The 128,547-nt window shown below is 43.9% G+C and overlaps 1 protein-coding gene across 1 annotated transcript; it reads left to right on the forward strand.

Annotated features, from left to right (window-relative positions):
• The first annotated feature begins 39,565 nt into the window (after nt 1-39,565).
• DNAJC8 (DnaJ heat shock protein family (Hsp40) member C8) lies at nt 39,566-82,990 on the forward strand. The gene is made up of 9 exons (XM_040424325.1): nt 39,566-39,716; nt 50,747-50,848; nt 56,077-56,133; nt 70,593-70,659; nt 71,304-71,398; nt 73,174-73,245; nt 78,285-78,376; nt 80,585-80,660; nt 82,249-82,990. Exons 1-9 carry the CDS (start codon nt 39,648-39,650, stop codon nt 82,369-82,371), a joined length of 753 nt encoding a protein of 250 aa, XP_040280259.1. The 5' UTR covers nt 39,566-39,647; the 3' UTR covers nt 82,372-82,990.
• Nucleotides 82,991-128,547: the final 45,557 nt, after the last annotated feature.

Consider the following 128,547-nt stretch of genomic DNA (forward strand, 5'->3'; position numbering starts at 1 on the left):
TAATGCCGGATCCTGTTTTCCAGTCTGCGCATGCGCAGACCCTTTAAAAATGCAAAAAAAATACTGGATTCGCTTTTCCGGATGACACCGGAGAGACTGATCCGGATCAGTCTACAAATGCTATCCGTTTGCACACTGATTTCCGGCGACTGAACTGCCTGCCGGCTCTTCACAACGCAAGTAATCTAGTACACAAGGCCGAAAAAAGACCTTTGTCCATCCAGTTCGGCCTGTCATCCTGCAAGTTGATCCAGAGGAAGGCAAAAAAAAAAAAAACCTGAGGTAGAAGCCAATTTTCCCCACTTTAGGGGAATAAAAAATTCCATCCCGACTCCAATCAGGCAATCAGAATAACTCCCTGGATCAATGACCCCTCTTTAGTAGCTATAGCCTGTAATATTATTACACTCCAGAAATACATCCAGGCCCCTCTTGAATTCCTTTATTGTACTCGCCATCACCACCTCCTCAGGCAGAGCGTTCCATAGTCCCACCGCTCTTACCGTCAAGAATCCTCTTCTATGTTTGTGTACCCTCGTCACAGTCAGTCCTGGTGATAAATAGATGATGGGATAGATCTCTGTACTGACCCCTGATATATTTATACATAGTAATTAGATCTCCCCTCAGTCTTCTTTTTTCTAAAGTGAATAAACCTAATTTTGATAATCTTTCAGGGTACTGTAGTTGCCCCATTCCAGTTATTACGTTAGTTGCCCTCCTCTGGACGCTCTCAAGCTCAGCTATGTCTGCCTTGTTCACAGGAGCCCAGAACTGTACACAGTACTCCATGTGTGGTCTAACTAGCGATTTGTAAAGTGGTAGGACTATGTTCTCATCACGGGCATCTATGCCCCTTTTGATGCAACCCATTTTCTTATTGGCCTTGGCAGCAGCTGCCTGACACAGATTTTTGCAGCTTAGTTTGCTGTTTATTAAAATTCCTAGATCCTTTTCCATGTCAGTGTTACCGTACCGAATGTTTTACCATTTAGTATGTACGGGTGACTTGCATTATTCCTTCCCATGTGCATAACTTTACATTTGTCAGTGTTAAACCTTATCTGCCCAAGCCTCCAATCTATCCAGATCCCTCTGTAGTAGTATATTGTCCTCTTCAGTGTTAATTACTTTACACAGTTTAGTCTCGTCTACAAAATTGATATTTTACTATGAAAGCCTTCTACAAGATCATTAATATATTGAAGAAAATAGGGCCCAATACTGACCCCTGAGGTACCCCACTAGTGACAGTGACCCAATCTGAGTGTGTACCGTTAATACCCACCCTCTGTTTTCTATCATTGAGCCAGTTACTTACCCACTTAGACGTTTTCTCCCAGTCCGAGCATTCTCATTTTATATACTAACCTTTTATGTGGTACAGTGTCAAATGCTTTGGAGAAGTCCAGATATACGACATCCATTTGATTCGCCGCTGTCAAGTCTAGAACTTACCTTCTCATAGAAACTGATTAAATTAGTTTGGCATGACCGATCCCTCATGAAGCCATGCTGATCCTGTTCCTGGGTCAGACAGGACACACTTAATGGGGAATTTTATTTTTACATTCGGCATTTCATCTGACAGTTTATTTTCCTCAGTGAATACATTGGGGGAAAAACTATTTAACAGCTTTGCTTTCTCCTCTGCGCCTCCCCCCTCATTATTAGTTAAAGGGCTGACACCTTCAGATTTATACTTTTTAACATTTATATAATTGAAGAACATTTTAGGGTTAGTTTTACTCTTTGGCAATTAATCTCTCAGTCTCTAGTTTGGCCGCTTTTATTTGTTTTTTACATGTTCTATTTTTTCCTTATACTTTTTCGGTGCTTCCGTGCTACCCTCCTGTTTTTGTGATTTATATGCTTTCTTTTTGTCATTTATTGCTTTCTTTACAGTTCTATTTATCCACATTTGTTTCTTTTTGTTCCTTAACCTTTTATTCCCATACGGTATGTACATCTCACAATGAGATTTTAGGATGCATTTAAAGATATCCCATTTTGTGGCTGTATTTTTATGTTTTAGGAGTTTGTCCCAGTTATTTATGCCTATGGCCTCTCTTAGTTGGCTAAATTTAGCTTTTTTGAAGTTTGGTATTTTTGTTCCTCCCTGTAGAAACGCTCTTTTGAATGATAATTGGAAGGTTATTACTTTATGGTCACTATTTCCCAGGTGTCCCCCAACCTGCACGTCTGTTGTTCTGTCAGGCCTATTGGTTAATACTAAGTCCAGTATGGCCGTCCCTCTAGTCGGGTCCTGAACCAGTTTGGAGAGGTAATTGTCTTTGGTTATTGCCAAGAACCTGTTTCCTTTATGAGATATACAAGTTTCAGTTTCCCAGTCTATATCTGGGTAGTTGAAGTCCCCCATAATAACCACCTCATTATGATTTGCCGCTTTGTCTATCTCGTTTAGTACTAGATTTTCTGTGGACTCTGGTATATTAGGTGGTTTATAGTAAACTCATATTAGTAGTTTATTATTGTTTTTAGCTCCATGTATCTCTACCCACAGTGACTCCACATGTTCATGTCCCTCACTTATATCTTCACAGTGTGGGCTTTAGACAAGACTTTACATAAAGGCAAACCCCTCCCCCTCTCCAGTTTTGACAATCCTTTCTAAACAGACTGTAACCTTGTACCTTAACTGCCCAGTGTGAAAGTATACTAACATTTAGTGCAGGTTTGAATATCTGTAAGCATGCCTGCAAACTTCACTACATGGAAATGGGATGTTGAAATCAATGTACTTCGTTGCAGATTAGCAGTGCGGAATCCACTTGAAAAAATGTTTCATAATTATGGTTTATTTCTCCTGTGAATTAGGCCTCCTGCACACGAACGTATTTTTTTGCGGTCCGCAAAAACGGGTCCCGTTTTTCCGTGATCCGTGACCGTTTTTTCGTCCGTGGGTCTTCCTTGATTTTTGGAGGATCCACGGACATGGAAAAAAAAGTCGTTTTGGTGTCCGCCTGGCCGTGCGGAGCCAAACGGATCCGTCCTGAATTACAATGCAAGTCAATGGGGACGGATCCGTTTGACGTTGACACAATATGGTGCCATTTCAAACGGATCCGTCCCTATTGACTTTCAATGTAAAGTCTGGAGTCCCTTTTATACCATCGGATCGGAGTTTTCTCCAATCCGATGGTATATTTTAACTTGAAGCGTCCCCATCACCATGGGAACGCCTCTATGTTAGAATATACTGTCGGATATGAGTTAGATCGTGAAACCTCATTTCCGACAGTATATTCTAACACAGAGGCGTTCCCATGGTGATGGGGACGCTTCTAGTTAGAATATACTACAAACTGTGTACATGACTGCCCCCTGCTGCCTAGCAGCATCCGATCTCTTACAGGGGGCCGTGATCAGCACAATTAACCCCTCAGGTGCCGCACCTGAAGGGGTTAATTGTACTATCATATCCCCCTGTAAGAGATCAGGGCGGCCAGGCAGCAGGGGGCAGACCCCCCCCCCCCCCTCCCCAGTTTGAATATCATCGGTGGCCAGTGCGCCCCCCTTCCTCCCTCTATTGTAATAAATCGTTGGTGGCACAGTGTGCGCCCCCCCCCCCCTTCCTCCCTCTATTGTAATAAATCGTTGGTGGCACAGTGTGCGCCCCCCATCGCCCCCCCCCCCCCCCTCCCTCTATAGCATTAACAACATTGGTGGCCAGTGTGCGGCCTCCCATCTCCCCCCCCCTCCCCCGATCATTGGTGGCAGCGGGTTACTAGCAATAGTACAATAGTAAAAGATTCATACTTACCTGGGAGCTGCGATGTTCGTGTCCGGCCGGGAGCTCCTCCTACTGGTAAGTGACAGTTCATTTAGCAATGCGCCGCACAGACCTGAGGCTGTCACTTACCAGTAGGTGGAGCTCCCGGCCGGACACGAACATCGCAGCAGCCGGTAAGTATGAATCTTCTACTATTGTACTATTGCTATGTAACCATGGCAACCAGGACTGTAGTAGCGTCCTGGTTGCCATGGTTACCGATCGGAGCCCCAGCGATTAAACTGGGACTCCGATCGGAACTCCGCTGCCACCAATGATGATGGGGGGAGATGGGAGGCCGCACACTGGCCACCAATGTTGTTAAAGCTATAGAGGGAGGGGGGGCCGATGGGGGGCGCACACTGTGCCACCAACTAATTATTACAATAGAGGGAGGGAGGGGGGGGCGCACACTGTGCCACCAACGAATAATTACAATAGAGGGGGGGGGGGCCCGCACTGCCCATCAATGATATTCAAACTGGGGAGGGGGGGGGGGGTCTGCCCCCTGCTGCCTGGCAGCCCTGATCTCTTACAGGGGGATATGATAGTACAATTAACCCTTTCAGGTGCCGCACCTGAAGGGGTTAATTGTGCTGATCACGGCCCCCTGTAAGAGATCGGGTGCTGCCAGGCAGCAGGGGGCAGTCATGTACACAGTTTGTAGTGTATTCTAACTAGAAGCGTCCCCATCACCATGGGAACGCTTCTGTGTTAGAATATACTGTCGGTTCTGAGTTTTCGCGAAGTGAAAACTCAGCTTTGAAAAAGCTTTATGCAGACGGATCTTTGGATCCGTCTGTATAAAAACTAACCTACGGCCACGGATCACGGACACGGATGCCAATCTTGTGTGCATCCGTGTTCTTTCACGGACCCATTGACTTGAATGGGTCCGTGAACCGTTGGCCATGAAACACGGATGCGGCTGCAAAACGGTGCATTTTCCGTTTTTCCCACGGACCCATTGAAAGTCAATGGGTCCGCGAAAAAAAACGGAAAACGGCACAACGGCCACGGGTGCACACAACGGTCGTGTGCAGGAGGCCTTACAGTGCATGCTACTACACATGAACAGATTTCCAACTTCTATCCAGACCAATAAGCAAGCCAGTGTTTTGTGGGCTTTTGTTTCTAGACACACAACTTGGGGTGTGTTTTTTTTTTTGTTTTGTTTTTTTTGTTTTTTTTTCCCTTTTCCCTGCCTTTTCCCTATTTGAAAACTTAACACCCTGAGCATACTGCAATTTTTTTTTATTATTATAAAGTCGAGCAACAAAAAGTCAGGAAATATGTTTTAAAACCCCACTATTTGGACATGTTTAAGTACTTGTAATTGGGGGACACAACACCATGGGTATAGGCCTGGCTACTAAGAGTTAGTCAGCCTGTTCCATTAAGGCTAAATGCACACAAACGTTTGTTTATATGTATTGTTCTGTTTTTTTGTTGTTTTTTTTGTGGATAGGATGAGGACCCATTCATTTCAATGGGTCCGCAAAAAATGCGGACAGCACACAGTGTGCTATCCGCATCAGTATGTCCGTTCCGTAGCCCCGCAAAGAAAAAAAAATAGGACATGTCCTATTCTTGTCCGTTTTAGGCATTGTTGCAATGGATCCGCAAAAAAAAACGGATGGCATACGGATGTCATTTTTTTAATATTTATTTTTTGCAGATCCGCAATTTGCGGACCGCAAAACACATACGGTAGTCTGCATGTAGCCTAAAGCTCTAATGCCAAATATTGTCTCTAACACCAGCGACTTCATGGTCAGACATGTTGGAGAACTTTAAATATTAATACGTTGAGGGAGCTCACCAGCTATTCTTGAGCACAGTCTACCGTTCACCCTATGGCACCAAAGAATACAAATCTATTATTGAGACTGGCTCTCAACAAATAACCTGTATTTTATTAATTCACTATTTGTATAAACATTCCTTAAAATATTTAAAAATACATCAAAATATTGTACATTAATTATTGACCCAGGTATATATCATGCAGAGCTCACGCATAAAAAATAATATAAAAAGTGGCTGAACAGATTTGTTGCAACTGTGTTTGTTTTTGGACGTTAATTCATTCAATAGATATTATTGTCCATATGTAAATATTAGCATCGGCTTAATTGCAGCTAGTCACATGTTTGTTTGTTTTTTTTTTTTTATTATTGTATTGGTGTTTGATATTACATATATCCGTGCATTTATATGGTCTATCTTGCATGTTAAGTAAATAGTGTACAGTGCATTGCAGAAGTATTTACCCTCCTTGACTTTTTTTTGTGTTTTGTTACATTACAGCCTTAAGTTCAATGTTTTGTTAATCTGAATTCTATGTGATGGATCAGAACACAATAGTCTAAGTTGAAGTGAAATTAGAAAAATATATAAATAAAACTATTGTTTAGAAATAGAAAACAGAAAATTGGCATGTGGGTATGTATTCACCCCCTTTGTTAGGAAGCCCATAAAAAGCTCTGGTGCAACCAATTGCCTTGAGAAGTCACATAATTTAGTGAAATGATGTCCACATGTGTGCAATCTGTCACATGATCGGTCATTACATATAAACACCTTTTTTTTTTTTTTTTTTTTTTTTTTGAAAGGCCCCAGAGGCTGCAACACCTAAAAAAGAGGCATCACTAACCAAACACTGCCATAAAGACCAAGGAACTCTCCAAACAAGTTAGGGAGAATGTTGTTGAGAAGTACAAGTCAGGGTTAAATTATAAAAAAAAAAATCAAAATCTTTGATGATCCCCAGGAGCACCTTTTAAATCTATCATAACCAAATGGAAAGAACATGGCACAACAGCAAACCTGCCAAGAGACGGCTGCCCACCAAAACTCACGGACTGGGCAAGGAGGGCATTAATCAGAGAGGCAGCACAGAGACCTAAGGTAACCCTGGAGGAGCTGCAGAATTCCACAGCAGAGACTGGAGTATCTGTACATAGGACGACAATAAACCGTACGGTCCATAGAGTTGGGCTTTATGGCAGAGTGGTCAGAAGAAAGCCATTACTTTCAGCTAAAAACAATAAGGCACGTTGTGAGTTTGTGAAAAGGCATGTGGGAGACTCACAAAATGTATAGAGGAAGTTGCTCTGGTCTGATGAGACTGAAATTGAACTTTTTGGCCATCAAAGAAAACGCTATGTTTGGCGCAACCCCAACACATCACATCACCCAAAGAACACCTTCCCCACAGTGAAACATGGTGGTGGCAGCATCATGCTGTGGGGATGGGACTGGGAAACTGGTCAGAGTTGAGGGAAAGCTGGATGGTGCTAAATGCAGGGATATTCTTGAGCCAAACCTGTACCACGCTGCGTGATTTGAGGCTAGGACGGAAACATGTAAATGTGTTGGAATGGCCTAGTCAAAGCCCAGATCTCAATCCAATAGAAAATATGTGGTCAGACTTAATAGAGACTTGTCCAAAGCGAGTTGGAGCTGTGATTGCTGCAAAAGGTGGCTCTACAAAGTATTGACTTTAGGGGGGGGTGAATAGTTATGCACATTGACCTTTTCTGTTATTTTGTCCCATTTGTTGTTTGCTTCACAAAAAAAAAAAAAAAATCATCATCAAAGTTGTGGGCATATTCTGTAAATTAAATGATGCAAATCCTGAAACAATCCATGTTAATTCCAGGTTGTGAGGCACCAAAACACGAAAAAAGTCAAGGGGGGTGAATACTTTTTCAAGGCACTGTACATGTGGGGTTTAATCGCTGCACTGGCTGGCACTCTTACGGCGTTGATTTGGATATAAGTGGGAGGGTTTACAACGTACGTGGTTGTGTCTATGTTGTTTCGAATATATTCTCATTAAGCCGGATGGATTTTTGGGTTACTCACGACCACTAAGTTTTCTGTGCGCTAGTGCTTTGAGGCGCAGAATGGAGTCGCAAAGCTTATTACAAGCCGACTGGGAGAGATCCAGCGGGGAGAGACACGAATGGTGGGGAATCCCACAGAAAACATCGTGGTCGTGAGTAACCCAAAAATCCATCCGGCTTAATGAGAATATATTCTAAACAACATAGAGACACAGCGCACGTATGTGGTAAACCCTCCCACTTATATCCAAATCAACGCTGTAAGAGTGCCAGCCAGTGCAGCGATTAAACCCCACATGTACACTATTTAGTGAACGTGCAAGATAAACTATATAAATGCACGGATATATGTAATATCAAGCACCAATACAATAAAAAAATAGACATATGTGACTAGCTGAAATTAAGCTGAGGCTAATATTTACATATGGACATTAAGCAGTATGCTGCGGTATTGTCTATGTCCAAAATTCAGGATCAGTTGCCGGAATGCCTGATCCGGCATTAATTTACATTGAAATGTATTAGTGCCGGATCCGGCATTAAAAATACTGCTTCCGACTTCCGGTTCCGGCGCTGCCATGTGAGAACGCAAAGGAAAGAGCTCCTCCGTGGCACTGACTGAACGAGTGACATATAAGTGAGCCTGCATAGCAATCTCTTCCCGACATCGGGACGCAACACCGGGAGATCTCACTCGCTGCACATGGAGCGATACTTCGCAGTGGGATCTTAGCGCACGACTTCCCCCCTTGCCTCAATATGGCGGCGACATCACCCCTCCTGCTTCAGGATGACGGCTCTCAAGATCCGGAACCTTTTAACGGGGACCCAGATGTACTGGAGACCACCATTCAGTCCTCTCAGAATGCATTGCAGGAGGAAATAGGTCAAACCAGCCAAAAGGTAGGAGAACTTGAGCAAGAGATAAATTTGCTTCGTGCCACCTCAGCAGAAGTAGCGACCACTATGCAAACCCAGCAATGGGTTATTGATCAAATGCGCAGTAAAATGGAGCATTCGGCATCCAGAATTACTTGACATATGCGAGAAGGAGCTGCCACAGGCATTGGGCCTTATCTTTTTCTGCAGGGTGGAAAGAGCACACAGAGTCACAGGACGAGACACAGTTCCCGCTCTGCCCCAACTCTTTTCCTCTGAGAGAGACCTCGCCAAGTTATAATGCGTCTGCTGGACTTTAATGACAAGGTAGCCATGATGCGAGCCTTCCAGAGAAGACATCGCCCGATATCTATCAGAGGCTACACAGTCATGTTATTTGAAGATTACTAGGCGGAGGTAGTGAAATAGCGCAAAGCTTTCAGCTGTATCTGCACTAAGCTATACCAAGAAAATATCCGGTTCCAGATCCTGTACCCGACTATTTTAAAGGTCTATCATCAGGAGAAGGTTCTTAACTCACCTTGTGCCATTGGACACTACCAAGGAAGAACAGTGATGCATATACTATCCTAGAACGTGAAAGGGCTTCGTTCTCCATCGAAGCACTCTAAAATTCTACGTCACTTGAAACGTCTACGTCCTGAGACTGCTCTCCTCCAGGAGACTCCTCTAGTGAAAAAGTTTTTTCCCGGATGCAGAAGTTCTGGGTTGGTAGAGTCTATGGATCCCCGGCAGTAGGCCGCAAAGCTGGAGTGATAATTTTACTCCACAAAAATTTTCCGGGGGTAGTTTATTCTGAGACATATGATGAGGGCGGTAGATGGCTTAGATTGACCCTAGAATTTGAAGGTGTAAAGTATAGCATACATAACATATATGCACCTAATGGGGAAAATAAAACCTTCTTCACCAGCTTAGAAAATGGGTTACTATCAGATGAAATCCCCAACAAGATAGTAGGAGGGGATTTCAATTCAGTTGTCTCGACTCACGAGGATTGAGAGAGGATAGGTCAGTAATTAACTCACGTCCAACTGATAAGGTCTTACTACCCCTCATGTCCTCTTCTGGTATTTCAGACATATGGAGATCTCTTCACCCAGATGATAGAGAATACACACATTTTTCTCATGTGCACCAGTCATGGTCCCACATTGATTATTTGCTGCCTAGCACAAACATGGAGAGCAGAGTGACCAGTGCGGAGATCCATGATTTGGTGATCTCGGATCACTCGCCTATATCTATTTACTTGCAGAACGCACATCCCAGGGGAACGAATTTTATCTGCCGCTTTCCTTCCTTCTTGGCCAAAGATGATAACTTCCAGGATATCTTAAAAGGTTGGTGGTTGGAGTTTCAAGGTGACAATCCCCCACATGCATCAGATGTCTCTACTTATTGGGAAGCGGTTTTGAGGGGTAAGATTATAGGGTATATTGGTAACCTGCGCAAAACAATATCTAAACAACATTTAGCGGCCAGTAAATCCCTGAGAGACGCTTATACAACATTTCTAAAATCAGCTTCCTTAACAGATAAAGATTATTGGATCAGGGCCAGAATTGATTATGAATTATGGGTGGACAGGAGGTCGGCTTTCCAAACAGATTTTTTCAGTTTCGGAAATAAGTCAGGACGTATGTTAGCCAATTTAGCAGAGGCAGATTCATCCCTACGAACATCACGTCTTTAGGAGATGCCAAGGGAATTGATACACACAAACCCCAAGACTATCAATAGCCTCTTGGGAGAATTTTATGCCAGCTTATACAGTGACTCTCCAAGGGGAACTGAAGCAGGTAAAACCTTCCTGTCATCCATCAATATTCCGTTCCTAGATGCGGCTCAACAGGAACCAGCACCTCCATAATAAGTAAATATGAGAACGCAGGTGCACTTGGCTGAAGCACAATTGGATTAGTAGAACTACAGGTAACAGCACTCTGCTAGTCAATTGCACAAAGATATAAGCAAACACTGAAAAAATAATTGCTTGGTGGCCATACTTACTGCAAATGCAGCTAGAAGCTCTTTGCGAATATAATTGATCAAAAATATTTCGGGCCCATCTACCAGATGACAAGGTGGCTTCTAATCAGAGTTCTTTAAAGTGCTGCAAGCCCAAATATCCCCTACTTTAACCACATACTTTAATCACCTTCTCCAATCTGGTGACTTCCCGAGACACTCCAAAATAGCCCACTGTGGTAATGTGAACAGTGCTGGAAGGTGTGTTGTCCCACTTCAAGTACCTCAGATGGGTGAGACAGATAAAATCCAGAGAGTGGCAGTAGTCTCAGCAAAGCATAGTTTGCGGAGACATTTTTGTATACATTTTCTGGGCTGGGTTTTACTTGGACTGGTGGCTAGGCTTGGTAGAGGGAGTTGCCAGTCCACACCCTTCCAGTACGGGTTTTCTCAGATGGTGCCTCAGTTTAAGGGTCTTCTGCCTCTTCACTGGCTCTCCCCACTTCGGCTTTACCCTTGATCTCTGGAACATCCAAGGATTTCTCCCACTTCAAGAGCTCGGCCTTCGCTTCCTTGGCCTCTGTCTCTTTGGCGTCCTCCTTCACTTTATTAGCCTTCTCACCATTCAGGGACATGGCATCATATCCTTGGTTTCTTAACTCCTCCCCCCTTTTCACATCAAGGTTGGAGGCACTGGGATCTTCACCAGACTCGTCATCTTCTGGCAATCCCTTTAGAGGTTCACCCAGGATATTGTTCCCCATCAAACCCCTGGCTTTCTGGAAGGCATTGACGGCAGAGGGGACAGCTTTCATGCTCAGGCCCGGGCTGCTCACTGTCAGGAGCCTCTTGGCTTCTGTATCCACATCAGCCCCATCAACTGGTTCAGCCGATACCTTTTCTGCCTTGGCCAGCACCCCGGCACTACCATCTCCAGACCCACTCTTACCAGGCTCTGACTTCTTGGCACCTTCCAGAGGATCTTCCTCTTCCGGTTTCTCATTTTCTTCCACCTGCTGTGCAGGAGCACGCTTAGGTTTCTCCAACTCATAGATGTCATATTTTGAGCTCATGAGAGCTCTGCTCTGAGTTGCTTGTTCAACCTCTCTAATTCATTTCGCTCCTCAAGCACTTCTTCAATTGCTCTAGCCAAGGAGCGGGCCTTGGACTCTTTCTCCCGAGCATCAGCCTCCGCTCGATCACGTTCTTCGGCATACCGAGCCGATATGTATTTCTCTTCAGCCAGGAGCTGGCCAAACTTCTGTTCCTTCTTAGTTTTTCACACTAGCTTGTTGGAAGCGCCCCACTCTTGGGCCTCCTGTTCCAGCGGCTCTTTACTCTGTTCTGCTGCCGCATCAGACAAAGGAGTACCACCATTCTCCTTTAGACACTTTGTGGGATTTCCACCCAGGGACTCTTCAAGCCCATTGTCTGTTAACTACAGTCGTGGCCAAAAGTTTTGAGAATGACACAAATATTAGTTTTCACAAAGTTTGCTGCTAAACTGCTTTTAGATCTTTGTTTCAGTTGTTTCTGTGATGTAGTGAAATATAATTACACGCACTTCATACGTTTCAAAGGCTTTTATCGACAATTACATGACATTTATGCAAAGAGTCAGTATTTGCAGTGTTGGCCCTTCTTTTTCAGGACCTCTGCAATTCGACTGGACATGCTCTCAATCAACTTCTGGGCCAATTCCTGACTGATAGCAACCCATTCTTTCATAATCACTTCTTGGAGTTTGTCAGAATTAGTGGGTTTTTGTTTGTCTACCCGCCTCTTGAGGATTGATCACAAGTTCTCAATCGGATTAAGATCTGGGGAATTTCCAGGCCATGGACCCAAAATGTCAACGTTTTGGTCCCCGAGCCACTTAGTTATCACTTTTGCCTTATGGCACGGTGCTCCATCGTGCTGGAAAATGCATTGTTCTTCACCAAACTGTTGTTGGAAGAAGTTGCTGTTGGAGGGTGTTTTGGTACCATTTTTTATTAATGGCTGTGTTTTTGGGCAAATCTGTGAGTGAGCCCACTCCCTTGGATAAGAAGCAACCCCACACATGAATGGTCTCAGGATGCTTTACTGTTGGCATGACACAGGACTGATGGTAGCGCTCACCTTTTCTTCTCCGGACAAGCCTTTTTCCAGATGCCCCAAACAATCGGAAAGAGGCTTCATCGGAGAATATGACTTTGCCCCAGTCCTCAGCAGTCCATTCACCATACTTTCTGCAGAAGATCAATCTGTCCCTGATGGGTTTTTTTTTTTGGAGAGAAGTGGCTTCTTTGCTGGCCTTCTTGGCCATCTTCCAAAAGTCTTCGCCTCACTGTGCGTGCAGATGCGCTCACACCTGCCTGCTGCCATTCCTGAGCAAGCTCTGCACTGGTGGCACTCCGATCCCACAGCTGAATCCTCTTTAGAAGACGATCCTGGCGCTTGCTGGACTTTCTTGGACGCCCTGAAGCCTTCTTAACAAGAATTGAACCTCTTTCCTTGAAGTTCTTGATAATCCTATAAATTGTTGATTGAGGTGCAATCTTAGTAGCCACAATATCCTTGCCTGTGAAGCCATTTTTATGTAACGCAATGATGGCTGCACGCGTTTCTTTGCAAGTCACCATGGTTAACAATGGAAGAACAATGATTTCAAGCATCACCCTCCTTTTAACATGTCAAGTCTGCCATTTTAACCCAATCAGCCTGACATAATGATCTCCAGCCTTGTGCTCGTCAACATTCTCACCTGAGTTAACAAGACGATTACTGAAATGATCTCAGCAGGTCCTTTAATGACAGCAATGAAATGCAGTGGAAAGTTTTTTTTGGGATTAAGTTAATTTTCATGGCAAAGAAGGACTATGCAATTCATAACATTCTGGAGTATATGCAAATTGCTATTATAAAAACTTAAGCAGCAACTTTTGCAATTTCCAATATTTATGTAATTCTCAAAACTTTTGGCCACGACTGTACAGACTTCCGTGTCTTTCTGGAGTCTTTCCTCTTCTCCGGGACACCGGGCAGTAGACCCTTCACTTCACTCATCTTTTCCGGGGTCTCTTCTTTTGACCCTTCTGCAGCCTTCTTCAATGTCTTTATGATGACAACTAGTCCCTTCTCTATCATATCTAGGGACCGTGTGGAGAGAGAGAAATCATTTTCTTGATTGCAGCTGTACTGACAGGTCAGGTCATCTACCGCTGCCTGAATATGGGTCTCAGACACTAGGCTGGCGTCTCCCCACTCAACTCTAGTCACATCAGGTACAACTATCGTCTGGTTGCTACCCGTAACTACATCAATTTGGCAAGACCTCGACATGGCAGCCTCTCTCTCTGAGTTGCTATCGGCCACAGCACATGCATCACTTATATTACTTGTGTCATCATTATCTGTTCTGACCTCTAGGGGCACCGATGCGCTAATCCCCACATTGGACACTTCTCCAGCAACCATAAAACCCCGTGGGTACTGCATATCCACCTCTGGTACGTGTGGTACACCCTCTTGGCTCACAACATTAACCAGCATTTTTGTATCACATATACTTTTACCAGGAGGGGGCACTTCTCTCCTGATCACATCCTGAAAGGGAAAAGGCATGTCGTCATCATCATATACTTCACATGACCTCACATTTTCATTTTTCACTTCAACTACATCACTGTTTTCAATGGTCCTTTCCCTTACACGTTCACTTAAAGGGACAGGTACACGTTCTGCAGGAGTTTTTGCACTCTCTGCAGAAGTGTCTCCATTACTCCACAACTCCCAGCATAAGGGAAAATTACACCCCAGCACTCCCATGCATGAGCCTATCTGTAACATCAAGTTCATAAGTCCCTGTTCTCATTGGAGTCTGACGCTCAGTGAAAATCTGTGGATAGTCCTTAGCCGCACGACTGTCCAGCGCCTTTATTGTTTTACCAGTCTCAGGTTTCAATATTGTGCTACCTCTTACCCGGGCTAGCATGGGATCCCGGATCCTTGTCATCCCAAAACAAGCTTTGGTCATGGGCAACTGAGTTAACACAGAAACCTTCTCCTCTGTAGATTTCTGCGAGGGAGCAATCACAACAGGCTTATCCGCCTGTTCAGACACAGTTTTTTTTCTGTGTGACTTATTACCTACCGGCCCAGCAGGTTTCAACTGCCGCCGGCTCACTGTCACTGGGTCTGCCACACAGTTAATAACAGGAACAGTCTTACCCTTCGTTGTCACGGGTTCAGCAGTCTCGGGAGACGAGGACATCCCACGTTCATCTCTACCGAGACCATCCTCCAAAATTCAGCCTCTGGAGACCTGCCCTTGATTCCTGGTACCATGATCACCTGCAGACGCCTTACTCCAACAGTTGCTACCGGAAACAACTTGGCCTGCAGTTGAGACTCTTCCTGGACGGTCATTCCAGCCGCACCCTTTAGAATCTTGTGCACAGTCGCAGAGAAGATATGTACTCATGAGAACTGCACCGCTCTCCACCTCTTTGTCTTCCCGAAGGTTGCCTTTGGCAACGGCATATCTTTGCTTTTTATCAGGAGCTCCGCTCCACAACTGCCCAAGCAATGGAAAGTCCTTGCCCAGCACAAATTCCACTTCCAGGGTCTCACATTTTAACAGCTCCCATTGCACAGAGCCATACTCTGTCACAAAGGTTAGAGACACCCGAGACACTTGCTGGCGGGCATCTAGAGTGACCCCCAGCGGGATTCCCCCAATCACTAGCTCGCAGTCCTTCTCCCACGGATGATACCAAGCCGCAGCCATTTTCACAGGTCAGTTTTTTTGTTTGTTTTTTATATTTGGCCAACTGGCCCTTTAAATCATCGCACAGCAAAATAGTAGCAAGAGTCCAGAACAGCACAAGCCACAGCTCCACTGGACAAAAGAGACTTCCGGCTGTTTAAGCATCACACGGCAACAAAGCAGCACTCAGTAGCACCTGCTCTTTGTCTTGTTTTTGTCCCTAGCAACCGACTGTTGCCCTTCTTCCACGGACAACTTGCCCGCATCCTCCACCAAGATGTAAGGGATTGCTGTACTTGGGGGGGGGGAAGGGGGGGGGTCATTCTCACAAGAATCATCGTCCACCGCAGCTTTTGGGGCCAAACATTGCATTTATTGGGACATTTTTCAAACACTGAACAGTCCAGTTAATAATCACTGGGTGTGATGAGGTACCCACATACATCAAAATAAATACCTGCCCGGCTGGGCTCTCACTACACCTGTTAACGTGGCCCTGACTCAGCTACAGAACCCTGTTCACACACGGAACCCATATGCGGCTTTTTCTCAGCCCGTAGTTCCCCAGCCTCTCCGGCTGTAATCAGTCCCGTACTTGTATGGGGAAGTGTGGCCCAACAGTTCTCCCGACTCCGGCCTTGTGACCCTTGAATCCCGGTGTCACGGCGTTCCCCAAACTTCGAGATATCTCAATGCCCTGGTCTCTCAGCCTGGCAAGCTGAGCCTCTGCTCTGGGTCTCTGTATCTCACAGCGTATCTCTTCCCAGACTGACCTACCCTGAGGCACTTTTTGCCAGCCTGATTACAGCAGGCCTCACCTGCGATCACCTCAGGTAGAAAGGAAAACCCGTACTGGAAGGGTGTGGACTGGCAACTCTACCAAGCCTAGCCACCAGTCCAAGTAAAATCCAGCCCAGAAAATGTATACAAAAATGTCTTAGCAAACTATGCTTTCCTGAGACTACTGCCACTCTCTGTATTTTATCTGTCTCACCCATCTCAGGTACCTGAAGTGGGACAACACACTTTCCAGCACTGTTAACATTACCACACCACATAAAACTTATATTAAAGCCCCACAAAGATCCATCTGATCCTGGCACTTATCGGCCCATATCTTTGATCAATCAAGATCTAAAAATCTTAACGAAGATATTGGCGAATAGGTTGGGGGCCTTGATGCCTGATTTGGTGGGGCCCTCTCAGGTGGGATTTATCAAAGGAAGATCAGCAGTAGCAAACATCAGAAAGGTGCTAGCTACTGTGGATTGGGTCCGACACCACGCCCACCCAGGAGAGTCTCCCATCTTACTAGCTTTAGATGTGGAGAAAGCTTTCGATTCAGTGAAATGGGATTGGCTGGAAGTGGTTTTAGACAATTTACAGATTACGGGTTCTTTTCGCACCTTTTTGAAAGGCTTGTATACAGATCCATTAGCCAGAGTACATACGGGAGTCTTTCTCTCCCCCAACTTCTCATTATACAAGGGGACGCGACAAGTGTGCCCCCTCTCCCCGCTACTTTTCGACCTAGCCCTAGAGCCCTTAGCAAGACTCCTGGAGGGGTCAGATGTTTACTCGGGTATTAAAATTGGTAGAAAATAAGTAAAATTAGCTCTGTATGCAGATGATTTGCTATTGTTTATGTCAAATCCAGCCCAACACTTACGCCCCCTAATGGATTTAATGCGGACCTTTGGTTCTCTTTCGGGATACCAAATCAACTCCTCTAAAAGTGAAATTCTTGAACTACAAGCCAGAAATCCCCCCCCCCCCCCCCCCCCAAGTTATGGCAGACTAATGGGTTCGCCCCTAATTCGCTCAAACAAAATATAACATATTTGGGGCTGAAGATAGGCTAACTTCCGAGCTCCCTATATAATTTAAACTACCCGCCTCTAATTAATACCATAGTGGCGGATTTGAACAGATGGCATTCTCTTCAATTGTCGTTCATGGGACGGTGTCACCTGATCAAAATGATGAGCTTTTCCAAGCTACTTTACCCTCTCCAAACCCTCCCGATTTTGTTGAAACACTCAGATGTGACCACACTGAACAAAGCCTTCACTAAATTCATATGGGTTGGAAAACGACCCCGAATATCCTTGCATAAACTGATGCTATGGAAACCTGAAGGGGGAATAAAGTTCCCAAACATTAGGGGCTACAGTATTATCTGCCTTATGAGACATATCTTAGACTGGCTACATGGGACAGACCATTTCTCTAACAGAGACTTAGAACAAAACTTAGTAGCTCCGTGGGGCCTGGTGTCATGCCTCCGCTCCAATTTAGCTACTTTACCATCCAAATGGATGCCACTATGGGATCACCCGGAGTTCCCTCAAGGAAGGCACAGCGCATTTCTGGAGACATGGAAAATAAAAGGGATCACTAGGGCGGAGCATCTGATGCATGTGGAGGAAAGGAGATAGTTGTCCCCTGGAGAGTTGAAAGAAAGATTGCAACTACCAAATTCCCAATTTTTATATATCCTGCAAGTATTGAGATTTTGTGGATCTAGGATTCGTGACCTCTCTAAAGAAGCGGTTAAACATAACTTTAATGACACATGAGGTGTCACTCTCTGGTCTTTACAGAGCCATGTCAGGGACCTTCACGAAGGCCTCTCCAGCTAAGCTTTTCCACAGATGGGAAAAAAATCACGGATGATGCGGACATCAGGGAGAAAATACTGGAGGGATGGACCAAAGTCCGTTCTTGTGTCATTAATGAAGGGTGGCGGGAATCGTATTTTAGGATGATGCATAATGCGATATATGGCTTTAATTTCCCAGCTTCACCTAGCTTTCCAGATCGCATTACCCATTGTCCTAAATGCAAAGAATCCTATACAGATTTTTGGCATGGAATATGGACCTGTGTAAAGGTGAGATTTTGGAAAGACCTGATAGATTATATCAGGAAACACTGGAAGGTGGACCTCCCTATAGAACCGCAGGTGATCTTTTTCAATATATTCACCTCCCAACGCCTCAATCTGTTCCCTTCTTCCTCCACTCGATCTTGTTGGTCACGAAGAGGGTTCTGCTACAGCATTGGCTGTCTGACTTTATGCCAGGGATGTCGGATGTGATCTCACAACTAAAAGTGCTACTAAGACATGATCGATTGGAGGCAGAGAGGCACAAAGAGAGCTCAGCCACGAAGTTCTTCAAGAAATGGAAAATTTTCCTCATCACTCACTTTAGTCCCTCTGAAATCCAGGAAATGGTCAGTCCGTTCCTCTACACCAGGCATCCTCAAACTGCGGCCCTCCAGCTGTTGTAAAACTACAACTCCCACAATGCCCTGCTGAAGGCTGATACCCCTCCCCTTTACTTTTTGTTTTCCCTATGTTTTATGACATCTAAAACTACTTAAATAAAAAAATAAAAATACTGCAATGCCGGACCCGGTAAAAATGAGAAAAAATATATATAACTGATCTGTTTCTCTGGATGACATCCAGAGAGTCGGATCCGTTCTTGCAATGCATTTGTAAGATGGATCAGTATCCGTCTACAAATGCTGTCCGTTTGCATGCAGATTGCCTGATCCGGCAGGCAGTTCCGGCGACGGAACTGCTTGCCGGATCACTCTGCCGCAAGTGTGAAAGTACCCAAAGTCCCGCTCCTCCTCGGCATCCTTGGGTCACTCCCAGGTCAGGTATGAGGCTGGTGACAAATCCTTCCCTGCCGCACCATCCGCTGCCTCGGGGGACACCTCTGCACTGATTCTCTCTCGGAACAGAGCATCAGGCGGTCTTCCACCATACAGATTCTCTGTGGGTGGTCAAAGACAAGTGTCCACTGAGGAACCTCTCCTCTCCAGGGTTGGTATCCCCTCTAGTGGATTTTCGGGTGGCACTCTCCTGGCTGCACACAGGTAAGTCAGCCTACCAAGTGTTTAGCATTCACCTATGTGGTGTCCCAGATACGTACGCCTTCCGCTTAACAGGGGGGGTACTTGTACCTCTGCCAAATGCTGTACCCGGCAGACTTTCCTGGTTCCTATATTTCTCCTTTTTAGCTGGAGTCATTTCACTATACTGGGGGCTATATTCAACACGTCCTCCTAGCCGGAGAGTTTTCCCACCAGACGCTGTACCCAATACAACTATTCTGGTGCTAGCGTGCGAAACGCAACCATATTACAGTGGGAGCCCTGGTTCACCAGCGTGAGTGCCTGTACCATCTCCAGATGTAGCCATTACAGTGCACCATGCAGCCGTATTTCTCCCTCTCCAGGCGAGGTATAGATGCCATCTTCAATTGCCGTAGCCTATGCACCTGCCTGGTTCTGCTGAAGATTTTAATGGGCCTTTTTATAGAAAATGAAAACACAACGCAGAGCAATTTTTTATAACACAAATAAAGTGCATCTGTCATATGTTTTATGCATTTGACATCACCAGCATAGCTGAATAGGTGTTGATGTATCGATACCTTGCATACCTTTATAGAATCTGTTCTTTAGCCTTTACTTAGCTTAAAAAAAAGGGGGGTCCTCTGTGCCCTCCAGACCGTAACACATCTCCGATGTGAAGTCACGGCTCACTTGACAGCGACGTGTTGAGATCCTGCGCATGTGCCATCAATGGGTGAATGGGGATTGCGGTACACAAATGTGGAGTCTGTAGCAACCTAAGACTGTGCATGCACCGCAATCCCCATTCACAGCGCATACGGGATGTGTGTGTGTCAAAGAAGGTGCAGGCATAAACTCACAGGGCAAAAACAATGGTGCTTATAGAACAGACTACACAGTGTAGAGGTATACTGTATATTGTGTGGCACAGTGTATGCTATATGTGTATAACAAACATATTTCACATGAAAACTTACAATTACTTGGCTTGGCCCTTGAGGATCTCGGACACCACTTCAACACTTTGGCTGGGGGGCTCGGTGGAGCTTGATGTGTTTTATCCTAATGAGAAAGATTTCATAATAAGGATTTGGAGAAGGGACAGAGGGATAGCAGAGCAGGGAGAGGCTAGTGCTGCTACTAGGGGGCTCATACCATGGGGGAGTAATAAAGCCCACCATAATGCCCCCTTCCCCATAGAAATTATCTTTATAATATGTGACTGTACCGGATACCTCCGTCGATAGATGCTCCTTGTGCTTCCAGAGGACTCCAAGCACTCCACTCGACACCGTCAGCACTGCAGACCCCACGAACCGCCGAAGCTTGGTGGAGTTCTCGCCGTCTCCTACCCACCCTGGACCTACGACAAGGCTCCAGGCTCCAGTGGGTGAACCTCTCCTAAATCCAGAGACAGGAACCAGGAGCAAGCTCTTACAAGAGCTTATACTCAGGGGAGTATTATGATATAGCAATCCCCAAGAGTGTAGTTATCCCATGAGCCAAACATGAGCCACGACTTCATGAAGGTATAAAACAGGAACTGACTGTACTTCACGTACAGCCTCTTTTATTCACAAACCAAAAACATAGTACTGCCCACAGGGGTTTGAAATACAACCAATCAGTAATTTACAACACATACAATGTAAGTACAGCAACCAATCGTTCACGCCCCCAGAGGACCAGAAGGGAGACTGCGACACAGGACAGATACAACATATCCCCACAATGCATCATGGTTTCCTCCTCTCTGTCCCGGAGACAACCGGGGAGCAATCCAATTATCTCTCAGGACAAAGGGAAATCGCCAATACACATGTGGATACAACAGGACAGACATCACCATTTAAACACACAATGGGACAATGGCACAATAGAAACACACCCAGCATATTCCTCCCAAGCTGACAAGTTACACTTATTATAAATTGTTACAACTTTGTGAGTTTACATTGTCCATACATATAACTTACATCAATCTAAACAGTATAACTTGGGGACAAACCTATCCAAAATTCACTTGAATAGGTTCAGGGGTTTAAAAGTTAGTATGGGCCATAATCCTGAGGCAAGAGGCTGGTAAACAGGCCTCTCCAAAACCCAGTGGCGAGGTTGGTTTCGCCACAAATCTCCCCCTCCCAGGGAAGACTAACCAGATACCTGACCTCACGGTCAGTACCTGAGTTAGTCTGGCAGTCCAACCACAACCCAATACTGGACCTGTTGAATCTTGGGGCCTGGCTCTGTTTTGTATGTCCCCAGCTGTTGAGTGGGCATCTGCGACTCCTTGCTTCTTTGTGGTTCTCTAGCTTGGAGCTGTAGGTACTTGGTGGGCAGAGGCCGACTGCGCTCTGCCCAGATGCCAGCTCTTCCGCTGGGGTAGCCTGTGGGAAGTCCGGCTCGGGAGAAGAGGATAGGGGAGGGCAGAGGCCAGAGGCCAGCGGCGCTCTGCCCTGATGCCAGTGCTTCTGCTGGAGAGGGGTCAGTGGGGTTTAAAGCCTTACCCACTACACTCAGTATTGGGCTGGGAGAGAGCTGTGGAGGGGGGCTATCACTTACCCCCTCCTCTGGATACCCCATCTGCCGCTGGGTAGTGAGACCGGCTGTCTCCACTACCAGTGATTCTGGTTGTTGCAGAGATGAGGGACCGACAATCTCCTCTCCCTGTACTCCCAGTGGCAGTTGGGGATCTGGGCCGCCTGCCCAGCCACCCTGTTGGGACGGTGGAGTGACTACGGTCCCATCTCCACCTGCCGACTGGGGTTCCTCCCAGTACCAGTCTATGAAGTCCCCTACTTCCACAGTTGGTGAGGAAGTAGGGGATACCTCAGCTGTGACTTGCCAGGGGTAGGGCTGCAGGTCTGGGCCTGGTATCCAACTGTCTTGTATCTTGCACTGGGCTTGAATGGAGCGAAACAACTGTTGATAATCTTGCTCCAGCTCCCACTCCCTTTGGACCAGAAAGGTCAGATCTGCCCTCACCCCACTAGTTGTAGGCCAATTGTGCAAGTCCCACCTGTAGTCAGTAATGTCCCAAAATCTAGACTCTTCTGTGCTCCCAAAGTCAATGTCTTCAAAAGACTCCCACAATAACCCAGGGCAATTATATTCCTCACCTTCGGGCTTGGCGTACTCCTCCATCCATGGAGACTGTCGTACTGTGTCCCACCATAGTGCTTGGTAAGCGTCATCCAGCCAGGTTTCCTGCCATACCAGTGTCTCAAGCTCTGACACCCACTCCGTCAATGGTTGCTCTTCCAGTAGAGGTAGTCGCAGCGCCAATCGCATTCGCAATCTCTGCTCCTCACTGGGAAGACTCTCACCCCTCCGACGCTGCACGTCCTCCAGGGCCTGGTGCCATACGCCTTTCCGCTCTGCATCCCTGTAATTCGGGTGATCTTCCTCATGGAATGCTGTGCAGGAACCAACGGCATCCATATTGCTGTAGCCAGGGGCGCTGTACGGATACTAGCGTTGCCCTCAATATACTCCACGAACGGTGTCTCCGAGCTGCTTCTCCTCACACTAGGACGCCATCCCACTGCTTGCCACCAATGTAACGGAACGCCTAGCACCCCGACCGGGTACCTCCGTCGATAGATGCTCCTTGTGCTTCCAGAGGACTCAAAGCACTCCACTCGACACCGTCAGCACTGCAGACCCCACGAACCGCCGCAGCTTGATGGAGGTCTCGCCGTCCTCCACCCACGCTGGACCCAAGACTGGGCTTCAGCTTCCAGTGGGTGAACCTCTCCTAAATCCAGAGACAGGAACCAGGAGCAAGCTCTTACAAGAGCTTATACTCAGGGGAGTATTGTGATATAGCAATCCCCAAGAGTGTAGTTATTCCATCCCCCAAACATGAGCCAAGACTTCATGAAGGTATAAAACAGGAACTGACTGTACTTCACGTACAGCCTCTTTTATTCACAAACCAAAAACATAGTACTGCCCACAGGTGTTTGAAATACAACCAATCAGTAATTTACAACACATACAATGTAAGTACAGCAACCAATCGTTCATGCCCCCAGAGGACCAGAAGGGAGACTGCGACACAGGACAGATACAACATATCCCCACAATGCATCATGGTTTCCTCCTCTCTGTCCCGGAGACAACCGGGGAGCAATCCAATTATCTCTCAGGACAAAGGGAAATCGCCAATACACATGTGGATACAACAGGACAGACATCACCATTTAAACACACAATGGCACAATAGAAACACACCCAGCATATTCCTCCCAAGCTGACAAGTTACACTTATTATAAATTGTTACAACTTTGTGAGTTTACATTGTCCATCCATTTAACTTACATCAATGTAAACAGTATAACTTGGGGACAAACCTATCCAAAATTCACTTGAATAGGTTCAGGGGTTTAAAAGTTAGTATGGGCCATAATCCTGAGGCAAGAGGCTGGTAAACAGGCCTCTCCAAAACCCAGTGGCGAGGTTGGTTTCGCCACAGTGACAGTGCAAAAAATACCTCCTTGTAATGCCCCCAGTTGAGCTAATGTCCCCATGATGTGCTCCTCTCCCCCCTTCCTCCTAGTGCCCCCATAATGTATCAGTATAAAATGCCCCATATATAGTGCACCAGTAGATGCTCTCAGTGTCCCCCATAATTTGCAATTATAAAATACCCCTTCTTAGTGCCCCCTGTAGATGACCCCATAGTACTCCTCTCCCCCACAGTACCCACCATAATGTGTCCCAGTATAAAACGCTACTGTACAGAGCCCCCCATATAAAATACCCCTTCTTTGTGGCCTCCGTAGATGCCCCTATAGTTTCCACCAATAATGTGCCAGTAAAAAGTGCCCCCAATAATGTGCCAGTAATAAGTGCCCCCATAGATGCCCCCCAATAATGTGCCAGTAAAATGTGCCCCCATAGATGCCCCCCATCATGTGCCAGTAACAAGAGGGCCCCCCCATCATGTGCCAGTAACAAGAGGCCCCCCATCATGTGTTAGTAACAAGAGCCCCCCCATCATGTGCCAGTAACAAGAGCCAGTAAGAGCCAGTATGATGCCCCCCATCATATGCCAGTAACAAGAGGGCCCCCCCGATCATGTGCCAGTAACAAGAGCCCCCCCCCATCATGTGCCAGTAACAAAAAGGCCCCCCTATCATGTGCCAGTAAAAGTATTTTAATACATATTTAAAAAAAATTGCAATTGCGGGCTGCTGCTGGGCCTATTTTCATGCAGGGGCCTGGAGCTGCAGCTCCATCCGCCCCTACGTTAATCCGGCCAGGCCTATACCATCTCCAGATGCTGTAGTCATTACACCTGTCTGGTTCTATGGTCCTCCATCTCCAGACGCTGTAGCCATTACAGTGCACCATGCAGCCATATTTCTCCAGGCATATTTCTCCAGTAGCCACTGCACCTGCCTGGTTCTAGTGTGCACCAAGCAGCCATATTGCTTCCTTCATAGGTAGAGTACCTGTACCATCTCCAGATGCTGTAGTCATTACACCTGTCTGGTTCTATGGTGCACCATGCAGCCCTATTTCTCCCTTGCCAGGTGAAGTATAGATGCCATCTTCAAATAACGATCCTTCCTCATGACAAAAGTGAATACTCATACTCTGGTTTAAGTAGATATGGCTACTAATTACTAGGTGGACATAGCATAAAATGCTCCCACACATTCATTCAGTAATACAATTAATTTGTACAAAAATGAATTGTATTACTGAACGAATGTGTGGGCGTATTTTATGCTAACTATGTCCACCTGGTAATTAGTAGCCATGTCTACTTAAACCAGAGTTTGAGTATTCACTTTTGTCATGAGGAAGGATCGTTATTAGTTGATCCGAAACGAGTAGATGTGATTGTACTGTCGGTTTTTACTGCACAAGAAGAATAAAGGCTGTCACTATTTTGAATCTGGACATCTGGATCTTTTCTTTGTTATTTATGGACTCCTGCGCATGGTTCCCGGCGCAGTCCGTGCTTCCCGTGTGTATTTAAGCCACTACTTATTTTTCTTGTTACGTCTGTCCTGCAGGGTACGAAGCATTGCGAACACCAGCCGCTACTGCAGATTTCGGGTCATCGATGGACATTCTCTCTGATATGGCTGTGACAGGACTAGTAAGCGCCACACACCTACCTGGTGGGTGGAATGTTCTGTTGGTAGCTGGTTTCTACATGCCAGTGTAGTCTCTCCCGGCTTCCCCTGGCGACTTCTGCATTCTTTCGGACTTTTGGATTTCTGAACTTTCTTTTACAAAATCCAGGGTGCTGTACTTGCCCCTTATGGGATAGTGTTATACAGATTGCTAGTCACTACACTTGGGAGGGTTGGTTAACCATGGCCAATGTTTTTTCTCCTAGGGTGGATACATTTAATTTTTTATTGATATTCTGGCTATTGTTATCCTCAGGTGGTCCAGTTCTGTGGACCCTTCTTGAGCGTCTGACTGGGTAATCCTGCTTGGAGTCCCTGCCCCAATGATTCTTACACCATCTAGCTGGCTGGTTCCCTCTGGGGAAGCTACTCAAGGCATCTCTGACCGCACATGCTATCAATGACAGCTGCTTCTTTGGGTCCGGTTTGGTTCTTTTCCCTGCTGGGTCCCCATAGGTGTGTTGCCCTCTTGAGATTCTAACCTCTCTTCCCGTTCCCCTAGGTCAAGTACCTGGTATCTGGGAGTTTATTGCTATGATTTGCAATTTACATTGTATTGGTCACTTTTGAGATGGAGCTTTCCCTAGTTTTGAGAACTTTTCCTCCTTAAGCTGTTTGGAGTCCTCTCCCTTTACTCCAATATCTCTCAGACAAGTGTGTTTCCGCTTGTATTACCAGGGCCTGCTACTGGTTTCCTTTTTAGTGAGACTTCATGTGGCCAGGGATATCTCTGGTATTACATTTTACAGCGATATTTTGCTAGTTTTTCAGAGGCTTGATCGTCGCCTGCTTTTTATGGGAAGCAGGTCTTTATGTTCTCTTCTCCTGGCCATTACCTAGGACCCCCTCCTCCTCCAGGGGTTGGCTAATTTCTCTAGCAGGATGGAGTTTCCACCTTCTCATAAGGTGTTTCTCTTGTCCCACCTGCCTTGCTGTGGAAGGAGGCTTGCTCCCTTCCCATGGTGAGTACTTGCTATGATTCCTCTCAATCGTTTAGCCTCCAGTGCTTACTTGTTACCTCTCTACTCTGGCCTTTACATGGGTTGGCCACGGACAGACCGTGTTTTTTGGTCTGAGACAATTTAGAGTGTTTCCTTGCTGGGTCCTCTTACTGGTCGGGTCCCTTTGCTTCCAGGTCTTCTGAATCACCTTCCTTTTGCTGAGGCACAGGGTCTTTTAGCCTGTTTCCAGGAAGTTTTTTTTCTTGGTTAAGGACTGCTTCCTTCCTTTTTCCAGGCACCCTCATAGTCTATTTTTTCTTTTTGGGACTGTCCTCTTATGAATTCTCCTCCTTGAGCATCCTTCTATATGCAGAGCGCTAGGTGTTTACCAACAGACGTTGCTGTGCTGCTCTCCTGTTTCTTCAGGGAGAGCCCAGGTTTTTCCTGATCCTTCCTTGAGCTCTCTAGTGCGCACTTGTTCTGTTCTTGCTCCTAGTGCAGGACATCCAGCCCTGCTCCCTATCCTCTAGCGCTTTATTTTTCCCACCTTGGGTGGAGCTGGGTGCTTACCTTTGTTGCTTCTTGCAGGCCTTGTTTCCCAGGCACTGGTCTTTGGGATCCTGACGGTCGCCCATATTTTTCCTTTTCTTTGGAACCATTTCAGGCTTTCTTTGGAACCATTTCATGCTATGGCCTCTCCTGGTCCGGTTAGGTCACAGGGTTCTCCAGCACCTGTGCATCCAACTTTTTGCATATTTTCTTCCCACCCTCGGGGACTTCTTTTGGACGTCCCATGGTGCTGTGTCCTACAATGACATAAACGAGAAAACTAGATTTTTGTACTTACCGTAAAATCCCTTTCTCATTCAATTCATTGGGGGACACAGATCCCACCCTTTGTTTTGACTTCTTTTCCTGTCACCGGGCTGCTGTTCTTGTTTCCTTTCCTGGTCCAGGACATGTTGGTTCTTCTTCTCCTACTGCTATTGGTACAAACTGATTAGCCTAGTGGCTGTGGAGAAGGTATAGCCCACCTAGGCGGAGCCAACCTTTTTAATATCTAGTGTCGCCTCCCAGTGGTAGCTGGGCATATACCCATGGTGCTGTGTCCCCCAATGAATTGAACGAGAAAGGGATTTTAAGTACAAAAATCAAATTTTTTCATGCATTCTCCCATTAGATGGGAATCCTGGACATGTAACCAGACTTTTATAGTATATATTGTATGTATAATACGCCATAAGTACAGTATTTCAGTTGGTAATACCCCTTTAACTTTTTATTTTCGGCCCTTGGGATTCCTTCACTCTGGCAATGTGGCCCCCCAACCAGAAAAAGTTGTGCACCCCTGCCTTAGCCTGTATGAGCTGGTCCCTACCGCTTGGCACTGTGCATCTCCAAGTAGGAGTGAGTTCCTTCAGCTGCAAATCCACCAAGTCTGGCATGTCTGCTTGGCGGAGTCCTGGTCCGCCAAGATCACACCATAAACGGAAGAGACTGGTTTCCAAAGGTTAACCCCTTGTACCACGGTTTCAACAGCTCCACATTTCAGGGTTATAATCTCTTTTTCAAACTGTGTACCACACACATGCCGTAACTGGAAGTAATGGTAGAGACTTGACTATGGCAAGTTAAATTACTGTATTCAAACTAGTGTAAGAATGGAAAAGCCCCCGTCATATAGCTGGGTAACATATTTCAGCCCATGTTGTGGGCGAAATTCAAAATCGGGCAAATATTGCAGCTCGGGGTGAATGGGGTTATGCCATTGTGGGAGGTAAGGAGACCTTGAGCAGGCATATCCACAAAAGCGGTCCAACTTGCTACTGTAGCAGTCATATTTTCAGGATTTCCTTAGTATTGAGCAGGTGATATAATTAGTGTTAATGCATCTGGACTTACCACAGGTATTCATTCTTTTGGATATTCCCAAATCATGACTGGCAGGTGGGCCCTGAGGATTAGATTTGAGAAACACTGGTTTAGTCCACAAGAAAGGGGATAAAAGCCTGTCGATGGCAGTAAAATGGGAGTTAGGAAGTTTAAGGGAGATACTGTGTATAAATAAAGAAGTTTGGACAGTAGTACCATTTTAAATATATTAATGTGCCCCATGAAGGATAGAGGCAAGTATGCCCTTGCCAACAGCTTGGGGGTAATATGCTCCATGGCAGGAACTACAGTACAGACCAAAAGTTTGGACACACCTTCTCATTCAAAGAGTTTTCTTTATTTCCATGACTATGAAAATTGTAGATTCACACTGAAGGCATCAAAACTATGAATTAACACATGTGGAATTATATACATAACAAACAAGTGTGAAACAACTGAAAATATGTCATATTCTAGGTTCTTCAAAGTAGCCACCTTTTGCTTTGATTACTGCTTTGCACACTCTTGGCATTTTCTTGATGAGCTTCAAGAGGTAGTCCCCTGAAATGGTTTTCACTTCACAGGTGTGCCCTGTCAGGTTTAATAAGTGGGATTTATTGCCTTATAAATGGGGTTGGGACCATCAGTTGCGTTAAAGAGAAGTCAGGTGGATACACAGCTGATAGTCCTACTGAATAGACTGTTAGAATTTGTATTATGGCAAGAAAAGAGCAGCTAAGTAAAGAAAAACTAGTGGCCATTATTACTTTCAGAAATGAAGGTCAGTCAGTCAGCCGAAAAATTGGGAAAACTTTGAAAGTAAGGGCTATTTGACAATGAAGGAGAGTGATGGGGTGCTGCGCCAGATGACCTGGCCTCCACAGTCACCGGACCTGAACCCAATCGAGATGGTTTGGGGTGAGCTGGACCGCAGAGTGAAGGCAAAAGGGCCAACAAGTGCTAAGCATCTCTGGGAACTCCTTCAAGACTGTTGGAAGACCATTTCAGGGGACTACCTCTTGAAGCTCATCAAGAGAATGCCAAGAGTGTGCAAAGGAGTAATCCAAGCAAAAGGTGGCTACTTTGAAGAACCTAGAATATGACATATTTTCAGTTGTTTCACACTTGTTTGTTATGTATATAATTCCACATGTGTTAATTCATAGTTTTGATGCCTTCATAGTCATGAAAATAAAGAAAACTCTTTGAATGAGGTGTGTCCAAACTTTTGGTCTGTACTGTACATTAAGCTGGATAAACATACCCACGTTTCTATGTACCACCATTCCTAAATATGTGAAAGTTTCAACCACTAACAGTTGAGATCTAGGGGTCAAACTATTCAAGGCAGGTGCATCCACTAGGCACAAACTGGATTTTGCACAGTTAACCTTCAAGCCAGAGTGCCTACCATAACTCTCAACTGTACCCAGAAGTGCCTGTAGGGATTTCTCAGTGTCCAATAAGTACATTACCATGTCATCCGTGTAAAACGACAAATTTTCAGTGATACCAGGCACATGCCATCCTTCTGTCAGGGAACTGTTATTAATCAGGACAGAGAGGGGTTCCATGACTAAAGCAAAAAGCAGAAGCACCAATGGACCCTAGAATCGTAGCTTTTTAAAAAGAGGAAGGTAATCCTTGATGCTCATATGCATATTCAAACATACTTTTAAACAGGTAAGCGCACCCTCAACTTGAACCATTCAACCTGGAAGCAGTCCGGGGGTGTTCCCCAGAGTCAGAGAACCAAGAGCCTGGTTGTGGGGCTGTGATGCTTAGTACAAACTATCTCGACAGGGTCGGAAGGACAATTAATAATATTCTTTATTTATATAGCGCCAACATATTCCGCAGCGCTTTACAATCAGGATGTTCAAGTACAAACCGAGTCATAAATAACATAGCAGCAAACAGGTCAACAATCAAATAAAGAGGAATAAGGGCCCTGCTCGCAAGACCTTACAATCTGTGAGGAGATGGGGGTGAGACAAAAGATAAGTGCTTGTTTTGTACAATGGTCCAGCCATCTTAACACAATAGATACAGTATATGGCTACATGAGCCAGTCACCAGGGAATATCTGTAGTGCTTCTGAGTGCATGAGGTGTGGTGGATACTGACGGATCAGGTTCAGAAGAATAATTCAGAAGAGGGTTCCGCTGAATTAAGGAGAGATATATCAGGGGATTCGAGAGGGTAACCTAACCTAACCTGTTTTTAGGGGCACCTAAAACTGTGGATGTTATACATCAACCTAATTGCTTGAGATAGGGTTTATTATTTTTAACCCCTCCATCACTATTTTACTAAGCATTCTGTATTAAGAATGCTATTACCGTATTTTTCACCCTATAAGACGCATTTCCCCCCCCCCCCCAAAAGTGCATCTTATGGGGCGAATGCTGCCGTTTACACTGATACACAGTGGCTGGCGTGTGTATCAGCGAGGAGGGGCTGGGGGCCGGGGGCCGGCATTTAGTTTTGTAATGGCAGCGGGGCCCGGTGCAGTCACTGTATTCTATTTCACCGGGCCCCGCTCACTGTACTAATCGTAACTTTTAACTATAGAATATGTTCGATCCAGCAGCCTGTACTTACGACCGCAGGAGGCTTGGCGGGCGGGCACTGGCAGCGTAACTTCCTACGTCACGTGCCTGCTCTGCCCACTTTATGAATGAAGCAGGCGGCGCGGGCACATGATGTAGTTAGTTATGCTATGCCTGCTATGGTCGTAAGTACAGGCTGCTGGATCGAACATATTCTATAGTTAAACATTGCCTGCAGTTACCTTAAAAAATCGAGCATTTTCCCGCAATGCACCCGCATCTTGTTCAGCCCGCACACGCGACGCCCGTGTGAAAAAGACCTAAGTGCAATGATAAATCTGGCTTATAGTTTGCAACTTTTTAATGCCATTTTTCAGAAACAAGGGAAATGATAAATCTCCCCCTCTATTCATGGCTTAAAGGGTTTCTGTCACCCCAATTTTCGCTATTAAACAGGCTGACATTATAGATGTGAAAATGTCACCTGAATTTAACTCTGCATTTCTTTTATTTAAGTATGCCCCTGTTTTCGTGTAATTTTAACTTTTATTATATACAAATGAGCCTCTAGGTTGCACCTGGTCCTAGAGGCTCCGTTCGCCCACCTCATTTCCACGCCCATCTGTCTTTATTGACAGGGCCAGGCCAGCGTTGGTTCTCCTGCTGGCCCCGTCTGCCGTGTAAATCTTGCGCCTGCGCCGTCCCGTTCAGTATTCGGCACAAGCGCAGTGAGAATGCAGCTGTCATTTAACCCCATAAGACCGGGCTTATTTTTAATTTCGCATTTTGATTTTTCCTCCACACGTTCCAATAGCCAAACCTTTTATTTTTTCATTAACATAGTCATATGATGGCTTATTTTTTGCGGGGCAAGATGCATTTTTAATGGCACCATGTCTTGTGTGGAAAAGGGGAAAAACAGGAGAAATTCTTTGTGGGGTAAAATTGAAAAAAGAAACCCCCAAATTCTGCCAAGGTTTTTGGGGTTTTGGCATCACGGCATTTGTTGTGTGCTAAAAAAGACATGATGTCCTTGTTATGCAGGTCAATACGATTACGGTAATACCAAACTTGTAAAGTTTTTATTTTGTTGTATTACTTTAAAAAAAAAAATATAATAATTTTTTAAAAAATAGATATTTTCTTTGCACCACCAATGCAGCCATAACTTTTTTTTGTATTTTGAGCTGTATGAGGGATTGGTTTTTGCAGAATGAACTGTAGTGTTTACTGGTGCCATTTTTCTGGTGAATTGTGTGTTTTTCATTTTATTTCTCTTACAGCATTCACTGCACAGGAATTTTTTCAAATATTTTAATAGTTCAGACATTTTCAGATGTGGCGATACCAATGTTTATTTTTTTTATTGTTTATATATTTTATATATAAAATTGGGTAAGGGGTTGCTTTAAACTTTTAATATATATATTTTTTATGTTTTATGTAATAACTATTAGCGCCTTTAGGGGGCTAGAACTTGGGATCTTTTGATCCCTTGTCCTAGTCACCCTAAGGCCTCTTTCACACGGCCGTGCCCGTGCTGCGGTCCGCAATGCACGGGCACCAACCGTGGGGCAGCAGCATGCAGATCGCGGACCCATTCCCTTAAATGGGGTCCACGATCCATCTGTTCCGCAAAAAGATAGAACAAGTTCTATATTTTTGCGGAACACCACGGAAGCACTCCGGAATGGGTCCGTATCTGTGATGCAGAATGCACACGGCTGGTGACCCATGTATTGCGAAACCATCGTATGCGGCCAGCAATACGGTCACGGAACTAATACGTTTGTGTGAAAGAGGCCTAATAGAGATCTATTAGGCCCCTTTCAGACTAGCAGGTGTCACGCTGCGGATTTGCAGTGCAGCACCCGGGCTGAACTTCCAGCACTGTCGGGGTTGCATAGTATCATATTGATTTATGATACTATGTAACCCTTAGGCTGGGTTCACACCTGAGCGTATTCGGTATGCGCTTTTTAGAGGCGTTTTTATCGGGCGTTTTTGAGGTGTATTTTGGGGCGTTTTTGTATTTTGGAAATGCGCGTAATACGCGCGTTTGTGTGATTGACCACAGAGGCATCCAATGAAAAACTGCCATGTCTACACTTGAGGTGTCTAATGAAAGAGACTTCCTGCGGAGCTATTTCCTGTGTGTTTTCCTGTGTGAGTAGAGTGTGGTAAGTTGGCTGGAGGACTACGTAGCGAGACGCCGGCAGTGTCCCGCGCCGCTCAATCCTCGCCTAACTAACGAAAGACACAAACGAAAGATAAGAACTGAAAGGGAGGTAAGAAGATTTGTTCCACAAAAATACATATGTCATTGGCATGGGACTGCAACAAATGTAATATTCGCCTTATCGCATCATTGCACAATATTATGTGAAACAAAGTTGCTATTTGAGATACACTATATAGCAGAAGCCCGAATACAGATTTTCATTTGTATGTCTACACACCATAATTGGAGTCTATTAGTTGCAGAGCACTTTATCACTGTGCAATTATATAGACACCTCAACATCTATTGTGGAAATAAGGAACCATTCCCACCTACGAATATCCGTGGACTTTTTGAGCTTTTATGACAATTGTATTTTATTATATTTTAACTATATTGTACACGTGTTCACCTAAGTATTATTGCGGTTTAATTAAATTTTATTCAAGACCTAATGAAGTGTGCTCACCCATAATTTTGGTTTTCTAATTAATTATTCATCACTAGAGGGTGGGTGTCCCTCTATCTTGGTTTTCGTAGCACCTTATCCACAATTTTGCCTAGAGTGAGCCACCGCCCTTAAGTATAGAGTGTGGAACAGTCTATAATAACCATGGATCTCTGCAAAAGACGGCAAACAGCAGCAATAGTATCAGCAGTGCTTATTATGCGTTTGAGGAGAAGGAGACTGAACAGGCGACAGTTCTGGGTCCATCCAGTGATTGCGAACCATGAGATCTCCCTCATTCCACGTGAGCGGGCACCAATCTGCATTCGTGTGGTGGTGGTGCTGTGCCCCAGGTTGGTGGAGGGATAACCATAGGACGAATGTGTTCATGGCTGCCATGTGTCGTGAAGGTGTTGCATGGGTGTTTGTGGGTATGTTTGAGGCGTGTGTATGTGCATGGGTGGTGCATGTAGAGGCGCAGTAGTCTGATGTGTGGTACCATAAGGTGGAATGAAGGAGTCAATACAGCGTGTGATTGCTTCCTGTACTTCAGTCTGTCGATTCCTGGGCACCCTTTTCATTTTGTCCTCCAAGCTCAGGAGGAAATGGGCCTCGTACGAGAGTCTGGGGGCCGGATGGGCAATGGCATCCAGGCAATCAATCAGCCGGTCCTCTTCTCGTTCCGGCCTCTTTCTCCGTGATCTGGGATTGGCCCTACCACTGGTTGGTTCCTGGGCAGGTGGGGCAGTAGGTCTGGGGGGATTTGGTGGCGGTGTACTTGCGGGCCCAGTAGAGACGCAGGCGTCACTTTCCCTGGTGGCCTCCTCATCTTCCTCATCCTGCCTCTCTGTAGCCTTCCAGCTACTGTCAGTGCTGTAAAAAAGTAAAGTATATATAAGTACGTGCAATATATGATTATGAATTAATGTACTGTCACACATAACCCTCACAAACATTCGTAGTGAATTGACCTACCTACGCATTTCTGTGCAGGGCACTAGAAAAGCCAATTGCTCAGAGTGAACGTAGCTTGATGGGGCCATTGCAGCAGCTCCGCTTCTGTACTCCCGCTCCTTGCGTCGGTGCCGCATGAAGGCATCCTTGAGGCTCTTCCATTTTGATTTCAGGGCATTGACTGTTGAAAAAAGATATAAATATCAACTAATGTAATTTATCTTTCCTTTTCCATATCTTAGGTATTTAGCAACTGGACAGTCATTGGTCAGTCTGCACTATGCCTTCATGATTGGTAAATCGACAGCAAGCGACATCATCCGGGAAACATGCAGTGCCATATGGGATGTCCTTTATGCTGTTGTGATGTCCAAACCAAACAAGGATGAGTGGCAGAAAATTGCCCACACATTTTACCAAACATGCAATTTTCCTAATTGTGTGGGGGCGCTAGACGGAAAGCATATCCGCGTGATAAAACCCAAGAGGAGTGGCAGTAGATTTTTTAATTATAAGAAATACTTTTCCGTTGTACTTTTTGCCGTATCTGATGCCAACTACTGCTTCAGATACATAGATGTTGGATCATATGGAAGCAGCTCAGACTGCAGTATTCGCTCATTCAGATTTTGGACGAATGTTGAGTACCAATGCTCTGGACCTTCCGGGGAACACCAAGCTGCTTGGCACCGCTGATCCGGCCATGCCTTTCGTATTTGTAGGTGACGAGGCATTTGCTCTGGGTGAGCATCTTATGAGACCCTACTCAAGCCGAGGACTGTGCCTTGAGAAAAGGGTCTTTAATTATAGACTAACCAGAGCTCGCAGGGTGGTGGAGTGTGCATTTGGCATACTGTCAAACAAATGGCGCTTTCTGCATTCTCCAATCAACCTGAAATTGGAGAACGCCATCTCTGCGGTTAAGGCAGTTTGTTGCCTTCACAATTTTGTACGACAAAGGGATGGATTCAATTTTGCGGATTCATTGGTGCATTCCATGGAGAGTACAAATTGCATCGGCGTCCGTGGTACCACACATGGAGCCACCATAAGGGACAAGTTTGCGGCCTATTTCATATCACCGGAGAGGGAGGTGCCATGGCAATTGCAAGCGATACAAGCTTAAAGGGCTTCTGTCACCCCACTAAACTCATTTTTTTTTTTTGTGTACTTACACTCACCTAAAGAATTTTTAGGAACACCATACTAATACGGTGTTGGACCCCCTTTTGCCTTCAGAACTGCCTTAATTCTACGTGGCATTGATTCAACAAGGTGCTGATAGCATTCTTTAGAAATGTTGGCCCATATTGATAGGATAGCATCTTGCAGTTGATGGAGATTTGAGGGATGCACATCCAGGGCACGAAGCTCCCGTTCCACCACATCCCAAAGATGCTCTATTGGGTTGAGATCTGGTGACTGTGGGGGCCATTTTAGTACAGTGAACTCATTGTCATGTTCAAGAAACCATTTTTCCAGTCTTCAACAGTCCAATTTTGGTGAGCTTGTGCAAATTGTAGCCTCTTTTTCCTATTTGTAGTGGAGATGAGTGGTACCCGGTGGGGTCTTCTGCTGTTGTAGCCCATCCGCCTCAAGGTTGTGCGTGTTGTGGCTTCACAAATGCTTTGCTGCATACCTCGGTTGTAATGAGTGGTTATTTCAGTCAACGTTGCTCTTCTATCAGCTTGAATCAGTCGGCCCATTCTCCTCTGACCTCTAGCATCCACAAGGCATTTTCGCCCACAGGACTGCCGCATACTGGATGTTTTTCCCTTTTCACACCATTCTTTGTAAACCCTAGAAATGGTTGTGCGTGAAAATCCCAGTAACTGAGCAGATTGTGAAATACTCAGACCGGCCCGTCTGGCACCAACAACCATGCCACGCTCAAAATTGCTTAAATCACCTTTCTTTCCCAATCTGACATTCAGTTTGGAGTTCAGGAGATTGTCTTGACCAGGACCACCCCCCTAAATGCATTGAAGCAACTGCCATGTGATTGGTTGACTAGATAATTGCATTAATGAGAAATAGAACAGGTGTTCCTAATAATTCTTTAGGTGAGTGTATAATCCCTATCCTGCGATATATCTATACATTATGTTATTAATCATTTTCGTTCAGTAGATATGTCAAAAAACGTACTTTAATAATATGCTAATTACCTGTCTACCAGCAAGTAGGGCGTCTACTTGCTGGTAGCAGCCGCAAAAAAACGCCCCCTCCTCCTGTTGATTGACAGGGCCAGCTACGATCTCCTCCTCCGACTGGCCCTGTCAGCATTTCAAAAATCGCGCGCCTGTGTTGATTCGGCGCAGGCGCTCTGAGAGAAGGAGGATCGCTTCCTCAGCACTCCCTCAGTGCGCCTGCGCCGATGACGTCTTCTCTTTCGCGTTTTTAAATAGGAAACAAGCAAACGCCCATTTAGACGCGTTCCCGCTGAAGTCTATGGGCGGGAACGCGCGACAATACGCCCCAAAGAAGCTCCTGTACTTCTTGAGGCGTAGGGCGTTTTACAGCGCGTTCCTATGCGCTGTAAAACGCTCAGGTGAGAACCATGCCCATATGGAATCATTGGTTTTTGCCTGTTGAGCGTTTTACAGCGCGTAGGAACGCGCTGTAAAACGCTCAGGTGTGAACCCAGCCTTAGAGATCTGGAATGTACTGGATAACACTGACAATGCTGTCAGTGTTAGGCCTCATGCACACGGCCGTTCTTTTGGGCCGCATCCGAGCCGCTGTTTTTGCGGCTTGGATGCGGACACATTTACTTCAATGGGGCCGCATCCGTTGCTCCACAAAAAAAATATAACCTGTCCTATTCTTGTCCGTGTTTTGCAGACGAGAATAGGCAGTTATATTAATGGCTGTCCGTGCCGCTCCGCAAATTTCGGAACACACACAGACGCCATCCGTGTTTTGCAGATCCGCAATTTGCGGACCGCAAAACACACAACAGTCGTGTGCATGAGGCCTTATTTAATACATTCCAGACCTCTAAGGGTTACATAGCATCATAAATCAATATAATACTATGCAACCCCGGCAGTGCTGGAAGTTCAGGCTGGGTGCTGCGCTGCGAGTCCGCAGCGAGACAGTCGATCATCTGAAAGGGGCCTTCACACATGACAGATTTTGTGGCAGAAAATTCCACAACTGAAAATAAGTTTGAATTTGAATGGGGCAGCAAGCATATGGATTTCTGCAAGCCTCGTTAAGCCCCTTTCACACAAGCGAGTTTTCTGCGCGGGTGCAATGTGTGAAGTGAACGCATAGCACCCACACTGAATCCTGACCCATTCATTTCAATGGGTTTGTGCAAGAGTGTTTATTTTCACGCATCATTTCTGCGTTGCGTGCGAATCTCAGCATGTTCTATATTCAGAATTTTTCACGCAGCCCTGACCCCATAGAAGTGAATGGGGCTTCAGTGAAAAACGTATTGCATCCGGATCCAATCCAGATGCAATGCGTTTTTCACTGATGGTTGCTAAGAAATGTTGTTTGTATATCTTCAGGTTTTAAAAAAAAAAAAAAATCAAAACTGATTGCACCTGCGTGGAAAAAACTGAAACACTGAACGCAATTGCAGACAAAACTGATTGAATTTGCTTGCAAAATGGTGCAATTTTCACTGAACGCATCCAGACACAATCCAAATCGTTTGTGTGAAAGAGACCTTAAGGTGAATGGAACTGATTTTCAGACGCAGAATTTTCTGACACAAAAACTGCAGTGTATGAAGGCACCCTTAGGGCTCATGCACACGATCGTATGTATTTTGCGGTCCGCAAAAAATACAGATGACATCTGTGTCTATTCCCTATTTTGTGGAATTAAACAGCTGGCCCCTAATAGACCAGTCCTATCCTTCTCCGTAATGCAGACAATAATAGGACATGTTCTATTTTTTTGGCAGAACAGAAATATGGACATACGGAAACGGAATGCATATGGAGTACCTTCAGTTTTGTTTTTTTTGCTGACCCATTGAAATGAATGAATGAATGGTTCTGTATACAGTCCGCAAAAAATAGGGAACGGACGCGGAAAGAAGATGAGTTCGGCTGGGTATAGCCAATTGTGTCTCAATTGCGGGGACACTGATTGGAAGGAAGAGGGCGCCGCATACCTCCCAGATTTTGCAATCGCTGCATCTGAGGGGTTAAATGACAGGGTTTGGCTGAATCGCTGTTTCCTCTCATTGCGGCTGGGTGCCTGCTGTACTATACAGCCAGCGCCTGCCACGTATCGAGTGGGCTCACCACAGCATACAATTGCAGGGGCGTTAATAGTTCAAATCAATTAGTTGAGCAGTGATGGCCAGTTCGCCGGCGAACACATGCGGGCAGCCATCTTAACTCACAAGTCCGGCGATGCACAGGTAAATCCTTACCTGTGCCGGTCTGAAACAAATGCGGTCACTGGGAGCAGGCAGCTCCGAGAACAGCCCGATGCCTGCATGTGTTCGCGGGCGAACTGGCCATCACTGTAGTTGAGCTTCAAAAAGTTGCAGTGTAGCCCAGGCCAAAGCGTCCATATTTACCATCTGTACAGCTGGTAAATTGGGAACAAATAGGCCATCTCCAAACTGTGTGGGGCAGCCCTGCGCATTTTGGATCTCGGAGACTCGGACACCCTGAATTTCCAAGGACTGTCTGAAAAATCTTAACAGTTGGCAACTATGCACTGTACTTTGAAAAAAAAATAATATAATTGATATGTCATAGCGACATATGAAAGGTCCAGGTGGGGGTGTGAGAAGTGAGATTATTGTAGAAATCTATGGCTCCATTTTGATTCCATCTCATGCAGTGAACAGAGGGTGCGCTTCTCTCCTCCTTCTAGCCATGGCAGGGCACTGATCAAAAGTTTTAATACATCTCTCCGACTTTTCAAAATGCAGGAACACTTTATGAAAGTATTTTTTTTAAATTGTCAGCCAACCCCTTTAAAGATACCAATGCTCTGCCTGACTGCGGCAGGAGGGACATTTCAATGGCGCTCCATTACTAGTTATCATTATGGACCTCTAGAGCTCATTGTGGAGAGTCCTTACACTACAAGAGTTATGGTAAAGCGCCATCTAGTGGTGGAGATGAAGGCAGCGCTTGGCTCATCCACCGTTTAGAGGGCCGTTCTCTTGCCACATAATAATGGAATTGGAGACAGCCGCCCCCGGTGATGGCAGGCTGCCCTCCTTCCCGCAGAGCTCCTACAGCCACCGCCATCACCACAGTAAACACCGGAACACGGAGAAGGCGGGTGACCCGGAAATGAAGGGACTGCCCGCCGTCTGCACTCACAGGAAATATTTCCAGGGCGCCGTGATCACGCGAGAGTTGTCCTCGGCGCTAAAATGGCGGCACCTGGGACCGGTGGACCGTCTGGAGCGGTGGATGATGCGTTTTCCAAGTATTACAACGAGGTGACGTAATTACCGTGTTAGCACGGGGAGTGTGGTGTGAACAGGCGGGAGAGGGGTCTTGTATTCGGGAAGGAGCGATTCTCTGCGGTGACCATGACTACCTGGACATAGCATCTGCTGGTTCTTCCTATAAAGCCTCGAGCCTCATATCGTATGAGGAGCCTCCATGTTCTGCCCAGCTATTTAGTGTCTATTGGGCTTCTGTATGGACAGTGGGTGCTGGGTGACAGGTGCCATCCTGTACTGGGAAGCGGCACAGCGCTATTCAAGTCTATGGGAAGGACTGCCATGCTGGGTACATGGCTCAGCGCTGAGGCTTCTTCATCTCCAGGATTGTTGAACTCCTAGAGGTTGGATTCCCATTGAATAGTGCCGCCATATCCTAGTGATATACCGGTATGTCACTTTAGTAGATGGGAGAATCCCTTTAGTGTTTGCTAGAATTCTGTACCCAGTATAAAGAAGAGGGCATGTAGTGTGGCATGAAGATGAGTGCCTCCTGCTATGGCACAGCATCTCTCAATGAAAGCAGCCTTTTAATAAACTTGGCGCCTTTTTCTGCGACTGAAAATATTTGTATTGCTACCTGTTCTGTAAAAAAAATTTTTTTGCCCTTTAAATATCACATATGCAAGTGGTAGACCAATAATTTGCCAGCCGCGAGATCGCGCTATGTTCCCAGCCACTATTGCCCACTTTGACCCAGAATCTTTAGTGTGGGATGGGAATCGGTTTGCCTGTGCGTTCCTGTGTAACCGATATCAAGCCCCTCATAGGACTTAGAATCCCCACATATTCAAACACCCACATAATGTAAAGTCATCATTTATTGATGCAATTTAATACAATACTCAATGAAAAACATGATTGATACATTTTTTTTTTTTTTTTGCAGCAATACATGAAGTGCCATGACAAAACTATTCTCCCCGTAGATACACCCGGCTATATGTTAGGTATATCTCACAGGGGTGTATAATCTAATCAGTCATATCCTGCCCATGGTATTGAAAAAACACAATAAAAGAAGGCAACCCAAACTATTGCAAGAAACCAAGTCACAATGATCTATCCCAATTGGGCAAAAGGTTACTACATGTGTAATACAATCCTATAAAGGTAACGTAGATGGTTATAAAGGCATGGATATCACATACAGACCGCGGACAGAACACTGTGTGCGGTCTGCTTCCGTATGTCCGTTCTGTGGCATCCGCTAAAATATAGAGCATATCCTAGTCTTGTCCATTTTACGGATATAGAGGGCAAAACATTCTGTTCTGCAAAATGAGGGAGGCACACGGCCGGTATTCGTGTTTTGCGGATCCGCCATTTGCAGACCGCAAAACTGGCTACAGTCGTGTGCATGAGCCCTAACTATGTAATAGGTTCTGCACGTCCAAGTATTTCAGACATTGTTTTGCTGTCACACATTGTAACTTTATTCAGGTGGTAAAATTTATTGCATCTATTTATTAAAAAATGCAAAAAAAAAAGTTTAAAAATGGTCTTTTTCCTATTTTTAACTGCAATATTTAACGTATATACAGAAATACTGTTCAATACTTTTTATCAGAAACATATTTTCATATCTTTATTTTGGCTGCGCTTTCTAAAACGTTTTTTTTTTTTTTTTTTGTTGGCTGTCATCAGTATTCAGACCCCACAGTTTATTTTTTATTTTTTTTGCAGCAATTAACCCCTACACAACATCCGATGTACATGTGAGGGCGTTAAAGATGGCGCCCGTTCCAGAGTGGAGCGAGCGCCATAGCCGCTGGGTGTCTGCTGTTTCATACAGCGAACACCCACGGCTAATGTCGACGATTGGCGGTAATGCCGACTGAGGACACTTACCCCTCAGATGCCGGGGTCAAATGTGACCACAGCGTCTGAGAGCTCTACAACCTGGAAGCACGGGGTTCTATGCTAGTAATGAGCCTGTACTAGGTTTCCAGGCTCATTACCTGTATATCACAGTTCAAGCCAGCAGGTGGCAGCACTGAACTGTAATAAATCTATTTCTGTGTAGAATAATGGAGCAAATTGCATTATTCTATACAAATAGCAATCTGATGACTGCAAGTTGTGGTCCACCCCTTTTTGCAAAGTCAGAATGAAAATAAACAATGAAAAAAAATATATATCATGGGCTTCACAATGTACTATAAAAAAAAAAAAAAAGAAAAAAAAAAATATATATATATATATATATATATATATATATATATATATATTAAAAAAATCCCATAAGGTGAATGGTGTAAAGGGAAGAAAAAATGTCTGATTCGCCATTTCTTCAAAAAATAAATTGGTCAAAAGGTTTTAGCAAAAAACTACAGATCGGCCTGTCAAAGATGAGCCCTCCCACATCTCTGTAGACATAACTATAAAAATGTTATGGGGGTCAGAATACGGCGATGACAAGAAAAAAATGATTTTCAAAAGTTTTTAATGCAAGAAAAACTACACATGTGTAGTATTGCCATAATCGTACTGACTCGGAGAATGAAGAGCAGTTTTACCGCATAGTGAACTCCCTAAAAACGAAATCTATTATAACTGTGGCAGAATTTTTATTTTTTTCCCAATTCCACCCCATTTTCACGCTTCCCTCTACATCGTATGGCATATTAAAATATGGTGGCATCAGAAAGTCTAACTTGGCCTGCAGAAAACAAGCCCTCATACCACTATGTCAACAGAAAAATAAAAACGCTATGGCTCTGGGAAGGCAGGGAGCACAAACAGTCGCTGCTTCAGGAAGGGGTTAATACTAACAGGTGGGGGGGGATTCTAATTTCTTACACCTAAGTGTCATTTTATTAAAAAAAAAAATTTTTTACAGAGCACATGAAAATGGAATACTCCCCAAAATGTATCACCCCGTTCTTCCCGCCTTCAGAAATATCTCTATTGTGGCCCTATTCTTATGGTGTGACACAGCAGGGCCCAAACCTAAAGGAGCACCCAATGGCTTTCACAACACAGATTGAAAATGTTTCATGCCCCACTGCGTGAATGGCGTTGAGCTGCCTGATCTATAGAAACCCCAGAAATGACCCCATATTAAAAGTTAGGTCCCCTAAAGAATGCATCTACTGCAAATTGTTATAGGAAGAAATAAGGGTATATATGGTTTTCTTCACATTCTTCATACATTTTTCACCTGAAGACATATAATAAATTATGGCGGGGAAAAACTGTGCTGTAGTGAAAGGGAGGAAAATGTATCCAGTTATGTTGCAGATTTGAGTTTCAAACTGACTGGTCGTACATGTCTCCAACAACCTGTATATGAGAGACGAACGTGCCAAGTGACGCGGTGCACACAATCAACCAGTGGATCACTAATCCCCAAAATGATGTCCGTATTTCTAGGCGTGTTGTCAGGCGTAAGAGGGCCACCAAAAACAAACTCTTAATAAAGCCCTTAGTGTACGGTGAGGAACAAGTCAATCATTGGAGAGCCTCCAAATAAAAAATGTCATGACACATTAAGGGCTCTTTCACACCTGCGTTCTTGTCTTCCGGCATAGAGTTCCGTCGTCGGGGCTCTATGCCGGAAGAATCCTGATCAGGATTATCCCAATGCATTCTGAATGGAGTGAAATCCGTTCAGGATGCATCAGGATGTCTTCAGTTCCGGAACGGAACGTTTTTTGGCCGGAGAAAATACCGCAGCATGCTGCGCTTTTTGCTCCGGCCAAAAATCCGGAACACTTGCCGCAAGGCCGGATCCGGAATTAATGCCCATTGAAAGGCATTGATCCGGATCCGGCCTTAAGCTAAACGTCGTTTCGGCGCATTGCCGGAGCCGACATTTAGCTTTTTCTGAATGGTTACCATGGCTGCCGGGACGCTAAAGTCCTGGCAGCCATGGTAAAGTGTAGTGGGGAGCGGGGGAGCAGTATACTTACCGTCCGTGCGGTTCCCCGGGCGCTCCAGAGTGACGTCAGGGCGCCCCAAGCGCATGGATCATGTGATCGCATGGATCACGTCATCCATGCGCATGGGGCGCTCTGACGTCACTCTGGAGCGCCCCGGGAGCCGCACGGACTGTAAGTATACCGCTCCCCCCGCTCCTACTATGGCAACCATGACTTTAATAGCGTCCTGGTTGCCATAGTAACACTGAAAGCATTTTGAAGACGGTTCCGTCTTCAAATGCTTTCAGTACACTTGCGTTTTTCCGGATCCGGAGTGTAATTCCGGCAAGTGGAGTGCACGCCGGATCCGGACAACGCAAGTGTGAAAGAGGCCTAAGGCCACTTTCACACCACCGTTTTTTTTTTTTTTTTTCTGTTTGCGTACCGTTTTTTGCGTTTCGTATACGGAACCATTCATTTCAATGGTTCTGCAAAAAAAAAAAATTAATAAATGAATGTACTCCGTATGCATTCCGTTTTTCTGTTCCGTTGAAAGATAGAACATCTCCTATTATTGCCCGCAAATCACGTTCCATGGCTCCTTTGAAGTCAATAGGTCCGCAAAAAAAGCGGAACACATACGGAAATGCATCCATATGTCTTCCGTATCTGTTCCGTTTTTGTGGAATCATCTATTGAAAATGTTATGCCCAGCCCAATTTTTTCTATGTAATTACTGTATATGGCATACTGAAAAAACGGACTGCAAAACTGAAAAAGCCATACGTTGGTGTGAAAGAGGCCTAATGTGAATGGAATTAACAGGACATAATCACAAAAAATGACATGATGTATGACTAGAATTCTGACCACCTGAGAAGGGGGAGGGAGGGGGGGCTTAAGGATGTAAGTGATGGTTGGAATAATCTGTAAACCGATTGCTTTGCAACATATGGAAAAACTCAAATTATGAAAATGAGGACCTTTAAAATTCACCCATTAATACATTCATATCTGGGTTATAGGGATTTAAGAATTATTCCAGCAGGAGGGCAATCGTAGGCTGGAAATTGTCACTAAAATAAATGAACCTCATGACTTCTGAAGTACAGGGGTGGCATAGGCAGGACTGGTTGCCCAGCAAGAGCGGGCTGACATTTTTTTTGTAACCAAGAACATTTGTGGGGGTTCACATTTTGGAACAGACAGATGTGTGCTTCTGCACAGTAAACCTAAACTCAATAAAATTATTTTGTGAGTGATCAAGTCCTGGAGTTAAAGGGGTTTTACAGGATTTTTAGATTGATGACGTATCCTCAGGATAGGTCATCAGTATCCGATCGGTGGGGGTCCTACACCCCGCACCCCCACGATCAGCTAGTTGGAGAAGGCTCCGTGCCAGCGCAGCTTTCCCTTCATTCTTTACCTGCTCGCTGTCGACATCACAACAGTGAGCAGGTGTAATTACACCTAAGCTGTCGCATTCACTTCTATGGGACAGCTCGTTCTTATACGCTTGAATAGTAATGAGCCATCCCATTGAAGTGAATGGGGCGGCTTCTTGTAATTACAGCAGGTAAACAATGAAGGCTGCGCTGGCACGGAGCCTTCTCTAAATCCAGCTGATCGGCGCGGGTGTGGGACCCCTGCCAGTCTGATATTGATGACGTATACTGAAGATAAACGTAGTGAAAATATGTGGGCTACAGCAGCATCTCCATTAACTTCTTTATTCAGGTATCCAAGGTGCGGTACAAAAAAAGCAACGTTTCGGCTAGAGATAGCCTTTGTCAAACGTTGCTTTTTTGTACCGCACCTTGGATACCTGAATAAAGAAGTTAATGGAGATGCTGCTGTAGCCCACATATTTTCACTACGTTCATCTTCACCGCCTTGGATCTGGGGTCTCTTTGGCTCAGCTGCTGCATTCCACGACTGAAGTTCTGGTAAACCTGCTTTGTGTGCTGCTCTTAAACCTTGTTTTCTGGTATACTGAAGATAAGTCATCAGTATTAAAATCTAAGAAAACCCCTTTTAATTGTACAAAAAATATATTGAAAAAAGTCCAATTCTAAGTGGTAAAATTTGTTTCACCGATTGAAAAATATGCTCCACAGCTGGTCCCAAAAGGATTTCGTTGTGTTTCCGTTCAGTTTTTCTGGTCTGTTTTTCAGTATGGCATATACAGTATACAGTAATTACATAGAAAAAATTGGGCTGGGCATAACATTTTCAATAGATGGTTCCGCAAAAACGGAACGGATACGGAAGACATACAGATGCATTTCTGTATGTGTTCCGTGTTCTTTTTTTTTGCGGACCCATTGACTTGAATGGAGCCACGGAACGTGATTTGCGGGCAATAATAGGACATCTTTCAACGGAAATACATAAACTGAATGCTTGCGGAACAAATTCCGTTTTTAATGCGGAACCATTGAAATGAATGGATCCGTATACGGAACACAAAAAAACGGCCCATACACTCGCAAAAAAAACGATCGTGTGAACTAGGCCTAACTACTACTGTGGTGTCTGTGTGCACAGTGCTGAGCATGTAGACATCCTTCCTGTCCTTCCACTTCACTGCAAGCAGCTGGTTACTTGCAAGGGCGAAGGATGTTCCTCTCGCCAAACGCTTGGACACCAGCGGTTGTGGGTATCCCACTCTGTTTATGCCCACTGTCCCACAAGCCCCTGTGTTTGCAGCTTAGAGGGATTTAAAAAGGTATAAAAATTCAGTGTAACCATGGTACCCTTTGTATAGGAATGGTGTCAGTAGGTCCCACACAATTTTGGCTGATGTCCTAATAATTTAGGGGCAGCCTGGGGGGGAAGGGACTAAGTTAGCGGTATTTGCCCTCATATACAGACAGACCGCAGGTGTAGCCTATTTCTGTTATGTTCTCACACACCTTATATAATTTCACTCCATAACCGACATGCTCTGGGGGGACTTGAGAATTATCCCAAAAATGCGTAAACCACATTAGGGTGCATGCATTCAGGTACACTTGTGGGGCTCCACGTTTTTAAGTACACAGATGTGGGCTTTTGTTCAACAAACTCAGCGGCATAACATTTATTCTGCTGCACAATTCCAGGACTTAGTCCATAAACAAATGGAAAAAATAATAATACGGGGTAAAATTTGTGACTTCCACATTCATTTGTGGAGCTGCTAAAATTTGCATACTTGGTGGGGGACGAAGTTGCAGGATTGCACATTTTCGAAAGGGACAGCAACATTGCTCTGTGAACATGATGACTCAGTGGAGACTACTTCTACCACCGTAGGCCTATGTGATCCGGTGATAGTGAAGACTCCAGCTCTGCTTCTATCTGAATAGGTTTGTGTTTCTGTACGGTCAGAGCATAAAACTCGTGCCCTTTGAGACTTTCTTTTTTTTTTGTTACAAAGCCCAGTAGGTAAAAAAACAAGAACAACAAGTTCTTTGGATCAAACAGTTCAGTGTTTTATTCACGCTTTAGGCAAGTGACAAAACAAGCAAGCAGTCATATTCAAACAAAAAGTCACCTTGCAGTGTTAGTGGTAATTCACACCATGCGGCAATTCTGTCTCATAGTCCTTGCTGATAGCAGCACCAACCTGTTTTCACGCTAAACCGGTAGCAAGCCTTCATCCAGACACAAGGCTCCCAGATCCCAACACAGAGACCTTGCTTCTGAGCCCAGCTGCCTATTTAAGGACCGCCAGGTGCTGCCAAAACCCGGACCGGCACTTAAAATCCGGACCGGTATTTGACCTCATCTGGCTGTAAATCAGCCCAGCAGCACATGCTGTGAGGAAAATACCTGTTTTCCCAGACAAAACCTCTCACTGTGGCACACACCCTAAAGTAACATTTTTATTTTACTTTTTTAACAAAGAGGTGTATAAAAAAAGCTTACTGCAAGCATATTCAGTGAGAGACTACACGTTACGGTGTCTGATCATTGCCCCGAGCACAGAGCTTTAGTGCATTCTTTTAGCGCCTATTGGTGTAGAGTGGAAGCATCCTACCCAAGGCCCCTTTAGTGAAGGTATATGGGTGGTCACTAAGGGGTTAATAATCAGACTGGAAGCTGGCATGTTCACCATGCATAAGTGTATAGAGTTTATCCGCTCACCTCCAGTGGGTGCACAGGTTCAGGCCACTTCAGCCTTCCAGGAAATTCAGAACTCCAGAAAAAATGTAATAAAATGTAACATTTATTCCACTCTAAGGACCCAGAGTGGTCGGAAACGCGTCTGATGGTACGCTATCTCTGTAATTGGACATGTATCCCGTTTTAACAAGTTACATTTCATTCCATATTTGCCAAGTATACTGATTTTGGCAGCATAGTGCCAAGTTTAAACTTAAAAGGGTATTCCCACCTCAGCCACTCATGTGCGGTTATGTAAATAGCTGAGCAGGTTGTCAAATGGTGTTTCCGGAATTCCCATAGAAGTGAATAGGCGCTATAGAAATGGCGTAGTACAGCTCACTCTACTGGTTTCATAACCCCAGACAAATGTCGCACTGTGTTTGATGAATTTGGTGTACCAAAAAAATAACACTATTGTGTGTGTATGTATGTGTATGTATATATGTATGTATGTATGTGTATATATATAATATATATATATATATTCCGATTTTTACACCGCCTCATACCAAAGTAAAATTGCAACAAAAAGGTCGCAGTTGATCCTCCTCTAGCTAACCACAGCCATTGTTCCCTTCACTTTTTAGGCCTCTTTCACACGAGCGAGTTTTCCGCGTGGGTGCAATGCGTGACTTGAGCGCATTGCACCCGCACTGAATCCAGACCCATTCATTTCAATGTGTCTGTGTACATGAACGTTGTTTTTCACGCATCATTTCTGTGTTGCGCGAGAATCGCAACAAGTTCTATATTCTGCATTTTTCACGCAGTCCTGGCCCCATAGAAGTGAATGGGGCTTCAGTGAAAAAAGCTTTCGGGGACATTTATCAATAATGGCATATTTTGTGCCAAAAAAAGTCTAACCTTAAAAAAAGTGGTGATCTGTTTCACCTCATGTATCAAAAGGCACACGCCACTTGTAAAATGTGACTTTTTTTAAATATCAACTTGATTATCCGCCTATTTCTCTTGATTTGCGACATTTTAAAACCAATACCACTTAAATGAGACTTTTTTTTTAAACTTAAATGCGCCATTTCAGCCACCCCTGCCAGACCAAACTTGCGACTTTTGAAGCATATTTGTGACATTTCCTGTGGTAATTTGCGACTTTTTTCTTATCCTCGGGACGTTTTTGTCATTGTTTTGTTTATGTTGAACGGCCATTTACTGACAACCCTGCTGTTCAGCTCATTTATATCATCCTGTTTAAATACTTACCTCTCATTTGTTCCCACTACAGGTTGGTTTTTCTTTTCAGAAGTCGCATCTTTCTGCATTAATTGCGACTTTTTACACAAAATGCCACCACATAAGCTGGCTTAATTGTCCGGAACAATTTGAGCCATTTCTGCCCATAAGAGGATGATAATAAGGCGTAATATGTGTCAATTTGATAGCCCCGCCCACTTTGTCATTTGCAACTCATTTCTGACGTGATGCATTCTTTCTGGTGAAAATTGTGGAGAAAACAGATATATTTGGTGGAAATCAAAACGTCATTCTTTTTGGTGCATTTTACGCCATAATTCTAGTGCAACATGCTTAGTAAATGTCCCTCATTGTATCCGGATGCGGTCCAGGTGCAAAGCGTTTTTCACTCAAGGTTGCTAGGAGATGTTTGTAAATGTGTTTGTTTGTTTGTTTTTTTTTGTTTTTTTTTTCACGCATGTGAAAAATGCATTAAAACTGATTGCACCCGTGCGGAAAAACTGAAACTCTGAACGTAATCGCGGACAAAACTGACTGAACTTGCTTGCAAAATGGCGCGAGTTTCACTGAACGCATCCGGACCTAATCCGTATCGTTGTGTGAAAGAGGCCTTAACCTAACAGTCACATTAAAATTGAAAAAACCCTCCCACTTTTTTATTTTTTATTGTAGATTATTAATATATGTCTGAAGTAAATCTTATTGGCGCACAACTCAGGGGACACGCACACATTTTTAACCCCTTAGTGACATAACAAATTTTAGCCTTGAGACCAGTAACATTTTTCCCACTCTGTTTTCCAGCAGTTCTTAAATATTTTTCTTCTAAAGTGTGTTTGTTTGTTTTTTTGCTTTGTATGAACCATCTTGGGGTATGTATACTGTATTAAATAAAATAAAGTTATTTTTAGGGGGAAGGATAAAAAGACATCAAATTTAACATTATTTTGCGTAATTTACTGTGTTCACTCTGTGGTATAAATAACATAACTTTACTATGTGGGTCAGTACAATGATGGTAATGCCATATTTATATATATTTCCTCCTGTATTTCCCCATCTGCCAGACTGAGGGGGGGGGGGGGTGCTTTAGCTGCTTATATCTCTGCATTCTACTACCAGAATCACAGCATTATCTGCACTACATCGGTAGATATAACTGGATGGTAGTGAGTGCAGCTGAAAGTAAAAGCAGGTTTTATTGCTTTTACTCCCGACTCGATTTCTAACCGTGATATCTCCTGATGTGGTTGAAATAATGCTGTGATTCTGGTCTTGTGTGAAAGCTTGGAATGCCCATATCTGTAGCTGCTACCAATCTGGAGATATGAGCAGCCTCCCCATCCTGCTGCTATGCTTGGGCTGAACTGTTAGGTGGCTAAATTGAAATGAATGGGGTAAAATAAGTTGTAAATAGTACCTGTTGCTTTGAGGAGGTTCCTAGCGAGACAAGCTGGTTTTGTGAGGTCGTGTGACCACAATGCTGATTAGCGATTGGTCCAAGAGAATCTTCCCTCTGGAAAAGTAGCTATGTTTGGACACATTTTTGGGCTCTCGGTATTAATATTTGATTGTAAGCAGATCAATTGACAGAGATGAAAACCTGAAATATTTTTTAGGGGCTGTCTCATCTGACATTGCGGGAGCCACTGCTTTTTCACAGCTTTCCACTTTAGAGTGGAGTCCCTATGTAGACGGGGGTGTTTTTTTTTTGGAGGGACAGTCGCTTCATGACTTGAAGACCGATTTGGTTATTTTTATATATTTATGCTCTTTATGTTTTTTTTTTATGCACAGGTTAAACAAATTGAAAAACGTGACTCTGTGCTTACCCCGAAGCAGCAGATAGAGAGACTGACACGGCCTGGATCCTCATATTTCAACTTGAATCCTTTTGAGGTAAACCTAATGTCATGCAAGTGTCAGTGAACCCCCTTTAATTGTGCATTGTGATAGATCAACCAAGTTTGCTAATGTTGAATTATAAGGTGAGCTTATTCGCTTTATTCATTTGCAGGCTACTATGAAAGTGCTCGACTTTAGAAGGACTCATTTTATGGAAATAGGGGAGTGTTTAAAAGGGAAACTAAAAGGGTGGAAAACAAAAGCACCCTGTGTGTGCGCCCAGTGGACTGTATTCAAAATTGCCATCGTAAAGGCAATTAGACTATATGTCAGATATATTAGAAAGACTAAAAGGAGGTAGAGGCCTCTATGGTTTACTAGAGAAGTAAAAAGTGTACAGAGGTGTATAACATTAAGCAAAAAGAAGCCAAACATAGTATTAATACTGTTTATGCATCAAAAGAAGAAAAAATGGCCAAATCTATTAAGAAGGGGGATACACTCCTCTTCAGCTATGTAAGTGATGGGAAGAAAAAAATTGTGGGATTACAAAAATTTGGAATGGGCAAAATCACTACATTGATGGGGATAAGGTTGTCGCTGACCATTTGAATAGTTACATTTGTTCAGAGGCAGCTTTCAAAATCATGAGCATGACATTACCGTTAGGTAGCGGTAACTGCTCAGCCCCGGTGTTTTTGGAGGCTAATGTTATGGATGAATTGGCACATTTAAAGTAAAATAAGGTAAAAGGTTCACATGGCATCCACCCAGGAATCCTTTCTGCTCCTCTTACTGATTTGCTTAACCAGTCCCTCCGGACAGGAGATGTTCTTGATGACTGGTGTTAAGGGTGTGCGTTTTGAGGAGAGATAAGTCACGAAGTGGTGGTCCTCAAGGTTGTCCTGGGTCCTATTTTTTTTAATATCTTTCTAGATGAAGTTTTGATTGTTTCTGAAAACTAGGGTTGTTTCGGGTATCGAACTTTCGATACCCAATCGATACTTTTAGCCCGGTATCGATATGATACCGGGATTTGTCTTTTATCGATACTAGGCTGTGCTACTGCGAAGCCCAGTATCAGAGAATATGGATCGCGCTACTCTCAGCTTGCGCCATGTTCCCTCAGCAGCACAGGGAAGAAGGAAGCAGTCTCTCCCTCCCCCCTGTGCTGCCACTGCCTCCAATGAGAGCGTGGAGGGGGGGCGCACTGCGCCACCAATTATCACTAATGTTTAATATAGTACAAATGCAGGCTGTGGCAGAAACACATTGGCGGCACCCTGCCTCTGACAGGGCGCTGTGATCCACAGCAATTAACCCCTTAGGTGCTGCAACTGAGGGGTTAACTGACGCTGATCACAGCGCCCTGTCAGAGGTCGGGTGTCGGCAATGTGTTTCTGCCGCCTCCTGCATTTGTATATTAAACGTTAATTGGTGGCCCAGTGTGCTCTCGACCCCTCCCCTCCTCTTCATTGGTGGCAGTGGCAGCTTCTGATCGGAGCCCCAGCAGTGTAATCCATGGTAACCTCCCTGCTGCTGTGTGCACTATGCACAGGGCATCAGGGAGAGTGTGAAGTCCTGTTCACCATAATAGAGCTCTATAAGGGGGAATAGGACAAGGGATGAAAAGATCCCAGGTTCTAGGCTCTAAGGAGGGAAATGGTTATTAAATAAACTGTAAAAAAATATAAAAAATATTAAGTATAAATCACTCCCTTTCCCAATTTTACATATAAAATATATAAACAATAAATAAATAAAATATTTCATATTGCCACTCCGAAAATATCTCCTATGCAGTCCCCTTGTCCCTCCAAAAAATAGGATAGGACTGTTCGATTATAGGCCGGACTTTTCCATAAAATGCGGAATGCACGTGGCTTTTTTTTATTTCTGATGACACAAAAGTATGTCATATGATAATATGCCTGGAGGGATTAGTAACATGGAAAGAGATTTAGCTTCTCTGGACAAATGGTTAAAACAATGTAATGTAAAATAATGCACTTTTAAGGAACTCTCTGTCCGAGTATCATATTGGCAGTTCTTTTTTAGCCACGACTTCAGAAGAGAAGGACCTAGGGGTCCTGATATCCGACAGCTTTAAAATGAATGCAGGTGGATGGAAAAGCTAGTATGATGCTTGGCTTTCTAGTTTGAGGTGCAGTGCTTTGAAAGAGTATTCATAACCCCTGAACATTTCCAATTTTTTTTCCATGTTACACCCCGAAGCTTAAATGCATTTTATTGGGATTTTATGTAATAGAACAAAGTGGCAAGTATGTGTGAAGTGACTTCTAAAGGCTGAAATTTTTGTCCATTCTTCTTTGCAAAATAGCTCAAGCTCAGTCAGATTGGATGGAGATCGTCTGTGAGCAACAATTTTCAACTCTTGCCACAGATTCTCAATGGGATTTAGGTCTGGACTTTGACTGGGCCATTTTAACACATGAATATGTTTTGATATAAACCATTCGATTTGTAGCTCTGGCTGTATTTTTAGGATTGTGGTCCTGCGGGGAGGTGAGCCTCGGCGCTATTGTCAAGTCTTTTGCAGTCTAGTAAAGGTTTTCCTCCAGGATTGCTCTGTATTTAGCTCCTTCCGTCTTTCCATCCGACCAGCTTCCCTGTTAAAGAAAAGTATCCCCACAGCATGATGCTGCCACCACCAGTGTTCACAGTGGGGATGGGGTGTTCATGGTGGTGTGCAGTGTTAGTTTTCTACCACACATAGCGTTTTGCATTTTGGCCAAAAAGTGAAACTTTGGTCTCATCTGACCAGAACACCGTTTTCCACATGTTTGCTGTGTCCCATTGATGGCTTGTGGCAATCAGGACTTCTTGTGGCTTGCTTTCAAAGATGGCTTTCATCTAGCCACATTTCCATAAAGGCCAGATTTGTGGCGTACACAACTAATCGTCATCCTGTGAACAAATTCTCCCACCTGAGCTGTGGATCTCTGTAGCTCCTCCATAGTGACTATGGGCCTCTTTGCTGCTTCTCTGATTAGTGCTCACCTTGCCTGGACGGCCATATCTTGGTAGTTTTGCAGTTGTGCCATACTCCTCCATTTTCGAATGATGGATTCAACAGTGCTCAGTGAGAAGTTCAGAGCTTGGGATAGTTTTTAATAACCTAACCCTGCTTTACACTTCTCCACAACTTTATCACTTACCTGCCTGGTGTGTTCCTTGGTTTTCATGATGCTGTCTGATCACTAATGTTCTCTAACAAACCACTGAGACCTTCACAGAACAGCTGTAGTTATCCTGACCATAAATTACTGTGTGTGGACTCTATTTACTAATCAGGTGACTTTTGTAGTCTCCTATCAGAGTACAGGGGGCTGAATACAAATGTAAGCCACACTTTTTTCAGATTTATATTTATAAAAATTTTTGAAAACCATGTATCATTTCCTTTTCACTTCACACATTGCTACTTTATGTTGGTCTGTCACATAAAATCCCAATAAAATACATTTGTTTGTGGGTGTAACGTGAAATGTGGAAAAGTTCAAGGGATATGAATACTTTTTCAAAGCATTGTATAACCACTAGGAAGGGAGAGATTGTGATCCCACTGTATAGAGCACTAGTGAGACCACAACTGAAATACTATGTCCAGTTTTGGAGACCTGACGTACAAAAAGATATAGAAAAAATGGAACTGGTGCAAAAGCAGGATTAAATGATGTAGGTTCTGAACCATAAAACATACTAGGAGAAACTACAAGAATTTAAAGGGGTTTTGCCATCTCAGACAATGGGGGCATATCGCTAGGATATGCCCCCATTGTCTGATAGGTGCGCGTCCCACCTCTGGGACCCGCACCTACAACGAGAACGAAGCGGGGAAATGAACGAAGGGCGCATGCGCAGCCGCCCCCCAATTATTTCTATTGGGCCGCGCTCGGCTATTTCCGTCTGCCCCCATAGAAATGAATGGGAGCAGGGGCCGCTCGGTGCGCTCCCATTCACTTCTATGAGAGCAGCGGGGAGCAGTGCTTGGTGGTGGATGGACCCCCAGGAAATCCGTGGTCCTCCAGCCACAGCTCTCCCCGCTCCGTTCTCTTTGTAGGTGCGGGTCCTACCTCTGGGACTATCAGACAATGGGGGCATATCCTAGCGATATGCCCCCATTGTATGTAATGGGAATACCCCTTTAATCTGTATAGCCTTGAGGAAAGAAAGGAATGGGCGGTGATCAAAACCTTTAAGTATGTTAAAGGGAACCTGTCGCCTCCCAAAACCATCCCAAGCCGCCAGCAGTGTGTTTCCGATGATGCCTTTCTTCCTGAAGACTGACAGCGCTCCTGTGACTGACAGCACTTATGCACCAGAGTTCGGCTGCCTTTGCCGAACAGCCGGCTGTCAGTCACAGCAAAGGGGAAGGGGGCGTGGTTACCGTGACTTGAAGCAAGGAGGCCGCTGCCCCCTTGACTTCAAGCATGTGTGGAGAAGCGCGCCGGCAGGGGATAAAACAACTTTTCAGTACTTTTGCTGCATCTGCCTTCAGGAAGAAAGGCATCATCAGAAACACACTGCTGGCGGCTTGGGATGGTTTTGGGAGGTGACAGGTTCCCTTTAAAGACCTAAATAAGGCTCAAGAGGGAAGTATTTTTTAATTGGAAAAAATATATACTCAACACGAGAACAAGCGGGCTTAATCTAAAATTAGTTGGGGGAGGGGGGGACATCAAAATCAATGTCAGAAAATATTTTTACATCAAAAACGTAGTTGAGACTTGGAACAAACTCCCATGGGGTTGAGAAAATGACCAAAAATGCCTGAGACAAACACATATCTATAAATGAGAAATAATATAAGGTCAGACTAAATGGACCATGTGGTCTTTTTGTGCATCAATATTCTATGTTTCTATGCATTTCAGTATGGGGCGGTCTCAGTTAAGGTACATCCCTGGACATAGCCCTAACTGCCAGAATGAAAGCCTCCATGGTTCACACTGCTGACTGCATGCAGAGACCAGGAAAATCATGTAATAATTTTTATCTTCTATATTTTCTAGTTAATTGAAAAAAGATGTGGTCTTGATCTTGGAAACTACACTTGTCATGTTATTTTTATTAACTTATGAGTTAGGGCAAGACCACATGTAGTACGCAGTCACAAAAGAAAACCTCACCAGTTTGCCATAAAACGGCACGTCAGCAGGGTTTTCCGCTGCCTTCTTGCCACCACGTTTGGCTTTTGCTGTTACTGGATCATTTGCTAATTGCCCCTGAATTAATCACGGGATGTTCATTTTTTGTAGGTGTTACAGATTGATCCAGAAGTGACAGACGACGAAATAAAAAAGAGGTTCCGACAGGTAAGCCATAGTATAGCCTCATTTATGAACTGTTCTGGAGCACATATTCTTGTGACTTTGTTGTGCCATTCCTTTCTTATTCCTGCCAGAAGTCATGAATGAGTTGCTATCAGTTTGCTATGAAGGGCCAGATGGGAGTTACCAGCTGGGGATGTGTCTCTGCTCAATCTGATACAGGCAGCACCGATTGGATAGTGTCAAACCGCAGGAGCACCCAGATGGACCTTCATTGCAAGTTGTTAGCAATTCTCTCATAACTTCTTAAAGGGATAGCAAAGGAATGGCACAACATGGAATCATAAAACTAGATGCTCCAGAATTATTATTACATGAGGAATGCAAGTAGTTACTAAAACTGACATGTCAGTAGAGGTTAGAGGTCCTTTTTAAATGGGACTTGTCACCGCTCCTGACATGCCTGTTTTAATAGCTTCATGCATTCCCCATGTAATACCAATTCTGGAGCATCTATTCTTATGTCTGTATGTTGTACCATTCCTTTATTTCAGCTAGAAGTTATGAATGAAGAAAATAATGGGAGCTTTTTTAAAACATTTTGCGGAACTATATAAAACTAGTAACAGTACTCTGGATGAAATGATGGATGATTATTTGGATTCCATCACTTTTCCTGTTCTTACTGAGGTACAGAGAGAATCCATTGAAGTAGAATTCTCACTTCAGGAGCTTGAGGCCGCAATAAAGGCCTGCTCAGGTAATTCTTCCCCCGGATCAGACGGTTTTCCATATGAGTTCTATCGTAAGTATGGTGAGGTTATCGTACCAATGACAGAAGCTGTAATTGTACTAGTATTGAAAAAGGGGAAAGATCCCTTAGATATGGGGTCTTATAGACCGATATCGCTCTTGAATACAAATTCTAAGCTCTTATCAAGGATGTTGGCCACAAGGCTCTCCAGAGTTATTTCCTCGGTTATAGACCATGATCAGAACGGGTTTATTCCTACTAAAGGTACCCATTATAAGCTACTTAGACTTTTTGCGAATATATAGTCATCGGGGGGGGGGGGGGATCCCGCTCCATCCTGTTTTTGGATACTTCCAAGGTGTTCGACAGAGTGAAGTGGAAATTCCTATGGAAGGTGTTAGAAAGGATGGGATTTGGTACGAGGTTTATAAGCATGGTTAGGCTTTTGTATAACTCTCCTATTGCAAAATTGAACCTTAATGGTAGTCTTACCCCAAGTTTCAGGTTGGCTCGAGGTACTCGTCAGGGTTTAAAAAAAATAATAAAAAAATCTCTGAACTAGTAGATAATCAAGGGTAGGTATTACATACTCGTCAGGGTTGCCCACTTTCTCCGTTACTGTTCGATATCTACATTGAGCCTTTGGCACTCTGTGTTAGGCAAGGGACAGGGATTGAGTTTTTTTTTGGAGTATTGGGACTAGAGGATCGGATTTCGCTATATGCGGATGATGTCCTATTTTTTTATAAATCGTACTAATATAGTATAGGGTCCATTCACACGTCCGTGTGTGTTTTGCGGATCCGCAAAACACGGACATCGGCATTTTGCGGACCGCACATCACTGGCACTTAATAGAAAATGCCTAATCTTGTCCGCAAGAATAGGACATGTTCTATTTTTTTCAGGAACGGAATTGTGGACCCAGAAGTGCGGATCCGCAAATCCGGAGCCGGGCAGCACATCATGCTGCCCCATAGAAATGAATGGGTCCACAAATCCGTTCCGCAAAATGCGGGACAAAATTGCGGACGTGTGAATGGACCCTAAAAGAGGTTGTCCGGTCCCAAAGTCAAATTTTTTTAATGTGTTCATAACACCCCTCACCTTGCATACATATGACCCAATACCTGTTTTTCATGTCCGAGCTTTCCCCCCTCCCCCCCCCCCCCCCCCGAAGACATCAGATTATCCTGGCAGATCTGTTTACTTTCTCCCCTTCTTGTTTTGTTGAATACATAACTTTATTGATACACAATCCTGGCTGCACTGCACAGAGATGAGTAACAGGCTGGACACGCCCCCCCACCCTGCTCTGCCTGCAGCAGCTACTCCATCTATAACTCCTGTCTTACTACACCCAGATATGAATCATCTTCTCACTCAGTATCTAAATCCCATTACTGACTGTCCACAGGCTCTGCCCTCACATGTGTATCTAATCCTATCCTGTGTGATACAGCCTGCTGAGCGGTGTATCTAATCCCATCACTGACCGTCTGCAGGCTCTTCCCTCACCATCTCCAGAGTGTGATAAACAGCTGGAATCAGCAAGCGTATCCAATCACATCTGTATCTAATCCTATCCTGTATGTGTGCCTGATACACATACTGTTGTGTGCGATACTGCCTGCTGAAGTGTGCATCTAATCCCAACTTCTATGATATAGCCTGCTAAAATGTGTATCTAATCCCATTTTGTATGACACAGCCTGCTGAGTGGTGTATCTAAACCTATCTTGTATGATCCTGCCTGCTGAGCTGTTTATCTAAACCCTTATGCACACGATCGTATCCATTTTGCGATTCACATTTTTTGCACTCCCATTGAGTTCTATGGATTTGAGGTCCTCATTTTGAAGACCAGAATTAGGACATGTTCTGTCTTTAGTGGAACTGACATACGGATGTAAAAAACACACCGATGACGTCCATGTGCTTTCCACATCCGTATGTCAGTTCTGCGAAAGATAGAACATGTGCTATTCTGGTCCTCATAATGTAGATCTAAAACCCATAGAACTCAATGGGACTGCAAAAAAATGTGAATCGCACACGGACAGTAACCTTATTTAGTGGATCCATGACTTGCAGACTGCAAAACAGATACGGTTCTGTGCACGAGCCCTATCACTTATACTCAGCCCCCATAACAGTAACGTCCACAGTGCCCCCATGACAGTAACATCCACAGTGCGTCCATAAGGCAACATGCACATGACCGTTGTTTTGGTCCGCATCCAAGCCGAAGATTTTGCGGCTTGGGTATGGACCTATTCACTTCAATGGAGCCGCAAAAGATGCGGACAGCACTCCGTGTGCTGTCCACTTCCGTTGCTCCGTTCCGTGGTCCACAAAAAAAAAAATAACCTGTCCTATTCTTGTCCGTTTTGCGGACAAGAATAGGTAGTTATATTAATGGCTGTCCGTGCCATTCCACAAATTGCGGATCGCAAAACGTACAATGATCGTGTGCATGTAGCCTAAGAGTGACATCCACAGAGCGTCCATAAGAGTGACATCCACAGAGCGTCCATAAGAGTGACATCCACAGAGCGTCCATAAGAGTGACATCCACAGAGCGTCCATAAGAGTGACATCCACAGAGCGTCCATAAGAGTGACATCCACAGAGCGTCCATAAGAGTGACATCCACAGAGCGTCCATAAGAGTGACATCCACAGAGCGTCCATAAGAGTGACATCCACAGAGCGTCCATAAGAGTGACATCCACAGAGCGTCCATAAGAGTGACATCCACAGAGCGTCCATAAGAGTGACATCCACAGAGCGTCCATAAGAGTGACATCCACAGAGCGTCCATAAGAGTGACATCCACAGAGCGTCCATAAGAGTGACATCCACAGAGCGTCCATAAGAGTGACATCCACAGAGCGTCCATAAGAGTGACATCCACAGAGCGTCCATAAGAGTGACATCCACAGAGCGTCCATAAGAGTGACCTCCACAGAGCGTCCATAAGAGTGACCTCCACAGAGCGTCCATAAGAGTGACCTCCACAGAGCGTCCATAAGAGTGACCTCCACAGAGCGTCCATAAGAGTGACCTCCACAGAGCGTCCATAAGAGTGACCTCCACAGAGCGTCCACGGATGGAACGGTCGCGGACCCATTCATTTTCTATGGGGCAGGAATGGATGCGATCAGCACACAGTGTGCTGTCCGCATCCGCATTTTCGGAGCGCGCGCCCCTGAACTTCCAGTCCGCGGCTCCGGGATTTGCAATTGCGGACAAGAATAGGCAGTGCTATGGGGGTGCCGGCCGGGTGTATTGCGGATCCGCAATACACTACGGACGTCCACAGTGCCCCCCATAACAGTGACGTCCACAGTGCCCCCCATAACAGTGACGTCCACAGTGCCCCCCATAACAGTGACGTCCACAGTGCCCCCATGCCATCCAATGCCCCACTATACAATGCAGTGCCCCCTTATTTGCCATGCATTGCCCCATGTGTCATCCAGTGCCCCCATGTGCCATCCTCATTGCCGCAAAGTGCCATCCACCGTGCCCCCAGTGAGATCCACAGCATGGCAATCAGCCACTGTGGCTGATCGCTATGCTGTCACTCCTTAGCGATTAGATTGCGCTGTGCAGGAGTCAGTACAGGCTTCACAAAGAAGCCTGTACACTGCAGAGAGCGGCCGGCAATCCCGCGCATGCACACTAGCATTTAGCATAGTGCGCTTGCGTGGTGAGTGAAGATGGCCGTCCGGCGCTTTCTTCAGCAGGAGGCGGTGACGTCACTTGTGGCGATCCTTATCCTGCTGGAGAAAGGAAGGGAAGATAAGAAGACAGATGTCGGCGGAAGCACAGAAAAGCCATTTGGAGGGACCACTTGACCGGGAGACAGATCTCAAGAACGGCTGCACTCTGGAAGGTAAGTATGTGACCAATAATCTTTCCTCCACAGGTTAGCATGTAATAGCAAAAAAAAGGTTAAGCCCGGAGAACCCCTTTAACTCCTTTGGGGAATTTTCAGGCATGGACATTAATTGGTCCAAGACTACTCTCATGTTGTTGGACAATTTTGAGTATCGGAGCGAGGGGCCCCTGATGATGCTAAAGGTGGTTGATTCATTTGAATATCTTGGCATGTTGATATCCCCTAGAGTTGAAGATTTTATTCAACTCCATTTGACTCCATTGATAACTAAACTGAGATCCAAAATTACGATATGGCTTCAATTACTTTTGACTAGATCTGATAGAATTTCTTTGGTTAAGATGGTGATTCTACCCCAACTTCTCAATATCCTTAGGAATTCCCCAATTTGGATTGAAGACAAGTTCTTTAAACTCATTGAGAGGTTGATTAACAACCTTCTCTGGGAAAGAAAACGAGTTGAATCTTCCCAACTTCAAGGATTACTTTCTGGCTGGGCAGTTATGGTTATTTTGTGAATGGGAGAAAAGTGCTTTGTGTAAGATCTTGGTGGAACGTTCTCCATTTGATAAAATATTTACCCTGCTGGAGTTGGGGCGATTAATTAATGTTGAACATGAATTTAGAGCGACAGGAAAGCTATTCTCTAAATCCCGGACCACTATTAGAAGCTGGATGGGGATAAAGGGATCTCTTTTGTGCACTCCTCTTTGGCATAACTTTTATTTACAGGATGTTCCATAAATTATTTGGGGATAAGTTCTGGCAGAAAAGTAATATTATTTATGTTTCACAGGTGTTAAGGAATGGTGAGGTACTTCCCTTTTCTGATCTAGTGTGCACAGGTAACTTAAGTTGGTTTAGGTATTTTCAGATACATTCAGCACTATCTAGTGTAAAAGAAGCCTCTTTGTTGGAGATAGACACCTCCGCACATTTGAATGTTTTGATGGGGACCTCAGGCCAGAAGGGCAGGCTCTCCCAATTATAGAAACATAGAATGTGTGGGCAGATAAGAACCATTTGGCCCATCTAGTCTGCCCAATATATTGAATACTATGAATAGCCCCTAGCCCTATCTTATATGAAGGATGGCCTTATGCCTACCCCATGCATGCTTAAACTCCTTCACTGTATTTGAAGCTACCACTTCTGCAGGCAGGCTATTCCATGCATCCACTACTCTCTGTTTCTATCATATTCCCTCTGCTTCGTCTTTCTTCCAAGCTATACATGTTAAGGTCCTTTAATCTTTCCTGGTAAGTTTTATCCTGCAATCCATGTACTAGTTTAGGAGCTCTTCTCTGAACTCTCTCCAAAGTATCAATATCCTTCTGGAGATATGGTCTCCAGTACTGAGCACAATACTCCAAATGAGGTCTCACTAGTGCTCTGTAGAGCGGCATGAGCACCTCCCTCTTTCTACTGGTAATGCCTCTCCCTATACACCCAAGCATTCTGCTAGCATTTCCTGCTGCTCTGTGACATTGTCTGCCTACCTTTTAAGTCTTCTGAAATAATGACCCCTAAATCCCTTTCCTCAGATACTGAGGTTAGGACTGTATCACTGATTTTATATTCTGCTCTTGGGTTTTTACGCCCCAGGTGCATTATCTTGCACTTATCAACATTAAATTTTAGTTGCCAGATTTTTGACCATTCCTCTAGTTTTCCTAAATCCTTTTCCATTTGGTGTATCCCTCCAGGAACATCAACCCTGTTACAAATCTTTGTGTCATCAGCAAAAAGACAAACCTTACCATCGAGGCCTTCTGCAATTTCGCTGATAAAGATATTAAACAATATGGATCCCAGAACAGATCCCTGAGGTACCCCACTGGTAACAAGACCATGGTCTGAATATACTCCATTGACTACAACCCTCTGTTGCCTGTCCCTCAGCCACTGCCTAATCCATTCAACAATATGGGAGTCCAAGCCCAAAGACTGCAATTTATTGATAAGCCTTCTATGTGGGACAGTATCAAAAGCCTTACTAAAGTCTAGATAAGCGATGTCTACTGCACCTCCGCCATGTATTATTTTAGTCATCCAATCAAAAAAAATCAATAAGATTAGTTTGACATGATCTCCCTGAAGTAAACCCATGCTGTTTTTCATCTTTCAATCCATGGGATTTTAGATGTTCCACAATCCTCTTCAGGACACAGGGCGTACCTGTACGCCCTGTATATTTCTGATCACCGCCGGGCGGCAGGCGGTGATCGGAAGCCAGTGACTGCTCAAATCATTGAGCAGGCACCTCGGCTAAATGCCATTTTTGGGTCGTTTTTATTATATAAGCCTCGCAAAGTGACTTCAGACCTGAACTGGTCCCAGAAAATGGATTTTTGAAAATTTCTGAAAAATTTCTAAATTTGCTTCTAAGCCTTGTAACCTAATGATCCAAACATGAAGTAGACATATGGGGAATGTAAAGTAATAACTATTTTTGGAGGTATTACTATGTATTATAGAAGTAGAGAAATTAAAACTTGGAAATTTGCAATTTTTTTCCAATTTTTGCTAAATTTGCTATTTTTTTTTATAAATAAAAATGAATTTTTTTGACTTCATTTTACCAGTGTCATGAAGTACAATATGTGACGAAAAAGCAATCTCAGAATGGCCTGGATAAGTCAAAGCGTTTTAAAGTTATCACCATTTAACCACCTCAGCCCCCAGTGCTTAAACACCCTGAAAGACCAGGCCACTTTTTACACTTCTGACCTACACTACTTTCACCGTTTATTGCTCGGTCATGCAACTTACCACCCAAATGAATTTTACCTCCTTTTCTTCTCACTAATAGAGCTTTCATTTGGTGGTATTCCATTGCTGCTGACATTTTTACTTTTTTTGTTATTAATCGAAATTTAACGATTTTTTTGCAAAAAAATGACATTTTTCACTTTCAGTTGTAAAATTTTGCAAAAAAAAACGACATCCATATAGAAATTTTGCTCTAAATTTATAGTTCTACATGTCTTTGATAAAAAAAAAATGTTTGGGTAAAAAAAAAATGGTTTGGGTAAAAGTTATAGCGTTTACAAACTATGGTACAAAAATGTGAATTTCCGCTTTTTGAAGCAGCTCTGACTTTCTGAGCACCTGTCATGTTTCCTGAGGTTCTACAATGCCCAGACAGTACAAACACCCCACAAATGACCCCATTTCTGAAAGTACACACCCTAAGGTATTCGCTGATGGGCATAGTGAGTTCATAGAACTTTTTATTTTTTGTCACAAGTTAGCGGAAAATGATGATTTTTTTTTTTTTTTTTTCTTACAAAGTCTCATATTCCACTAACTTGTGACAAAAAGTTCTATGAACTCACTATGCCCATCAGCGAATACCTTGGGGTCTCTTCTTTCCAAAATGGGGTCACTTGTGGGGTAGTTATACTGCCCTGGCATTCTAGGGGCCCAAATGTGTGGTAAGGAGTTTGAAATCAAATTCTGTAAAAAATGACCTGTGAAATCCGAAAGGTGCTCTTTGGAATATGGGCCCCTTTGCCCACCTAGGCTGCAAAACAGTGTCACACATCTGGTATCTCCGTACTCAGGAGAAGGTGGGGAATGTGTTTTGGGGTGTCATTTTATATATACCCATGCTGGGTGAGAGAAATATCTTGGCAAAAGACAACTTTTCCCATTTTTTTATACAAAGTTGTCATTTGACCAAGATATTTATCTCACCCAGCATGGGTATATGTAAAAAGACACCCCAAAACACATTCCTCAACTTCTCCTGAGTACGGGGATACCAGATGTGTGACACTTTTTTGCAGCCTAGGTGGGCAAAGGGGCCCATATTCCAAAGAGCACCTTTCGGATTTCACTCCTCATTTTTTCCTGAATTTGATTTCAAACTCCTTACCACACATTTGGGCCCCTAGAATGCCAGGGCAGTATAACTACCCCACAAGTGACCCCATTTTGGAAAGAAGACACCCCAAGGTATTCCGTGAGGGGCATGGCGAGTTCCTAGAATTTTTTATTTTTTGTCACAAGTTAGTGGAAAATTATGATTTTTTTTTTTTTTTTTTTTTTTTTTTTTTTCATACAAAGTCTCATATTCCACAAACTTGTGACAAAAAATAAAAACTTCCATGAACTCACTATGCCCATCAGCGAATACCTTGGGGTCTCTTCTTTCCAAAATGGGGTCACTTGTGGGGTAGTTATACTGCCCTGGCATTCTAGGGGCCCAAATGTGTGGTAAGTAGGTAAATGACCTGTGAAATCCGAAAGGTGCTCTTTGGAATGTGGGCCCCTTTGCCCACCTAGGCTGCAAAAAAGTGTCACACATCTGGTATCTCTGTATTCAGGAGAAGTTGAGGAATGTGTTTTGGGGTGTCTTTTTACATATACCCATGCTGGGTGAGATAAATATCTTGGTCAAATGCCAACTTTGTATAAAAAAATGGGAAAAGTTGTCTTTTGCCAAGATATTTCTCTCACCCAGCATGGGTATATATAAAATGACACCCCAAAACACATTCCCCAACTTCTCCCGATTACGGAGATACCAGATGTGTGACACTTTTTTGCAGCCGAGGTGGGCAAAGGGGCCCATATTCAAAAGAGCACCTTTCGGATTTCACATGTCATTTTTTACAGAATTTGATTTCAAACTCCTTACCACACATTTGGGCCCCTAGAATGCCAGGGCAGTATAACTACCCCACAAGTGACCCCATTTTGGAAAGAAGAGACCCCAAGGTATTCGCTGATGGGCATAGTGAGTTCATGGAAGTTTTTATTTTTTGTCACAAGTTAGTGGAATATGAGACTTTGTATGAAAAAAAAAAAAAAAAAAGCATTTTCCACTAACTTGTGACAAAAAATAAAAAATTCTAGGAACTCGCCATGCCCCTCACGGAATACCTTGGGGTGTCTTCTTTCCAAAATGGGGTCACTTGTGGGGTAGTTATACTGCCCTGGCATTTTCCAGGGGCCCTAATGTGTGGTAAGTAGGTAAATGACCTGTGAAATCCTAAAGGTGCTCTTTGGAATATGGGCCCCTTTGCCCACCTAGGCTGCAAAAAAGTGTCACACATGTGGTATCGCCGTATTCAGGAGAAGTTGGGGAATGTGTTTTGGGGTGTCATTTTACATATACCCATGCTGGGTGAGAGAAATATCTTGGCAAAAGACAACTTTTCCCATTTTTTTATACAAAGTTGGCATTTGACCAAGATATTTCTCTCACCCAGCATGGGTATATGTAAAATGACACCCCAAAACACATTCCCCAACTTCTCCTGAGTACGGCGATACCAGATGTGTGACACTTTTTTGCAGCCTAGATGCGCAAAGGTGCCCAAATTCCTTTTAGGAGGGCATTTTTAGACATTTGGATACCAGACTTCTTCTCACGCTTTGGGGCCCCTAGAATGCCAGGGCAGTATAAATACCCCACATGTGACCCCATTTTGGAAAGAAGACACCCCAAGGTATTCAATGAGGGGCATGGCGAGTTCATAGAAATTTTTTTTTTTTGGCACAAGTTAGCGGAAATTGATATTTTTAATTTTTTTCTCACAAAGTCTCCCATTCCGCTAACTTGGGACAAAAATTTCAATCTTTCATGGACTCAATATGCCCCTCACGGAATACCTGGGGGTGTCTTCTTTCCGAAATGGGGTCACATGTGGGGTATTTATACTGCCCTGGCATTCTAGGGGCCCTAAAGCGTGAGAAGAAGTCTGGAATATAAATGTCTAAAAAATTTTACGCATTTGGATTCCGTGAGGGGTATGGTGAGTTCATGTGAGATTTTATTTTTTGACACAAGTTAGTGGAATATGAGACTTTGTAAGAAAAAAAAATAAAAATTCCGCTAACTTGGGCCAAAAAAATATCTGAATGGAGCCTTACAGAGGGGTGATCAATGACAGGGGGGTGATCAATGACAGGTGGGTGATCAGGGAGTCTATATGGGGTGATAACCACAGTCATTGATCACGCCCGTGTAAGGCTTCATTCAGACGTCCGGATGCGTTTTGCGGATCCGATCCATCTATCAGTGCATCCGTAAAAATCATGCGGACATCTGAATGGAGCTTTACAGGGGGGTAATCAATGACAGGGGGGTAATCAGGGAGTCTATATGGGGTGATCACCACAGTCATTGATCACGCCCCTGTAAGGCTTCATTCAGACGTCCGGATGCGTTTTGCGGATCCGATCCATCTATCAGTGCATCCGTAAAAATCATGCGGACATCTGAATGGAGCTTTACAGGGGGTAATCAATGACAGGGGGGTAATCAATGACAGGGGGGTGATCAGGGAGTCTATATGGGGTGATCACCACAGTCATTGATCATGCCCCTGTAAGGCTTCATTCAGACGTCCGGATGCGTTTTGCGGATCCGATCCATCTATCAGTGCATCCGTAAAAATCATGCGGACATCTGAATGGAGCTTTACAGGGGGGTAATCAATGACAGGGGGGTGATCACCACAGTCATTGATCATGCCCCTGTAAGGCTTCATTCAGACGACCGGATGCGTTTTGCGGATCCGATCCATGTATCAGTGCATCCGTAAAAATCATGCGGACATCTGAATGGAGCTTTACAGGGGGGTGATCAGGGAGTCTATATGGGGTGATCACCACAGTCATTGATCATGCCCCTGTAAGGCTTCATTCAGACGTCCGGATGCGTTTTGCGGATCCGATCCATCTATCAGTGCATCCGTAAAAATCATGCGGACATCTGAATGGAGCTTTACAGGGGGGTAATCAATGACAGGGGGGTAATCAATGACAGGGGGGTGATCAGGGAGTCTATATGGGGTGATCACCACAGTCATTGATCACGCCCCTGTAAGGCTTCATTCAGACGTCCGGATGCGTTTTGCGGATCCGATCCATCTATCAGTGGATCCGTAAAAATCATGCGGACGTCTGAATGGAGCTTTACAGGGGGTTGATCAATGAAAGGGGGGTAATCAATGACAGGGGGGTGATCAGGGAGTCTATATGGGGTGATTAGGGGTGATCAGGGGCTAATAAGGGGTTAATAAGTGACGGGGGTGGGGGGTGTAGTGTAGTGTAGTGGTGCTTGGTGCTACTTTACTGAGCTACCTGTGTCCTCTGGTGGTCGATCCAAACAAAGGGGACCACCAGAGGACCAGGTAGCAGGTATATTAGACGCTGTTATCAAAACAGCGTCTAATATACCTGTTAGGGGTTAAAAAAAACACATCTCCAGCCTGCCAGCGAACGATCGCCGCTGGCAGGCTGGAGATCCACTCGCTTACCTTCCGTTCCTGTGAGCGCGCGCGCCTGTGTGCGCGCGTTCACAGGAAGTCTCGCGTCTCGCGAGATGACTCGTATATGCGTGACTGTGCGCAGCGCTGCCACCTCCGGAACGCGATCCTGCGTTAGGCGGTCCGGAGGTGGTTAAGTGACACTGGTCAGATTTGCAAAAAATGGCCTGGTCCTTAAGGTGAAATAAGGCTGTCCTTAAGGAGTTAAGTATGGTTTCCATTAATTTCCCCACTATTGATGTCAGGCTTACTAGTTAGGTCACTATTTAACAGGGTCACTTCCCCAGGTCAGGAAGCTTGGGGAATTGACTGTCCAAAGGTTCCATAGTATGCCTACTTAAGATTAGTATCACATAATGCGAATCACATTCTGGTACAGTTTAATATTTTACACAGAGTGCATATCACGCCGAGCTGGCTTGGTAAATGTGTATTAAGAGAATCTTCGAAGTGCCCATGGTGTGATAAACAGCTGGCTGATTTCTTACACATGCTTTGGTTATGTCCGGATCTTAAAGCTTACTGGGATTTAATTCAGAATTTTATCACCCAAAAATTGAGGGTAGTAAATCCGTTTGCACCTAAATGTTGCATATTGAGTGACTCAACCAGGGTAAACTGCCATAAGGATAAAAAGATTATTTTGATTAGAATTATGTTCTTAGCCAGACTGATGATCGTTCGAGTTTGGATCTCACAAAGTATTCCAAACCTCAATGATTGGTTGGTTTTGGTTAATAGGGTCAGGAGATAGGAGAGTGTTTCTTGAATAAAAATAATTTATTAGGAATGGATTGCTATTAGCCTTCAGTAAGGGTACAGAGGGGTGTAACCAGTTAGGGGTGTGTACAGGCACAGACTCACTCTATCCAATCAGTGCAGCCCCCCCCCCCCCCCCCCCCAACTGGTTACCTCCCCTCTGTAGCCTTACTGAAGGCTAATAGCAACTCATTCATCACTTCTAGTAGAAATAATACAGGAATGACACAAGATAGAGACATAAGAATAGAGGCTCCAGAATTTGTATTACATGGGGAATGCATGAAGCTATTAAAACAGGCAGCGGTGAAAGGTCCTCTTTATGTTTACAGCATGTTTATTTAGCTGAGTTTAAAATAGTTTTCTGAGATCATTTCAAAGAGCTCACTCATTTTAAACATGGCACTGTGATAGTATGCCACCTGTGCCACAAGTCACTCTGTGAAATCTGATTTGCTGTGTTATTATAGTAAAGTTGTAGCGCCTAGTTGTAACAACACCACAGCCATGTTGCAGGGCCCCACACAAAGTGGGACTGAGCTGTGGAGCATGTGGAGTGTAAAAATGGTCTATCCTAAGTTGCATCACTCTCTGCACCAGACCACAATGGTCACCAATTCTTATATTTTTATTTATTATTAATAACAATAATAATAATAATATTATTATTTCTGTTCATATTTTATAATGCCTCCTGCCTTTTAGGTTGTTTGTGGGATCAGTAACTGGGGGCAAATCACTCTTGAACAGAAACTTTATTGTATGTGTAAGAGCAGATAGAAGCGATGCTATTAGCCTAGCCTTTAGTGATGGGTCAAAATTTCATGTGACTTATTTATTATTTTTATTGGTCTTTTGACAACGGCCCAAATTGTGGAAGGCAGTTTCCTGTATTTTTGCAGATCTTACTTTTGAGCACAATATTATACTTTTTTTTTTTTTTTTGTTTTAAAGGGATTCTGTCACCAGGTTTCACCCCTGTCAGCTAAACATATGCTGATGTTCAGGGCCTCATCACGATTCCTAATGTGGGCTTCTAAATGTGATCTGTAGCCTTTATTTTGCTAAAAAACAGGTTTTACTAACCTGTCACTCAAAGAAATAAGGTGATGCAAGGTGCCGGCAGCACCCACCGCCATTCGTGCCCAGCGCCGCCTTTCCAGACTTCTGCACCTCCTCCTAATCCTCTGTGCCGCCTCTCGCTCTCCCCCCCCCCCCCCCCTCCTCCTGCTGTAAGATATCGCGCGTGCGCACAGGGCTCTGAGAGGCTGGCGCCAGAGTGCAGGTCATACCTGGGTTCAGCGAAGTGCCGGCGCATACGCACTTCGCTTTAAGAAGCCAAATCGAGAAGTCCGCACGGGCGCATCAGGCAGAGCCAAGATCTTACAGCAGGAGGAGGGAAAGCGAGAGGCGGCACAGAGGATTAGGAGGCGGTGCAGAAGTCTGGAAAGGCGGTGCTGGGCACGAATGGCGGTGGGTGCGGCCGGCACCTTGCATCCCTTGACACATCCCCTTGGGCACCTTATTTCTTTGAGTGACGGGTTAGTAAAACCTGTTTTTAGCAAAATAAGGCTACGGATCACATTTAGAAGCCCACATTAGGAATCCTGATGAGGCCCTGAACATCAGCGTATGTTTAGCTGACAGGGGTGAAACCTGGTGACAGAATCCCTTTAAGATAAAGAGCATTGGCAGCTGGAGAATAAATAAGTGCATTCTGCTTTTCTAGGGGTTGATAAATATGTTAACTGGTGGATATAAACTTTACTCTTTGTTGTTGCTTTTTCCCCTCTCCCACATAGTTATCAATTCTCGTCCATCCAGACAAAAATCAAGATGATACTGAAAGATCGCAGAAAGCCTTTGAAGGTAATGCTCTGTTCATTCTTTTCTTCTGGGTATCAAGTAGATTTTTTTTATTGTCGTGTGAATAGAGAGACAGGTGAAGAGTTCTGATATGTAGGAGGACTTCTAAAAACACTGTCTAGAATTAAGACGATGTAAACTGCACCAGATTTATCACAGCGACTGATGCTGGCTGGTATATTTGGCGTGCCTACATGCTGTCTAGTCTACACCATTTATTTGTTGGTTTAATTTACTTAAAAATATGCGTCAAAGTTTCTTGACACCTCTTTCTTGTGCACACAGTGCTACATTTAAACCACATTCCCTTTTCCATAAAGTTACACCATCTTGTTGCCAGAGTCACTAAATGTGTCTAAAACGCTTAACAAATCTGGTACAAATTGCTCCAGAATTTTGGCGCATTCTAATTAGTAAATCTCCTCCGTTGATTGACTGTGAGGCCTCGTTCACACGTCCGTGTCTGTGATGACATCTGTGACAAGATGGTCAATGTTTCATCCATGAAAAATCCATCTTTGGTCCGTTTGTCATCCATATTCCACGGACACTGCTAGGCTGAAAATGAATTTCCAGGACATATTCTGCAGGTAGAGTTATACATGTATGTATATTGATACCACTCTTTCCCCTTTGCTTCACTACAGCTGTGGACAAGGCATATAAGCAGTTGTTAGAGGCAGAGCATAAGAAGCGGGCACTAGATATCATCCAGGCTGGACAAGAGTACATTGAGCACATAGTAAGTGCAATTTACTTTTATTTACATGCAGGTTATGTGAGGTGGATAAAATACTATAGACCCAAGTAGATTGTTGGACCGTTTCAGATGCAAGTTTGATTTTCTTTTTTTTTTTTTTTAGCAGGCGGGGAATAAAAACTCCCATAGACCTCAACCGAAACGACTTAAAATGTTAGATATCCACCCTTGTGCTATAATAGTTTGTCCAAATTATTTTTATTGATGACCTATCCTTAGGATAGGTCATCAATATCAGATCGGTGGGTGCCATTGCAGCTTTCACTTTATTGTTTACCTGCTAGTTGTCGACATAGCAGAGGTGAGGAGGTGAAATTACAAGAAACCGTCCCATTTATTTCAGTGTGTTTGCAATCCTATTCAAATGTATGCAATTGTAGATGATAAAGGTCCAAATATAGAAAGTTGTAGAAGAACTTTTTTTGCCAGCAGAACAGTCACTATTCCATATGCTGTATTATCAATATCATGGGTGAAGTGGGTCTCCCACTCTAGAACACTCCACTGTGTGCCAGTGCAGAAAGGTTATACATAGAGGGATTCTGCATTCGTGATTACTAACCCATATGACATTGCTGCTGTTTAATACTAGCTCAACTTTAGTCTCATCAATCAAATTAAAAATTTTGCTCGACATAAGTGTTTATACCCTTTGCTATCACTAGTGTTGAGCGAAGCGAGCTTCAGATCATAGACCCAAAGTCGTTTCGGTCCAAACTCTGTTTGAATGTTGTCTGAAGATCCGTCTCCGTACAGCATTCAAATGTATGGGCTGCGGCAAGGTGAAATTCGTTATCTCTGAAGTCTCGTGAGACTTCGGTGAATAACTTTGGAAATCATTTTTAAACTTAAAAAACATTTTAAAACTGGAATCTAAAGTTAGCTTCGGTAGCGAGGTACCAGTCGCTACCGAATTAGACTTTGGATTCAAGTTTTTAAATGGGCTGAGTGGCCAGAACGAAGCCTCTTCTCATTAAAAAGACACATGAAAGTTTACCAAAAAGCACCTTAAAGGACTTTAAGACTGATAAAATCAAGATTGAAACTTTTAGCCTCAAATTAAAGTGTTGTGTCTGGATGAGACAAGCCACTATGGGGGTGTTTTTAGTGGCTAGGACAAGAAGAGTGGTCAGGGTTGAGAGAAAGCTGAATGGAGCAAAGTTCAAAGATATTCTGCTCTGGACCTCAGACTGGGCTGAAGGTTGATCTCCTAACAAGATAGTGACCCTAAGCGCACAGTCAAGAAAACCCAGGAGTGGCTTAGGGACAACTTTGAATGTCGTTTAGCAGCCCAGCCAGAGCCCTGACTTGAACCCAATCGTATGTCTCCAGCAAGACTTGAAAATGACTGTCCATCGACTGTCCCCATCCACCCTGACAGAGCTTGAGAGAATCTGCAGAGAAGAAAACCCCCAAATCCAGGTGTGCAAACCAAGAAGACTGGAGGCTGTAATCGCTAACAAAGGTGCTTCAACTAAGTACTGAGTAACGGGTCTGAATACTTATGTCAATGAAATATTTTAGATTTTAACTTTTTTTTTATACCAAAGATTTCTAACACTCTGCTTTCACTTTGTCATTATGGAGTACTGAGTGTAGAATGATGGACGAAAACATTTTTGTAATTTTTTACACAGGGCTGCAACATAACAAAATGTGTAAAAATTAAAAGGGTCTGAAGACTTTACGAATGCACTCTAGATGAGACAATACTTCTTGGCATGATTTGCCAATTTTTATTTTTTATTTTTTTTTAGGTAAAAGAAAAAAAGAAGCAATTGAAAAAAGAAGGAAAATCATTAGATATTGAAGAAGATGACCCTGAAGTTGTAAGTAGCACCATGAGAATGCATTTGAATTCACAAAAACACTCATTGCGAACACAAACCTGCAAGGATATGGCATGGTTTGACTGCTGTCAGGATGCTCTTTCTCTACTGTAATCATGACTACAGTGAGTTTGTCATACAAAGTGGCCCTAGCAAAAAAAAAAAAAAAACTCTTACCTGATTACTTTTGTCTGTAACTAGTCATACCTTGGCACTAGGCCTGTGGACGGCGGTCAGAGTTCACAATTTCTTTCTGCAGAGTAGGAGGAGAATCATGGCACTGTGCACGAGATGAGGCTGTGAGGATCTATGATGAACAGGAAGTGTAGTGTATTTATTTTAGCTGTCTACATTGCAATAATTTTCAACTTTTTTATTTTTATTTTAATTTTTTTTGGTAATGGTTACCAGTTAGTACTCATGCTCACAAATGTGTACCAGCTGTGCCCGTATTGTGGCCTGCAAACAGTGGGTCTGCAATATACGGGCACCGGCCGCGTGCGCACTGTTTCACAGATACAGATTCACTTGAATGGGTCCGAAATCCGGAAGATACAGAGTGGCAGGCCCCAGAAGCACTACGGAGCCCTTACGTGGCATTTTGGTTCGTGCCTCCACACCACAGAAAAATAGAACATGCTAGATTTTTTGCAGTGCGGGTTCAAGTTGAATGGGTCTGCATCCGTCAGCACAGGCCACACAGACAGTGGCCATGCATTGGAGATTGCAATTTGCAGTCCTCAATGCACGGACGGCACATGTTTGTGTGTATGAGCCCTTAAAGGACGTATGTCACCAGGAAATTCACTATTAAAATAGGTACAATGCCTTGTAGGGCGAGCTCAACTGAATCTAATGATAGCTTTAACTTAGTCATCCATTGCTTCATTCAGGAGAAAAAGTACTTTTATTCATTGTGCGTGTGGTGACCCTTTAGTCTCCAGTAGGGCTGCACGATATATCGCAAAAATAATCGAATCGCGATAATCGGCAAATGCGATTCGGCCGACCCGAAAATGCCGCGATTATATATGAAGGGGCCCCTATTGATAAAATGTCCTCTGTCCTATTGATAAAATGGCCAGCCTCTGTACTTTCACGATTAATGCACTGCAGCGAGCGACCGAGGCGGCCGGCCCGTGACTGACGTCACTTAGTCACGCTCCTGCTTCCTGAATTAAGTGGGAGGAGCGTGACAGTGACGTCAGTCACGCGCCGGCCGGCTCGCTCGCTGCCGCTCTCTGCAGTGCATTCATAGTGAAAGTACAGAGGCTGGCCATTTTATGAATAGGAGAGTTATGTGCGCAGTTTAGGACACATAGGGCCATGAGGGGGACCAGCATAAGATGCTATATGTGTGTCTTATTTTGGCCCCCCTCGTGGCCCCATGTGTCATAGCACAGGTCCCCCATAACAGTGTCCTCCGCAGGTCCCCCACATAACAGTGTCCTCCGCAGGTCCCCCACATAACAGCGTCCTCCGCAGATCCCCCACATAACAGCGTCCTCCGCAGATCCCCCACATAACAGCGTCCTCCGCAGGTCCCCCACATAACAGCGTCCTCCGCAGATCCCCCACATAACAGCGTCCTCCGCAGATCCCCCACATAACAGCGTCCTCCGCAGATCCCCCACATAACAGCGTCCTCCGCAGGTCCCCCACATAACAGCGTCCTCCGCAGGTCCCCCACATAACAGCGTCCTCCGCAGGTCCCCCACATAACAGCGTCCTCCGCAGGTCCCCCACATAACAGCGTCCTCCGCAGATCCCCCACATAACAGCGTCCTCCGCAGATCCCCCACTTAACAGCGTCCTCCGCAGATCCCCCACTTAACAGCGTCCTCCGCAGATCCCCCACATAACAGCGTCATCCGCAGATCCCCCACATAACAGCGTCATCCCCAGCCGCGTCAGCGGCTCATATGGGAAAATCCAAGTAAATAGACCTCTAGCACAATTCCCTTAAAATATCGCATCGCATACCGTTATCGCAATTTTTAGGGCCCTAATCGCAATCGCACAAAATTCCCATATCGTGCAGCCCTAGTCTCCAGCTTTTCCACTGGAGTAACAGCTGGTTTTACCCCTTCTGTCTACCCATGTAGATCTAAAAATGGTAGCATGGTCTCATTTGTGTTCCCCAGTGAATAGAAAATGTACTTTTTTTTTTTACTGTATTTTATTGTAAGTACAAAAATCTATTTTTTAAGCAATTAAGTGCACCAAGGGTTGGCCCAAGTCGCTTCTCCTGGTTCCTCTCTCAGCCCCTCCCTCTCCAGGAGTTTTTCCAATGTCTAGTAATAACCAGTTTGGTTGCTATAAGTATGTGAGCAACCACTGTTCTATATTGGTATGCAAAATTTTCTACTCCAATAAAAAAGTGCTAACTCTGGTGTTAATGTTAGGGTAGTGGATTTGAGATCCGCTATGAGGGTCTGAACATTACTCCATAACTGGGAGATCCTAGGGCATGACCAGAGTATGTGGAGAATAGTTCCTCTGTTCCCACAATTCCTCCAACATTGAGGAGATGCGGAAGGAAACATCCTATTCAATCTAGTAGGCGTATAGTACCACCTTAAGCTAGTTTTAAATATAGCTTCCTGGTGTGCCACACAGCGAAAGGCAGTGTTAGCAGTACGGAAGGCAGACTGCCACTGGTCTCTTGTAAAAGATTGGTGGAGGTCAGTTTCCCATTTTATCAGGGGGACCGTTTGGTCCACTCCTTGCCCTGAATCAGGAGATTGTAAAAGAGGGAAATACCCCCCCCCCTTTTTAGAGAATTTGCCACGCAAGTATCTTTTGACTGTTGAAGGAATTAGCAATGAATCGTCCCCTCTTTTACCCAGGAAGAATCTAATCTGCAGGAATTTATTAATCAGCGTGGGGAATCTGGTATTTACTATGTATGTGGGAAAAGAAAATAAATTCTCCGGGTCCAACATATCTTTTACTGACCTAATACCCATATCAGTCCACCTCCGGAGTTCTAGGTCCTGGATGTGGTCTGCGAGACATGCAGTGGAAACTATGGGGGAAGGGATGATTCCTCTATCACTAGATCCTTCCAAGTAGGTTCTCCAAGCTAAGATAGACTCTATCACTGTAACTAGAGGGGGCAAGCTTCCTTCAAAGTCATGTCACCTAGCCTTGTCAATCAAGCGTTGGTGTACAGAGTGGCTTGGGCCACCCCTCGGTTCACCTAACTGCTCGTTTGTATAAGGATTAAGACTGCTTTCACATGCAGTTTTTTTAAGTGTTTTTTTGTGGTAAAAACACCAGCTCCAGATGTTAGCTGAAGGTCTATGGGAAATATGAAGCCATTTCTTTGCTTATGGTGCTTTTGGTAATTGGGTGGAAATTTTTGGGGTCTTTGTCTTTTCAAAAAATTTTGCATGCTGTAGCACTCCACTACATGGGAACAAGCCAGAAAAATGCAGTTCACACAGCCATTTAGAAAATAAAAACACCTCAAGCCGCAAGGGAAAAAATCATGAGCTTATACTGGCATTTTTTTTATTACTGGTAGAAGAAAAACCCACAGCCAAATTCATCTGTGTAAGGACCCTAAGGCAAAGTTCAAACATGACTGAAAATCCGCTGCGGTTTTTGTTCCGTTTTCGCTGCAAAAACCACAACAAAATCACGTCTTAAATGCATTACAGGCATTTTTTGCCAAGGAAAAGCCAGCAGACTTCACCTCCATTGAAAAGGGTGAGATCCACATTAGCTGTATAAATTGACATGCCGCAGATCTCAGATCCTCAATGCTGCACCTTTTCTGCTGCGTTTTTACGAAGCATGTGGATGATAATTCAGAAATTCTCATCTACGTTACCTGTACTGTAAAACACAGCGGATTTGCCACAAGCAAATCCACAGCTGAATCACATCTGACCCTGGTCTAAGTATTTTTTTTCTCAGCAGATCAAGTGAAAACTATCAGCTGAACTAGCCCTACAAAGCATTGGAACTGGTGTAAACGAAAACTGCCCATAACAACCAATCCGAATCCACCTTTCATTTCCCAAAGGAGCTCTAAAAAATGAAAGGTGGAATCTGATTGGTTACTGTGAGCAACTTTCCTTTATACCAGTTTTGATAGATCTTCCCCTATTGTGTCTGGTATGAGGTTTTGAGTTCAGACAGATTTGTGGTGTGAATTCTCCTCTGCAATATTCCAGCAAATTACAATAGAGTGCATGTGAATGTGGTCTTCAAAAAAAAATGTGCGCAGAACATCTAACATGCTGTGGATTTCCTAATCTGTAGCATGTGGGTTCTGTTGCAGATTGATCAGGCTACATTCACATGGCAAAATCTGTGACAGATCAGTATTAGGCCTCATGCACACAGCAGTTGTTATTTTCGGACTCCGTTCCCTTTTTTTTGCGGATAGGATGGGGACCCATTCATTTTAATTTTAATGGGTCAGCCAAAAAATGCTGATAGTTCATCCGTTTGTGTTCCGCGTCCGTTGTCCGTGTTTCCCTTCAGCAAAAAAAATAGTGCATGTCCTACTTTTTTCACATTTGCGGACAAGGATAGGCATTTATTACAAGGGATCTGTGAAAAAAAACGGATGCCACATCCGTTTTTTGTTTTTTTTGCGGACGCAAAAAAACAACTGTCGTGGGCATGAGGTCTTAGAATCTGAAGCTGAAAGCAGGTCTTTTTTTTTTTTTTTTTTTTTCTTGTGGTTTAGTAATTTGGTGGCGTTTATACAGGTTTTTTCAGCTGCTGAAATAAAACACAATCAAGCACAATATGTGCACATGCTTAAGTTAAAAAAAAAAATTATGAAAGTCAATGGGAAGCTGTTGATGGCATTTTGAATGTAGATTATGCAGCGGGAAGATAGTTTCCGCTGCCGAATCAGTGGCACATAACCTCAGAGATTTAGTAACGTGAATTTTGCTGAGCATCGCCACAGTTTTTATTTGCTATGGCTGGGCTCACTGTAAAATAATCACCGCAGCTATGTATGCAGCTAGGTAAGCATAGAATTTTAGGTGAATAAAGGCTTCTTTTTCTTTTAGTTCAAACAGGCAGTGTACAAACAAACCATGAAGCTTTTTGCAGAGCTGGAAATTAAAAGGAAAGAGAGAGAAACCAAAGAAATGCATGAAAGGTTTGTATGCTGGAGTTTATTGGTGGTGGACTTGCTGATTCTGACTGATGAAGGCTACTTTTACATCTGCGTTGTTAAATATACACTGGCAGCTGGCAAGCTAGCCTCTATGAGGATGTCTTCTGAATGGACTGGACATGCCTGACAGTTCTCGGCTAAGGGTGGATCCAGCATGAGAAGACGGCTAAAGCTACTTTTACATTAGCGTTTTTTGCGGATCTGTCATGGATCTGCAAAAACGCTGCCGTTACCATAATACAACTGCATGCATCCGTCATGAATGGATCCAGTTGTATTATGTCTTATATAGCCATGACAGATCCGTCATGAACTCCATTGAAAGTCAATGGGGGACGGATCAGTTTTTTATTGTGTTAGAGAAAACGGATCCGTCCCCATTGACTTACATTGTGTGTCGGGACGGATCCGTCTTGCTCTACACCACATGGCGGACAGAAAAACGCTGCAAGCAGCGTTTTGGTGTCCACCTCCGGAGCGGAATGTTGACTGAACGGAGGCAAACTGATGCATTCTGAGCAGATACTTTTCCATTCAGAATGCATTAGAGCAAAACTGATCCATTTTGGACTGCTTGTGAGAGCCCTGAACGGATCTCGCAAACGGAAAGCCAAAATGCTAGTGTGAAAGTAGCCTAAGTCTACTTTCACACTGGCGTTTTGGCTTTCCTTTTGTGAGATCCATTCAGGGCTCTCACTAGCGGTCCAAAACGGATCAGTTTGCATTCTAATGTATTCTGAATGGAAAAGGATCCGCTCAGAATGCATCAGTTTGCATCAGTTCAGTCTCCATTCCGCTTTGGAGACGGTTTTGGTGTCCGTCTGATGAAACTGAGCCAAACTTCACTGGCACAAACACAAAAGAGATCCGTCCTCCATTGACTTTCAATGGTGTTCAAGACGGATCCGTCCTGGCTATGATAAAGATAATACAAATGGATCCGTTCTGAACGGATGCAGACGGTTGTATCATCTGAACGGATCAGTCTATGACGGATCCGCACAAAACGTAAGTGTGAAAGTAGCCTAAGCCTGCAGACGTCAATAGTAATGACCTGTGCACAGAGGGCGTGGCTTGTCTCTCCAGAAAGCACAGCCCACAGATTAAACTTCAGTTAGGTTCCGTGCAGAGGCAGGACTGCTCCCTCCTGCAGCCCCAGGCTGGTGGACAGAACGTCATCAGAACAGGCAAAGAAGCTGATGTCACAGGTCACGTGACGCTCAGTGAAATATGAGAAAGGGCCACTGAAGAAGAATTTAAAGGGGTTTTGTCACTTCAGCAAATAGGAGTTATTTTGTAGAGAAAGTTAATACGAGGCACTTACTAATTGTATTGCACTTACTAATTGTGATTGTCCATATTGTCTCATTTGCTGGATGGATTCATTTTTTCATCACAATATATACTGCTCATTTTTATGGTTACGATCACCCTGGAGTCCATTAGCATGGCTGTGCTTGCATACTATAAAGAAAAAAGCACCAGCCTATGTGTGATCCCAAGGTCCCAGTCACCAGAGAGGCCAATATTTTTTCCTATAGTGTGCAAGCACGAGCACCACTAATGGATTGCAGGGTGGTCGTAACCATGGAAACAAGCGGTGTATAATGTGATGGAAAAATAATTCAAGCCAGCAAAAGAGGCAATATGGACAATCCCAATACATAAGTGGCTTGTATTAACTTTCTCTGCTTGATAAATGCCACTTGAAGTGACAAAACTCCTTTTAATCAATTGAAAATACATTACTTTAGTTTAGTACAAAACATACAAAGAATGAAAGAATTACTTGGACAACCTCTTTATTACAGCCGGCACCCGCCACGTATGGGTCAGGCTTACTCCAGCAGACCGCTCCATACAATTTCAGGCGCATATTGCCATACTTGTATGGCATTATGCGTTAAGGGTTTAAAGGGGTTGTCTGCTTCTTTTATTTTAATGGCCGAATCCCCAGATCATCAGATCAGTAAGGGTCCAACCACCACCAATCAGCTTTTCTGCAGTAACATTGAAATGCATGGAAACGGAACTGCGAGAGGTTATGTGAGATGTTGGACCCCCACCCATATATTGATGGCTCATCCTGAGTGAAAATCAATAGTTCAATGACTTGTACAAAAGTTTTGTTTTGTTTTCATTGGAAAGTTTATTGGATTCAGTTTCTAGTGATCGTTGTTTCACTTTCAGGAAAAGACAGCGAGAGGAAGAAATAGAAGCTCAAGAAAAAGCTAAGCGTGAGAGGGAGTGGCAGAAAAACTTTGAGGTACATCCAACATATATTACAAGAACAAACTACTTGAAAAGTGGTTACTATTGTCCATAAATTCAAGATTTGGTATTTTGATTGTTCATAGTCAATCTAGTTGGACTGACAGGAACAGGTTGCCCCCCTCCACATAGTCACACCTGACTTTTCCTATCAAGGCACTAGGAAGGATAAGGGATGGTGCACTGAGTGGCCTGGGGCCTGCCCTTGATGCACTTGAAAGCTAATTTGCATATGGATTAAAAGATGATTTTCTCAAGGTTGCAGTTTTGGCAGCTAAAGGTATAATATTGAGAAGCAGGCAGGCATACCAGGCATCGTGGTCAGTGTAAAACATCATTACCTGTAAAGTAAAGCAGTCCAGTGGACTGAGTGGCAGGGGCATGCACACTAGACAGCTGCCTGACTGGTGGTGCTATTTAAACTAGGCTCACTGGTAGCGCAGTCTCTACTGACTTGTGGAATTTTTTATGATGAGTATTTTGATTGCGGGATAACATATTTCACATTGCTAGGTTATTAGCGACAAAAAAGACCGATAATACCAGATCTAAATAGTACCATTTAGCCCTAAGAATATTTATTCATTTGGATTGAAATAGTCTACCTGCACACGAGTATTACGTGCACTTTTTTCAAATCTGTAGCATTTATTTATTTGTGTGTGGATTTCACCCTTGCAAATGCAATGCTAAGAGCGAGATCAACGGCAAAACTGCAAGTAACACATGCAGTTTTTGATGGGGAAACAGAAAACCGCACGAAAATAAGTAATTCCAGCAGACTAGTTATTAAAAGAAAAGTAAAACCCAGGCTAAGTGCCTCTCGGATGGTTGCTGAATAATCGTTTGGTTGCCAAAGCAGCTTCATTGTCACCCAATTTTTGTAAGCTGATGAACAGCCAATCCGCTCAGTTATATACTGCACAACAATTTGCCTTCCAGGACACAAAGGTAGCAGACAATACCTAAGAAGAAAGCTGGAAATGTTTTGACATTAGGTCATCCTCATTCCCAGAAATAGATATAACTGAGGGGCAGCTGAACAGAATTACTGCTGTGTCTAAGGCCTCTTTCACACGACAGTATGTCTTTTTCAGTGTTTTGCGGTCCGTTTTAAACGGATCCGTTGTTCCGTTTTTTGTTTCTGTTTGTGTTTCCGTTCCGTTTTTCCGTTCCGTTTTTCCGTATGGCAAATACAGTATACAGTAATTTCATAGAAAAAATTGGGCTGGGCATAACATTTTCAATAGATGGATCCGCAAAAAACGGAACGGATACGGAAGACATACGGATGCACTTCCGTATGCATTCCGTTTTTTTGCGGACCCATAGACTTTAATGGAGCCACGGAACGTGATTTGCGGCCAAATATAGGACATGTTCTATGTTAAAACGGAACGGAAATACGGAAACGGAATGCATACGGGGTACATTCCGTTTTTTTTTGCGGAACCATTGAAATCAATGGTTCCGTATACGGCCCGCAAAACGGAAAAAAAAAACGGCCGTGTGAAAGAGGCCTAAGAATGTTATTTCTGTCTGCTGGTTTTATCCTGGATGCTAATTAATTATGTGTATTTTAGGAAAGCCGAGATGGACGTGTTGACAGTTGGAGAAGTTTCCAATCACACAAAAAAGGCAAAAAGGAAAAGAAAACGCGTACATTTTTAAAACCGCCAAAAGTGAAGATGGAACAGAGGGAGTGACCACCCATACACTGGACACTTGTCGCTTTATTTTACGAACAGCATTTCGTGATCATCTGCCGAAGGAATAGTTACTATATCCTAACTTGTGTTTTGTACAGTTCCTGCTCTTTTATTTCATTTTTCCTGTTGGGGCAAAAACCTGTTTTTCTTTTTGTACATGAAAAACTTCACCTGGTCTCACAGTACACATGTGAAAAGCAGAAAGCACACTTAGGTAAAGCAGCATCTTCAAGTACACTATCGAGACGCCCAAGGTTCTGTTGGTTTGAGAAGGAATCCATGACTGTGTACAAGCTTTGGTATAGCGGTGTTGAAGCAGGTATCTTCATTATATGGTAGCTTGCCATTGGCCATCAGAAAATGCTGTGTCTTATACTTGATAGATACATAGCTCCTGTCATATTGGCTTGTAGAAGACGAGGAAATAAACACACTGATGTGATGCTAGTCATTGGCTAAAAAGTTACTTGACTGTGTAACTCTCTGCTCCAATGTCAACCTGTGATGAGCGGCAGTCTGTTATTACCTGATTTGGAATCCATGTTATAGCATGTGTAACTGACATCAGACACCTGCTACATGTGTATAATACTAATAAATTGTGGATTACATTGTGTTCTGTCCAAGTTTGATTATAAATTAGTAACTTTATACTTAAAATAGTATTATATTTTCTGTGGTTAATTTTATCTTGACAGCTTCACCGTTTAACAAATGACTGATATATCCGTCATGATCGGGTACTAGTTCACGCATTATGATTTATAAATACATCATGCATTATAATGTCGTGGGCACTGCTCAGTGTCCCAATAAGATCAAGGTAGGAGCTCAGCTGTAAAATACATTCGGGCCCCCACTGAAATTTCCAGGATACTGGCAGTTTAACTCCTTGTATGCCTCGGTAAATAGCGATTACAGCATGTAATTGGTTGAGGCTCCCTCGCTCTAGCCATCAGCACCCTGCAACACAATAGTGTGGAACCAGCGCGTAGTAATGGCACCTGGGACACAGCTCTATTTAAAGTGCAGTGGCTGTGCTGGGTTCTGCAGCTCAACTCCCATTGAATTGAATGGGATCTCAGCTGCAGTAACCTAGTACAGCCACTACACTTTAAACAGAGCTGTGCATGGGGGGGCGTGGCCAACATCCGGCATGAGCGCACGCATCTGAGTCTAGCTCCGGGTCCCGACAAGAATCCTGCTCCATCCTGATTAAATAACAGCCGCAAAAATAGAGTGGCAGGTGCAGAAAAGGAGGGTATCCACCCGCAGAAGGAAAATGAGCCCAAGCAAGGCACAAGCCGCGGCGGATCGGCTTAAGGAATATGCCAGAGCCGAAAGCAAACATGGCGCCGGGACTCCATCTAACACGCGCGCCCCAGCGACTTGTGGCAATGCGAACTTACAGCAAGACCCTCCCAGCGAGGAAGAGCCCGAACTCTCTCCTAAAGTGGCCCATGAGCAACTAATGGCTGCTATCACCACGTGTCAGACCTCCCTCACGAGCAAAATCGAGGAGGTGAAGGTGGATGTTGGGCTCCAAAGACACGATGTGCAGCAGCTGAGAGAGAGGGCGAGACAGACTGAGTACAGGGTATCTGAGCTGGAGGATATCACCCGACCAATGCAGGTTAAACTGTCGTATCTGGAAAAGAAGGTGCAACTGTGGCAGCAGAAATGTGACGATCTGGAGAATAGATCCAGACGTAATAATGTGCGAATCCTAGGCTTTCCGGAAAGAGTGGAAGGTTCGGATACGGCGACCTTCATTGAAAAATGGTTCAAGACCATGTTCCCTGAGACCACGTTTTCGGCGACATACGCCGTGGAAAGGGCTCAGAGTCCCGGCCAGACCTCCACTCCCAGGGGCTCCTCCCAGACCTTTGCTAGCCAGACTTCTGAACTGGAAAGATAGGGATTTGCTACTCAACCTGGCCAGATCCGCGCTGGACAATAATTCGAGGATATCATTGTTTCCCGACTTCTCGGCGGAGCTACAGAAAAAGAGATCCACCTTTGTTGCCGTCAAGAGAAAGCTCCGAGAGCTAAATATCCAGTACTCCATGGCTTATCCTGCCCGACTTCGGATTGTGGATGGCGGGAAATCCTTATTCTTCATTGATCCAAGGGAAGCTAACGAGTGGGTAGCTAGCAGACCGGGACACTGATCCACTTCTCTTGTATTGTTCGGCACACCCGGACTCGACCTCACCTACCTGCTCCAGACCGACTTGAGGAGGACACTTACCTGTTTAAACATGGACTCCGCTTTACAGATGCGAACCCTGGGTATCGTATGAAGCCCATGGTCCCTTTATCCATGACATGCGGAGCAGTCAGTTATTCGTAATGTTTATATGCTGCACCCTTACTAGTTGGTATATAGCTGTTTAATAGCACATGGCACCGGGACTCACCCGGCGAACACCTGCTCTGGGATACCATCTAAATACACCGTGCAGGTCCCCGAGTATACGGCCATGTTTGAAGCAGAACTACAAGTCCAGCAAGGATTATAATGGTTGATATATGAGGGTAATAATTAATAAAGTAAGTCCAGCAACAAAACCCTTTTATATAAGGGTTTTGTTGCTGGACTTACATGTTTGAAGCAGACCTTGAGTCTGTCCAGTATGTTTATGTAATGTTTCTAACGTTAGATATTCTTATGTATGTATGTTTGCTATGGTGGTACTTTAGCATTTCCTGGAAAGGGACGGGGCAGATCTATAGTACGGGTGGCAAGGATAGGGGATCTGAGATTCTATTTAAAGGGGTAATACTTATGCAATTTATTGTGTTTAAGTTAACATGGCGGGGCTAACGGTCATGTCATGGAATGTGAGAGGATTGGGCGGACCTAGAAAAAGGATTGCTGTGTTTTCGCATGTGCGCCGGCATGCTCCACATATTCTAGGCCTGCAGGAGACCCATTTAACGTCAGACGGGCAACAGAATTAAGAAGCCCTGGGTACAGTGGAGCGCCAATGCATATGGGAACTCGTATTCTAGAGGAGTAGCAGTTTTAGTGCATGGCTGCTTGAGGTGGGAGACACAGAGGCTTGTAGTTGATCCTGACGGACGCTATATATTTGTGTTTGCATATGTTAACTGCACTCCATATGTCGTCATTAATGTATATAACCCCCTGCCGGCCAGTGTATCAGTATTGCAGGCTGTAGTGGGCTTTGTAGCGCAGTACCCGAATGTCAGATTACTATGTATGGGGGACTTTAATATGTTGATGAACCCTGACTTGGATCACTTTCGGAACTCAGCCGGAGACGGAGTGGCGGTTTCTTCAACCTCAGTGCTCTTAAAGGTGGCCACTGAGATGGGATGGCTGGACTTATGGCGGGAAAGACATCCCCTGACGGTACAGTACTCTTGTTTCACGCCTTCAAGGGGAGCCTTATCCAGGATAGACTAATGGGTAACGCATTGACCCTTACTGAGCTGGAGAGTATTGAGTACTGCCCACAGGGGCCCTCTGACCACGCACCGCTGTTAGCGAAGTTTTCATTGATGGGAGAGCTGGTGAGAGGGAACAAAATGCGTATACACCCCTTCTGGCTTACCCTCATGGAGTCCAATGATCGAATCCCGGATCAACTTCGTATATTTTCTGAGGTCCAGGGCGATATAACAGATGAGCTGCTAATATGGGAAACGTTAAAAGCCGACTTGAGGGGATGCATTAAATCATCCATAGCATTTATTAAAGGAGAGGCCCACCGTAGGGAAGAGGAGCTTCAGAAATCATGCAGAGAGGCTGAAAATACCTTCACTGGTGACCCCACTGAATCCAATAGGTTAGAATGGCTCCTCAGGGGTAGACAGTATATGCAGCACTTGCAGGAGAAGAGCGATCGTAAACTATTCTTCCTCAAGCAGCAGTCCTTGGAGCAGGGAGGACAGGCAGGCAAGATACTTGCTCACATTGCCCGGAACAACTCCTCGGCGCCCCCGGTTATACGTATTTGATGGATGGAGGGATAATAGAAACGTTACCGGACATCCTTGCTAGGTTCCAGGAATTATATAGTTCAGTGATACACTATTCTACCCAAGAGCTGAGGACATACCTGCAGGAGGTGACACATCCCCGACTGAGTGACGAAGATAGGGAAATGCTGGAGAGTGACTTCACATTAGAGGAGATACAAGTAGCAATACAGGGACTCGCAGCAGGGAAGGCACCCGGCCCTGACTGCATACCGATCGAGGTGTACACTAGATATGTTGACATTCTGGCCCCTAGAATGAAATTTTTTTTACAATCGGCAAAGACACAACAGAGATTGCCAGACTCATTTTATGATGCCACCATAGTGGTGATCCTGAAACCAGACAAGGACCCTTTGGAGTGTGGGTCGTACAGGCCCATCTCCTTGTTAAACCTAGATTATAAGGTGCTCACGAAAATAATTGCCAATAGATTGAATAAAGTCATAGCATCCGTTGTACACCCGGATCAGTCTGGATTTATACCGGGGAGGTCTACTTCTACTAACATTAGGAGGGCACAAGTGATTACGCAAATAGGTGGAGCTTTGGACAGACCGTGGGTCTTGGCCTCCTTAGATACGGCCAAGGTCTTCGACTCGGTAGAGTGGCCATATTTATTGGAAGTACTAAGCTGTTTTGGCTTTGGTCCAGTGTTTGCCCAATGGGTACATATGCTCTACAAACAACCTAAAGCGGACAGCCTAGTGAACGGTTCTCATTCAGGTCAGTTTAACCTTGGCAGAGCAACCAGGCAGGGGTGCCCTCTGTCACCCCTCCTGTTTGCAGTAGCAATAGAGCATTTAGCACTTAGACTGCGACAGGACGGGGTTTCCCTGGGTGGCAGGGAAGATTGAGTTGGCTTATATGCCGACGACCTGATCCTTTTTATGGATAGGGCAGATCAATCGCTGCCCAGAGCGATTGAACTAATAGAAACCTTCAGCCGCTTTTCCGGACTACATATCAATTGGTCCAAGTCGGCTCTGATGCCCCTTAAACCTGCAGATTGGCCTACAACATACTGCAATCTCCCAGTGGTAGACCGGTTTAAATACCTAGGAATCATAATAATAACCAGAGACCCTCCCTTAGCATATACATTGAGTACTGAGCCTCTAACCTCTACATTCGCTAGGAAATTCGCGGCATGGCAATCCCTTCCCATCTCAATGATGGGTCGTCTGAATCTCATAAAGATGGTTCTCCTGCCTAAAGCTCTGTATGTACTGGAGCATGCTAGCACGACCGTCCCGCGACGGTTCTTTGACCACCTCCATTCCATGAATATATAAATTTAACCTCATAGAGCAGGTGTGCCTCAAGGATATGAATTCTTATCACGTCATGGCTTATCCATGAACAACCTTGTTCCCTTCAGACAGACATGTCTGAGGAATCTGGTGTACGCCCTATAGATAAACCCATATCCTTAGCAATAACTTTTAAATACAATGTCCGTTCATGTTCACTTGCCATGAACTCATCTTGGCTTCCTCAGCCACATAACAGAATTTTGGTTCAGGCTGATTTTATTCTTAAAGGCAATGAGATAAGCATTCATTTTGGCTATAATATCATTAGATAATATTGTATACTTATGAAAATGCACAACAGGTGAGACCGCTTCCACCTGTTCTCGTATTTTTTTTGTTTTTGTTTTGTTTTTTGCCTTCTCATTATGGCCTGGTTCGGTTCTGGGTTTTTTAGTTGTGCTTAATATTTTTTTTCTGCTTCTCCTACTGCTTTTGCACTTAGTCACTGTAGGAAGGGTAGAGCTGGTGGAAGGAGTTCACACTTTTTGTGTTTAGTCGCAGCAACTATACCCATGGTCAAGCCTGTGTCCCCCAATGAACTGAAGTGAAAAAGATTTTACGGTAAGTACAAAAATCTGGTTATTGCATCTTTTGCTGGCTTGATTAATTTTTCCATCACATTACACACTGTTCATTTCTAGGAGGTTCACTCTGAATGCAGCTCCTATGACATGGACCCACATCATTATCATGACTTATAATGCTGTGTGTGATGCCCAACCTCAACTCCAATGAATTGTACTCACATAATGCCATCTAGTATAAATACCTCTCACACATGGTGTGTTTTTCTCACACTGAATACTCTTGTGTGACATCGGCCTTAGGCTTCCTCCATATGTATTAATCCGTTCACTGCCAAGAAAGTATGATAATGGGTATCATAAAAAAAAATCTTAGAGCTTTTGAGCTTGGTACTATGTGAAAGGTGAGTGCAATGTTGAAAGTGCTACACTTGTCTGCTTTGTCTGCGTAAGAAAGAGGGAACCTGGAAGTGACATCAGGAAGAACAATTGCATTCTGTTACAGTCATCTCTCCCATGTACAGCCTTCAGAGACTCCATGGTGGTGATACTTTTGTTAACCTTTACAAATCACAGATAGTATGTACTGCTGTGATGCACCATTGCACTTGGTGGTATTCCTTTTATCTGCATTCTATGTGCAAGTGTATTCTTTTGAAAAAATTATATAAATTATAAGTTAATGGTAGCACTCTCAGACAATTCTGCAGTCTAAATTTTGTCAGTATGACTGGTTTACATTTTAACATTTGCCCTTACACTAAGTACCTGTGTATACTGTACAATAAATACTGTACTTAGCACAGAGATATGTATGCTTATGTTTTCTCTCCCCAACTCCCCTCCCTTTTGCTTTGACTTTCATTTATTAACTTATTCATTTATTTATTGGATGTCCCTAGCTAACTCACTCCAAAAGCATCCATACATGGAGAAATAAAATCATTAAACTTTATTGAGGCATCATGAATCTGTAATAAAATGCAGACAAACACTGCTCACACGTTTCATGCCTCACATGACTGTTAGTCATAGCATACAAAGGTGTTTGAACAAGTGGTTTAACCACCTCCGGACCGCCTAACGCAGGATTGCGTTCCGGAGGTGGCAGCGCTGCGCAGAGTCACGCATATACGCGTCATCTCGCGAGACGCGAGATTTCGCTCAAAGCCGGCCCGCGCATGCGCATCGCGGGCCGGCAAAATTAAAAGAAGTATTTCGTCACCAGCCTGCCAGCAACGATCATTGGCTGGCAGGCTGGCGATTTTCAAAAAATCCAATCCAAAGTCATATAACAGATCATATTAGTAAATATGATCTGTTATATGGCTTGTCTGCTCCTCTGCTGGTCCTTTTCGTCGGTTGGATCCAGCACAGGAGCAGACTGAACTGTGAGTACACCAACACTACACCTTAGCCCCAGATCACCCACCTGCACCCCAATTAACCCTTTGATCACCCCTTTGATCGCCCGTCAATCACTAGTGAAAGGAAAAAAAGTGATCAGTGTAAACTGTCACTTTTTTTTTTTCACTGGTATTGGCTGTTAGGTTTTAGGGATAGTTTAGGCCCCTTGGTTAGGTAGTTAGCGTCAGTTAGCGCCCACCCCACCGCACCGCAGTCACTTTTATTCGCTGTTTAGCGTATCGCTAATCAGCATTTGTACTTTTATAGTATCTGTAAGTGATCAAAACTGATCACGGTCAGATCTATAATAGTATTAGTGTCACCTTAGCTCGCCCTCCACCCAAAACGCAGTGTTTGCCCGATCAGGCCTGATCGGTCGCCCACACGTGCGTTCACCCACGCCCGCCCCACCGCAGTGACAAAAAATATATTTTTTTTGATCACTGCACATTCATTTTACACGCACTGCGGCGATAAAAAAATCAGTTTTGATATTTTTTATCAACCGCAGCAGCCTCCGGTACTTCGCTAGCCTCCCCTTTGTAAGACAGGTTTGCTTTTTTTCTTGGGTAGTCTCAGGGAATACCCCTAAATTTAGTAGTCCAAAATGTCAAACAGGGGGTATTCTTCTGAAGAGGCCTACAGGATTCTGACCCAGTCGGATGAGGAGTGGGAACCCTCATCTGACGAATCTAGCGGGTCAGAATATGAACCTGTGGAAAGCAGTGGCTCTCTGACCCAAAGTTCGGACAAGGAGGTGGAGGTCCCTGGCAGCACCAGGCGTACCCGGCCCCATGTCGCTAGACCACAGGTTACGCAGGATCCGCTTCAAGAGCAGCAGAGTGGGGCTGTCGCTGCCGGATCACGTGGTGAGGCATACACCAGCAGCGCAGCCCTTCCTGGACCTAGTACCAGCACTGCCGTACAACCTGGTGAAGTAGCGAGCACCAGAAGGGCAGTTGAAGCTGGTACGGTGGCACGTGCACTAGTTACCCCGTCGCAGCCACCGCACAGACAGGCCCGTAGAGCCCCTAGAGTCCCTGAGGTGCTGGCAAATCCTGATTGGCAGTCACCAACTTCAGCCGCACCAGTAGTTCCCCCTTTCACCGCCCAGTCTGGAGTTCGGGTTGAGACGGCTCAAATCGGTTCGGCCCTGGGATTTTTTGAGCTGTTCTTGACTGCGGAGCTCTTGGACTTAGTCGTGGCAGAGACCAACCAGTATGCCACACAATTTATAACCGCAAACCCGGGAAGCTATTATGCCCAGCCTTTCCGGTGGAAACCAGTCCAAGTTTCCGAACTTAACATTTTTTTGGGCCTTCTCCTCAACATGGGCCTGACAAAAAAGCATGAATTGCGGTCATATTGGTCAACGCACCCAATTCATCACATGCCCATGTTCTCTGCTGCTATGTCCAGGACACGATTTGAGACCATCCTCCGTTTTCTGCATTTTAGCGACAACACCACCTCCCGTCCCAGAGGCCACCCTGCTTTTGACCGGCTCCACAAAATTCGGCCCCTCATAGACCATTTCAACCTGAAATTTGCAGATTTGTTTACCCCTGAGCAAAACATCTGCGTAGACGAGTCCCTAATACATTTTACCGGGCGCCTTGGCTTCAAACAATACATCCCAAGCAAGCGTGCCCGGTATGGGGTCAAATTTTATAAGCTCTGTGAAAGGGCCACAGGCTATACCCACAAATTTCGGATCTATGAGGGAAAAGATCAGACCCTGGAGCCGGTCGGTTGCCCTGACTACCTGGGGAGCAGTGGGAAGACAGTCTGGGACTTGGTGTCACCCTTATTCGGCAAGGGGTACCATCTTTATGTGGACAATTTCTACACAAGTGTGGCCCTCTTTAGGCATTTGTTTCTAGAACGGATTTGCGCCTGTGGCACCGCGCGAACTAGTCGCGTGGGCTTCCCCCAACGGCTTGTAACCACCCGTCTTGCAAGGGGGCAGAGGGCTGCCTTGTGTAACGAAGAACTGCTCGCGGTGAAATGGAGAGACAAGCGTGACGTTTACATGCTCTCCTCCATTCACGCAGACACGACAATCCAAATTGAGCGAGCAACCCGTGTCATTGAAAAGCCTCTCTGTGTCCACGACTATAATGCGCTCATGGGAGGGGTGGACTTCAATGACCAGATGTTGTCTCCGTATTTAGTTTCCCGCAGAACCAGACGCTGGTATAAGAAGGTGTCTGTATATTTGATTCAATTGGCGCTGTACAATAGTTTTGTTCTCTACAGTAAGGCTGGGAGAACAGGATCCTTCCTCAAATTCCAGGAAGAGATCATCGAGAACCTCCTTTACCCAGGAGGTTCCGTGGCCCCATCCACCAGTGTAGTTAGCCGTCTACACGAGCGACATTTCCCCAGTGTCGTTCCTGGTACCTCAACCCAACCGTCACCCCGAAAAAGATGTCGTGTCTGTAGCAGGAGTGGAATAAGGCGTGACACCCACTATTTCTGTCCTGACTGTGCTGACCACCCTGCCCTATGCTATGGAGAGTGTTTCCGGAAGTACCACACACAGGTACACCTAGCATAGGGATCACATCTCACCAGGACAGGCACACAGGGCTATTAGGGCCCATTCACTCACAGCTGCTGCAAACCTCTCCTTTCACCTGGGATAAAGTGCATAACGTACTTCGCCACATCTTTGGGCGATTTGCGCTTTGCACATTGTCCCATGGGGAAGGAGAGGTTTGTTCTATAAAGGTAAAAAAAACTAAACAAAAAAAAAAATACCGGTAAGTAAAAAAGTTAAACGTTCAGTTAAAAAAGTTTAAAAAAAGTTTCTATGTTCTGTTCAACAGTTAATAAAGTTATTGCTTTGCGGCCTGGTTTTTTCTTTTTTGTTTTGTTTTTTTTACCTTTCAGGTGGACCAACCGATCGACTAGCTGCAGCACTGATGTGCATTCGGACAGAAGCATTGCGCTGCTGTCAGATTACACGCAAGTCGGTGTATGCGGCGCTGCAAGACGAGATTTCTCCTCTGCAGTAAAAGATACGTTTGCCGAGGCATATGAGCTGAGGAGGTGGCGGTGTTCATATACTTTGGCAAACACTTTGTATATATAAAAAAAAAAATCCCGGCAATGATTTATTCATCCACATCGATTGATGTGAATGGAGAAATCTGGTTTGCCAGGGCATACGAGCTGAAGTGGGTATGGATGTTGGGCGGAGCTCCTATGTCCTGGCAGACGCCTTTCCCCTCCTTTTTCTTTTTTTGGCAGAGATTTTTTCATCCACATTGATCGATGCGAATGAAGAAATCTGTGCCGTTCATTTTTTTCTTTCAGCCCAGAGGCTGAACGGAAAAAAAAAATCTCATTACCCGTATGCTCAATATAAGGAGAATAGCAGAAACTCCTAATGCTGGGCATACATGTAATGATTGCGGAGACCCTCAAATGCCAGGGCAGTACAAACACCCCACAAATAACACCATTTTGGAAAGAAGACACCCCAAGGTATTCGCTGAGGGGCATATTGAGTCCATGAAAGATTGAAATTTTTGTCCCAAGTTAGCGGAAAGGGAGACTTTGTGAGAACAAAATCAAAAAAATCAATTTACGCTAACTTGTGCCAAAATTTTTTTTTTTTCAATGAACTCGCCATGCCCCTCATTGAATACCTTGGGGTGTCTTCTTTCCAAAATGGGGTCACATGTGGGGTATTTATACTGCCCTGGCATTTTAGGGGCCCCAAAGCGTGAGAAGAAGTCTGGTATCCAAATGTCTAAAAATGCCCTCCTAAAAGGAATTTGGGCCCCTTTGCCCACCTAGGCTGCAAAAAAGTGTCACACATCTGGTATCTCCGTACTCAGGAGAAGTTGAGGAATGTGTTTTGGGGTGTCTTTTTACATATACCCATGCTGGGTGAGATAAATATCTTGGTCAAATGCCAACTTTGTATAAAAAAATGGGAAAAGTTGTCTTTTGCCAAGATATTTCTCTCACCCAGCATGGGTATATGTAAAATGACACCACAAAACACATTCCCCACCTTCTCCTGAGTACGGAGATACCAGATGTGTGACACTTTTTTGCAGCCTAGGTGGGCAAAGGGGCCCACATTCCAAAGAGCACCTTTCGGATTTCACAGGTCATTTACCTACTTACCACACATTAGGGCCCCTGGAAAATGCCAGGGCAGTATAACTACCCCACAAGTGACCCCATTTTGGAAAGAAGACACCCCAAGGTATTCCGTGAGGGGCATGGCAAGTTCCTAGAATTTTTTATTTTTTGTCACAAGTTAGTGGAAAATGATGATTTTTTTTTTTTTTTTCATACAAAGTCTCATATTCCACTAACTTGTGAAAAAAAATAAAAACTTCCATGAACTCACTATGCCCATCAGCGAATACCTTGGGGTCTCTTCTTTCCAAAATGGGGTCACTTGTGGGGTAGTTATACTGCCCTGGCATTCTAGGGGCCCAAATGTGTGGTAAGGAGTTTGAAATCAAATTCTGTAAAAAATGACCTGTGAAATCCGAAAGGTGCTCTTTGGAATATGGGCCCCTTTGCCCACCTAGGCTGCAAAAAAGTGTCACACATCTGGTATCTCCGTACTCAGGAGAAGGTGGGGAATGTGTTTTGGGGTGTCATTTTACATATACCCATGCTGGGTGAGAGAAATATCTTGGCAAAAGACAACTTTTCCCATTTTTTTATACAAAGTTGGCATTTGACCAAGATATTTATCTCACCCAGCATGGGTATATGTAAAAAGACACCCCAAAACACATTCCTCAACTTCTCCTGAGTACGGCGATACCAGATGTGTGACACTTTTTTGCAGCCTAGGTGGGCAAAGGGGCCCACATTCCAAAGAGCACCTTTCGGATTTCACAGGTCATTTTTTACAGAATTTGATTTCAAACTCCTTACCACACATTTGGGCCCCTAGAATGCCAGGGCAGTATAACTACCCCACAAGTGACCCCATTTTGGAAAGAAGAGACCCCAAGGTATTCGCTGATGGGCATAGTGAGTTCATGGAAGTTTTCATTTTTTGTCACAAGTTAGTGGAATATGAGACTTTGTATGGAAAAAAAAAAATCATCATTTTCCACTAACTTGTGACAAAAAATAAAAAATTCTAGGAACTCGCCATGCCCCTCACGGAATACCTTGGGGTGTCTTCTTTCCAAAATGGGGTCACTTGTGGGGTAGTTATACTGCCCTGGCATTCTAGGGGCCCAAATGTGTGGTAAGGAGTTTGAAATCAAATTCTGTAAAAAATGACCTGTGAAATCCGAAAGGTGCTCTTTGGAATATGGGCCCCTTTGCCCACCTAGGCTGCAAAAAAGTGTCACACATCTGGTATCTCCGTACTCAGGAGAAGTTGGGGAATGTGTTTTGGGGTGTCTTTTTACATATACCCATGCTGGGTGAGATAAATATCTTGGTCAAATGCCAACTTTGTATAAAAAAAATGGGAAAAGTTGTCTTTTGCCAAGATATTTCTCTCACCCAGCATGGGTATATGTAAAATGACACCCCAAAACACATTCCCCACCTTCTCCTGAGTACGGAGATACCAGATGTGTGACACTTTTTTGCAGCCTAGGTGGGCAAAGGGGCCCATATTCCAAAGAGCACCTTTCGGATTTCACAGGTCATTTTTTACAGAATTTGATTTCAAACTCCTTACCACACATTTGGGCCCCTAGAATGCCAGGGCAGTATAACTACCCCACAAGTGACCCCATTTTGGAAAGAAGAGACCCCAAGGTATTCGCTGATGGGCATAGTGAGTTCATAGAACTTTTTATTTTTTGTCACAAGTTAGTGGAATATGAGACTTTGTAAGAAAAAAAAAAAAATCATCATTTTCCGCTAACTTGTGACAAAAAATAAAAAGTTCTATGAACTCACTATGCCCATCAGCGAATACCTTAGGGTGTGTACTTTCCGAAATGGGGTCATTTGTGGGGTGTTTGTACTGTCTGGGCATTGTAGAACCTCAGGAAACATGACAGGTGCTCAGAAAGTCAGAGCTGCTTCAAAAAGCGGAAATTCACATTTTTGTACCATAGTTTGTAAACGCTATAACTTTTACCCAAACCATTTTTTTTTTACCCAAACATTTTTTTTTTATCAAAGACATGTAGAACAATAAATTTAGAGCAAAATTTATATATGGATGTAGTTTTTTTTGCAAAATTTGACAACTGAAAGTGAAAAATGTCATTTTTTGCAAAAAAATCGTTAAATTTCGATTAATAACAAAAAAAGTAAAAATGTCAGCAGCAAAGAAATACCACCAAATGAAAGCTCTATTAGTGAGAAGAAAAGGAGGTAAAATTCATTTGGGTGGTAAGTTGCATGACCGAGCAATAAATGGTCAAAGTAGTGTAGGTCAGAAGTGTAAAAAGTGGCCTGGTCTTTCACGGTGTTTAAGCACTGCGGGCTGAAGTGGTTAAAAATGCATCAAAACCAATTACTTTCTAAAAAGTTGATTATGTATTTAAAAATACAGGAGAATAATAATTAACAAATAACACAAGATATTGTTATAAATAAGAGCTATATGAAAGAAATATCAGCACATATTAGGTGTTCTTGCATGGCAAGACCACTTACTGTTATCTCACATATATATTATTATTATTATTATTATTAGCCAAATTTACCACCCTAACTCCTCCCACAGTTTTTACACTACATTGGCAGTAATATACCGGAACGTGCGGATTGTTCCTGATTGGTGTGCTATTACTTTGTGGACCGTTTCGCCGAATGGTTCACGAAATATCTGCGTTTTTGTGCTGAAATTGATCCTATAGGAATGAATGGCAGAATGTTTAAAACTAGAGTGGGAGCTGACGAAAGCTAGTGTGAGCTGAAAAATCAGGACATGATTTCTAAACTGCCACCACTCCCTCATTTTCAAGCCCACCTACACAAATCTTATATCACAACATTCAGCTATCCCTGCTACCACTAAAAATGTCCACGGCTAAGCCATAGTCCTGATAGTTTTCACAATATGACCATTTGTTTGCAACTCACGCCACCCATTGACATTGATTGAAACTCCACTAGCCACCTCAAATTTGAAGGGCAATTTCTAAACTGCGACTGTGCCTTCATTTTTATAATATTTCAGAGACATACTATGCATAAAAATGTAGGTCTTGGTCTTGTGATTCTCACAATATAAAGCTCTTCGCTGTAAGATTTATAACCGCCAGTGAAGTGAGCAAGTTGGAGCAGTTTGTTTTTAACCGCTCTTCTCTGCCCTTGCTGTAGTGAGTTTCCATAGAAACCCAGGTGTGTGAGCAGCCAGCAGAGTGACAAAAGCTAGAGTGTGAGCTGAAAAATCAGGACATGATTTCTAAACTGCCACCACTCCCTCATTTTCAAGCCCACCTACACAAATCAACTGCTAATGTTTTTATAAATGTATGTTTCAATGTAACTGTGAAGCACTTTGGGCAACAACATTGCAATTAAATGTGCTATATAAATAAATAAATAAAAGTTGAAATGCATTTCTCACTCTATCAAGCTTGCCATGTGCACTTTGTAAATTTGATCAATCAATTGGTTAGTGTAATGTTTACTATCTTTACTCACTCCAAACACTCCACACAGTTACTCTGCCCACTCCATAAAGGTACTCAGTCCAACCTTTCCACAGTTACTCCAGCCACTCCAACCACACAACAGTTACTCAAGCCACTCCACCCAGTTACTCTGCCCACTCCAGTTGTAGACTACTGGTGGAGGCAAGAACACTTCACACAATTTCCCCAGAAATTGTAGCTTTTCTAGTTAATATTGTAATATAAGACTAAACTTCCTACTTAATCCACAAAGTACCCAAGTTTTCAAAGTAGAAATCCAAAGTCATTCACAATTAAGAATATTGCGGAGATGATTCCCTTACCATAAAGAAGAACTAACCTGTTTAAACCCCTGTACTAGTGATAACATGTTGCAATGGACTTGCAAAAAATGTAGTGATACAGCTGAGATGTTTTTAAGAATATGGCAAAGCATTGGTTTTGGAATTAATATTAATTGCATCTGATGAATGTCATTTGTCTGTTGCTTTAAAGGGAACCTGTCACCGGGATTTTGTGTATAGAGCTGAGGACCATGGGTTGCTAGATGGCTGCTAGCACATCCGCAATACCCAGTCCCCATAGTTCGTGTGCTTTTATTGTGTAAAAAAAACCTGATTTGATACATATGCAAATTAACCTGAGATGAGTCCTGTCCCTGAGATGAGTCAGGAACAGGACTCATCTCAGGTTAATTTGTATATGTATCAAATCATTCTTTTTTACACAATAAAAGCACACAGAGCTATGGGGACTGGATATTGCGGATGTGCTAGCGGCCATCTAGCAACCCATGGTCCTCAGCTCTATACCCAAAATCCCGGTGACAGGTTCCCATTAAAGCTACATCTGGTGCAACCTGCAAGATATTAAATAAATTACATAGGTTGTGTTGCAATTTTTGAAATGTTTAATGTTATAAATAGCAATATTCAAACATCATCTCGAAACATCCAATACTTAAGACACAAGCAAGTTATCAGGTCCCACTGTCACCAAACCAGGGCTCCTATGGGATGTCAGAAAATACGCAAATAGTAAAGCACTGCATATCACCAGAAATTCCTTGTGTGATTGTACTATATATATAGGCACATCATATACTCCACGACTCTCCTCCTTTTCGTCCTCCTTCACCACCACTAAAACATATAATCGCTCCAATAGTGAAGTACCGCAAACAAGGTCGGCATACAAAAAGAGTTTATTATACTCACAAACATAAGATAAAACAAGCAGTCAGAGCTGTCTTTACAATTCTGCCCGACCCGGGTTTCACTCCATGCTTCGTCAGGGGCATCACCATCATTTTGCTCACACATGTTTTATACCCTCCCGTATGAAATATATCTTATAAAATGAAATAGAACTTCATAAACACTTTTAACCAGCTGAATGACAACCCCCTTCAGTACCTCAAACGACCTTTTAGGCATTCTTTTTCTTACTTTCCACATTCTTACAGCTTCAAATCCATTCATTCATAAGTCCACTCATAATCACGCCCCTAATGCACACCCTCTTTCCTAATTGGTAGATGGCCGTTCCTACTCACTCCCACAGTACACACCTCCCTATTCTGATTGCTAAGTGGTGCCTTTCATCCTTCCCACCACTTACCAATCAGAATAGGGAGTGCTGACTGTATAATAAATAAACTCTTTTTGTATGCCGACCTTGTTTGCGGTGCTTCACTATTGGAGCGATTATATGTTTTAGTGGTGGTGAAGGAGGACGAAAAGGAGGAGAGTCGTGGAGTATATGATGTGCCTATATATATATCAAGCTGCGCTTGTGAGTACAATCACACAAGGAATTTCTGGTGATATGCAGTGCTTCACTATTTGCGTATTTTCTGACTTCCCATAGGAGCCCTGGTTTGGTGACAGTGGGACCTGATAACTTGCTTGTGTCTTAAGTATTGGATGTTCCGAGATTGAAGAGGTGTAACCTCCTGGATAGGAAACGCGCAGTTCCTTAAACGCATGTTCTGAACTGTGACCTATACCCACTTCACATTTGGGAATCGCTGCGACATACCATTGCCATACGTATCGGAACTTTTTTTTCTATATACTTGACTACAGCAGATACATTTCCTAACCCCTCAGTGACAACCTAAATGCCTTTTTACAGTGGTCACTAAGGGTCGTTAAGCAAGGACTCTGCCTTTTTTTTATAACGGCCTTAAGTGTTGCATGGGTAACTGTGCCAGCTGGAGCAAGTGCTCAGCTGTCTAATGACAGCCGGGCTGCTGCTATAATGTTCCTTCACTTCCAACCGATTAACCCCTTAGATCAGAGATCGGCAACCACCGGCACTCTAGCTGTTCTGAAACTACAACTCCCATACTCCTCCTTTTACTTTTATGGGAGTTAGGCTAATTTCACACTTGCGGCAGAGTGATCCAGCAAGCAGTTCCGTCGTCGGAACTGCCTGCCGGATCCGGCAAAGTGTATGCTAACTGATGGCATTTGTAAGACTGATCAGGATCCTGGTCAAAGGTCTTAAAAATGCCTGACCAGTCAGAAAAATTCATTGAAATGCCGGATACGTCTTTGGGCCACTCCAGAAGGCGTATTTTCTTCTGTTTAAGCCATTCTGTTGTTGATTTACTTCTATGCTTTGGGTCGTTGTCCTGTTCCAACACCCATTTTCTGTTGAGCTTCAGCTGGTGGACAGATGGCCTTAAGTTCTCCTGCAAAATGTCTTGATAAACTTGGGAATTCCTTTGATTATAGCAATCCGTCCAGGCCCTGACGCAGCAAAGCAGCCTCAAACCATGATGCCCCAACCACCATACTTCACAGTTGGGATGAGGTTTTGATGTTGGTGTGCTGTGCCTCTTTTTCTCCACACATAGTGTTGTGTGTTTCTTCCAAACAACTCAACTTTTGGTTTCATCTGTCCACAGAATATTTTGCCAGTACTGCTGTGGAACATCCAGGTGCTCTTGTGCAAACTGTAAACGTGCAGCAATGTTTTTTTTGGACAGAAGTGGCTTCCTCTTTGGTATCCTCCCATGAAATCCATTCTTGTTTAGTGTTTTACGTATCGTAGATTCGCTAACAGGGATGTTAGCATATGCCAGAGACTTTTGTAAGTCTTTAGCTGACACTCTAGGATTCTTTTTCACCTCATTGAGCAGTCTGCGTTGTGCTCTTGCAGTCATCTTTACAGGACGGCCACTCCTAGGGAGAGTAGCAGCAGTGCTGAGCTTTCTCCATTTATAGACAATTTGTCTTACCGTGGACTGATGAACAGCAAGGCTTTTTGGAGATACGTTTATAACCCTTTCCAGCTTTATGCAAGTCAACAATTCTTAATCGTAGGTCTTCTGAGCGCTCCTTTGTGCGAGGCATCATTCACATCAGACAATGCTTCTTGTGAAAAGCAAACCCAGAACTGGTGTGTGTTTTTTATAGGGCAGGGCAGCTGTAACGAACACCTCCAATCTCATCTCATTGATTGGACTCCAGTTGGCTGACACCTCACTCCAATTAGCTCTTGGAGATGTCATTAGTCTAGGGGTTCACATACTTTTTCCACCTGCACTGTGAATGTTTACATGGTGTGTTCAATAAAAACATGGTAACATTTAATTCTTTGTGTGTTATTAGTTTAAGCAGACTGTGATTGTCTATTGTTGAGACTTGGATGAAGATCAGATCACATTTTATGACCAATTTGTGCAGAAATCCATATCATTCCAAAGGGTTCACATACTTTTTCTTGCAACTGTATATAGATGGGGACAGATAGGAGAGTGTCATTCACCCCCTGATAAAGCATTGAGTGAAACGCGCGTCGGGGCGCAGGACACGTGACGGGTATGATATGCGAACACATTACTGTGGTTGATGTAGCTGCTGTAGGAATGATTTACTAATTGTGAATACAGGGAGTGCAGAATTATTAGGCAAATGAGTATTTTGACCACATCATCCTCTTTATGCATGTTGTCTTACTCCAAGCTGTATAGGTTCGAAAGCCTACTACCAATTAGGCATATTGGGTGATGTGCATCTCTGTAATGAGAAGGGGTGTGGTCTAATGACATCAACACCCTATATTAGGTGTGCATAATTATTAGGCAACTTCCTTTCCTTTGGCAAAATGGGTCAAAAGAAGGACTTGACAGGCTCAGAAAAGTCAAAAATAGTGAGATATCTTGCAGAGGGATGCAGCACTCTTAAAATTGCAAAGCTTCTGAAGCGTGATCATCGAACAATCAAGCGTTTCATTCAAAATAGTCAACAGGGTCGCAAGAAGCGTGTGGAAAAACCAAGGCGCAAAATAACTGCCCATGAACTGAGAAAAGTCAAGCGTGCAGCTGCCAAGATGCCACTTGCCACCAGTTTGGCCATATTTCAGAGCTGTAACATCACTGGAGTGCCCAAAAGCACAAGGTGTGCAATACTCAGAGACATGGCCAAGGTAAGAAAGGCTGAAAGACGACCACCACTGAACAAGACACACAAGCTGAAACGTCAAGACTGGGCCAAGAAATATCTCAAGACTGATTTTTCTAAGGTTTTATAGACTGATGAAATGAGAGTGAGTCTTGATGGGCCCGTGGCTGGATTGGTAAAGGGCAGAGAGCTCCAGTCCGACTCAGACGCCAGCAAGGTGGAGGTGGAGTACTGGTTTGGGCTGGTATCATCAAAGATGAGCTTGTGGGGCCTTTTCGGGTTGAGGATGGAGTCAAGCTCAACTCCCAGTCCTACTGCCAGTTTCTGGAAGACACCTTCTTCAAGCAGTGGTACAGGAAGAAGTCTGCATCCTTCAAGAAAAACATGATTTTCATGCAGGACAATGCTCCATCACACGCGTCCAAGTACTCCACAGCGTGGCTGGCAAGAAAGGGTATAAAAGAAGAAAATCTAATGACATGGCCTCCTTGTTCACCTGATCTGAACCCCATTGAGAACCTGTGGTCCATCATCAAATGTGAGATTTACAAGGAGGGAAAACAGTACACCTCTCTGAACAGTGTCTGGGAGGCTGTGGTTGCTGCTGCACGCAATGTTGATGGTGAACAGATCAAAACACTGACAGAATCCATGGATGGCAGGCTTTTGAGTGTCCTTGCAAAGAAAGGTGGCTATATTGGTCACTGATTTGTTTTTGTTTTGTTTTTGAATGTCAGAAATGTATATTTGTGAATGTTGAGATGTTATATTGGTTTCACTGGTAAAAATAAATAATTGAAAATAATTAAAAAGAAAAATGGCTGGGTTGTTATGGAAACCTGGAGTAAAACTGTGTGTATGTGGAAACTAAGGGCCTGCGAGCTTCTATTGGCTGATAAGGGACATGTGACTGTATGTATGGCAGTTGGGATATGAAGAGAAAGACTTGCAGGCTTGTATTGGCTAATGCAGGTCATTTTCTGTGAATATCTCAGTAACGGTACGTCCTAGAGATCTGTGACCCCCACAAGATTTATTTTCAGGTAGAAAGGGATGTGTATACCAAGTTTTGTTGAAATCGATGGTTGCGTTTTTGAGGGATCGTGGAACATACACACATAAATACGTCCTTCTTTAACCACCTCCGGACCGCTGTACGCACAGACGCGTCCTGGAGGTGGTTGATTCATTCCGAGTGGACGCGCCGGCGCGTCCTCTCGCGATGGCCGAGATTTCCTGTGAACGCTCGCACACAGGCGCGCGCGCTCACAGGAACGGAAGGTAAGAAAGTGGATCTCGAGCCTGCCAGCGGCGATCGTTCGCTGGCAGGCTGGAGATGTTATTTTTTTAACCCCTAACAGGTATATTAGACGCTGTTATGATAACAGCGTCTAATATACCTGCTACCTGGTCCTCTGGTGGTCCCCTTTGTTTGGATCGACCACCAGAGGACACAGGTAGCTCAGTAATATGTTGCACCAAGCACCACACTACACTACACCACACCCCCCCCTGTCACTTATTAACCCCTTATTCACCCTTGATCACCCCATATAGACTCCCTGATCACCCCCCTGTCATTGATCACCCCCCTGTCATTGATCACACCCCTGTAAAGCTCCATTCAGACGTCCGCATGATTTTTACGGATCCACTGATAGATGGATCGGATCCGCAAAACGCACACGGACGTCTGAATGGAGCCTTACAGGGGCATGATCAATGACTGTGGTGATCACCCCATATAGACTCCCTGATCACCCCCCTGTCATTGATTACACCCCTGTCATTGATCACCCCCCTGTAAAGCTCCATTCAGACGTCCGCATGATTTTTACGGATCCACTGATAGATGGATCGGATCCGCAAAACGCACACGGACGTCTGAATGGAGCCTTACAGGGGCATGATCAATGACTGTGGTGATCACCCCATATAGACTCCCTGATCACCCCCCTGTCATTGATTACCCCCCTGTCATTGATCACCCCCCTGTAAAGCTCCATTCAGACGTCCGCATGATTTTTACGGATCCACTGATAGATGGATCGGATCCGCAAAACGCACACGGACGTCTGAATGGAGCCTTACAGGGGCATGATCAATGACTGTGGTGATCACCCCATATAGACTCCCTGATCACCCCCCTGTCATTGATCACCCCCCTGTCATTGATCACCCCCCTGTAAAGCTCCATTCAGATGTCCGCATGATTTTTACGGATCCACTGATAGATGGATCAGATCCGCAAAACGCATACGGACGTCTGAATGGAACCTTACAGGGGAGTGATCAATGACTGTGGTGATCACCCCATATAGACTTCCTGATCACCCCCCTGTCATTGATTACCCCCCTGTCATTGATCAACCCCCTGTAAAGCTCCATTCAGACGTCCGCATGATTTTTACGGATCCACTGATAGATGGATCGGATCCGCAAAACGCACACGGACGTCTGAATGGAGCCTTACAGGGGCATGATCAATGACTGTGGTGATCACCCCATATAGACTCCCTGATCACCCCCCTGTCATTGATTACCCCCCTGTCATTGATCAACCCCCTGTAAAGCTCCATTCAGACGTCCGCATGATTTTTACGGATCCACTGATAGATGGATCGGATCCGCAAAACGCACACGGACGTCTGAATGGAGCCTTACAGGGGCGTGATCAATGACTGTGGTGATCACCCCATATAGACTCCCTGATCACCCCCCTGTCATTGATTACACCCCTGTCATTGATCACCCCCCTGTCATTGATCACCCCCCCTGTCATTGATCACCCCTCTGTAAGGCTCCATTCAGACATTTTTTTGGCCCAAGTTAGCGGAAATTATTATTTTTTTCTTACAAAGTCTCATATTCCACTAACTTGTGTCAAAAAATTAAATCTCACATGAACTCACCATACCCCTCACGGAATCCAAATGCGTAAAATTTTTTAGACATTTATATTCCAGACTTCTTCTCACGCTTTAGTGCCCCTAGAATGCCAGGGCAGTATAAATACCCCACATGTGACCCCATTTCGGAAAGAAGACACCCCCAGGTATTCCGTGAGGGGCATATTGAGTCCATGAAAGATTGAAATTTTTGTCCCAAGTTAGCGGAAAGGGAGACTTTGTGAGAAAAAAATAAATAAAATCAATTTCCGCTAACTTGTGCCAAAAAAAAAAATTTCTATGAACTCGCCATGCCCCTCATTGAATACCTTGGGGTGTCTTCTTTCCAAAATGGGGTCACATGTGGGGTATTTATACTTCCCTGGCATTCTAGGGGCCCTAAAGCGTGAGAAGAAGTCTGGGATCCAAATGTCTAAAAATGCCCTCATAAAAGGAATGTGGGCCCCTTTGCGCATTTAGGCTGCAAAAAAGTGTCACACATCTGGTATCGCCGTACTCAGGAGAAGTTGGGGAATGTGTTTTGGGGTGTCATTTTACATATACCCATGCTGGGTGAGAGAAATATCTTGGCAAAAGACAACTTTTCCCATTTTTTTATACAAAGTTGGCATTTGACCAAGATATTTATCTCACCCAGTGTCTTCTTTCCAAAATGGGGTCACTTGTGGGGTAGTTATACTGCCCTGGCATTCTAGGGGCCCAAATGTGTGGTAAGGAGTTTGAAATCAAATTCTGTAAAAAATGACCAGTGAAATCGGAAAGGTGCTCTTTGGAATATGGGCCCCTTTGCCCACCAAGACACTTTTTTGCAGCCTAGGTGGGCAAAGGGGCCCACATTCCAAAGAGCACCTTTCGGATTTCACAGGTCATTTACCTACTTACCACACATTAGGGCCCCTGGAAAATGCCAGGGCAGTATAACTACCCCACAAGTGACCCCATTTTGGAAAGAAGACACCCCAAGGTATTCCGTGAGGGGCATGGCGAGTTCCTAGAATTTTTTATTTTTTGTCACAAGTTAGTGGAAAATGATGATTTTTTTTTTATTTATTTTTTTCTTACAAAGTCTCATATTCCACTAACTTGTGACAAAAAATAAAAACTTACATGAACTCACTATGCCCATCAGCGAATACCTTGGGATGTCTTCTTTCCAAAATGGGGTCACTTGTGGGGTAGTTATACTGCCCTGGCATTCTAGGGGCCCAAATGTGTGGTAAGGAGTTTGAAATCTAATTCTGTAAAAAATGACCAGTGAAATCCGAAAGGTGCTCTTTGGAATATGGGCCCCTTTGCCCACCTAGGCTGCAAAAAAGTGTCACACATCTGGTATCTCCGTACTCAGGAGAAGTTGGGGAATGTGTTTTGGGGTGTCATTTTACATATACCCATGCTGGGTGAGAGAAATATCTTGGCAAAAGACAACTTTTCCCATTTTTTTATACAAAGTTGGCATTTGACCAAGATATTTATCTCACCCAGCATGGGTATATGTAAAAAGACACCCCAAAACACATTCCTCAACTTCTCCTGAATACAGAGATACCAGATGTGTGACACTTTTTTGCAGCCTAGGTGGGCAAAGGGGCCCATATTCCAAAGTGCACCTTTCGGATTTCACTGGTCATTTTTTACAGAATTTGATTTCAAACTCCTTACCACACATTTGGGCCCCTAGAATGCCAGGGCAGTATAACTACCCCACAAGTGACCCCATTTTGGAAAGAAGAGACCCCAAGGTATTTCGTGATGGGCATAGTGAGTTCATAGAACTTTTTATTTTTTGTCACAAGTTAGTGGAATATGAGACTTTGTAAGAAAAAAAAAATAAAAAATCATCATTTTCCGCTAACTTGTGACAAAAAATAAAAAGTTCTATGAACTCACTATGCCCATCAGCGAATACCTTAGGGTGTCTACTTTCCGAAATGGGGTCATTTGTGGGGTGTTTGTACTGTCTGGGCATTGTAGAACCTCAGGAAACATGACAGGTGCTCAGAAAGTCAGAGCTGCTTCAAAAAGCGGAAATTCACATTTTTGTACCATAGTTTGTAAACGCTATAACTTTTACCCAAACCAATTTTTTTTTTATTAAAGACATGTAGAACAATAAATTTAGAGCAAAATTTATATATGGATCTCGTTTTTTTTGCAAAATTTTACAACTGAAAGTGAAAAATGTCATTTTTTTGCAAAAAAATCTTTAAATTTCGATTAATAACAAAAAAAGTAAAAATGTCAGCAGCAATGAAATACCCCCAAATGAAAGCTCTATTAGTGAGAAGAAAAGGAGGTAAAATTCATTTGGGTGGTAAGTTGCATGACCGATCAATAAACGGTGAAAGTAGTGTAGGTCAGAAGTGTAAAAAGTGGCCTGGTCTTTCAGGGTGTTTAAGCACTGGGGGCTGAGGTGGTTAAATATATAGACTAGCAGAAGGACCCGGCGTCGCACAGGTATATTTCATCTATTTCACTTAATGTTTGTGTGTGTCGTTAAAAAAGATATCGACAGTATCCCCCATAGCAGTGAACTCCACAGCCCCCCCACCCCTTAACACTGACCCCCACAGTGCCCAGCCTTCTTAAAATGGGACCTCCACAGCAGCCTATCCCCTTAACTTTGACCTTCACAGCATCCTGACCTTTGAAAAGTAAATTTCACGACACCCAACTCCCTTGACAGTGACCTCCTCAGGGGCCCGCCCCCTTAACAGTGACCTCTACAGCACCCTGCCCCTTAACACTGAACTCCATAGGGGACCATCCCCTTATCTGTGTCCTCCACTGTTCCCTGCCCCCTTAACAGTGACCTCCACAGTGAACGCCCCTTTAACAGTAACCTCCACAGCAGCTCTCCTTTTAATAGTGGCCCCTGCCCCATTAACAGTGTCCTCCACAGCGCCCTGCCCCTTTAATAGTGGCCCCTGCCAACTTAACAATGTCCTCCACAATGCCCGCTCATTTAACAGTGACCTCCACAGTGCCTGCCCCTTTAACATTGACCTCCACAGTGCCCGCCCCTTTAACAGTGAACTTCACAGTGGCCTGCCCCTTTAACAGTGACCTCCACAGCAGCTGCCCCTCTAATAGTGGCGCAACAATTTTTATAACGATAGGCTATGGTGTCGCACAGCAACATACTGCGACACGACAGTCGGACCAAGATGGATGCATGTAGCAGTGTAGTAGTGCCCTATGTGTAGTTCAGCTCTAGCCTAAAGCTGACCTACAGCAGTGAAGAAAAATGGCCGGGTTGTTATGGAAACTTGGAGTAAAACGGTGTGTATGTGGAGACTAAGAGCCTGAGAGCTTCTATTGGCTGATAAGGGACATTTGACCGTTTTGGTGGCAGTTGGGATATGAAGAGAAAGTCTGGCTTGCTTGTATTGGCTAATGCAGGTCATTTTTTGGGATGATCTCAGGAACGGTACGTCCTAGAGAGCTGTGACCCCCACAAAGTTTCTTTCCAGGTAGCAAGGGATGTGTATACCAAGTTTCGTTAAAATCGATGGTTGCGTTTTTGAGTGATCATGGAACATACATACATACGTCCTTCTTTATATATAGATACAGTCAGGTCCATAAATATTGGGACATCAACACAATTCTAACATTTTTGGCTCTATACACCACCACAATGGATTTGAAATGAAACGAACAAGATGTGCTCTAACTGCAGACTGTCAGCTTTAATTTGGGGGTATTTACATCCAAATCAGGTAAACGGTGCAGGAATTACAACAGTTTGCATATGTGCCTCCCACTTGTTAAGGGACCAAAAGTAATGGGACAGAATAATAATCATAACTCAACCTTTCACTTTTTAATACTTGGTCACAAATCCTTTGCAGTCAATTACAGCCTGAAGTCTGGAACGCATAGACATCACCAGGCGCTGGGTTTCATCCCTGGTAATGCTCTGCCAGGCCTCTACTGCAACTGTCTTCAGTTCCTGCTTGTTCTTGGGGCATTTTCCCTTCAGTTTTGTCTTCAGCAAGTGAAATGCATGCTCAATCGGATTCAGGTCCGGTGATTGACTTGGCCATTGCATAACATTTCACTTCTTTCCCTTAAAAAACTCTTTGGTTGCTTTTGCAGTATGCTTTGGGTCATTGTCCATCTGCACTGTGAAGCGCCGTCCAATGAGTTCTGAAGCATTTGGCTGAATATGAGCAGATATTATTGCCCGAAACACTTCTGAATTTATCCTGCTGCTTTTGTCAGCAGTCACATCATCAATAAATACAAGAGAACCAGTTCCATTGGCAGCCATACATGCCCACGCCATAACACTACCACCACCATGCTTCACTGATGAGGTGGTATGCTTAGGATCATGAGCAGTTCCTTTCCTTCTCCATACTCTTCTCTTCCCATCACTCTGGTACAAGTTGATCTTAGTCTCATCTGTCCATAGGATGTTGTTCCAGAACTGTAAAGGCTTTTTTAGATGTCGTTTGGCAAACTCTAATCTGGCCTTCCTGAGGCTGACCAATGGTTTACATCTTGTGTTGAACCCTCTGTATTCACTCTGGTGAGGTCTTCTCTTGATTGTTGACTTTGACACACATACACCTACCTCCTGGAGAGTGTTCTTGATCTGGCCAACTGTTGTGAAGGGTGTTTTCTTCACCAGGGAAAGAATTCTTCGGTCATCCATCACAGTTGTTTTCCGTGGTCTTCCGGGTCTTTTGGTGTTGCTGAGCTCACCGGTGCGTTCCTTCTTTTTAATAATGTTCCAAACAGTTGTTTTGACCACGCCTAATTTTTTTGCTATCTCTCTGATGGGTTTGTTTTGTTTTTTCAGCCTAATGATGGCTTGCTTCACTGATAGTGACAGCTCTTTGGATCTCATCTTGAGAGTTGACAGCAACAGATTCCAAATGCGAATAGCACACTTGAAATGAACTCTGGACCTTTTATCTGCTCATTGCTATTGGGATAATGAGGTAATAACACACACCTGGCCATGGAACAGCTGAGAAATGAATTGTCCCATTACTTTTGGTCCCTTACCAAGTGGGAGGCACATATGCAAACCGTTGTAATTCCTCCACCGTTCACCTGATTTGGATGTAAATACCCTCAAATTAAAGCTGACAGTCTGCAGTTAAAGCACATCTTGTTTGTTTCATTTCACATCTTGTTTGTTTCATTGTGGTGGTGTATAGAGCCAAAAATGTTAGAATTGTGTTGATGTCCCAATATTTATGGACCTGACTGTAGATAGATTAGGAAAGTTATGTACCTTTTCCACTTCCTCTTGATTGGGCAATGATTCCAATATCTCCAAAGCTTCCCTCTCTTCATTTGTGCTGAACATTTCATTAAAATCCTTCTTCTCATGTACCTTTTTTAAAACCAACCTTCTAGCGAATAGATGTAGATCTTTTGTCACTGTAAATAAATCCATATGATTCGTTGGAGAGAAACTCAGACCTTTTAGCAACACCATTTTTTGTGCGTCTGTAAAAACGTGATCTGAAAGATTTATTACCTTAGGTCGATCTTGTTTTCTCACTTTATTCCCCCACATGGGTCTATTATCCACTTTTCTCTTCCCTTTGAATCTTCTTCTATTTTCCCATTTATCATTATGCCGACTCTGATAATTTATATGATCTTCTCCATTTACAGTGGCCTCTCCTATACTCGATGTTATTGAGGTCATGGATGATGTTCTAGATATCCGACCTCCATCCTACAATTTGTGTTACCATCTATTTACTTTATGTTGACCATAGTCAGCAACATCTCTCTGTTATTTTTTGCCCTTTTGTGCACTTATGTCTTTCTCGCATTTGGAGAAATCCTCCTGAAGATTTGTCTCAAATTGCTGTATTGTCTGCTTATTACACTCTTTTATTAGATCATTTTGTAATTTTACGATATGTGCTTCCAACAGCATCAATTTTTTGTTATAGGACTCTATAATAATCTCCATTAAACTCAACGAGTAGGCTGTCACCATTTCCTCCCATTTGATTTTCAAACTCTCATCCTCTAATTCAAAATTGGGGAAAAGCTGTATTCGCTAGGCACTATTTTCTTAATCTTATCATTTTCTAAGGATGCTTTATTTCACCAAAAAAAATTCTTTTTATGACAGGCATCCCTCAGATTTCGCATAATTTTCTTCTGATTCTGTGAACTACTATTAAAAACATGATTTATGCCCTTATGAAATAGTTGGTCACATTGTGTCAGCCAGGATCGTTCTCTGGCTTTCAAATCCATATTAACCCCTTTTCGACACATGACGTAATAGTACATCATGGAAGCAGGTGACATGCCACATTTTGACGTACTATTAAGTCATATGATCGGGCGGGTACTGGAGCAGTGGGCGTCCGATTAATGCAGGTGCCCGGCAGTCCCTCATAGCCGGGCCCCTCCTGTATCCGCCGGCATTGCTGTAAAAGCCAATGCCGCGGTCAGTCTATGCACACGTAGTATACACATACCTTTTTAAGAATTAAGCGCCGACGTCACTCTACAAATACGCACATGACTTATATACACAGCATCATTGGAAGAGGATCCCTTTATTAACACCCTTACCCTATCCTATGTCACCTCCTGACGAAGCTCATGCGAAACGCGCGTAGAGGAGCCCGGACATCCCGCTGGCGTGCATCGTGTAGTCTCACAGCAGGCATGTTGTATTGTGCTACAGTGTTAATGAATTGAGTAACTACCAATGTTGATTGTCCTTTACTAGCCCTGTGCATAGCATATTATATGGATAGTTTTATATCTCTATACTCATGTGATGTTATATAATTAGATGTTACTAGTACTTAGCTTAGCAAGCATTTAGATGTAGCAGATTCAGGCCACTAAAAACACATATTGTTCACATATATGCTTCATAAATCGTTATTTGCTGGATGTCCGAGGGTAGGAATTTTCATTTACCCTAATCATATTAATTGTATTTGGTATTTTTACCTATTCTTATTAAAATACTTTTTTTGGGAACATTAACCCCTTAGGGACACAGGCTTATTTCACCTTAAGGACCAGGCCATTTTTTGCAAATCTGACCAGTGTCACTTTAAGTGGTGATAACTTTAAAACACTTTGACTTATCCAGGCCATTCTGAAATAGTTTTTTCGTCACATATTGTACTTCATGACACTGGTAAAATGAAGTAAAAAAAATCATTTTTATTTATAAAAAAATACCAAATTTACCAATTTTTTTTTTAAAAATTGCAAATTTCCAAGTTTCAATTTCTCTACTTCTATAATACATAGTAATACCTCCAAAAATAGTTATTATTTTACATTCCCCATATGTCTACTTCATGTTTGGATCAATTTGGGAATAATATTTTATTTTTGGGGGATGTTACAAGGCTTAGAAGTTTAGAAGCAAATCTTGAAATTTTTCAGAAATTTTCAAAAACCCACTTTTTAGGGACCAGTTCAGGTCTGAAGTCACTTTGTGAGGCTCACATAATAGAAACCACCCAAAAATGACCCCATTCTAGAAACTACACCCCTCAAGGTATTCAAAACTGATTTTACAAACGTCGTTAACCCTTTAGGTGTTCCACAAGAGTTAATGGCAAATGGTGATAAAATTTCAGAATTTAGATTTTTTGGCAAATTTTCCATTTTAATCCATTTTTCCAGTAACAAAGCAGGGGTTAACAGCCAAACAAAATGCTATATTTATTGCCCCGATTCTTTAGTTTGCAGAAACACCCCATATGTGGCCGTAAACTACTGTACGGGCACACAGTAGGGCGTAGAGGGAAAGTTGCGCCGTATGGTTTTTGGAAGCCAGATTTTGCTGGACTGTTTTTTTTGACACTATGTCCCATTTGAAGCCCCCCTGATGCACCCCTAGAGTAGAAACTCCATAAAAGTGACCCCATCTAAGAAACTACACCCCTCAAGGTATTCAAAACAGATTTTACAAACTTTGTTAACCTTTTAGGTGTTGCACAAGATTTAATGGAAAATAGAGATCCAATTTCAAAATTTCACTTTTTTGGCAGATTTTCCATTTTAATATTTTTTTTCCAGTTACAAAGCAAGGGTTAACAGCCAAACAAAACTCATTATTATTTATGGCCCTGATTCTGTAGTTTATAGAAACACCCCATATGTGGTCGTAAACTGCTGTACGGGCACACGGCAGGGCGCAGAAGGAAAGGAATGCCATATGGTTTTTGGAAGGTAGATTTTGCTGGACTGTTTTTTTTGACACCATATCCCATTTGAAGCCCCCCTGATGCACCCCTAGAGTAGAAACTCCAAAAGTGACCCCATTTTAGAAACTACGGGATAGGGTGGCAGTTTTGTTGGTAATAGTTTAGGGTACATATAATTTTTGGTTGCTCTATATTACACTTTTTGTGAGGCAAGGTAAGAAGAAATAGCTTTTTTGGCACCGTTTTTTTTTTTTTTTTTGTTATTTACAACATTCATCTGACAGGTTAGATCATGTGGTATTTGTATAGAGCAGGTTGTCACGGACGCGGCGATACCTAATATGTTTACAATATTTTTATTTATGTAAGTTTTACACAATGATTTCATTTTTGAAACAAAAAAATCATGTTTTAGTGTTTCCATAGTCTAAGAGCCATAGTTTTTTCAGTTTTTGGGTGATTATCTTGTATGGTAGGGTATGATTTTTGCGGGGTGAGATGATGGTTTGATTGGTACTATTTTGGCGTACATGCAACTTTTTTGATCACTTTTATTACCTTTTTTGGGAAGTAAGGTGGGCAAAATTTCAATTTCCTCATAGTTTTTCTTTTTTTCTTTGTATGGTGTTCACTGTGCGGGGAAAGTAACATGACCGTTTTATAGATCAGGTCGTTATGGACGCGGCGATACCTAATATGTGTAGTGTATTTTATTTTTTTAATTTTTATTCAGTGATAAATGTGGGGGTTTTTTCACTTTTTTTTTTTTTTTTCTTTTTTTTGACCCAGACCCACTTGGTTCTTGAAGATCCAGTGGGTCTGATGTCTGTATAATACAGTACAGTACACTATATAGTGTATTGTACTGTATTTTACTTGCACTTTGTCTGAACAGATCTCTGCCTTTAGCACAGATCTGTTCAGCACCATGGACAGCAGGATGCCTGAGAAGGCGTCCTGTTGCCATGGGAACCTTCCCCGTCTGCTCACAACTGAGCAGACGGGGAAGTGTAAGGAGGGGGGCACCCTCCCTCTGTGACCCCATCCTGTCTGGGGGCTGCAAAGGCACAGCAGCCCCCCGATAGGAGAGGGAGGGAGCTCCCTGACTGGTAACCTCTGCTCTTCCATACCGCGGTCCGTACGGACCGCGGTATGGAAAGGGTTAGCCTTTTATACCAGAGTGTCAGCAATGTGCTGACACTCTGGTATAACCACTGTACACCAATGAATATTCAAGAGGAGGCGGGCGGGGGATCGCGATCCCACCTGCCGCACCGCCCGCCGCCCGCACCGCCCACAACCCCCCTTCTGCACCACCCGCCGCCATAAAATCACTCAGGGGTGCAGGGAAGGTGAAAATCTATATTTTGGGCATTTTAAAGTTTCTGAACCCAGACCAGAAACTGCAGAAAATGACCTGCGGTTTGCTGCGATCGCCGACACGGCGGGGGTCACGGGACCCACCCGCGCATTTAGCCGAGGTGATTTGAGCAGGCACCTTGTTCTGATCACCGCCCGCCGGGCGGCAGTGATCGGAACAACACATGACGTACCAGTACGTCATGTGTCCTTAACCACCTCAGCCCCCATAGCTTAAACACCCTAAATGACCAGGCCACTTTTTACACTTCTGCACTACACTACTTTCACCGTTTATTGCTCGGTCATGCAACTTACCACCCAAATGAATTTTACCTCCTTTTCTTCTCACTAATAGAGCTTTCATTTGGTGGTATTTCATTGCTGCTGACATTTTTTGTTATTAATCGAAATTTAACGATGTTTTTGCAAAAAAATGACATTTTTCACTTTCAGTTGTAAAATTTTGCAAAAAAAACGACATCCATATATACATTTTTTTCTAAATTTATTGTTCTACATGTCTTTGATAAAAAAAAAATGTTTGGGTAAAAAAAAAATAATGGTTTGGGTAAAAGTTATAGCGTTTACAAACTATGGTACAAAAATGTGAATTTCCGCTTTTTGAAGCAGCTCTGACTTACTGAGCACCTGTCATGTTTCCTGAGGTTCTACAATGGCCAGACAGTACAAACACCCCACAAATTACCCCATTTCGGAAAGTAGACACCCTAAGGTATTCGCTGATGGGCATAGTGAGTTCATAGAGCTTTTTATTTTTTGTCACAAGTTAGCGGAAAATGATGATTTATTTATTTATTTTTTCTTACAAAGTCTCATATTCCACTAACTTGTGACAAAAAATAAAAACTTCCATGAACTCACTATGCCCATCACGAAATATCTGGGTGGAGTCTTCTTTTCAAAATGGGGTCACTTGTGGGGTAGTTATACTGCCCTGGCATTTTAGGGGCCCGAATGCGTGAGAAGTAGTTTGAAATCAAAATCTGTAAGAAATGGCCGGTGAAATCCGAAAGGTGCTCTTTGGAATGTGGGCCCCTTTGCCCACCTAGGCTGCAGAAAAGTGTCACACATCTGGTATTGCCGTACTCAGGAGAAGTTGGGCAATGTGTTTTGGGGTGTCATTTTACATATACCCATGCTGGGTGAGATAAATATCTCGGTCAAATGCCAACTTTGTATAAAAAATTGGGAAAAGTTGTCTTTTGCCAATATATTTCTCTCACCCAGCATGGGTATATGTAAAAAGACACCCCAAAACACATTGCCCAACTTCTCCTGAGTACGGTGATACCAGATGTGTGACACTTTTTTGCAGCCTAGGTGGGCAAAGGGGCCCACATTCCAAAGAGCAAGTTTCGGATTTCACCGGCCATTTTTTACAGATGTTGATTTCAAACCACTTCTCACGCATTCGGGCCCCTAAAATGCCAGGGCAGTATAACTACCCCACAAGTGACCCCATTTTGGAAAGAAGACACCCCAAGGTATTTCGTGATGGGCATAGTGAGTTCATTGAAGTTTTTATTTTTTGTCACAAGTTAGTGGAATACGAGACTTTGTAAGAAAAAATAAATAAATAAAAAATCATCATTTTCCGCTAACTTGTGACAAAAAATAAAAAATTCTAGGAACTCGCCATGCCCCTCACGGAATACCTTGGGGTGTCTTCTTTCCAAAATGGGGTCACTTGTGGGGTAGTTATACTGCCCTGGCATTCTAGGGGCCCTAATGTGTGGTAAGTAGGTAAATGACCTGTGAAATCCTAAAGGTGCTCTTTGGAATGTGGCCCCTTTGCCCACCTAGGCTGCAAAAAAGTGTCACATATGTGGTATCGCCGTATTCAGGAGAAGTTGGGCAATGTGTTTTGGGGTATCTTTTTACATATACTCATGCTTGGTGAGAGAAATATCTCGGCAAAAGACAACTTTTCTCATTTTTTTATACAAAGTTGGCATTTGACCAAGATATTTATCTCACCCAGCATGGGTATATGTAAAATGACACCCCAAAACACATTGCCCAACTTCTCCTGAGTACGGCGATACCAGATGTGTGACACTTTTTTGCAGCGTAGATGCGCAAAGGGGCCCACATTCCTTTTATGAGGGCATTTTTAGACATTTGGATCCCAGACTTCTTCTCACGCTTTAGGGCCCCTAAAATGCCAGGGCAGTATAAATACCCCACATGTGACCCCATTTTGGAAAGAAGACACCCCAAGGTATTCAATGAGGGGCATGGCGAGTTCATAGAATTTTTTTTTTTTGGCACAAGTTAGCGGAAATTGATATATTTTTTTTTTCACAAATTCTCCCTTTCCGCTAACTTGGGACAAAAATTTCAATCTTTCATGGACTCAATATGCCCCTCACGGAATACCTTGGGGTGTCTTCTTTCCGAAATGGGGTCACATGTGGGGTATTTATACTGCCCTGGTATTCTAGGGGCCCAAAAGCGTGAGAAGAAGTCTGGAATATAAATGTCTAAAAATTTTTACGCATTTGGATTCCGTGAGGGGTATGGTGAGTTCATGTGAGATTTTATTTTTTGACACAAGTTAGTGGAATATGAGACTTTGTAATAAAAAAATAAAATTTCCGCTAACTTGGGCCAAAAAAATGTCTGAATGGAGCCTTACAGGGGGGTGATCAATGACAGGGGGGTGATCAATGACAGGGGGGTGATCAGGGAGTCTATATGGGGTGATCACCCCCCTATAAGGCTCCATTCAGATGTCCGTATGTGTTTTGCGGATCCGATCCATGTATCCGTGGATCCGTAAAAAACATACGGACATCTGTATGGAGCCTTACAGGGGGGTGATCAATGACAGGGGGGTGATCAGGGAGTCTATATGGGGTGATCACCCCCCTGTCATTGATCACCCCCCTATAAGGCTCCATTCAGATGTCCGTATGTGTTTTGCGGATGCGATCCATGTATCCGTGGATCCGTAAAAAACATACGAACATCTGAATGCAGCCTTACAGGGGGGTGATCAATGACGGGGGGGTGATCAGGGAGTCTATATGGGGTGATCACCCCCCTGTCATTGATCACCCCCCTATAAGGCTCCATTCAGATGTCCGTATGTGTTTTGCAGATCCGATCCATGTATCCGTGGATCCGTAAAAAAACATAAAGACATCTGAATGCAGCCTTACAGGGGGGTGATCAATGACAGGGGGGTGATCAATGACAGGGGGGTGATCAGGGAGTCTATTTGGGGTGATCACCCCCGTCATTGATCACCCCCCTATAAGGCTCCATTCAGATGTCCGTATGTATTTTGCGGATCCGATCCATGTATCCGTGGATCTGTAAAAAACATACGGACGTCTGTATGGAGCCTTACAGGGGGGTGATCAATGACAGGGGGGTGATCAGGGAGTCTATATGGGGTGATCACCCCCCTGTCATTGATCACCCCCCTATAGGGCTCCATTCAGATGTCCGTATGTGTTTTGCGGATCCAATCCATGTATCCGTGGATCCGTAAAAAACATACGGACATCTGAATGCAGCCTTACAGGGGGGGTGATCAATGACAGGGGGGTGATCAGGGAGTCTATATGGGGTGATCACCCCCCTGTCATTGATCACCCCCCTATAAGGCTCCATTCAGATGTCCGTATGTGTTTTGCGGATCCAATCCATGTATCCGTGGATCCGTAAAAAACATACGGACATCTGAATGCAGCCTTACAGGGGGGGTGATCAATGACAGGGGGGTGATCAGGGAGTCTATATGGGGTGATCACCCCCGTCATTGATCACCCCCCTATAAGGCTCCATTCAGATGTCCGTATGTGTTTTGCGGGTCCGATCCATGTATCCGTGGATCCGTAAAAAACATACGGACATCTGTATGGAGCCTTACAGGGGGGTGATCAATGACAGGGGGTGATCAATGACAGGGGGGTGATCAGGGAGTCTATATGGGGTGATCAGGGGTTAATAAGGGGTTAATAAGTGACAGGGGGGGGTGTAGTGTAGTGGTGTTTGGTGCTACATATTACTGAGCTACCTGTGTCCTCTGGTGGTCGATCCAAACAAAAGGGACCACCAGAGGACCAGGTAGCAGGTATATTCGACGCTGTTATCAAAACAGCGTCTAATATACCTGTTGGGGGTTAAAAAAATCGCATCTCCAGCCTGCCAGCGAACGATCTCCTCTGGCAGGCTGGAGATCCACTTGCTTCCCTTCCGATCCGGGGAACGCGCGCGCCTGTGAGATGACGCATATATGCGTGACTGTGCGCAGGGCTGTACCGGTACGTCATGTGTCCTTAAGGGGTTAAGGCTATGGATTGCTTTTGGTGTTTAAAGTAGCGGTTCTCAGTCATAACATGTTAAAGATTGGGAATAGCGATTGGTTTGATTTCTTGGACATTTTGCGGATAATTACTTAGCATCTCTCTAGTTTTTATGTCACAGGGTTGCTTCCTTGGCCTTTTATTTTAACCCACTACTTGGCATGTTTTCAGTGCCTTGCTTGTCCATGTAGTACTGATGCTGTTCAGAAGCAGTAACTGATGGTTTTGCTTCATTTATATGGGTTTACTATGGAAACATCGGGGTGGGTGGGGGGGCATAACTTTTGAAGTCGGTTTGGAGTATTATGCGCCAAATTTATTAAATGTCGCATATGGTTTGATAAATTTGATGCATCTTTAAACTGTAAACTTTTGTCTAGAAAAGGTGTTCCAGTTTTGTTTTGTCACCCTCCCTAACTGGAGTGAGTTTGTGACTTTATTTTTGCAGCTTTAAAAAAAAAAAAAGAAGTCTAGTGATGTTGGTTCTCAGCAACCACTTACTTTTAACTTCTAAATGACAGACCACTGAAATCAACTAACCTGTCTCTACTTTATGCTGCCATTAGTATGGACAGCATAAAGTTGATTACAGGTTCCCTTTAAGCAATAAATGAAGAATACCAGCAGCACTACCATTTGTTTTTGGATTTTGTGATCGGATCCAGTAAGTGGCAGTGCAGGCCATAGCCTGGAGGCTCCAGTACATAGTCGGAATAAAAAATAAAAAAAGGCAGCACTGGGTGAATAAACCAGGAAGTAAGACACAAAGTCAAAAGCATTTAGTTTAAAGGATAAATCACCACTAAAGGACGGCATGGAGTGCTGCAGTTTTCTTTATTCCAAATTATCCATTAAAGGGATCATCCCATGAAATTTGTAAAACATGCAAATCAGACATCATATTGTACATGAGAATCTCGTTCTAGCAAAGCCAGAACCAGCCCTGTACCTCACATGAAAAAAGTAGATTGTCCAGCTTCACCTCGCAGTGCGTGTTTTATTAGGAACCGTGCTTAAAAACCAAACATCAGGCTCATTTCATCAACATGTTTCGGATCAACATATATTACAGATCCTTCTTCATGACATGTTTCCTAATAAAACACCCACTGCGAGGTGAAGCTGGACAATCTACTTTTTTTTTGCTACTTCTCAGCCTTGGTTCCGGTTCTGTGTCCGTGCTCCTCGGTGGTGTATGGTGAGGTGAGCTCCAACTTGGTGTTTTTACGTTTCTGTACCTCACATGGATCCAGAGATCTACCCATTTGTTGCTTTGTTAGATTTATATCAAGCTGGCAGCTCAAGTGGAGTATCCTTTCTGCTGCAGCTCAGGGGGCGTGTCCTTTCTGCTGGAGTTCTCTCCTTATCACAGCTCAGGAGGCAGTTGAAGGATGAAACTGAGCATGTGCAGCCTTCTCAGTGAGCCGGACAAAGAAATAAGAAAAACAACAAACAGCAGGTGGAGCTATGCAGATGCACTTTATTGACTAACTCAGTGGCTATGCAATTTTTTTTTATTACATACAATTACAAAAGTATTCAGATCCAGGTGGTGGTTTGAAAACTGTAAAATATCTTTCATGAGACAATCCCTTTAAGCAACTAGAAAGCAGGTAAAAGCTCATACAGGCACAAAAAAAGTTCAGCTCGCCTATTACTATAGTCCAATGGCGTATGGATGTGTCATGTGGCACTGCAGATAGTCTTAAGTAACGATTTCAGCATCCAGAGATGGAGCAATAAAATCACTTTATTTTATTCAGCAGTTGTAAAATCCATAATAAATGCTGGACAAGCATCCTTTTTTACACATTTCAGGTGTTACATGACTCTTAGTAATAATATACACTGCTCAAAAAAATAAAGGGAACACTTAAACAACACAATGTAACTCCAAGTCAATCACACTTCTGTGAAATCAAACTGTCCACTTAGGAAGCAACACTGAGTGACAATCAATTTCACATGCTGTTGTGCAAATGGGATAGACAACAGGTGGAAATTATAGGCAATTAGCAAGACACCCCCAATAAAGGAGTGGTTCTGCAGGTGGTGGCCTGACCACTTCTCAGTTCCTATGCTTCCTGGCTGATGTTTTGGTCACTTTTGAATGCTGGCGGTGCTTTCACTCTAGTGGTAGCATGAGACGGAGTCTAGAACCCACACAAGTGGCTCAGATAGTGCAGCTTATCCAGGATGGCACATCAATGCGATCTGTGGCAAGAAGGTTTGCTGTGTCTGTCAGCGTAGTGTCCAGAGCATGGAGGCGCTACCAGGAGACAGGCCAGTACATCAGGAGATCGTAGGAGGGCAACAACCCAGCAGCAGGACCGCTACCTCCGCCTTTGTGCAAGGAGGAACAGGAGGAGCACTGCCAGAGCCCTGCAAAATGATCTCCAGCAGGCCACAAATGTGCATGTGTCTGCTCAAACGGTCAGAAACAGACTCCATGAGGGTGACGAGGGCCCGACGTCCACAGGGGGGGTTGGGCTTACAGCCCAACACCGTGCAGGACGTTTGGCATTTGCCAGAAAACACCAAGATTGGCAAATTCGCCACTGGCGCCCTGTGCTCTTCACAGATGAAAGCAGGTTCACACTGAGCACATGTGACAGACGTGACAGAGTCTGGAGACGCCGTGGAGAACGTTCTGCTGCCTGCAACATCCTCCAGCATGACCAGTTTGGCATTAGGTCAGTAATGGTGTGGGGTGGCATTTCTTTGGAGGGCCGCACAGCCCTCCATGTGCTCGCCAGATGTAGCCTGACTGCCATTAGGTACCGAGATGAGATCCTCAGACCCCTTGTGAGACCATATGCTGGTGCGGTTGGCCCTGGGTTCCTCCTAATGCAAGACAATGCTAGACCTCATGTGGCTGGAGTGTGTCAGCAGTTCCTGCAAGACGAAGGCATTGACGCTATGGACTGGCCCGCCCGTTCCCCAGACCTGAATCCAATTGAGCACATCTGGGACATCACGTCTCGCTCTATCCACCAACGTCACGTTGCACCACAGACTGTCCAGGAGTTGGCAGATGCTTTAGTCCAGGTCTGGGAGGAGATCCCTCAGGAGACCATCTGCCACCTCATCAGGAGCATGCACAGGCGTTGTAGGGAGGTCATACAGGCACGTGGAGGCCACACACACTACTGAGCCTCATTTTGACTTGTTTTAAGGACATTACATCAAAGTTGGATCAGCCTGTAGTGTGTTTTTCCACTTTAATTTTGAGGGTGACTCCAAATCCAGACCTCCATGGGTTAAAACATTTTATTTCCATTTTTTTCTTTTGTGTGATTTTGTTGTCAGCACATTCAACTATGTAAAGAACAAAGTATTTCAGAAGAATATTTAATTAATTCAGATCTAGGATGTGTTATTTTTGTGTTCCCTATTTTTTTGAGCAGTGTACGTAGGACAAATGGTTTCAAAATGCATCTTAAACCAATTATATTCTAAAGATTAAAAAGCCGCAAGCTTTGTAAAATGATTTTGAATTTGATGTTAATAATCTCATATTAATAATATACGTTGATGATTCTTGTATGTTCTTTTTGTATATTTATATGATGTCTTTGTGTGTTAGTCATGTGTTGCTAATTGTCACATGCAGAAGAGTGCAGAAGGTTTTGTGTGCTTTATGGCAGCCGAAATGAATTGCAGTCAAAAGACATATCCATTTTTCCAGGAGGTTATGGGGTACAACCCTCTCCCACAGAGTACAGGGACTGCAGAATTATTAGGCAAATGAGTATTTTGACCACATCATCCTCTTTATGCATGTTGTCTTACTCCAAGCTGTATAGGCTCGAAAGCCTACTACCAATTAAGCATATTAGGTGATGTGCATCTCTGTAATGAGAAGGGGTGTGGTCTAATGACATCAACACCCTATATTAGGTGTGCATAATTATTAGGCAACTTCCTATCCTTTGGCAAAATGGGTCAAAAGAAGGACTTGACAGGCTCAGAAAAGTCAAAAATAGTGAGATATCTTGCAGAGGGATGCAGCACTCTTAAAATTGCAAAGCTTCTGAAGCGTGATCATCGAACAATCAAGCGTTTCATTCAAAATAGTCAACAGGGTCGCAAGAAGCGTGTGGAAAAAGCAAGGCGCAAAATAACTGCCCATGAACTGAGAAAAGTCAAGCGTGCAGCTGCCAAGATGCCACTTGCCACCAGTTTGGCCATATTTCAGAGCTGCAACATCACTGGAGTGCCCAAAAGCACAAGGTGTGCAATACTCAGAGACATGGCCAAGGTAAGAAAGGCTGAAAGACGACCACCACTGAACAAGACACACAAGCTGAAACGTCAAGACTGGGCCAAGAAATATCTCAAGACTGATTTTTCTAAGGTTTTATGGACTGATGAAATGAGAGTGAGTCTTGATGGGCCAGATGGATGGGCCCGTGGCTGGATTGGTAAAGGGCAGAGAGCTCCAGTCCGACTCAGACGCCAGCAAGGTGGAGGTGGAGTACTGGTTTGGGCTGGTATCATCAAAGATGAGCTTGTGGGGCCTTTTCGGGTTGAGGATGGAGTCAAGCTCAACTCCCAGTCCTACTGCCAGTTTCTGGAAGACACCTTCTTCAAGCAGTGGTACAGGAAGAAGTCTGCATCCTTCAAGAAAAACATGATTTTCATGCAGGACAATGCTCCATCACACGCGTCCAAGTACTCCACAGCGTGGCTGGCAAGAAAGGGTATAAAAGAAGAAAATCTAATGACATGGCCTCCTTGTTCACCCCATTGAGAACCTGTGGTCCATCATCAAATGTGAGATTTACAAGGAGGGAAAACAGTACACCTCTCTGAACAGTGTCTGGGAGGCTGTGGTTGCTGCTGCACGCAATGTTGTTGGTGAACAGATCAAAACACTGACAGAATCCATGGATGGCAGGCTTTTGAGTGTCCTTGCAAAGAAAGGTGGCTATATTGGTCACTGATTTGTTTTTGTTTTGTTTTTGAATGTCAGAAATGTATATTTGTGAATGTTGAGATGTTATATTGGTTTCACTGGTAAAAATAAATAATTGAAATGGGTATATATTTGTTTTTTGTTAAGTTGCCTAATAATTATGCACAGTAATAGTCACCTGCACACACAGATATCCCCCTAAAATAGCTAAAACTAAAAACAAACTAAAAACTACTTCCAAAAATATTCAGCTTTGATATTAATGAGTTTTTTGGGTTCATTGAGAACATGGTTGTTGTTCAATAATAAAATTAATCCTCAAAAATACAACTTGCCTAATAATTCTGCACTCCCTGTATAGCATGTGTATATCTAGTGTTGCTATTTTAACTTATCTAGGCATTCTTCAGGGCAATGGGATAATCTGTCCCAGTCTATACTGCAAAGCTATCAAGTTATCCACAGAAAACAGTATGTATCAGCTAGTGTGAGTGCTCTAATGGCCAGTGAAAATTAGAATATTTCCCCAAAAAATTCCTCTGACCTAAAGCTATGGCTGTCGGATGCCTCTGGCAGCGTTTATCTCCCAGCAGAGCAAATAACATACCATGTTAAAATCTAACATGCCTGAGTGTTGTTGGCCATGATGGCTGCCATTGGAAGACAGTTGAAAGATCTCTATGCTCATTAGATCTTTCTTCTACACATCGCACCACCTGAAGTCTCGTGGGTTGGGGGGAGAGGCAAGCGGAAATGCATTAGAAACTGAAGCAAATGCCTATAAGCTGTAAGTACAGGGCATCTCCGGCAATAAAAATATCCAGATGCATTCAAAAGCATGACTATACAAAAGTACTATTTCCAAAAACATAAAAAGTAAATTGGATTAATTCAGAAAAAGATAACCTCACAATGCTATAACTATAGTTATACCTAAAATACGAGAGGAGTACTGTGCCAGAAAGGAATATGTACGTTTCATATACTTCTCTATAATTTATGAGAAGGTAGAGTTTATTCAGTTTAGTAAACATCATTAACATTACACATAGAGATTGTTGCTGAGGAAATGTGAGGAAAGTCACAGTTTCCTGTGTACACATTATGAAATCCTCGCCCCTGTCCTGTGATATTTCAAAATCACTTGCTCCAACATGTACACTGAAATCTCACAGCAAAGAGCCTCCACTGAACAGAAATACCACGTGCTGTCATTCAAAACACCACCTGTCAGATACAGGATATTAACAAATGTCATTATAAGTAGGGATGAGCGAATCGACTTCGGATGAAACATCCAAAGTCAATTTGCATAAAACGTTGTTCCAATACTGTACGGAGCAGGAGCTCCGTACAGTATTAGAATGTATTGGCTCTAATGAGCCGAAGTTATATCCTCGCTAAGTCTCGAGAGATTTCGCATAATAACTTCATAAATTAATTTGTACTGTAAAAAACCATTTCCCGAACTCGGGTTCGGTTCCAAGTGGAACCGTGGAACCGAACCAGAGTTCGAGAAATGTTTTTTTTTACAGTACAAGTTAATTTATATTACCTGAAGTCTCGTGAGACTTCGCAAAGTAATAACTTCAGCTCATCTGAGCCAATACATTCTAATACTGATCTCCTGCTCCCTACAGTATTGGTGCAAAGTTTTATGCGTATCGACTTCAAATGTTTCATCCGAAGTCGATTCGCTCATCCCTAATTATAAAGCCTCACGCAAAACAAGCATACCTGCCGTGTGCATTCCGCTTTTTGCGGAGCGGAAGGTATGGCCCTGTACAGACCAGTCCTATCCTTGTCTGTGATACAGACAAGAATAGGAAAAGTTCTATTTTATTTTTTGTTGGATTGAAGTGAATGGGTCCGCATCCAATACGCAAAAAATGCGGCTCAGATGTGGACCCAAACAAAGTTCATGTGCATGAAGCCTAAAGCCCCTTTCACACGGGCAAGAATTCCACGCGGGTGCAATTCGTAAGTTGAACGCATTGCACCCGCACTGAATCCGGACCCATTCACTTCAATGAGGCTGTGCAGATGAGCGGTGATTTTCACGCATCACTAGTGCGTTGCGTAAAAATCGCAGCATGCTCTATATTCTGTGTTTTTCATGCAACGCAAGCCCCATAGAAATGAATAGGGCTGCGTGAAAATTGCAAGCATCCGCAAGCAAGTGCAGATGCGGTGCGATTTTCACGCATGGTTGCTAGGAGATGATAGGGATGAGCAACCCCAGACCCCATTAAGTCTATTCACTGTATTATTTCCCCTTATAACATGGTTATAAGGGAAAATAATAGCATTCTTAATACAGAATGCTTAGTAAAATGTGCCTTGAGGGGTTAAAAAAATTAACTCACCTCATCCACTTGATCGCGCAGCCGGCATTATCTTCTTTCTTCTTCTTTCAGGACCTGCAAAAAGACCTTTGATGACGTAATCGCGCTCACCACTTGGTGAGCGAGGTGATGTCAGCGCAGGTCCTGCTGAATGAAGATAGAAGATCCTTCTATCTTCATTCAGCAGGACCTGCGCTGACGTCACCACGTGGTGAGCGCGATTATGTCTTTAAAGGTCCTTTTGCAGGTCCTGAAAGAAGAAGAAAGAAGACGATGCCAGCTGCGTGATCAAGTGGATGAGGTGAGTAGTTAATTTTTTTAACCCCTCAAGGCACATTTTACTAAGCATTCAGTATTAAGAATGCTATTATTTCCCCGTATAACAATGTTATAAGGGAAAATAATAAAGTCTACACAACACGGAACCCAAACCACATTCAGTTTTTTATCACGCGCATGGAAAATGCATTGCACTCGCGCAGAAAAACAGACTGAAATTGCATGCTCACTCGCGCGGGTTTTACGCAATGCATCCGGAGCAAATCTGGGACACCCGTGTAAAGAGGCCTAAATGTGTGTGAGAACTGTAGCTCTTGTTGCATAGGAACACTCCAGGCAACATTAATACAGCATTTTCTGCCTAATGCAGGGCCTAGGGAAGGGTAATGCGTGATACTGGCAGTACATCAGAGTAAGGATCTGTCATGCATCTCTCCCACAGACCCTGCACACTGTGCAGAAGTTTGGACCAGAATGTTCCTTTCTTTACATACACAGGATGATGGTTGCTATACCAGCTAAAATAACTCTGATTTTGTTGTCAGTTTAACCTATACATGCACTGTCAATAATGACTATGGCTTCGAAGTGATGCAAACAAAGGGAGGGGGCCTCCATGACTCAGATAAAGTGATTTCGTAGGCTGTGGTTAAGAGCTGGGGAACTAAAGGCTGTATTAGGGTACTTTCACACTAGCGTTATTCTTTTCCGGCATTAAGTTTCATCCTAGGGGCTCAATACCGGAAACTAACTGATCAGTTTTATCCTAATGCATTCTGAATGGAGAGCAATCTGTTCAGTATGTGCAGCACGCCAGACCTGCAGGGTATAGCGACAGTGAGGTCACGGTATGGGCAATCGAGGGTTACTCACTTTTCTGAGGAGAACCCTGGGCAGGCATGCAACAGTGAAGGAGAGGCAGACACTAGTTCCTCTGGGGCACACTCTGTAGATAGGGACCAGGCCTGATGGTATGTGAGGTGCCCTGGGTGTTGTAGGTGTTTTGAGTGCCTTAGGTAAGGTCCCTTTAAGATTCGTGACACCAGTGCCTGTAACGGTGGCACACCGATTTATAGGAGTAGTAAATGAGTACACAGTTGGTGAACTAAACGTTGCTTTACTTGGTGGAAAAACAGTCCAACTTTGTACAGACAGTTACAGTTGATAATGGTAATGCAGTCCCTTGAAAAAGCAGGTTTTCTTTCAATAATGGCAGGTATAAATCATGCAAAATACTTGGAGGGCAAACAGTTAATGCTTTGCAGTGCAATGCTGCTCTATCCCCTTCAGCTATTCTAGCTGGCTGGATCCCAAGGCCCGGATGCCTAATTGCTGGCTTTAATCTTTGGTATATAAATCCTTCCTCCAGTATTGACCCTTGCTCTTTACTTTATAGTACTTCTGCCCACCAGGTTACTTATCTGAACTTGTATTATCCTTGCTTGGTAGGGAAGCTGCAGGTTTCTCCCAGGAGGTACATTCCTACTACTGGGGTAATCTTCTGAGCTAACAGAAGCTCACTTTATCTACAGGTAGGCTGGAGTTCCTCACTAGCCTCCTGGTTGTGGCTAGCAGCCAGGGCTATCAAGCTGCATGTCAGGAGGAGGCTCTCAGCATATCTCTGGCTGGTGCCTTCTCACTTCTGTCTCCACAGACTCCTGACTATGACCTAACTCCTCCCTATCTGGGCCTGAACATTTATACTAGGGGCTCCCTATCTCCCTCTAGTGTCTAGGATGCCTAACTACACCCTAATAGGCCTGCAATGCATAATACAGGGGAAACATTGCATGTAAAAACACATAGAAAAATACATTAAATGCATAGACAAATATAATATTTCTGTCCCTTGTGAGTAGGAGTAACACGTGAACCAATTGACCCCCTGTGTAGTGCCCACGCCTACCTAGTGGGACACTACATATGCATCAGGATGTCTTCAGTTCAGTCTTTTTGCCTTTTCAGGACGGAGATAATACCGCAGCATGCTGCGGTTTTATCTCCGTCCAAAATTCCGGAACACTTGCAGCATTTTTTCCTATTGAAATGCATTAATGCCGAGTGTTCCGGCAAAACAGATCCGGCATTGCGGTCTGCGCATGCTCGATTTGGACTGCCCAATCGGCAGCAGTGTAATCACTAACGAGCGTTACTACGAACACTCGTTAGCGATCATCTGGCGAAAAATCGGCAGATGTAATACACCCTTAAGAAAGGCCCTGAGTCTGTCATACGTGATGTCATATCTAGATGCCAAGACATTTTTTTTTTTTTTTTTTACTGACAGGCAAATGTGTTGAAATATTCTTTGAGCATACGTAACTACACAAAACTATGAACCTACAAGTACTGACACCACTCCCAGATGTAATAAGTGTCATCTTTATTAAATATTCATAGTTAAAACGCATTAAAAAGCAGTGACCAAACACACACAGCACAGCACAGGGAGGAATGGTAGACAATACTAGTAACTATTAACAATAGACAGTGTATGCACAATAGTTGCTGCTGGCCCCACATAGAGTTAACACCCTAAATAAAGTTCATATACAGTACAAGCACCTTAGACCATCAATTAGGGTTCATGCAC

The sequence above is a fragment of the Bufo bufo genome, chromosome 3 (genome assembly GCF_905171765.1).
Source record: "Bufo bufo chromosome 3, aBufBuf1.1, whole genome shotgun sequence".
NCBI classification, from domain to species: domain Eukaryota; kingdom Metazoa; phylum Chordata; class Amphibia; order Anura; family Bufonidae; genus Bufo; species Bufo bufo.

Excerpts from the sequence above, each read along its gene's own strand:
- DNAJC8 (XM_040424325.1), top strand. The coding sequence starts at position 39,648 with ATGGCGGCACCTGGGACCGGTGGACCGTCTGGAGCGGTGGATGATGCG. Across the intron at positions 78,377-80,584 it reads ACCAAAGAAATGCATGAAAG|GAAAAGACAGCGAGAGGAAG; the intron begins GTTTGTATGCTG and ends TTTCACTTTCAG. Across the intron at positions 80,661-82,248 it reads AGTGGCAGAAAAACTTTGAG|GAAAGCCGAGATGGACGTGT; the intron begins GTACATCCAACA and ends TGTGTATTTTAG.